Below are 144,179 nucleotides of genomic sequence, written 5' to 3' on the forward strand. Positions count from 1 at the left end.
GGTTCAGAACGATAAGGCCCGCCCACACACACACTGATTGGTCGACCGTCAGGTCACCAAAGCGTAGGATTGGTCAATCGTCCCGTCACTCGACCATAGGAGGGCCCGGCCGCACGCACCAGGAACCCGGCGTACGATTGGTCGACCTCGAGGTCACTCTGTCGCTAATGAGCGGATGAGATGCTAATGAGCGGAATGTTGAACGTTTTTCGGATACCGCGGGCGCAATTTTTGTCCGGCCGAAACGTAAATACGCTTGCGACCGTTTCGGAACGGTAAGCTTTCTTTCGACTTAACACACGTGTAGGGACGCTCTATAACTTTCGAGCGCATAGCCGGACAGACGCACACTTGAGGACAGACAGATCGATCCGTTCATATATATAGATAGACTAGCTGGGGGAGCCCGGCTTTGCCAGGGCTGTTTTGGGCTGGGCGGTTTAAATCGAGTGCGAGGCTTTGGGGCCTGTCTGTGTCCCTCTGTGAATCTGGTGCCGGGCAACATTTTAAATCGAGTCCCAGGCTTTAGGGCCCTGTCTGTGTGCCTTTGTGAATCTGCTGCCGGGCGCAACATTTCTACCTTTTAATACCTTGAAAGATGAAAGTGAAAGTACTTATAAAACGTTTTTGGTAAATCTTATGTTATTTTTAAAAGAGAAACTAACTTTTTCAAAGCTGGATGATCAAAGTAGTTTGAGCTGGAAGCTGAAGTAATGGCAGTGAAACAATGGCTGCCAGATCCCCGAGATGAAAACGATTAGTCCTGCCCACACACACACGCACCGATTGGCCAACCATCAGGGGACCGTACTGTAGGATTGGTCAATCGTGACAGCACAGGATTGGTCGAACCTTGACGTCAGTCAATCAATGCTAGCAGATGAGTTTAATTTTGAAGGTTTTTTTGCATAAGGCGCGAACAATTTTCGTCCGACCGAAAAGTAAATACGCTTACGAGCGTCCCGGAAGCGTAAGCTTTCTTCGGAGGTAACGCGCGCGTAGGTACGCCGTATAACTTTCGAGCGCATAGCCGGACAGACGCACACCCGAGGACAGACAGAAGGACAGACAGACAGGAAGAAGTATCCGTTTATATATATACTAGCTGAAGTGCCCGGCGGTGCCGAGGCTTTTTCGAGGGCATGTTGTTGTTGGTAGAGAGAGAGAGAGAGAGCGACTTGGGGGGGGGGGGGGGGGGAGAGGAGAGAGAGGGAGAGAGAGAGCTCGACTGGGGGGGGGGGGGGGAAAGAGAGAGAGCGACTGGGGGGGGGAAGAGAGAGACTGGGGGGAAGAGAGAGAGCGCGTGGGTGGGGGGAAGGGGGGGGCGGGGGGAGAGCGGGGGGGGAAGGGAGGGGGGCGAGGGCGGGGCGGGGGGGAAGGGAGGGGGGCGGGGGAGGGGCGGGGGGCGGGAAGGGAGGGCAGGGGGGAAGGGGGGGAGGGAGGAAGGGAGGGCTTGAGGCTGAGAGACGGCCACGCCCAGTTGCCGGGGTAACCCTGCCGCGCCGCCCCGCCCCGCACTCTCGAGGGCCCCGCTCTCGAAGCCCCAGCCGCCCCACCCCGCACTCCCGAGAACCCCGCTCTCCGAGCCCGCCCCGCACTCCCGAGAGCCGCGCTCTCCAAGCCTCAGCCGCCCCGCACTCCCGTTGCCGGGGTAACCCTTCCCGCTCACCAAGGCCGAGATCCGCACTCTCGCCCCGCCCGAGCCGAGCGCGGAACAGAGTCTCACCTGCTCCTGCTGCGCGCGCACCCTGACCCTCGTGGCTGACGCCGTTGCCCCGGGTAACGTGACACCGGGGGGGGGGGGGGGGCGTGAGGAGCTTAGCAGCAGCCCAATTACCTAGCTCGGGCCTGGCTGGGCAAGAAAGGCCCAGGCTTTCAGGCCTAAGAAAAAAAACAGGGAAAGGCAGGAAAAAGAATCTTCAGGTTAGATAAAATATTTACAAATGAGTGATTTATTTTAAAACAATTTAATAAATTCAATTTTATTTTGCTGGAAATGTATATTTGAAAAGAAAGACACAGAAAGCAGAAAAAGAATGGAAGCAAGATGGCGGCGACTCACCTCGGTTCAGAACGATAAGGCCCGCCCACACACGCACCGATTGGCCCGGCGGCACACGCCAGCAACCCGGCGTACGATTGGTCGAGCTCGAGGTCACTCTGTCGCTAATGAGCGGATAATGAGATGCTAATGAGCGGAATGTTAAGGTTTTTCGGATACCGCAGGCGCGATTTTAGCCAGCCGAAACGTAAATACGCTTAAAACCGTTTTGGAAAGGTAAGCTTTCTTTCGACGTAACGCACGCGTAGGTACGCCCTGTAACTTTCGAGCGCACAGACAGAAGGACAGACAGAAGGACAGACAGAAGGACCGATTTATATATATAGATAGCTGAAGTGCCCGGCGGTGCCGAGGCTTTTTCGAGGGCATGTTGTTGTTGGAAGAGAGAGAGAGCGACTGAGGGCGGGGGGCGAGGGGCGGAGGGCGGGGGAGGGCGAGGGGGGAGGGCGAGGGGGGAGGGCGAGGGGGGGAGGGCGAGGGGGGGAGGGCGAGGGGGGGGAGGGCGAGGGGGGAGGGCGAGGGGGGGAGGGCGAGGGGGGGGAGGGGCGAGGGGGGGAGGGCGAGGGGGGGAGGGCGAGGGGGGGAGGCGAGGGGGGGAGGGCGAGGGGGGGAGGGCGAGGGGGGGGAGGGCGAGGGGGGGAGGGCGAGGGGGGGAGGGCGAGGGGGGGAGGGCGAGGGGGGGAGGGCGAGGGGGGGGAGGGCGAGGGGGGGAGGGCGAGGGGGGGAGGGCGAGGGGGGGAGGGCGAGGGGGGGAGGGCGAGGGGGGGAGGGCGAGGGGGGGGAGGGCGAGGGGGGGAGGGCGAGGGGGGGAGGGCGAGGGGGGGAGGGCGAGGGGGGGAGGGCGAGGGGGGGAGGGCGAGGGGGGGGAGGGCGAGGGGGGGGAGGGCGAGGGGGGGAGGGCGAGGGGGGGAGGGCGAGGGGGGGAGGGCGAGGGGGGGAGGGCGAGGGGGGAGGGCGAGGGGGGGGAGGGGGGCGAGGGGGGGAGGGCGAGGGGGGGAGGGCGAGGGGGGAGGGCGAGGGGGGGAGGGCGAGGGGGGAGGGCGAGGGGGGGAGGGCGAGGGGGGGAGGGCGAGGGGGGGAGGGCGAGGGGGGGAGGGCGAGGGGGGGAGGGCGAGGGGGGAGGGCGAGGGGGGAGGGCGAGGGGGGAGGGCGAGGGGGGGAGGGCGAGGGGGGGAGGGCGAGGGGGGGAGGGCGAGGGGGGGAGGGCGAGGGGGGGAGGGCGAGGGGGGGAGGGCGAGGGGGGGAGGGCGAGGGGGGGAGGGCGAGGGGGGGAGGGCGAGGGGGGGAGGGCGAGGGGGGGAGGGCGAGGGGGGGAGGGCGAGGGGGGGGAGGGCGAGGGGGGGAGGGCGAGGGGGGGAGGGCGAGGGGGGGAGGGCGAGGGGGGAGGGCGAGGGGGGGAGGGCGAGGGGGGGAGGGCGAGGGGGGGAGGGCGAGGGGGGGAGGGCGAGGGGGGGAGGGCGAGGGGGGGAGGGCGAGGGGGGGAGGGCGAGGGGGGGAGGGCGAGGGGGGGAGGGCGAGGGGGGGAGGGCGAGGGGGAGGGGAGAAGGGAGGGCTTGAGGCTGAGAGACGGCCACGCCCGGTTGCCGGGGTAACCCTGCCGCACCGCCCCGCCCCGCACTCCCGAGAGCCCCGCTCTCGAAGCCGCAGCCGCCCCGCCCCGCACTCCCGAGAGCCCCACTCTTCGAGCCCGCCCCGCACTCCCGAGAGCCCCGGGGCTCTCCAGGCCCCAGCCGGCCCGCACTCCCGTTGCCAGGGTAACCCTTCCCACTCACCAAGGCCGAGATCCGCACTCTCGAGAGCCCCGCCCGAGCCGAGCGCGGAACAGAGTCTCACCTGCTCCTGCTGCGCGCGCACCCTGACCCTCGTGGCTGACGACGTTGCCCCGGGTAACGTGACACCGGGGGGGGGGGGGGGGGGGGGGCGTGGTGAGGAGCTCAGCAGCAGCCCAGTTACCTAGCTCGGGCCTGGCTGGGCAAGAAAGGCCCAGGCTTTCAGGCCTAAGAAAAAAACTGGCAAAGGTAGGAAAAAGAATGTTCAGGTTAGATAAAATATTTACAAATGAGTGATTTATTTTAAAAGAATTTAATAAATTGAATTTTATTTTGCTGGAAATGTATATTTGAAAACAAAGACGCAGAAAGCAGGAAAAAGAATGGAAGCAAGATGGCGGCTACTCACCTCGGTTCAGAACGATAAGGCCCGCCCACACACGCACCGATTGGTCGACCGTCCAGTCACTCGACCGTAGGAGGGCCCGGCCGCACTCGGCAGCAAGCCGGCGAACGATTGGTCGACCTCGAGGTCACTCTGTCGCTAATGAGCGGATAATGAGATGCTAATGAGCGGAATGTTAAGGTTTTTCGGATGCCGCGGGCGCGATTTTAGCCTGGCCGAAACGTAAATACGCTTAAAACCGTTTTGGAAAGGTAAGCTTTCTTTCGAGGTAACGCACGCGTAGGTACGCCCTGTAACTTTCGAGCGCATAGCCGCCCAGACGCACACCTGCAGACAGACAGACGGACGGACAAACAGACAAACAGACAGAGACAGACAGACAGCCAGACACAGACAGCCAGACACAGACAGCCACAGACAGCCGGACGCATACAGACAGCCGGACGCATACAGACAGCCGGACGCATACAGACAGCCGGACGCATACAGACAGCCGGACGCATACAGACAGCCGGACGCATACAGACAGCCGGACGCATACAGACAGGCAGACGGACACAGGCAGACGGACACAGGCAGACGGACACAGGCAGACGGACACAGGCAGACGGACACAGGCAGACGGACACAGGCAGACGGACACAGGCAGACGGACACAGGCAGACGGACACAGGCAGACGGACACAGGCAGACGGACACAGGCAGACGGACACAGGCAGACGGACACAGGCAGACGGACACAGGCAGACGGACACAGGCAGACGGACACAGGCAGACGGACACAGGCAGACGGACACAGGCAGACGGACACAGGCAGACGGACACAGGCAGACGGACACAGGCAGACGGACACAGGCAGACGGACACAGGCAGACGGACACAGGCAGACGGACACAGGCAGACGGACACAGGCAGACGGACACAGGCAGACGGACACAGGCAGACGGACACAGGCAGACGGACACAGGCAGACGGACACAGGCAGACGGACACAGGCAGACGGACACAGGCAGACGGACACAGGCAGACGGACACAGGCAGACGGACACAGGCAGACGGACACAGGCAGACGGACACAGGCAGACGGACACAGGCAGACGGACACAGGCAGACGGACACAGGCAGACGGACACAGGCAGACGGACACAGGCAGACGGACACAGGCAGACGGACACAGGCAGACGGACACAGGCAGACGGACACAGGCAGACGGACACAGGCAGACGGACACAGGCAGACGGACACAGGCAGACGGACACAGGCAGACGGACACAGGCAGACGGACACAGGCAGACGGACACAGGCAGACGGACACAGGCAGACGGACACAGGCAGACGGACACAGGCAGACGGACACAGGCAGACGGACACAGGCAGACGGACACAGGCAGACGGACACAGGCAGACGGACACAGGCAGACGGACACAGGCAGACGGACACAGGCAGACGGACACAGGCAGACGGACACAGGCAGACGGACACAGGCAGACGGACACAGGCAGACGGACACAGGCAGACGGACACAGGCAGACGGACACAGGCAGACGGACACAGGCAGACGGACACAGGCAGACGGACACAGGCAGACGGACACAGGCAGACGGACACAGGCAGACGGACACAGGCAGACGGACACAGGCAGACGGACACAGGCAGACGGACACAGGCAGACGGACACAGGCAGACGGACACAGGCAGACGGACACAGGCAGACGGACACAGGCAGACGGACACAGGCAGACGGACACAGGCAGACGGACACAGGCAGACGGACACAGGCAGACGGACACAGGCAGACGGACACAGGCAGACGGACACAGGCAGACGGACACAGGCAGACGGACACAGGCAGACGGACACAGGCAGACGGACACAGGCAGACGGACACAGGCAGACGGACACAGGCAGACGGACACAGGCAGACGGACACAGGCAGACGGACACAGGCAGACGGACACAGGCAGACGGACACAGGCAGACGGACACAGGCAGACGGACACAGGCAGACGGACACAGGCAGACGGACACAGGCAGACGGACACAGGCAGACGGACACAGGCAGACGGACACAGGCAGACGGACACAGGCAGACGGACACAGGCAGACGGACACAGGCAGACGGACACAGGCAGACGGACACAGGCAGACGGACACAGGCAGACGGACACAGGCAGACGGACACAGGCAGACGGACACAGGCAGACGGACACAGGCAGACGGACACAGGCAGACGGACACAGGCAGACGGACACAGGCAGACGGACACAGGCAGACGGACACAGGCAGACGGACACAGGCAGACGGACACAGGCAGACGGACACAGGCAGACGGACACAGGCAGACGGACACAGGCAGACGGACACAGGCAGACGGACACAGGCAGACGGACACAGGCAGACGGACACAGGCAGACGGACACAGGCAGACGGACACAGGCAGACGGACACAGGCAGACGGACACAGGCAGACGGACACAGGCAGACGGACACAGGCAGACGGACACAGGCAGACGGACACAGGCAGACGGACACAGGCAGACGGACACAGGCAGACGGACACAGGCAGACGGACACAGGCAGACGGACACAGGCAGACGGACACAGGCAGACGGACACAGGCAGACGGACACAGGCAGACGGACACAGGCAGACGGACACAGGCAGACGGACACAGGCAGACGGACACAGGCAGACGGACACAGGCAGACGGACACAGGCAGACGGACACAGGCAGACGGACACAGGCAGACGGACACAGGCAGACGGACACAGGCAGACGGACACAGGCAGACGGACACAGGCAGACGGACACAGGCAGACGGACACAGGCAGACGGACACAGGCAGACGGACACAGGCAGACGGACACAGGCAGACGGACACAGGCAGACGGACACAGGCAGACGGACACAGGCAGACGGACACAGGCAGACGGACACAGGCAGACGGACACAGGCAGACGGACACAGGCAGACGGACACAGGCAGACGGACACAGGCAGACGGACACAGGCAGACGGACACAGGCAGACGGACACAGGCAGACGGACACAGGCAGACGGACACAGGCAGACGGACACAGGCAGACGGACACAGGCAGACGGACACAGGCAGACGGACACAGGCAGACGGACACAGGCAGACGGACACAGGCAGACGGACACAGGCAGACGGACACAGGCAGACGGACACAGGCAGACGGACACAGGCAGACGGACACAGGCAGACGGACACAGGCAGACGGACACAGGCAGACGGACACAGGCAGACGGACACAGGCAGACGGACACAGGCAGACGGACACAGGCAGACGGACACAGGCAGACGGACACAGGCAGACGGACACAGGCAGACGGACACAGGCAGACGGACACAGGCAGACGGACACAGGCAGACGGACACAGGCAGACGGACACAGGCGGACGGACACAGGCGGACGGACACAGGCGGACGGACACAGGCGGACGGACACAGGCGGACGGACACAGGCGGACGGACACAGGCGGACGGACACAGGCGGACGGACACAGGCGGACGGACACAGGCGGACGGACACAGGCGGACGGACACAGACGGACGGACACAGACGGACGGACACAGACGGACGGACAGACGGACGGACGGACAGACAGACGGACAGACAGACGGACAGACAGACGGACAGACAGACGGACAGACAGACGGACAGACAGACGGACAGACAGACGGACAGACAGACGGACAGACAGACGGACAGACAGACGGACAGACAGACGGACAGATTTATATATATAGATAGATAGATACAGCACAAATTCCTGTGCATTTTGCATTGTCTGATTTCTCAACATATCCCTTCGTTTTTAACACGGTCAATATTTTTGGAAGAGGGGAACCTATTTTGCTAATAGGCTTTCAGCTTTAATCTGCTAAATGCTCCATTTTATACACACAATAAATGCAATACATGAATTTCCACACTAATGAATAAAGACATTTTCTTCACACTTTGGCCCCAGTTCTAACTCGGGAGGGTGGGTGGGTGGCGGTGAGTTAAAAACCCGGCTGCTGCAGCACAAACAAGGCCCAGGCCCGAGCCAGAGCGGGAAACAGCAGTCACCCTGCGGAAAATTGGGCAGCCCTGGCTAACCACAGGCAAGCAGTTAGGCTGAGGGGTACCCAATCCTCCAGGATTGTCCAGGAATTAAAGGTTGTCTCCAGAACACTGCTGCGGGCAACCCGGGAGAAAAAGCACCGCGGCATTAAAAAAGTGGGGTTTTTTCCATTTTCTTTGAAGAGTTTTACTTATTAGTTCTAAAAAATATAGGAGGTGGGAAATGATTGACTGGGTGGTTGGGAGGCGGAGGTCATGTGATAAAAACTCCATGAATACATCCAACTAGAGTTGACAACCCTAATGGGGTGTGTCACCATTCGGAAGAGAAGGGCTGTGTCCTAGCAACACCCGAGTGAGAGTCTGGGGATACTCAAGAGTTGACAGCCCTAAGTTAGGGGATTCCAGGAGGAATTTTGTGGAGGTGAGGGATGCAGGGCAGGGAAGGCCTAGAACTTACCTTAAATGGCCTCTTCCTGCTTCTCCGCTCAGGCCGGTATTAAACTGGCAGTTGGGGCCCGATGACGTCATCTGCACACGTCGACGAGGACCCAGGCGACTTTGCTGCCCGTCTAGAAGCCAGAGTCAAAATGGTAGACAGCAGGATCCGAGCGTCTCCGGGACAGGTATGTAACCTGGATGCATTTTTACTGCCCACATGCCCGGTTTTGACCAAGTCTGGTAGTTGAGAGTTCTGCATAGATCTGAACTGGCTAAGATGGCACCAGAATGGATGGGGATCCACGGCTTGGATACATGACTTGAGCAGCCAGGTGCAGAAACAGCAGAGAGGAAGTGCAGAAGACAAAGGAAGTGTAGCACACCATCAACTGAGCTTTCGGAGTCAAGCTACCATATTAATAGCATTCCCCATTTCCTCTCTGCTAGTGGACTTCCATGTTAATAACATGCTCTTTCTAGGCTAGTGAAGAGGCATTCTGACAACACACATTCTCTTTCTCTCGCCATCAGTGAAGCCGACATGGGAAAAACACAGATTCTTCCTCTCAGTGACGCTGATATACACATTTTTCTCGCCCTTAAGGTTCGCATGCTGATAAAACACACAAATTCTCTCCCTTCCGTGTCTTCAAGTTGCAGGTTGATCACACACACACACACCTCATCCCAAACATAAGTAGGAGCAGGAGTAGGCCATACGGCCCCTCGGGCCTGCTCCGCCACTCAATAGGATCATGGCTGATCCGAACCTAGACTCACGTCCACTTCCCTGCCCGCTCCCCGTAACCCCTAATTCCCTTATCAGCTAGGAAACTGTCTATCTCTGTTTTAAATTTATTTAATGTCGCAGCTTCCACAGCTCTCTGAGATAGCAAATTCCATAGATTTACTACCCTCTGAGTGAAGAAGTTTCTCCTCATCTCAGTTTTGAAAGGGCAGCCCCTTATTCTAAGATTATGCTCCCTAGTTCTAGTCTCACCCATCAGTGGAAACATCCTCACCGCATCCACCCGATCAAGCCTCCTCACAATCTTATATGTTTCGATAAGATCGCCTCTCATTCTTCTGAATTCCAATGAGTAGAGGCCCAACCTACTCAACCTTTCCTCATAAGTCAACCCCCTCATCTCCGGAATCAACCGAGTGAACCTTCTCTGAACTGCCTCGAGAGCAAGTATATCTTTTCTTAAATATGGAAACCAAAACTGTACGCAGTATTCCAGGTGTGGCCTCACCAATACCCTGTATAACTGCAGCAAGCCTTCCCTGTTTTTATACTCCATCCCCCTTGCAATAAAAGCCAAGATTCCATTGGCCTTCCTGATCACCTGCTGTACCTGCATACTAACCTTCTGTGTTTCATGCACTAGGACCCCCAGATCCCTTTGTACTGTAGCACTTTGCAGTTTCTTTCCATTTAGATAATAACTTGCTCTTTGATTTTTTCTGCCAAAGTGCATAACCTCACACTTTCCAACATTATATTCCATCTGCCAAATTTCTGCCCACTCACTTAGCCTGTCTATGTCCTTTTGCAGGTTTTTTATGTCCTCCTCACTCACTGCTTTCCCTCCCATCTTTGTATGGTCGGCAAACTTGGATACGTTGCACTCGGTCTCTTCCTCTAAATCGTTAATATAGATTGTAAAGAGTTGGGGTCCCAGCACTGACCCCTGCGGAACACCACTAGTCACTGATTGCCAACCCGAGAATGAACCATTTATCCCAGCTCTCTGTTTTCTGTTAGATAGCCAATCTTCCACCCATGCCAGTATATTACCCCCAATCCCGTGATTTCTTATCTTGTGCAGTAATCTTTTGTGTGGCACCTTGTCAAATGCCTTTATGGAAGTCCAAATACACCACATCCACTGGTTCCCCTTTATCCACCCTATTTGTTATGTCCTCAAAGAATTCGAGCAAATTTGTCAAACATGACTTCCCCTTCATAAAACCATGCTGACTCTGTCTGATTAAATTATGCTTATCCAAATGTCCTGTTAATGCTTCCTTAATAATGGACTCCAACATTTTACCAACCACAGATGTTAGGCTAACTGGTCTATAGTTTCCAGCCTTTTGTCTACTTCCCTTTTTAAATAAGGGTGTTACATTAGCAGTTTTCCAATCTGCTGGGACCTTTCCTGAAACGGTGAAAAAGCAGATTTTCCCATTTGCACAATCTAAACCAGCAATTCCTAATTTCCTAGTTAAATTTGCTGATGATAGTAAATAGTGAGAGTAGTATGCGGATAAAGATTTGCAGAAGAATTAAGAACATACAGAACAGTTATGCAATTAAACAGAAACAGCAAATTAAATTCATTGATAAATGTATTCCACATTAGCTTAAAAAAGTGCATCACAATTATACTGAACTGAACTAGCACAGGCTAAGAAAGGGACGCAGAAGTAATACTAGACTTGTCCACTTTCAACATCTAGACAATTTGCAAGACAATTTTTAAAAATCAGAATGTCAGAATACATAATTAGCAGAGCAGAAGTGGCTCTACAATGCACTGTTAAATTCTGGCTGCCCACAATCCACAGAGCAACAAGACTAGTTCAGAGTCTGAATGGATGAGCTACGAGAAAAGATTAGAGAAGTCAGTGCCTCTGAGGGTCCACCGAGAAAAAGAGCTAAAGTGCCTGGGATCTGGAGTTCCTGAATAAATACAATAGGGTGAAATTGTGTTGTGCAATAAGAAGTTCCGACACTCTTAACCCAAACAGCAATGCCTTTCTTAAAATATTGGGTAGGGGAATGTCAAATGTGTTTATTACTAATAGTACATTGTACAATTTCAACCTAACATATTTAAGTTTTTTAGTCATTTCAATAATTCCAGAATTATGAAAGTTATTAATGTTTCAACTGATCTACGCACTAAAATCGTTTAGCTGGAGCTTACATTTGTGGATGCGACACCAGTTATTCTTTCAGTCGGATAGAACTGATCACAAGTCTCCCCATTTCCAGGAATGTTCTGGCATCAGCTGTCTAAAGCCAAGCCACACTGACATATTACAAGCACCAGGAGTTTGAAACGAACTAATAACAACTCTTTCATATAGTTACAAGTTAATTCTGAATTTAATGAAGTGCGCATTATCTTCAAAATAGAAAGACACCCCTTTCCAGACTTTGCTCTCGCCACCCGCCCACCTTTCTCACTGCTTATAAGAATGCAAACAGACAAAAGGAGGAAAGAGAGAGGGGGGAGGAAGAGAAAGGGGTACGGAGGAAAGAGGAGAAGGGGGGTGGGGGCGAGGGCGGGAGGGGGAGGCGAGGGCGGGAGGGGGGGGGCGAGGGCGGGGAGGGGGGGGCGAGGGTGGGGAGGGACCGAGGGCGGGAGGGGGAGCGAGGGCGGGAGGGGGAGCGAGGGCGGGAGGGGGAGCGAGGGCGGGAGGGGGAGCGAGGGCGGGAGGGGGAGCGAGGGCGGGAGGGGGAGCGAGGGCGGGAGGGGGAGCGAGGGCGGGAGGGGGAGCGAGGGCGGGAGGGGGAGCGAGGGCGGGAGGGGGAGCGAGGGCGGGAGGGGGAGCGAGGGCGGGAGGGGGAGCGAGGGCGGGAGGGGGAGCGAGGGCGGGAGGGGGAGCGAGGGCGGGAGGGGGAGCGAGGGCGGGAGGGGGAGCGAGGGCGGGAGGGGGAGCGAGGGCGGGAGGGGGAGCGAGGGCGGGAGGGGGAGCGAGGGCGGGAGGGGGAGCGAGGGCGGGAGGGGGAGCGAGGGCGGGAGGGGGAGCGAGGGCGGGAGGGGGAGCGAGGGCGGGAGGGGGAGCGAGGGCGGGAGGGGGAGCGAGGGCGGGAGGGGGAGCGAGGGCGGGAGGGGGAGCGAGGGCGGGAGGGGGAGCGAGGGCGGGAGGGGGAGCGAGGGCGGGAGGGGGAGCGAGGGCGGGAGGGGGAGCGAGGGCGGGAGGGGGGGGCGAGGGCGGGAGGGGGGGCGAGGGTGGGGAGGGTGGGGCGCGAGGGCGGGAGGGACCGAGGGCGGGAGGGGGAGGCGAGGATGGGGCCGAGGGCGGGAGGGGCGAGGACAAGCGCGAGTGTGGGGCCGGGGTGCAGAAGAGACGGGGGTTTGGGGGGGGGGGGGGGGGGGGGGGAGGAAAAGGGGGCGAGAGGGGGCGGGGCCGAGGGGGGGAGCAATGGCGGAAGGGTAGGGGCGGGAGCGAGGGCCGAAGGGCAGAAGCGAGGGCCGGAGGGCGGGGTCGAGCGCGAGTGTGGGGCCGGGGTGGAGAAGAGACGGGGGTTGGGGGGGGGGGGGAGGGGCCGAGAGAGGGGGGCCGAGAGAGGGGGGAGGGGGGCAAGAGGGGGGAGGGGGGCAAGAGCGAGGGGGGTGGAGGAGAGGGGGTGGGGGCAAGAGGAGGGTTGGAGCGGGACGGGGCGAGAGTGAGGGCGGGGAGGGGGGGCGTGAGGAGCCTGCGGGGCGAGAGGAGAAGCAGGCGGGGGAGAGGAGAGAAGAGGCGGGGGAGAGGAGAGGAGAGGTGGGCGGGGGAGAGGAGAGGAGAGGAGAGGCGGGCGGGGGAGAGGAGAGGAGAGGAGAGGAGAGAAGAGGTGGGCGAGAGGACAGGAGAGAAGAGGCGGGCGAGAGGAGAGGAGTGAGGGCGGGCTGGGGGGCGAGGGGTGGGGGGGGGCGAGGGGCGGGAGGGGGGGCGAGGGGCGGCGAAGGCGGGGCGGGAACGATGGCGGGACGGCAAGGGCGGGAGGAGAGGGGGCGAGGACGGGAGGGGGGGCGAGGCGAGGGCGGGAGGGGGGGGCGAGGGCGGGCTGAGGACGTTGGGGGGGGGCGAGGACAAGCGCGAGTGTGGGGCGGGGGTGCAGAAGAGACGGGGGATTGGGGGGGGGGGGGGAAGGGGGCGAGAGGGGGCAAGCGGGGGGCTGCCGAGGGGGGGGCGAGGAGAGGCGGGCGGGGGGCGAGGAGAGGCGGGCGGGGGGCGAGGAGAGGCGGGCCGGGGGAGAGGAGAGGAGAGGCGGGCGGAGAAACGGGGCGGGGAGAGAGGGTGGAGGGGAAGAGGCAGGTGGGGGAGAGGAGAGACAGGGAGGGTAGGGAGGGGCGGGGAGACAGATGTGGAGGGGTGAGAGGAGACTGTGGGATGGGGGAAGAGGGGGACCTGGGAGAGAGAGGTGGCAAGGGAGGAAGCGGGGGCGAGAGAGGGCGCGGGGGAGTGGGAGAGAGGGGGCGGGCGAGCGAGTGGAGCGGGACTGAGAGGGGGCGGGGGAGTGGAGCAGGAGTGAGAGGGGGAGGGGAGCGGGACTGAGAGGGGGCGGGGGAGTGGAATGGGAGTGAGAGGGGGAGGGGAGAGAGGGGGACCGTGGAAGGGGAGAAAGAGGGGAACCTGGGAGAGGGGGATACAAAGCAGCAGGGGAGGTGAGGGATTGGGCAGTAGTTTTGAAAGCGGTGAAGAGGGGGGAGGGACCAACACAGCAAAGAGGGACAACTGTGAGCAAAATGGGTGGAGGGAGGGAGCGGAGGTCAGACAGAGAGCGGGAGATAGAAGAGAAAGCAAACGAAAAAACCAACGAAGAGAAAGAGAGTGAGGCTACTGAAAGGGAGAGAGATAGAAAGGGCGTGTCCGAGAGAGAGGGGTGGGATGGTTAGAGTATGGGAGGAGAATGTAATGGCAAGAAGGGAGAGAAGGCACGTGCGAGCATACAGGGATGAGGGAGAAGGGGGCCAGGCGGGGGTGCGAGGGAGTCAGCACGAGCAGGGAGGACAGGGGAGAGGAAGAGCAAGGTAGCATATGAACACACAGGAAAGTGAGATCAAGATCTGGGGATGAGGGAGAGAGAGAGAGGCAGGAGGGGGAGAAAAAGGAAGGGAGACAAGAGAAGTAAGCAGTGGGGTGGTAAGAGAGGGGACAGGGAAGATTGAGATGGTGAAGAGACAGCATGAGTGGGAGTGAAGAAGAGGGAATAGAGGGGGAGGGAGGAACGAGAAGGGAAATAAGATAAATTGAGAATAAAAGGAAAACAAATAACAGATAAGTACAGAGAGATAAAAATAATTAATTCCACCCTTTTGTGTATGGCACTTGCAGTATGGGATTATTTTGTTGCACAGCAATAGAGAGAGCCATGTTTTCACTGCCTGCTTGCATCACTGCAAAGTCAGATAGGGCTGTGTACATTATTCACATGCAAACACAATCCCCCTCCGATTGTCAGCGGAATTTTAAAGATTGAAGAGAGTTGACAAGATGCAAGTTCTGGGTCAGCATGCTTTGTCTTTAAAATGAGAACACTTACCTCTTTGGCAGGGCTTTTGTATCACTTCCTTCCTGCTTTAGCTGGCTCCATTAACACTGCACTGAAGTGTCTTTGGCCATCTGCACATTTGGTGTTTGACACTCAGCCAAAAGGGCACTGCAAGCAGCTCAAACTGGTGTAATGCAAGACAGACACTCAGCAGGAACTATGGGTATTCGAGGTGGGTAACAGTTACATTGATAGATTAAGTGAGTGGGCAAAAATATGGCAGATGGAGCTCAATGTGGGAAAATGTGAGGTCATCCACTTTGGACCCAAGATAAATAGATCAGAGTATTTTCTAAATGGCGAGAAGCTGGGAACTGTGGAGGAGCGGAGAGATTTAGGGGTCCAAGTACAGAAATCACTAAAAGCTAGTGGGCAGGTACAAAAAATAATCATAATCATAAAGGCTAATGGAATGGGCTGGAATACAAAGGGGTGGAAGTTATGTTACAGTTGTACAGAGCTCTGGTTGGACCCCCATCTGGAGCACTGTGTTCAGTTCTGGGCACCGCCCCTCAGGAAGGATATACTGGCCTTGGAGGGGGTGCAGCGCAGAGTCACCAGAACTAAAAGGGTTAGATTATCAGGTCAGGTTGCATAAACTAGGCTTGTATTCCCTTGAAAATGGAAGATTAAGGGATGACTTAATAGGGGTGTTTCGGATGATTGAAGGAGTTGATAGGGTAAAGAGAGAGAAACTATTTCCTCTGGTGGGGAGTGCAGAACAAATGGGGCATAACCTGAAAATTAGAGCCAGGCCATTCAGGGGGTGATGTGAGGAAGCACTTCTTCACACAAAGGGTAATGGAAACCTGGAACTCTTTCCTCCGCCCACCCCCCCCCCCCAAAAAAAACATCTGTTGAGGTTGGGGGGCAATTGAAAGTTTCAAAACGAAGATTGATAGATTTTTTGTTAGGTAAGGGTATTAAAGGTTATGGAAGCAAGGCAGGTAAATTGAGTTAAGATACACATCAGCCATGCTCTAATTGAATGGCGGAACAGCCTTGAGCAGCTGAATGGCCTCCTCCTGTTCCTGTGTTCCCAAGACAGACTCGAGGTGGTACATGGAATCAAACATCCCTAATTTCTGTACGGGATGTTCCCGACTGCCTGGTCGAGAGGAACACACTTCTCTGTTAGGAGAAGCTGTCAGGCTCATAACACATCACATTCCATCTGCTGTTCCATTGAGGAACTTCTTATCCTAACGAAACACACACACACACACTCCATCACTGGAGCTGCCATGTTAATAAGCGTTTGCTGCTCTCTGCTTTCAGTCCCTCGGTCCTCTCTTTCTCAGATTGCTGTCTCTGACCTTGTTGTTAACACACAATATTACTAACTGGGCTCTACTCTCTCACCCCCAGCGGTCCCACTTGGGATGCTGTGCTGGAAGAGAGCTCTGGCTGGTTCTGTGCAATACCATGAAGCCACTAAACCAGCTGCGTTTCCAGAGCTCGGAAGCTTTCCCTGTGGTCCACACAGGATGTCAAGTGCAAGGCTGGACCTGCCAGTTAAGCAACTATCACCCATAATGAGTGGAAGGAAGTGATGAGTGACAGCAATGACTGACCAGTCGGAAGTAAAGGAGCCCTGTGGGTGGGGCCAAAATTGACCACGTTGACTGTGACAAATTACTATGCAGCAGAGCCGAGTGGAGAGCTTTGTGATCAATGGTCTGATATTCTTTATGGACATTAAGTGAGGAAATTAAAAACAATATTTTGCATGTGTCTGTGTCAGATAAAAGAGAGTTGACTCATTTCTATGCAAAAGTAAGACAACAACATGGTTAATTGTGGGCTGGATTTTTTAAAGCATGAAAGGAACACAGCCATTGAAATAATACCCTTAATAGTTAACAGCCGCTTAAATTGTTTAACTCAATACGGTTATTGACGGAAGTGGTACCAACTCTGGTATTGTACCCAACCCTCCATTCTTCCTACATGAGCCCAGAGAGCAAATACCAGGAGGCTTTGACTGTAGAGGGCCTCGCTGCCAAACCTGGTCCTGTCCTCATCTGTCCACATGCACACGTGCACTTTCCAACACGGGTCACTGGACGGTGATGAGCAGCGAGAACTGACTGATTCTTTCCCCCTCCCTAGTCCCGGGGGTGAATGATGATCAGATCACTCAGGACAGCCTGGGATTCAAACCTGGGATCCTCTCGTCGCTTAGTGCTGCTCCTGGCAGTATCTTTACCACTAAGCCATTGGAGGAGCTGGCTTTGAACATTTAATCGGGCTCAATTAGCCTCAGAACATGAAAGAGCCCCGGGCACCACACTGCTAATATCCGACGTTAGCGCCGAGCGAGAAGGATCATTCCAGAGAGAGCAGGGCTATGGATAACAGGCATGTAATGTCATACACAGACCAAGAGACACAGAGTAAATACAATTCACTTTATCAAAGGGTTTTCATTCACAAAACGTGTACGTTTGGGCTTTAGATATACAAGTAATAAATGAGGCCAACAAAAAAAACGTTCGATTTTACTGCCCCTCCAATACTGTTGATTAAAAGATAACCGGATTATTGCCAGAGTGACTGCTGGAACTGGGACTGTGCTGTACTCTTGTATAATGTGCAGAGAAATCCAGCATCTACACTTGGTTTCTACTTGACCTGCAGGCATGCGGCACGTAATCTCATGCCAATTAGCACTTGGCAATTACGCACAGCGTGTCTGCTTGAAATCCTGTTATTTGCTTCAAGTTAATACTTACTTGTGTCACAGGAGACAGGACTTTTTAAGTAACATAGGAAAACGTTTCTATCCTGACCCTATTTTCAGTTGCACCTATTGGCAGACCATTGACTTGTACTAACTGAATAAAGTCAGATTCCATTTTTATTACACAGGATTTTGGAATTTTCCCCTATTTTGACCAGCGTTTTGGGGAATCACATCCCATGATTCACTCCATGAAAACTGAAAACCAGTGACCTTGCCTTTTGGCTTAGGGAGGCACAACTGAAAATAGCAACTTAGTGGAAACGCTGTCCTTTGTCAAAGAGCCTGAGCATCCTACGCACATCAATGGTTTCAGTACTAAAACCTGCAGCTCATATTTGGAGTCCTGCAAGTTACCAAAGTAAGGCAAACGTAGGTAAACAAGTATAGAAACAGAAACAAGATTTGTTAGAAATCCCTCCCCTTCCCCCAACAATATTCTACTGTTTCACCGCAGCATTCCGTTGCCAAGTCTGTCTGAGGTAGCGCTGACCGAAGGCGTGCTTGGCAACGGAAGCTAGCATCATAAAATAGTGCAGTAGTAAAAGTAACTAGACCAGGAAGAGGAGGCGTCACCCCCGATGAGGTCGTAGGTGGAGTCCCGTGATTGGTCGTTCAGCCTGTTGTCAGGAGTAATGATTGTAGAGAGGTGGGGCATGGAGGGTGCCATTTTGAAAATAGTGCTGTCGAGAGGCCATGTACTCAGCGTAGCTGATTGTTACTTTCTCGCTGCGATACCTGAGGAAAAAGAAATGGCAGCACATTAACGTGGTTGTGTCTGGTTAGATTTGAAACCAGACAGACAAGAGACACAATTAGACGTACCTTCTAAACCCCCTTCCTGAAAGCATAGACTAATGATCAGGTACTAGTGCACAGACGCCAAGTCAGCCCAACCACTACCTTCCCAAAGTGGCTACTCTTCATGATTGAGCCTCGGGGAGCGAGTGTCAGCAGGCCGTTTAATCATAACAGCGTCCGAACGTGATCCTGATCCTGTGAGGAAACCTATATCCACACACAGGCTGGTGTTCAGTAGCAATTTCTGATGACTGCCTTCTCCCGTCTCTCACCTTTTCCCTAGCAGAGGGGGACCCAAAGCAAATTGTAGTGGCCCAACTGCTGCTCTGACTGAGGTTGGCTAACTCAGCACGAGACGGAATCAGACATCACTGTCCAACGACTGATCTACTGGATTATCAGTTCCAAGGGAGCCAGCCAGCCTTTGGCTCAGTGGTAGCATTCTCGCCTCGAAGTCAGAAGGTGGAGGGTTCGAGCCCCACTCCAGACAGTCGCGCTGAGTGGAGACAAGAGCTTGGCTCTGAATTCTGGGTTAACATTCAGCAGGATACGGGTGTGGGTGTGGATGTGGGTGCCCCCCCCCCCACCACCCCACTCATCGTATGGGTTCTGGGCGCACATAAAACCCTCCTGCCGTATAGGACAAACCCCTATCAGCTGGCATAAAGATAGTTACGGCCATGGAAGGAGCTTTCAAGTTGCAGCCTGTCAGACTGCTAATCAGCCTGCAAATCCTTCCACTAGTTCACACTGTTCTCCAAGGGAGGAGTGTGAAAATCCAAAATGTTGGTTATCAGTTTCAAAGTGAAGCAACTAGATTCAAGGCCCACGTTCTTTTGCTTGTAAGTTAGAATCTTCACCTGCCATCAAGAAACCTTTTCACTTCCTTCCCCGTTTCAATTTTCTCCCCCAGTAGGTCAGCATGTGAAAACGGCAGGTTACCATTGTGCAGTTACGAGTTCTGACATTGTGCAGTTATGAGTTCTGACAAAGGGTATACACCTGAAACATTAGCCTGTCTTTTCACTCTTTTCAGATGCCAACAGACCTGTTGCGGTGGGAATTTCCAGTATTTGCTGCTTTTATTTCATGCATTTCATAGAATCATAGACTAGTACAGCGCAGAAGGAGGCCATTCGGCCCATCGAGTCTTTTTCGAAGAGCAATCCAGTCAGTCCCATTCCCCGGCTCTTTCCCCATATCCCTGCAATTTTTTCTCCAAATATTTATCCAATTCCCTTTTGAAGGTTACTATTGAATCTGTATCCATCACCCTATCAGGCAGTGCATTCCAAATCCTAAGCACTCAAAATAGTAGGGTTTACCCAGGATTTGAACCCAGGACCTGGGTTTCACTGATTTTTTTTGTTTCTCTGTTCTTTCCCACTCAATTCTCTGGCACAGGAAGGAAGGCGAGTTACTTCTGACCTTGAGCCAGCCAGCTAGCAGCAGACAAGCTGTTCAGGATGACCTATTAATCAAATTTCTTTCCATTAATTCTGTGGGGAAGAACATAGCCACCATTCAACAACTTCCAACTGCTAAACAGAAAACTCACCATGCAAGGATTCATACTGCGTACAACCTTCTATATGGCATCTTTAAGGTGGAAAAAACATCTCACTGTGTTTCACGGAGGAGTAAAAATATACCTTAATTGGAAATGCTTGACATGCAGAATAGAAGGAGCTTTACCACATTATACCTGTTCTGAGGAGTGCTTCCTGAGACAGTATAGAGGGAGCTTTACCCAGCATCTAACCCATTCTATACTTCATCTAGCAGTGCTTCCTGAAGTATTAGCTGTGGCTCAGTGGTAGCACTCTCACCTCTGAGTCAAAAGCTCGTGAGTTTAAGCCCCACCCCAGAGACTTGAGCACATAATCTAGGCTGACACTTCAACAACTTATATTTATATAGCACCTTTAATGTAATAAAACGTCCCAAGGCGCTTCACAGGAGTGTTATTAAAAAAAACTAAATTTGCCACCGAGCCATATTCGATGATGTTAGGCCAGATGACCAAAAGCTTGGTCGAAGAGGTTGGTTTTAAGGACCATCTTAAAGGAGGAAAGTGGAGAGGCAGAGAGATTTAGGGAGAGAATTCCACAGCTTAGGACCTAGGCAGCTGAAGGCACAACCACCAATTGTGGAGCATTTAAAATCGGGGATGTTCAAAAGGCCAGAATAGGCAGAGCGCAGAGATCCAGCAGGATTACAGGGCTAGAGGAGATTACAGAGATAAGGAGGGGCGAGGCCATGGAGGGATTTGAAAACAAGGATGAGAATTTAAAAATCAGCACGTTGCTTAACTGGGAGCCAATGTAGGTCAGCGAGCACAGGGGAGATGGGTGAGCGGGCGGCAGAGTTTTGGATGACCTCAAGTTTACGGAGGGTAGACCTAGGGAGGCCAGCCAGAAGTGCATTGGAATAGTCACATTTAGAGGTGATAAAGGCATGGATGACGGTTTCAGCAGCAGATATGGTGGAGATGGGCAATATTCCGAAGGTGGAAATGGGCAGTCTTAGTGATAGAACAGATATGAGTTAGGAAGCTCAATTTGTGATCAAATATGACACCAAGGTTGTGAACAGGCTTGGTCAGCTTTAGACAGTTACCGGGGAGAGAGATCAAATCAGTAGAAAGGGAATGGAGTTTGTGGCGTGAACCAAAGACAATGGCTTCGGTCTTCCTGACATTTAATTCGAGGAAATTTCTACTCATCCAGTGCTGGATGTCGGACAAACACTCTGATGGTATAGAGACAGTGGACGGCTCAAGAGAGGGGTGACGGAGAGGTGGGTATCATCAGCGTACATGTGAAAACTCACATTGTGTTGCCGGATGATGTCACTGAGGGGCAGCATGTAGATGAGAAATAGGAGGGGACCAAGGATAGATCTTTGGGGGACACCAGAGGTGACAATGCGGGATTGGGAAGAGAAGCCATTGCAGGTGATTCTATGGTTACGACTGGAAAGACAGAAATGAAACCAGGTGAGTGCAGTCCCGTCCAGCTGGACAATGGTGGAGAGACGTTGGAGCAGAATTTTGTGGTCAACCGTGTCAAAGGCTGCAGACAAGCCCAGAAGGACGAGAAGGGATAATTACTTTGTCGCAGTCAATTAGGATGTCATTTGTGACCTTGGTAAGAGCAGTTTCAGTACTGTGGCAGGGGTACAGTACAGTACTGAGGGAGAGCTGCGCTATCAGAGGTGCCAACTTTCAGATGAGATGTTAAACCGAGGCCCTGTCTGCCCTCTCAAGTAGACGCAAAAGATTCCACGGCACTATTAAAAAAGCGGGGTGTTCTCTCGGTATCTTTATCACTCAACCAACATCACCGATTATCTGGTCATTTATCGCATTGCTGTTTGTGGGATCTTGCTGTGCACAATGTGGCTGCCACATTTCCCTACATTATAACAGTGACTACACTTCAAAAGTACTTAATTGGCTGTGAAGTGCTTTAGGGTGTCCTGTGGTTGGGAAATGCAACTTCTTTCTTTAATGTAGAAGAAGCTTTACCCTGCATCTAGTCCACACAATACCGGCTCTTATTGAACACTTCCTGTGACAGTGTCTTGAATCTGACCTGGGAATGCTTGAAGCATCATTGTCGGAAGGGTACCTTGCACAACATACCCCAAGATCCTTTAAACAGCAAACAATGTCAAAAATCTAACAGCTCAGTTACCCAATCTGTTAAAGGCAAATCGTGTTTAACAAACTTGATCGAGTTTTTTGATGAGGTAATAGAGAGGGTTGATGAGGGCAACGTGGTTAACGTGGTGTACATGGACTTCCAAAAGGCATTCAACAAAGTGCCACATAATAGGCTTGCCAGCAAAGTTGAAGCCCATGGAATAAAAGGGACAGTGGCAGCATGGATACGAAATTGGCTAAGTGAGAGGAAACAGAGAGCAGTGGTAAATGGTTGTTTTTCAGACTGGAGGAAGGTATACAGCGGTGTTCCCCAGGGGTTGGTTCTAGGACCACTGCTTTTCTTGATATATATTAATGACTTGGATGTGGGTGTACAGTGCACAATTTCAAAATTTGCAGACTTGGAAGTATAGTGAACAGTGAGGAGGAGAGTGATAACACTTCAAGACGACAGACAGGCTGGTGGAGTGGGCGGACACGTGGCAGATGAAATTTAACGCAGAAAAGTGTGAAATGATACATTTTGGTAGAAAGAATGAAGAGAGGAAATATAAACTAACGGGTACAATCCTAAAGGGGGTGCATGAACAGAGAGATCTAGGGGTATATGTGCAAAAATCGTTGAAGGTGGCAGGGCAGGTTGAGAAAGCAGTTAAAAAAGCTTACGGGATCCTGGGCTTCATGAATAGAGGTATAGAGTACAAAAGCGTGGAAATGATGATGAGCTTGTATAAAACACTGGTTCGGCATCAACTGGAGTATTGTGTCCAATTCTGGGCACCGCACTTTAGGAAGGATGGGAAGGCCTTAGAGAGGGTGCAGAAAAGATTTACGAGAATGATTCCAGGGATGAGGGACTTCAGTTACATGGATAGACTGGAAAAGCTGGGGTTGTTCTCCTTAGAGCAGAGAAGATTGAGAGGAGATTTGATAGAGATGTTCAAAATCATGAGGGGTCAAGGCAGAGTAGATAGAGAGAAACTGTTCCCATTGGCAGAAGGGTCGAGAACCAGAGGACACAGATTTAAAGTGATTGGCAGAAGAACCAAAGGAGGCATGAGGAAAAACTTTTTTACTCAGCGAGTGGTTAGGATCTGCAATGCAATGCCTGATGGGGTGGTGGAGACAGACTCAATCACAGCTTTCAAAATGGAGTTGGATAAGTACCTGAAGGAAAACATTTTGCAGGGCTACGGGGAAAGGGCAGGGGAGTGGGGCTAGCTGAAGTGCTGTTGCAGAGCGCCGGCACGGGCTTGATGGGCCAAATGGCCTTCTTCCGTGCTGTAACCATTCTATGATTATATAACTAAAGAACAATCCCTTACACATCTGTAAGAATCCCTGAACACCAACAAGGGGCCCATACACATCTGTAATACACCGTAACAAATACAGAAGTGCGACATTTAATATTTAAAGGAGACTACCCAATCTATTTACCCATGTGTGGCAATATCATCTTGTACTTTGCCAAATACATCTACTTTTGTATAGGACTTAGTGCAAATAAACTTGGTTAATAGTCTTAGCCTGTACAAAAGAATCCCAACTGTGACATTTTCAGATCTGAATTCAGAGGAAAGAGGGAATCCTACAGAAACTCCAGTGCACAATATTACCACAAAATAGGCTAACTGTTAACCTTAAGTTTTGCACCCCAAAACATATACTCATGGAATACATGGGGTATATGTTACTAATGAGGAGATGACTACAACTGTTGAAGGGGAAACAGTGTATATAAAGCTCAAACCATAATAGACTACAGTTCCCCCAAACCAGTAAGGGACGAAGGGACTCATACAGATTTCGACTCCCTCCCTGCCCACTGAAACAAAGAACAGACCCCCACCCTAATACATATCTGTAATGCCACCTCAAACCCATGAGTGATCCAATAAACATCCACAACATCCCAGACCCAAATCAGCAATGGACTTCACCTTTAGTAATAAAACTCAAGGAAGAGAAAAGGCCATTTGGGCTACCGAAAATATTCCAGACTTAACCAGGGATAATCTCGCGCCTTAACTCCAAAACCAATAAAGGACACTATGCACACCTGTAATTCGCCCAGACCAAAAGTAAACAATATACGGGCTTCTCCTCTCCAGAACTACTGATACCTTACCTGCCTCAAGTCTCTCTCTGTACAGGTCAGTGTCTCACCTGCCTCCAATCTCCCTACATATGGATGACCTGCCTCCAGTCTTTATACAGATGCATGCGTCTCATTGGCCTCCAATCTATTTATACAGTTTTAGATATAGTTTTACTGTGTTACTCACCTGGTGAGTTTGATTGCTTTCCTGAATTCATTTGTGATTGGAGCTTTGTAACCTCCTTTACGCAGAAGAGAGTCTATGGTCTGAATCTGGTCCCAGTCTGCAACACAAACACACACAGAGGTAGTGCCAGAGACACATCCATACCTTGGTACCAGCTAATGCCTGTAGTTAGGTTCCAATTTCAGCCGGATGGCTGTGCCAGGTCACCGGCAGACAGCCCCATTCGAGACCCGTACACGAGTAACAATCACCAGGCCAATAAAGTAAAGGGAAAATATTAGAGGCAAAAAGGGGACACAAAGCTGCTTGTGATGCTTTCCCTATAACTGGATTTACTTAAAGCAAGCTCCACAAATAAATAAATTACATATATATCAAAAGTAAGGTTTCACACAAGGCAATGTGAGAATGTTAAAGTTGTTTTTCTATTACCACACAATGGGCCCAGCCTGAAGCACACAGCCTTCTGCAATGCTGAAATAGACAGCAACCGCCTTGCTTCCCTCCCCTCAATAAACACATGCAGAAACAGAGGGCTAGAGGAATAGATTCGCCAGGCTGTGGCTCACACCTACCCTGTTCCTTGGCCACTTCTGGTAAGTACGTTGCTGTGCGTTTTGCCCCCTTCTCATTCACAAACTCTATTCGAATCCCATGTACTCCCACCTAAACATAGATTCATCTTTATTACTATGAGAAAACAAAATATATTTCATTTAACACACCATCACTCGCTGCGTGAAAACGCGACCCCACGTCCAGTGCTAGGCCTACACCAAACTCCTACTTCAGTAACAGAATAGCTTATCAAAAGGTGAAAGGACTGACTGAATGGGTTGTTACTTTAAAACAAACCACCTTCTGTGATGGCTCATGCAGAATGGAACCCTGCAGACCAGAACAGTCCCAGGTGTATCCTGAGTTTGCTGATCTCAGCCAAGGTACTGGCAATTGCAATATAATTGGCCTCAGCCGATTACCACTCGACCTTCTAAACGCAAAGGAATTCAAGCCAAGTTTAAATTTACCCCTTTAAATCCTGGTATCATTCAGGTGAACCTGTGCTGTACCCCTTCCAAGGCCAATATACCTTTCCCGATGATCAGTGCCCAAAACTGAATGCAGTACACCAGATGGGGTTTGACCAAGGCTCTGTACAACTGAAGCATCACTTCCTCATTTTTGAATTCCAACCCTCTTGAGATAAAGGCCAACATTCCATTGGCCTTCTGATTACTGTTGATACCTCTGCACTAGCCTTTAGTGATTTGTGTACATGGACATCCAAATCCCTTTGCTCCTTCACATCTTCCAGTGTCTCACCACTGAGAATGTATTTTGATTTGCCTTTCTCAGATCCAAAGTGGATGATTTCACACTTGCCCACATTGAACTGCATCTGTGATAGTTTTGCCCACTCACTTAGGCTGTTTATGTCCTTTTGTAACTTCCCCCCCCCCGATTCAAACAACTTACTGTGCCTCCTAATTTAGTGTCATCTGCAAACTTGGATATACAACTTAGACCCTGATCATTAATGCTTTAAACAGCGAGCCTCATTGGCAACCACGTTCCACGATCCTTCATTGCCTGCTTACACTTATAGTGAATGGTTTAATTAAAAGCATTTGAATTCTTATTTTGAAGTGATTATTGTCCCGACACAGCAGACTGTCAGATGGTAGGTCGACATGGTGAGGAGCTGCTATGAGGGGTCTGATCTCTGATTCCCCGCTGTCGGAGCTAGGGGCCCCCACGTCTAGAACTCACGCAGAATTGTTCAATTTCGTGAACTCTTTGTTCTGCTGGTTGGAGCAAGTGGCCTGCCCCTCACACCAGCAGGCCTGGTGAGTATAACTCGATCAATTCCCTCAATAGGACGTCTGCATATGAAGACAATTAATACTACAAAGCTGCATATAGAAATCAGGAGGCAATGATGGGATACATCAGCAAGGCTCAGAGTATACACAGAGAGTGCAACATGATGCTCACAGTTAGGGAATGCAGCTGTGCCATCAAGTGGTTATATTGCAGCACAGCATCTGTCTGTCCCTTCTACCACTCTGACATCTGGAGGAGAAACAGACAGTTGCTGATTGGGGGAGGGGGGTACCCGTTGGGCGAGGTGACAATCTGATGCTGCTTCATTCTTTAGGTTGCACATCCATTTAAAGAGTAACATGCCCACGACCCATATACCATTTACAGTATTCAGGATTGAGAGTGGCTAGCTCTATGGGATTATGTTTATACTGTCAGTGTATCTGGCCAGTTCTGTTAAAGTTTACACCAAAATGCTAACCTTTCTCTTTCAGATGCTAATCCACCCGTTGTGCATCTCCAGCATTTTCTGCTTTTTGTGAGATTAACACAGGACCTGACCCGATGAGAAAACGATTGATGAAAGCTGTAAGATTAATAAGCTGACCAGTAAAAAAAAAGCCACATTCACTTTTGTTAGAACTTTGATCAACAATGAAAAAAAAATAGCCAGAGCCAGATGCACTATTGAGTCGGTGAGTTTTCATCACTCATTCTACCAGTAGGAAGGGCAGCGGAGATCAAGTCTTTCTACAACAACACAACTTGTATTTATATAGCGTCTTTAATGCAGTAAAATATCCCAAGGTGCTTCACAGGAGCGTTACCAAACAAAATTCGACACCGAGCCACATAAGGAGATATTAGGGCAGGTGACCCAGAGCTTGGTCAAAGAGGGAGGTTTTAAGGAGCGTCTTAAAGAAGAGAGGTAGCGAGGCGGAGCGGTTTAGGCAGGGAATTCCAGAGCTCAGGGTCTTGGCTGCTGAAGGCATGGTAGAGCGATTAAAATTGGGGATGCTCAAGAGGCCAGAATTGAAGGAGCGCAGATATCTCGGAGGGTTGTAGGGCTGGAGGAGATTACAGAGATAGGGAGGGGCGAAGCCATGGAGGGATTTGAAAACGAGGATGAGAATTTTAAAATCACAGCGTTGCTTAACCGGGAGCCAATGTAGGTCAGCGAGCACAGGGTTGATGGGTGAACAGGACTTGGTGCGAGTTAGGATACAGGCGGCAGAGTTTTGGATGACCTCAAGTTTACGGAGGGTAGAAAATGGGAGGCCGTCCAGGAGTGTGTTGGAATAGTCAGGTCCAGAGGTAACAAAATCATGGATGAGTCAGTGTGCAGTCTATCAGTGGATGAGTGAGATCTTCACAACAGTGTCAATAGAGAATACAGACAGTCTGATGCCCAAAACCCCATGCTGCACCTTCCTTTCATCTTCCTTCCTGGATGGATGCATTCTTCGCAGAGTGCTGTGACCAGGTGGCCCTGGTGCTCCTGAGCTCTTTTGTGAAACATCAGAGAGGGGGACAACGTTGAATAAGATTCCGTCACCTTTGGTAACCTATCCACAAATAAGGTAAGGATAGGGAGCAGTGTGGGAGTAATAGGCTAATTTTGATTTTGAATATAACAACTTTCATTTACATAGCACCTTGAACGCAAAAAAAATCCCAAGACACGTGCCCATCTTTCCCGCAATTCCATGTTTGAACCCCTCCAATTAGGTTTCTGGCCCTGCCATAGCACAAATCAAATGACATTCTCCGTGACTGTGACCATGGAGCATTATCACTCATCTTTCTAGACCAGTCTGCAGCCTTTGACACAATCGATCACACCATCCATCCTCCATCCCTTTCCTTGTCCAACTGAATGGGACTGCCCTCACTTGGTTCCATTCTTGCCTATAAAATCGGAGCAGAAAATCTAAAGCAATGGCTTGTCTTCCCGCCCCCACACCGATACCTCTGGAGTCGCCCAAGGATCTATCCTTGGTCTCCTCTTATTCCTCGTCTACACGCTGCCCCTTGACGACAGCATCTGAAGACATGGTGTCAGGTTCCACATGTACACTGATGGCGCCCAGATGTACCGCTCCACCACCTCTCCCAATCCCTTGCCTGGCGTTGTGTTGTCAGACTGCTTTTCCAACTCTTGGGTGTGATGCAATTTCCTTCAATTAAACATTGGGAAGACTGGAGTCATTGTCTTTGACCTCCCCCACAAACTCTGTTCCCTCGCCACTGATTCCAAACCCCTCCCCTGCCAATGTCTCAGGCTGAGCCAAACTGTTCACAACTTTACCGTCCCATTTGACCCTGAGCTGAGCTTCCGACCCCATATCCTCTCGATCGCAAAGACCACCTACTTCCACCTTCATAATATCGACCATCTGCACCCCTGCCTCAGCCCATCTGCTGCTGAAACCCTCACCCGTGCTTTTGTTACTGTCAGAACCAACTATTCAACGCTCTCCTGGCCGGCCTCCCATCTTCCACCCTCCATAAACCTGAGCTCATCCAAAGCTCTGCTTTCCGTATTCTAACCCACACAAAATCTAGCTCACCCATCACCCTAGGCTCGTTGGCCTCCATTAGCTCCCAATCCACCAATGCCACACATTTTAAATTCTCATCCTCGTGTTCAAATCCCTTCGTGGCCTCACTCCTCCCTATCTCTGTAACCTCCTTCAGCCCTACAACACTCCAAGAACTCTGCATTCCTACAACTCAACCCTCTTATGCATCCCCCACTCCCTTTGCCCCACCATTGGTGGTCATGCCTTCAACCATCTAGGCCCTAAGCTACAGAATTCCCTCCCTAAACCTCTCCACACCTCTCCTCCTTTAACACAACAACAACTTGCATTTATATAGCGCCTTTAACATGGTGAGGCATCCCAGGGCATTTCACAGGAGCGTTGTCGAACAGGATTCGACACCGAGCCACATAAAGGGATATTGGGACAGGTGACCAGGGGCTTGATCGAAGAGGTAGGTTTTGAGGAGCATCTTAATGGAGTAGAGAGGCGGAGAGATTCAGGGAGGGAATTCCAGGGCTGAGGGCCTTTCCAACTGAAGGCACAGCCGCCAATGAAGGAGCAAAGGAAATCGGGTATTCACAAGCAGCCAGAATTGAAGGAACGCAGAGTTCTCGGAGGGTTGTAGGGCTGGAGCTGTTAGAGATAGGGAGGGGCAATGCTGTGAGCAATTGGGCCAAGAGAGGGATAACTCTGACCAAGAAGCCTGGGACCGGGTCTCTGCGACACCCAACAAGGCACACTTGACAGCAGCTGATGTGACTAACTGCTTTCTTGCCTCAACTGCTGAATTCTTAACCAAACTGCTACCTGCTCAGGGTCCTGTTAAGACCACTGCAAAGGGACCGAGAGCTATTAGGCAAAACCGGGTGGCCTCTGAAGTTGTACTCGAAGCCTCTTAGAAGCAATTGAGACCTGCTGCAAAGATGGATTATGACACAGCTCCTGGTACTTGACGTGCGCAAATCTGTGCTTATAGATTGTCCACTGACCAACTAGCTATTATCCCCTAGATAGACAACAGTAGGGATCTTACTAGCATTCTGCACTGGTAAGCTAAGTGGTTTAAGTTAAAAAGACAGATCTTGCATTTGTATAGCACCTTTCATGTCTTGAGGATGTCCCAAAGTGCTTCACAGCCACCAAAATATTTTTGAACTATAGTCACTGTTGTATTGTAGGCAAATGCAGCAGCCAATTTGTGCACAGCAAGGTCCCACAAACAATAATTAGATAAATAGATAATTTGTTTTTAGTTGTGTTGATTGAATAAATATTGGCAAGGATGGGAGAATTTCCCAACTCTTATTCAGATAGTGCCATGGGATCTTTTACGTCCACCTGAGGGGGCAGACGGAGCCTCAGTTTAACATCTCATCCAAAAGACAGCACCTCTGACAGTGCAGTATTACCTCAGTACTGCACTGAAGTGTCAGCCTGGATTATGTGCTCAACTCTCTCGAGTGGGACTTGAACCCACAACCTTCTGAATCAGAGGCAAGCGTGCTACCTACTGAGCCAAGATGGATAACAGTTGGTTAAACATAAGCAGTACCCTTGCATATGCTTGGGGGTTCATGAGCCAACCTACAACACAGTATTCTGGAATAGGCTATGTCCCTGTCGACACCATGTGCGCTCCATAATGGGCAAACAGAAACCCTATATGGCGGGTATAGATTTCCAAGTAGTTTGATTTGTAAGAACAGTGATGGGTTTCCATGCACCAAAAAGAATCAGTATACATTGGCCCCTGCTGGAGTGTGCATGGGTGGATGTCAGGTTAAGGACAGGGTCCAGCTCTGCTGTAGTAACTCCCCCACCACCATCTGCCGACACTCACTGTCCAGGCATAGATGTTTCAGATATCAGAAAGCTGCCCACACCCCGAGACCTTATTCTAGAACAACTCAGCGCCTTCAAGAGATGAAGGGACAACACAGGAGAAAAATGTACCATGAGAAACACTTTCTATTTAATTTTAAAAGGATTGCCCCCGCCCCAGCCTCCTGTGGTGACAATGAGTTTGAACTGGAATTCCATTACCTCCCAGTCCAGGTAATCACTGGCATCCTCGAAATTAGTGAGCAGCGAAACAGAGCAGAAGAGTTTGGGAAGTTCCTCACGAGTCAGCGGGGGGAAGCGGCTGTCCTTAAGGGCACTGTGAGGAGAGAAAGATATCAACGAGATAAGGCTGCACATTTCAGAGTATTGATGGAACACTACCCACTACGCATGAAGGAGAAGCTAAGAATCTGGGTAATGGTGATACGTGGGGCGGAGGTTGTTGGTTAAATTAAAAGTCCACTGAATGTTAAGAATTCAAATGTTTCTTTCAATTACAGTTCTTATTCAGAACAATAGAAAGAGCCTCACATGCTATCCTACCAAAATCAGAAACCACAAAGGTTATTTCTCCACTTATACCACATCCATCACCCCACCAAATCGAGAGGCTTCTCCTAACCCCAGTCGAGACCGCCACAGTATACTCCATTCAGTCAGGAGCTATACAGGTTACAGTGCCCTCCCCAAAGTCAGGAGCTGCACAGGTCACCCAGTCAAGAACTGCACAGGTTCTGGTCCCCAACTCCAGTCAAAGCTGCTCCAATTACCCCCAGCACCAACAGCTGCACAGGTCACCTCATGCTCTCAGTCTGCTGTCTTGCCAACGGTTACACATTATGAAGTCTGCCTTGCACTATGTGGTGTACAGCAGATATGGGGACTTCCAGAGTTTCCATTTACAGTGGTCCCAACATCACTATATGGATGAAAAAAATTACCCATCGCGGTCATAGAATATACAGCACAGAAAAAGGCCATTCGGCCCAACTAGTCTATGCTGGAGTTTATAACAAGAGTTATACTAATACAAAACTGAGACCAGGGAGCATATTTTCACACTGGTAACACCATCTTTGAGTCCTCATCATTACATATAGAGGGTTTGAATATTCTTACCTGGTAAGTGTGTATTCCCTGAGTCCTGAATGGAGGTTCATGGCAGAGAAGGTCCCAATGCAGCCTCGCAGGCGTTTATCCCGACCCATCTTCCACGTTACAAACAACGGGCTAGAAAACACAAGGCCATTCATTCCTACATAATAGAATCAGGTCGTATAGACTGCACAGAACACAAACACCTGACACGAGACTCTGCTGTACAGATCTAATATGCAGACAGGAAGCCCCGAGTATTGGAGGGTAACTGTGGTCCAGTCCCTTGGGAGTTCTGGGTTTCGCCCAGTAAATTAGTTATTCTGACCGTAGTCCTATTTCCTTCAAATATCCTACCTAGGGCTCCGAGATCTTTGGATATTCTGGGGATAACCCTGTGTCTCTCAGACGGGGATTATCCCAGCACATCAGATATCTGGGAATAGACGGGTAACTCAGAATATCTTTCAGTAACCCCTGTAGCTAAGATATTGTGTGGACAATGTGCTAGTATGCATATACTGGTACTACAGATATTCTGGTACCCCCATATATTCAGCATACAATCTGCTGCTACAGATATTCAGGGTACAATCTGGGGCTACAGATATTCAGAGTATAATCTGGAATTACAGATATTCAGGGTATAAATTGGGACTACTCTAGGACCAGATAATCTGGAATAAGCTTTGTATCCCAAATATTCAACAAACAATGTTATATCCAATATTCTAGAATTTGTTCTTTTTTTAAGATATGATATGGATTGTGTATTATCCCAGATATTCCTATACGGACGTGTGACTCTTGTAGTCTAGGACCTAGATATTTTGGAGTATGTCTGGTACCACAGCTATTCTGGAATTAGCCACATGCTTTAGGTACTCTGGGATTGGTCAGTTACATCATATTTTTGGGAACATACAGAGGGTCAACATTAATGGTGGGGGCGCCATGTGGAGACCAGTCACAAGTGGTGTTAGGGCTATTAATCTTCACAATTTAGATCAATGATTTGGATGAAGGCGTCAGGGGTACTGTCCACAGGTTTGTGGATGACAAAGATCTGTGTTGGTGTCAGAACCCTTGGAGAAAAAAAATGACAATGTAATCCACAAGCGATGAAGGAATGGGCCCACATCTGGCAGTTGACATTTAACATAGATAAATGTAGTGTAATGCACGTGGGTAGGGCGAACACCAAGGATGTGTATAGCATGCTGGGCTCTGAAATAAAGTCTGTTGAGAGGGAAAGACACCGGTGTGTTACAGTGCACGAGTCTCTAAAGGTCCGCGACCAGTGCTGAATGGCCATAAGGAAAGCAAACAGGGTATTAGGATGTATGGCTAGAACAATCCAATATAAAACAAAGAGCACCTTAGTATCTTGGTTAGAATACAATGATACAGCACAGAAGGAGGCCATGCAGCCCATCGTGCCTGTGCTGGCTCTTTGAAAGAGCTCTCCAATTAGGCCCACTCCCCCCTGTTCTTTCCCCATATCCCTATAAATGTTTTCCCCTTCAAGTATTTATCCAATTCCCTTTTGAAAGTTGTTACAGAATCTACTTCCACCACCCTTTCAGGCAGTGGTTAGGCCCCATCGAGAATATTGTGTGCAGTTCTGATCCGCTGACATGGTGGGAGTTACAGAGGCCCTAGAAAAGGTTCAGAGGTGGGCTACTAGATTAATACCTAGTCTAAAAGCACTTAGTTGTCACAATAGGTTCAGGAGCTGGGTCTTTTTACTCTAGACAAACAGACTTGAGACACTAAACTGTGTACATGCAGACAGATTATTTGAATTAGATATGTAACAACGAGGGGACATGCATACAAGTTATGTAAGCATAGAGCGAGGTTAGATGTTAGGATTAGGGTTCCCCACAGGTCACTGACCCTTGGAATAGATTGACGACTCGTAAAATGGGTGCAGATTCACTACAAATGTTCAAAAGGCAGCTGGACGTGTTCCGAGGGGATGCTGATACTGCAGTGTACAAAAGGTAGGTGGGATGTTGGGTGATGTACCACGTGGTCACTGTTATTGGCCAGAACTGGTTTTTGTTCCCCTTTGGGAGCCAGAGAATAATTTCCCAGAACTTTTTTCCTGAATTGACCAAGGTTTTTTTTTTCCATCTATTTTGTGTCTCTTTTCCAGGAGATCACATGACTACTGGTGGGTGGGCCGTTTTGGGCGGTCATGTTGCTTAATTGCAACACAGTTGAATAAGACAGACTTTGCAGGCTGGTCTTTTTCTATCCATCTTTTTAATATGTTCATACAGGGAATGTCACAGCTCAGAGCCCATTTTAAAGAGGGAGCAGTAGCATAATGGTTATGTTACTGGACTACTTGTCCAGAGTCCTGGACTCATGATCCAGAGACACAACTTCAATGGCAGCTGTGGAATATAAATTCAGTTAAATAAATCTGGAATAACAAGCGAGTGTCAGTAATAGCCACCATGAAACTACCGGATTTTCCTAAAACCCATCTGGTTCACTAATGTCCTTTAGGGAAGGAAATCTGCAGTCCTTATGATGACCTATATGTGACTCCAGACCCACAGCAATGTGGTTGACTCTTAAGTGCCCTCTGAAATGGCCTAGCAAACCACTCAGTTGTATCAAACCACTAGGAAAAACAATAACAATAAAACCAGATGGACCACCCGGCATCGACCTAGGCACTGGATTCAGAACCAGCCCAGTCAACCCTGCAACATCCTCCTCACAAATGTAGATTTCAAAACAAAATGCTGAAAGCCTGTTTGGCCCAGTGGTAAGGGCATGAAATGGTTAAACTTCGAGGCACAGAAAAGGTGCCAGTCATCAAAGTCTGCCATTATTGGAGAACACACTGAAACTGGACAATGAAAGCATTGACTCATGATTAACTCTGAAAAGGACATTGACATTGAACTATGAGGCCTTGAATCATGATTGGTTTCGATGGGAAAAATTAACATCTGGACAACGTTCTGAGTTTAACTGAAACAATGAGGGTCACGATAGACTTCCTGACATGAATGGAAGATACACGAGTCTCGAGCAGACAATCAGCCAACCGCCCATCAACAGTAATAGAAATCACATTGAAAGCGGGAAAGATGAGTTATCTTCGATCTCACAACTCTCTACACCTCCGGTGATTGAATTACAGGTTGACGAGGTGTGAATGTCGGACAGTTCAGCAAACCGACAACCGAAACTGGTTGGGGGAGGCCCAGCATGGGGCCAGGTGACTAAATGGACTATAAGAAGGAACCACACCACAAGCTCTCTCTCTCTCGGAAGCTAGCTCTGACTACAGCAACTGTCAGGCTTAAGAAGAAAGGGAAAACGGTCATCTCCAGCTCCCTGCAATCGATGTCGGCCACGACCAGCCGGACGGGTGATTGTAAGTATCAGCTGACTCGACAAGGGGTTTGCGCTGTGTAGGCAGCTGCAGTCAGATAAAGGAGGACAGGGACAGATCATCTCCGATCCAGGCCTACAATCCACAACGGTTATGACCGGCCGTATGGGTGATTGTAAGTTTCAGCCAAATCTCAACAGGTTTTTGTCTGTGTTTTGTTGGTTTTAATAAACTAACAGTTTTGGGTTGAACCTAAACCTTTGTGTCGTCTACCATTTTGTTCCTGTAAAACCCAGAGTCAAAGAACTCTTGTAAGGACGAGGAAATTAAACACCTTACACAAACATCCGAAATTGCTGTCCCACAGATTAGTCAAGCAACAGCCTGACATAGTCATACTCACAGAATCATACTTTTCAGCCAACATCCCAGTTCCTCCATCCCACTGGCAGGACAGACCCACCAGAGCTGGCAGCACAATCGGGAAGGAGTGGTCCTGGGAGTCCTCAACATTGACTCCGGACCCCATGACGTCTCATAGCCAAGGAAACCTCCTGCTGATTATCACCTACTGCCCTCCCTCAGCTGATGAATCAGTACTCCATGTTGAACACCACTTGGAAGAAGCACTGAGGGAAGCAATGGCACAGAATGTACTCTGGGTGGGGGACTTCAATGTCGGCAGCACCACTACTGACCACATAGCTGCCACATTGGGTCTGCGGCAGATGGCGCGAGAACCAACACAAGGAAAAAACCTACCTGACCTCGTCCTCACCAATCTACCTGTCGCAGATACATCTGTCCATGACAGTGTTGGTAGGAGTGACCACCCACAGTCCTTGTGGAGACAAAGTCCCGTCTTCACACTGAGGACACCCTCCATTGTGCTGTGTGGCACTACCACTGCGCTAAATGGGATAGATTAAGAGCAGATCTAGCAGCTCAAAACTGGGCATCCATGTATGCTGTGGGCCATCAGCAGAGGAATTGCATTCCACCACAATCTGTCACCTCATATTCCTCACTCTGCCATTACCATCAAGCAAGGGGACCAACCTGGTTCAATGAGGAGTGTAGAAGAGCATGCCAGGAGCAGCACCAGGTGTACCTAAAAATGAGGTGCCAACCTGGTGAAACTACAACATAAAACTATATGCATGCTAAACTGAGGAAGCAGCATGCTATAGATTGAGCTAAGCAATCCCACAATCAGCGGATCAGATCAAAGCTCTGCACATCCAGTTTTGAATGGTGGTGGACAATTAAACAACTAACTGGGAGGAGGAGGCTCCATGAACATCCCCAATGATAGCAGAGCCCAGCACAAGTGCAAAACAACAAGGCTGAAGCGTTTGCAACCATCTACAGCCAGAAGTGCCGAGTGGACGATCCACTTCAATCTACTCCTGAGATTCCCACCATCACAGAAGCCAGTCTTTAGCCAATTCGATTCACTCCACGCGATATCAAGAAACGGCAGAGCGTACTGGGATACACCAAAGGCCATGGGCCCAAAAGCATCCCGGCTGTCATGCTGAAGACTTGTGCTCCAGAACCCGTCACGCCTCTAAATAAGCTGTTCCAGTACAGCTACAACACTGGCAGCTACCTGAATAAGTGGTAAATTGCCCAGGTATGTCCTGTCCACAAGAAGCACGACAAATCCAATCCAGCCAATTAGCACACCATCAGCCTCAATCATCAGCAAAGTGATAAAAGCGCTGTCGATAACACCTTCCAAGCGGCACTTACTCACCAATAACCTGCTCACCAATACTCAGTTTGGGTTCCACCAGGACCACTCGACTCCAGACCTCATTACAGCCTTGGTTTAAACATGGGCAAAAGAGCTGAAATCTAGAGGTGAGGTAAGTAACTGCCCTCGACATCAAGGAAGCAGTTGACCAAGTGCGGCATCAAGAAGCCCTAGTAAAAATTTAAGTCAATGGGAATCAGGGGGAAAACTCTCCAATTGCTGCAGTCATACCTAGCACAAAAGAAGATGGTTGTAATTGTTGGCGGCCAATCATCTCAGTCCCAGGACATCGCTGCAGGAGTTCTTCAGGGCAGTGTACTAGGCTCAACCATCTTCAGCTGCTTCATCAATGATCTTCCCTCCATCATAAGGCTATGTTCGCTGATGAATGCACAGTGTTCAGTTCCATTCCTAACTCATAAGATAATGAAGCAGTCCGAACCCGCATGCAGCAAGGCCTGGACAACATTCAGGGTGGGCTGATAAGTGGCAAGTAACATTCGCGCCACACAAGTGCCGGGTAATGACCATCTCCAACAAAAGAGAGTCTCGCCACCTTCCCTTGACATTGAACGGGATTACCATCGCCGAATTCACCACCATCAACATCCTGGGGGTCACCATTGACCAGAAACTTAACTGGACCAGCCACATAAATACTGTGGCTACAAGTGCAGGTCAAAGGCTAGGTATTCTGCAGCAAGTGACTCACCTCCTGACTCCCCAAAGCCTTTCCACCATCTACAAGTCAGAAATCAGGAATGTGATGGAATACTCTCTACTTGCTGGGATGAGTGCAGCTCCAACAACACTCAAAGCTCGACACCATCCAGGACAAAACAGCCCGCTTGATTGGCACCCCCTGTACCACCTTAAACATTCACTCCCTCCACCACCGGCGAACCGTGGCTGCAGTGTGTACCATCTACAAGATGCACTGCATCAACTCGCCAAGGCTTCTTCGGCTGCACCTCCCTAACCTGTGATCTCTACCAACTAGAAGGTCAAGGGCAGCAGGCGCATGGGAACACCCTCCAAGTTTCCTTCCAAGTCACACACCATCCTGACTTGGAAATATATCGCCAATCCTCCATTGTAGCTGGGTCAAACTCCTGGAACACCCTCCCTAACAGACTGTGGGATTACCGTCACGTCAAGGACTGCACCGGTTCAAAAAGGCGGCTCACCACCACCTTCTCAAGGACAATTCAGGATGGGCAATAAATGTTGGCCTTGCCAGAGACGCCCACACAGAATTACAGCACAAAAGGAGGCCATTCGGCCCGTCAAGCTCATGCCGGCTCTCTGCAACAGCACTTCAGCTAGCCCCACTCCCCCGCCCTTTCCCCAAACCCCTGCAAAAAAATTTCCTTCAGGTACTTATCCAACTCCCTTTTGAAAGCCACAATTGAATCTGCCTCCACCACCCTTTCAGTGAGGTGAGGTGAGGCGGAGCTTAAAACCGGCAGCGACCCGAGGCCCGACCACAGCATCGGACCTGGGTGTGAGCAGTGAGGTGAGGCGAGGCGTACCAATTCAACAGCAGAGGAGAGAGGTAAAAAATAATCCAAGAGTGACGTCACCAGGAAGCAGGTAAGTGATTGGTTGGATTGGTTGGTGAGTATTTCTTTCTTCTTTTCATTACAAGCTTAAATTCTGCATTTTTTTTCTAGGGTCTCTGTGCTGTAGTGGAGACAGTTGGTAAACCATTTAACTGGTGTAATTAGAGGGATTGATTTAATTTAAATCCAATTAATTAAAGGGGATACTAGCATCTATAATCGGGCAGAGGGTGTCCAGAACTAACAATAAAAAATTTAATTAATTACATAGAATGGAGGTGATGTGTTACTGTTGCGAGATGTGGGAGCCGGTAGACCCCATTGAGGCTAACGGTGATTACATCTGTGACAAGTGTCTGCTGCTACAGGATCTCCAGCTCCGTGTTGATGAGCTGGAGTCTGAGCTTCAGACACTGCGACACATCAGGGAGGGGGAGAAGTACCTGGACTCTGTGTATCAGGAGGTGGTCACACCTATGAAGTTAATTAATTCAGATGTAGCCCATGGTCAGGGACAGGACAGTGTGACTACGAGCGAGGCAGGTACAGGGATCCAGGAGGTAGTGTTGGAGGAGCCGCAGCCCTTGCTCTTGTCCAACAGGTTCGAGGTTCTTACTCCCTGTGGGGACGGGAGCAGGGGCTGCAGGGAGGATGAGCAACCTGGCCACAGCACCGTGGAGCGGGGGGCCATTCAAGAGGGGGGAGTAAATAGAAATGTTGTAGTGGTAGGGGATAGTATTATTAGGGGGATAGATAGAGTTCTCTGCAGCCAAGAGCGAGAGTCCCGTAGGCTGTGTTGCCTACCCGGTGCCAGGGTTAAGGACATCTCCTCTGGGCTGCAAAGAAACTTGCAGTGGGAGGGGGTGGATCCAGTCGTCATGGTCCATGTTGGTACAAACGACATAGATAGGCTTAGGAAGCCGGTTCTGTTAAAGGAGTATGAGCAGCTAGGGGTCAAATTAAAAAACAGAACCTCAAGGGTAATAATCTCTGGATTATTACCTGAGCCATGAGCGAATTTGGCTAGGACAAATAAAATTAGAGAGTTAAATGCATGGCTCAAAGACTGGTGTGGGAGAAATGGGTTTTGCTTCCTGGGACACTGGCACCAGTACTGGGGCAGGAGGGAGCTGTTCCGTTGGGACGGGCTTCACTTGGCCAGTGCTGGGACTAGAGTCCTGGCGGATCATATAACTAGGGCTGTAGAGAGGGCTTTAAACTAACTAGTGGGGGGGAGGTTCCTAGAGAACAAATAATAAAAATGACAACAGAGAAGGTCATAGACTTAGGTAGCAGTGGGGAAATTAAAAACCAGAGCGTGTCAGGAAGGGGCAGAAGGTATGGAGTAAAAGGTAAAGTAATAAAAAGGGTAAAAGCAGGAACTAAGTGTCACAAAACACATTTGAAAGTTCTCTATCTGAATGCACGTAGCATTCGTAACAAAATAGACGAGTTAATGGCACAAATAGCTACATATGGGTATGATCTTGTGGCCATTACAGAAACATGGCTGCAGGGTGACAATGCCTGGGAATTAAACATACCAGGTTATTTAACAATCAGGAAGGACAGGCAGGAAGGAAGGGGAGGTGGGGTAGCTATGTTAATAAAGGAAGGAATCACTGTAATACAGAGAAATGATATTGGGTCAAAAGATCAGGATAATGAAACAGTTTGGGTGGAGATAAGGAATAATAAGGGGAAAAAAACACTAGTGGGCGTAGTCTATAGGCCTCCGAACAGTCGCAACTCGGTTAGACGGAGTATCAATCAGGAAATAGTTGAGGCTTGTAATAAGGGAACATCTATAATTATGGGGGATTTTAATTATCATATTAATTGGACAAATCAAATTGGGCAGGGCTACCTTGAGGATGAGTTCATTGAGTGTATTAGGGATGGGTTTCTTGAGCAGTATGTAACTGAACCGACCAGGGGGCAAGCAACCTTAGATCTGGTCCTGTGTAACGAGACAGGATTAATTAAAAATGTCCTAGTAAAGGATCCCCTTGGAATGAGTGACCATAACATGGTTGAATTCCATATTCAATTAGAGGGTGAGGAGGTTGTATCTCAAACAAGCGTGCTAAGCTTGAATAAAGGAGACTATGAAGGTATGAGAGCAGAATTGAGTAGAGTGGATTGGGAAAATAGATTAAAGGGTAAGACGATACATGATCAGTGGTGTACATTTAAGGAGTTATTTTACAACTTCCAAAAAAATATATATTATCCACTGAGAAAAAAAAGGGTGTAAAAGAAAAGACAGCCATCCGTGGCTAAGTAAAGAAATTAAGGATAGTATTCGACTAAAAACAAGGTCATATAAGGTAGCCAAATCTAGTGGGAGGATAGAGGATTGGGAAAACTTTAAAAGACAGCAAAAAATAACAAAAAGATTGATTAGGAAAGGGAAGATAGATTATGAAAGTAAATTAGCAAAAAATATAAAAACAGATAGTAAGAGTTTTTATAGTTATATAAAAAGAAAAAGGGTGGCTTAAGTAAATGTTGGTCCCTTAGAGGATGAGACCGGGAAATTAATGGTGGGAAATATGGAGATGGCAAAAACACTGAATGAATATTTTGTATCAGTCTTTACAGTAGAGGACACCAAGAATATCCCAACACTGGACAAGCAGGGGGCTATGGGGGAGGGGGGGGGGGGGTGGGGGGAGGAGATAAACACGATCAAAATCACTAAGGAAGTGGTACTCGGTAAAATAATGGGACTCAAGGCGGATAAATCGCCTCGACCTGATGGCTTACATCCAAGGGTCTTGAGGGAAGTGGCGGTAGGGATTGTGGATGCATTGGTAATAATCTTCCAAAACTCCCTGGACTCAGCAAAGGTCCCGGCAGACTGGAAAACTGCTAATGTAACACCCTTATTTAAAAAGGGCAGTAGACAGAAGGCTGGAAACTATAGACCGGTTAGCCTAACATCTGTGGTAGGTAAAATTTTGGAGTCCATTATTAAGGAGACAGTAACAGGACATTTGGATAATCATAATTTAATAAGACAAAGTCAGCATGGTTTTATGAAGGGGAAGTCATGTTTGACAAATTTGCTGGAGTTCTTTGAGGAAGTAACATACAGGGTGGATAAAGGTGAACCAGTGGACGTAGTGTATTTAGACTTCCAAAAGGCATTTGACAAGGTGCCACACAAAAGATTATTGCTTAAGATAAAAAAATCACGGGATTGGGGGTAATATTCTGGCATGGATAGAGGATTGGCTATCTAACAGAAGGCAGAGAGTTGGGATAAATGGTTCATTCTCAGACTGGCAATCAGTAACCAGTGGCGTTCTGCAGGGGTCAGTGCTGGGTCCCCAACTCTTTACAATCTATATTAACGATTTGGAGGGGACCGAGTGTAACATATCAAAGTTTGCAGATGATACTAAGATGGGAGGGAAAGTAGTGAGTGAGGAGGACATAAAAAACCTGCAAGGGGACATAGACAGGCTAAGTAAGTGGGCAGAGATTTGGCAGATGGAACACAATACTGGAAAGTGTGAGGTTATGCATTTTGGCAGGAAAAATCGTAGAGCAAGTTATCTTAATGGCAAGAAACTGGAAAGTACTGATGTACAAAGGGATCTGGGGGTCCTGGTGCACGAAACTCAAAAGGTTAGTGTGCAGGTGCAGCAAGTGATTAAGAAGGCCAATGGAATGTTGGCTTTCATTGCTAGGGGGATAGAATATAAAAATAGGGAGGTATTGCTTCAGTTGTACAAGGTATTGGTGAGACCGCACCTGGAATACTGCATACAGTTTTGGTGTCCATACTTAAGAAAAGACATACTTGCTCTCGAGTCAGTACAAAGAAGGTTCACTCGGTTAATCCCGGGGATGAGGGGATGGACATATGAGGAGAGGTTGAGTAGATTGGGACTCTACTCATTGGAGTTCAGAAGAATGAGAGGCGATCTTATTGAAACATATAAGATTGTGAAGGGGTTGGATCGGGTGGATGCGGGGAGGATGTTCCCGATGATGGGTGAAACTAGAACTAGGGGGCATAGTCTTAGAATAAGGGGCTGCTCTTTCAAAACTGAGATGAGGAGGAACTACTTCACTCAGAGGGTGGTAGGTCCATGGAATATGCTGCCCCAAAAAGCTGTCGAAGCTACATCATTACATAAATTTAAAAACAGAAATAGACAGTTTCCTAGAAGAAAAGGGAATTAAGGGTTACGGGGAGCGGGCAGGAATTTGGACACGAGTCTAGGTTCGGATCGGTCATGGCCCTGTGGGTAGCGGAGCGGGCCCAGGGGCCGTGTAGCCTGATCCTGCTCCTGTTTCGTGTGTCTAATTCTGTTAGATTCAGGAGATAGTCCTGTCATAGTGGATTGGCGGTTAGGATCAGATCAGCCATGATCTTATTGAATGGCGGAGCAGGCTCGAGGGGCCAATTGGCCTACTCCTGCTCCTATTTCTTATGTTCTTTCAGGCAGTGAATTCCAGATCATAACCACTCGCTGCGTAAAACTTTTTTCCTCACGTCACCTTTGGTTCTTCTGCCAATCACCTTAAATCTGTGTCCTCTGGTTCTCGACCTTTCCGCCAATGGGAACAGTTTCTCGCTCCCTACTCTGTCTAGACCCATGATTTTGAACACCTCTATCAAATCTCCTCTCAACCATCTCTGCTCCAAGGAGAACAACCCCAGCTTCTCCAGTCTATCCAGTAATTGAAGTCCCTCATCCCTGAAACCATTCTTGTAAATCTTTTCTGCAACCTCTCTAAGGCCTTCACATCCTTCCTAAAGTGTGGTGTCCAGGACTGGACACAACACTCCAGTTGAGGCCGAACCACTGTTTTATAAAGGTTCATCATAACTTCCTTGCTTTTGTACTCTATGGCTCTATTTATGAAGCCCAGGAGCCCACATGATTTTTTAACTGCTTTCTCAACCTGCCCTGCCACCTTCAACGATTTATGCACATATACCCCCAGGACTCTCTGTTCATGAACCCCCTTTAGAATTGTACCCTTTAGTTTATTTTGCCTCTCCTCGTTCTTCCTATTAAAATACATCACTTCGCACTTTTCTATGTTAAATTTCATCTGCCACATGTCTGCCCATTCCACCAGCCTGTCTATGTCCTCTTGAAGTCTATCACTATCTTCCTCACTGTTCACTATACTTCCAAGTTTTATGTCATCTGCAAATTTTGAAATTGTGCCCTGTACACCCAAGTCTAAGTCATTAACATGTATCAAGAAAAGCAGAGGTCCAAGAACCGACCCTTGGGGAACACCACTGTATACCTTTCTCCAGCCCGAAAAACAACCATTCACCACTGCTCTCTGTTTCCGGTCACTTAGCCAATTTCCTAACCATGCTGCCACTGTCCCTTTTACTCCATGGACTTCAACTTTGCAGGCAAGCCTATTATGTGGCACTTTATCAAATGCGTTTTGGAAATCCATGTACACCACAGCAACCACATTGCCCTCATCAACCCCCTCTGTTACTTCGTCAAAAAACTCAATCAAGTTAGTTAAACATGATTTGCCTTTAACAAATCCGTGCTGGCTTTCCTTAATTAATCTACACTTGTCCAAGTGACTGTTAATTTTGTCCCGAATTATTGCCCCTCTTATTTCCTTTTTCACTTTCCCTCTGAATTTTCTATATTCAGCCTGGTTCTCACTTGTATTCTCAACCTGACATCTGTCATACGCCCCCTTTTTCTGCTTCATCTTACTCTCTATCTCTTTCATCATCCAAGGAGCTCTGGCTTTGGTTGCCCTACCTTTCTCCCTCGTGGGAATGTACCTCAACTGTACCTGAATCATCTCTTTAAAGTCAGCCCATTGTTCAATTACAGTTTTGCCTGTCAATCTTTGATTCCAATTTATCTGCAGATCCATTCTCAACCCACTGAAATTGGCTTACCTCCAATTAAGTATTTTGACTTTAGATTGCTCCCTGTCCTTTTCCACAGCTAGTCTAAACCTTCTGATACTGTAATCACTGTTCCCTAAATGTTCCCCTACTGACACTTGCTCCACTTGACCCACCTCATTCCTCAGAACCAGATCCAGCAATGCCTCCTTCCTCATTGGGCCGGAAACATACTGATCAAGAAAGTTCTCCTGAACACACTTCAGAAATTCTTCCTCCTCTCTGCCCTTTACACTATTGCTTTCCCAGTCTATATTAGGATAGTTGAAGTCCCCCATTATCACTACTCTATAATTCTTGCACCTCTGTAATTTCCCTGCAAATTTGTTCCTCTATATTCTTCCCACTAGTTGGCAGCCGATAGAATACACCTAGTCGTGTAATGGCATCTCTATTGTTTCTTAACTCTAACCAAATAGATTCTGTCCTTGACCCCTCCAGGACACCCTCTCTCCAGTACTATAATATTCTCCGTAATCAATACTGCCACCCCACATTCTTGCTTTCCTTTCCTAAACCCCTATATCCAGGAATACTTAGTACCCAATCCTGCCCTTTTTTGAGCCAGGCCTCCGTTATCGCCATGACAATATATTCCCATGTGGCTATCTGCGCCTGCAGCTCACCAACCTTATTTACCACACTTCGTGCATTTACACACATGCACCGTAAACCTATCTTAGACCTTCTTGTATTCTCTCTTAATTTGACCCCACCTAATACCGCACTATTTCTTACTCTAGTGCTATCTGTCTCTCCCAATCCTTTGTGCACCTTGTTTCTTTCTAATGCTACATCCTGGTGCCCATCCCCCTGCCAAATTAGTTTAAACCCTCCCCAACAGCACTAGCAATCCCTCCTGCACCATTTCTCCAGCCATACATTCATCTGCTCTATCCGCCTATTTCTATACTCGCTAGCTCGTGGAACCGCGAGTTATCCGGAGATTACTACCTTTGAAGCTTTTTAATCTCTTTCCCAGCTCCCTAAAATCTGCCTGCAGGACCTCATCCCTCTTTCTACCTATGTTGTTGATACCAATATGGACCATGACCTCTGGCTGTTCACCCTCCCCCCTCAGAATGTTCTGCAGCTGCTCAGTGACATCCTTGACCCTGGCACCAGGGAGGCAACATACCATCCTGGAATCACGTCTGCGGCTGCAGAAACACCTGTCTGTTCCCCTAACTATCGAATCACCTAACACTATCGCTTTCCCGATCTTCCTCCCCACACCCCCCCCCCCGTACAGCTGAGCTACCCGTGGTGCCATGGACTTGGCTCTGGCTGTACTCCCCAGAGGAACCATCGTCCTCACCAGATACTGGTTGGCGAGCGTGGGGCACTCAGAGGACTCCTGCACTACCTGCAAAGGAAGAGGCTTATAATGTTGCCAAAAAGAGTAGTAAGCCTGAGGATTGGGAGGATTTTAGAATTCAGCAAAAGAGGACCAAGAAATTGATAAAGAAAGGGAAAATAGAATATCAGAGTAAACTAGCGAGAGACATAAAAAGACTGCAAAAGCTTCTATAGGTCTGTAAATAGGAAAAGATTAACAAAAGTAAATGTGGGTCTCTTACAGGCTGAGACAGGAGAAATTATAATGGGGAATAAGGAAATGGCAGAGAAATGAAACAAATACTTTGTGTCTGTCTTCACAGAAGACGACACAAAAAAACTTCCCAGAAATAGTGGGGAACCAAGGCTCTAGCAAGAATGAGGAACTAAAAGAAATTATTAGTAAAAAAATAGTACTGGAGAAATTAATGGGACTGAAAGCCGATAAATCCCCTGGACCTGATAACCTGCATCCTAGGGTTTTGAAAGAGGTGACTATAGAGATAGTGGATGCATTGGTTGTCATTTTCCAAAATTCCATAGATTCTAGAACAGTTCCTGCTGATTAGAAGGTGGCAAATGTAACCCCACTATTTAAGAAAGGAGGGAGAGAGAAAACAGGGAACTACAGACCAATTAGCCTGACATCAGTAGTAGGGAAAATGCTAGAATCTATTAGGGACATGGTAACAGGGCACTTAGAAAATAATAAGAGGATTGGGCAGAGTCAACACAGATTTATGAAAGGGAAATCGTGTTTGACGAATGTTGAGTTTTTTTGAAGTTATAACTAGCAGAATAGATAAGGGGGAACCAGTGGATGTGGTGTATTTGTATTTTCAGAAGGCATTCGATAAGGTGCCACACAAGAGGTTATTAAACAAAATGAGGGCTCATGGGATTGGTGGCATTATACTAGCATGGATTGAGGATTGGTTAATGGACAGAAAACAGAGAGCAGGAATAAACAGGTCAATTTCAGGTTGACGGGCTGTAACTAGTGGGGTACCGCAAGGATCAGTGCTTGGGCTCAGCTATTCACAATCTACATCAATGATTTGGATGAGGGAACCAAATGTAAGATATCCAAGTTTGCTGATGATACAAAGCTGGGTGGGAATGTAAGTTGTGAGGAGGATACAAGGAGGCTTCAAGGGGATATAGACAGGCTAAGTGAGTGGGCAAGAACATGGCAAATGGTATGGAATGTGGAGAAATGTGAAGTTATCCACTTTGGTAGGAAAAATAGAAAAGCACAGTATTTTTTTTAAATGGTGAGAAATTGGGAAATGTTGGTGTTGAGGGACCTGGGTGTCCTTGTACAAGAATCACTGAAAGTTAACATGCAGGTACAGCAAGCAATTAGGAAAACAAATGGTATGTTGGCCTTTATTACAAGAGGATTTGAGTATAAGAGTAAAGATGTCTTACTGCAATTATATAGGGCCCTGGTGAGACCACACCTGGGGTATTGTGTACAGTTTTGGTCTCCTTAACTAAGAAAGGATATACTTGCCATAGAGGGAGTGCAACGAAAGTTCACCAGACTGGTTCCTGGGATGGGGGGATTGTCCTATGAGGAGAGATTGAGCAGACTAGGCCTATATTCTCTAGAGTTTAGAAGAATGAGAGGTGATCTCATTGAAACATGCAAAATTCTTACAGAACTTGACAGGGTAGATGCAGGGAGGATGTTTCCCCTGGCTGGGGAGTCTAGAAACAGGGGGAACAGTCTCAGAATAAGGGGTCGGCCATTTAGGACTGAGATATTTCTTCACTCAGAGGGTGGTGAATCTTTGGAATTCTCTACCCCAGAGAGTTGTGGAGGCTCAGTCGTTGAGTATATTCAAGACACAGAGATTGAAAGATTTTTGGATATTAAGGGAAACAAAGTATATGGGGATAGTGCAGGAAAGTGGAGATGAGATAGAAGATCAGCCATGATCTTATTGAATGGTGGAGCAGGCTCGAAGGGCCAAATGACCTACTCCTGCTCCTATTTCTTATGCCTGGTCCTCCTTGCCTGTCTGACGGTCACCCATTCCCTCTCTGCCTGCATACTCTTACGCTGCGGGGTGACCACCTCCTGAAACGTGTTATCCACGTGAATGAATATCCCATGAATTAATAAAAGTTAGCAGGCTGCTGGTGAATCCCTGCACGGGGAAGATGTCAGGGACAAAAAATGAACAAAAAAAATAAAGGGCCAGATGGACAGCTGAGATCTGAACAAAGTACTGCGAGAGATGATCTTGGGCCCACAGCTGGGAGCTAGAAATGCAAGAGGTCAGCTTTTGAAGTTTGAATCAGTCTGTAAGAAAGATAATACCAAAAACATTTCCCATTTTTTTGAGAGATGATTGATTGAATTAAATGGAATTTGCTCTGACTGTTACGCTATGTTCACTTTAATATTAATTCATTCTCGGGATGTGGGCAAGGCTGGCATTTATTGCAGATCCCAAGTTGCCCAGGTTTGATGCAACTGAATGACTTGCTAGACCACTTTAGAGGGCAGTTCAGAGTCAATCATCTTGGTGTGGGACCAGAGTCACATATAGGCCAGACCAGGTAAGGACGGCAGGTTTCCTTCTCTAAAAAGGACATTAGTGAGCCAGTTGGGTTTTCACGACAATCTGACAGCTTCATGGTCACTTTTCCTGACACCAGCTTTTTGTTGCCAGATTTTTAACTGAATTCAAATTCTTAAACTGTGGGAGGGATTTGAACTAATGTTCCCAGGATCATTAGTCCAGACCTCTAGGTAACTAGTTCAGTAACATAACCACCATACTACTGTACTCATGCTGTCTGTGAAATAAGGCAGGTTAACGATTCACACCTGGCCTCTTATCACTAGTGTTTCTCAGTCCGTCTTCAAAAAGATTGGATAAGAGTGAATAAGGTCATGTGAGAAAGACATGATATCCAGTTCAGACCACGAGAGACCTCATCAGCCATGGCTCAGTGGCAGCACCCTCACCTCTAAGTCAGAAGATTATGGGTTCAAGTCCCGCTCCAGAGACACAAGCACAAAAATCTAGGCCAACATTCCAGTACAGTACTGATGAGTGCTGCACTGTTGGAGGAGCTGACTTTTGGCTGAGACGTTAAATCGAAGTCCATTCTGTCCACTCTGTTGAATGCAAAAGATCCCACAGCACGACTTTGAAGAAGAGCAGAGGAGTTGTCCCTGGAGTCTTGGCCAATATTTATCCCTTGACCAAAATCATTAAAACAGACTATCTGGTCATTATCGCATTGCTGTTTGAGGGATCCTGCTGTGCATAAATTGGCTGCCGCATTTCCTACATTACAACAGTGACTACACTTCAAAAGTACATCAAAGGCCGTAAAGCGCTTTGGGACATCCTGACGTTGAGAAAGGCGCTTTCTTTTCTTTGAATGTTACACTCCTAGGTTATGCCATTATGATATTGGGCAGTATGGGCACAATAGAGGCTCAGACCACTTATGGGAGTGACCAGTGCCACTGCACCCGAGAGAATATCTAATCCAGCCCAAAACTTGTAACAATAACTTTAGCTGTGGACCCCTCCAAATAAACTTCCTCATACTATGTTGTTGCAGAACTGGAAGCAACGTTTTGATGCCCTAGCAGAGTGGAAAATTCCACACAGGGTAACACCCACAGGATTAAATTGAGATCTAACTCCAGTGACAGAAACCTGGTCCTTTAGCACCCATCGTACATGACAGCCCCTTGAAAACGTCGCTAGGATCCGAGTGCTTTGAACAAGATACAATCCTGACCTGAGTGACCCTCAAAAATCTATTGTTGTTACGTCTCAAAATCTAAGTAATGTTTAAGCATATCAGGTTAAAGCAAGGACTGTAAACTACAATTCAACTGCTTACAGTCAATCTACAATAGTGAAACAAAAGCAAAATACTGCAGATGCTGGAAATCTGAAATAAATACAGAAAATGCTGGAAATACTCAGCACGTCAGGCAGCAACTGTGGAGAAAGAAACAGAGTTAACGTTTCAGGTCAATGAACAGTTCTGATGAAAAGTCGCTGATAAGAAACATTAACTCTGTTTCTCTCTCCACAGATGCTGCCTGACCTGCTGAGTATTTCCAGCATTTTCTGTTTTTATTACAATAGTGAAACTTGTGCAAGCCCATTACAAGAGATAGAACAGGGTCAATGGCACTTTCATTTTTAAAAATCTAGCCCCGAATATCTTTCAAAAGTTCAGTGGGTAAACAGGGAAGGACCAGGAAGAGCCCATGTTTGACACCTGGTCTGCACTGTTACCTGAATTCAGCTACAAGCATACTATAATTGACTTCAGAGCCTCTTTGCTAGTGATGGAGGGCAACACTAGCCACAGTGCCACTCTGGATCATGATCCACCACTGAAAGGTGCACATGTGCCCTTCAGCTAACGGCATGATGCCTTTCACAGTTGGATAGCTTTCCTACACTCACTGTTCAGGCTTCCAAAGGTAAACTGACCCAGGTACCAGAGGGCAGTCAGCAGTGATGGAGCTGTAACAGTGGAATTAGAGCAGCAAGTGCAACACGCACTCACACACACTAGCCTGGGAACATTCAATACAGAGACACTTCAAACAAATGTTAAGTTCTTCCTTTTGAATCAATTTCTACGGCTCTGTGCTTTCTCCGCCAGAGGGAGAGAAACATGCCTGGTGTTCAGTGTCCCCTCTAAGCTACGCAGCCGCACAATAATGGGAAAGCTCCTGCGCAAGCCGCTCACTGGTTTCTGCTTTGTAAATACCGCACCTGCGCGGAAATTTAAAGGGACCGCACACTAAAAGAAACAGGCTGCGCAGAACAAAGCGCAGCTTACGGGGACCATTGCTGGTGTCACCATCACAATCGCCATTCAAGTGCCTTATGCAAAACCAATAGCTTAACTCCTGCTGCCAAGTGATTAAAATAAGCACAAAGGGAAAAGATACGTCCTTTTTGAAAAAGAATCTGCCCATGTCACCAAACACATGCAGCACGGCTAATTACTGCACAGGGCTTTTTTAACAATAAAAAAGGAGCAGCTTTTTTTCCTCCAATTTTAGATGCAGGGCCGCAGCAGCAGAGTTACAGGTATATACAGTAAGAACCACTCGAGCGGTGCCTGGGGGAGACAGCAGGCAGGTGGCTGGGAATGTAACTGTTACACATTTGCCTGTGGTGCAGTGCCTGCTAGCATTTATATCTGTCAGGTCTCCAACCTCATAATCCAGTCAGTGCAAACAAAACCCAACAAACAGGGGGCTTTCAATCATCTGAACTTTTCTGAATCCATGCCTTGTTAAGAAGGCATACGGAATGCTTGCATTTATTAGCCGTGGCATAGAATACAAGAGCAGGGGGGTTATGCTTCAACTGTATAAAACACTAGTTAGGCCTAAGCTAGAGTACTGCATGCAGTTCTGGTCACCACATTACAGGAAAGATGTGATTGCACTAGGGAGGGTACAGAGGAGATTTACAAGGATGTTGCCGGGAGTAGAGAATCTTAGCTATGAGGAAAGACTGGATAGGCTGGGTTTGTTTTCCTTGGAACAGAGGAGGCTGAGGGGAGACTTTATTGAGGTGTATAAAATTATGAGGGGCCTAGATAAAGTGGATAGAAAGAACCTATTTCCCTTAGCAAAGGGGTCAAAAACCAGGGGGCACAGATTTAAAGTAATTGGTGGAAGGTTTAGAGGGGATTTGAGAGAAAATTTCTTCACCCAGAAGGTTGTGGAGGTCTGGAACTCACTGCCTGAAAGGGTGCTAGAGGCAGAAACCCTAACCACATTTAAAAAGTACTTGGATGTGCACTTGGGATGCACTAACCTGCAGGGCTACAGACCAAGAGCTGGGAAGAGGGATTAGGCTGGATAGCTCTTTGTTGGCCGGCGTGGACACGATGGGCCGAAATGGCCTCCTTCCATACTGTAACTTTCTATGATTCATTGTGTTTACAGTGGCCAGTGAGAATTGAACCATTCCAACTTTTCTTATCTCCGCCCGTCACAACCTGAAAACTGTTAATCAAAACCTGAGGAATAATGCACTCAAAGGCCACGGCTTAGAGCCTGTCCAGATTTCCCACTGGACTCGCTCGGTGATGTGTCTGGATCCAGTGTGGGAAACTTCCTTTTAATAAACCAGTATGACTTTTTCAGGCTCTCACGAAGATTAAATCAGAAGTGTTTAGTGTTATAAACTTTTCTCCAGAAGAAGTGCACTGAGATTGCCCGAACTTACCCGGGCTCAGACACTTAACATCAGGAGTCTAAACTTTCATCGCATTGTCTCAGTTGAACCCAAATTACAACCAACAGAGTAAAGTATTGCAGGCAGAAGAACATCTGTCCAAAGTATTAATGTGGCTCAGTGGTTTTTGGGAAGAAATTCTCTTTGAATTGCCCGTTTACTTTTGTTCTCATTATCTTTCATTTACATCTCTGGTTCTGGACTTCTTTATACAGCAAGATAACCTCAACTTATCGAGCCTATTCATAATCTAAAACACCTCCATCTGATCTCCCCGTAGATTTTTTTTCAAAGAGTTGAGTATATTGCATCTAAATGGCCTTGGCACTGGTCACCAGACAGCTTCGAAATAGCCTCTGTGCCAGTCCCTGAGCTGTAAATCATAACCGCAGTGCTGGTCACTGAACTGCATCCAAATGACTTGAGCAATGGTAGTTACACTGCAGCCAAATGTCTCTGCCACAGATTGTTGCACTGGGTCTAAAGAGCATCACCAAACACCCCCTGAAAGAAAGGACCGGCAAGAGTTGGCGATACAGTACTGCTATTGAACTGGCTGCAAGGAGCTGCAGGGTAAGCGGCGTGACTGACTCACCGCCTCCCCCAATGATATCCTGGCCAATCGGCACTCACTATATGGAAACCGGAGGAGCACAGGCCAATAGTACACATAGCAGCGATCTAACCCACTGCACCACTTAATCATCCAGAGAGGAATCCTTCAGCTTGTATTGGAGCCAGGCACAAGAGCTAAAAGGACAGCATGCCACTTAATCCCTTATTGATTTTCTTTTAAACTTATTCATTTGATATTTCACGAGGGGACTTACCCTCACTCTTCACTAATGTCCCTAAATGGGCAGCATCAATGGGGAAGTGTTTGCTCCTCTCTACAATGAGTAGTATATCGACTATCCTTATCCTGCAGTACTCACTATGGGTCATTGGTGAACCTGGGTGATCGGGGCAGTGGGAATCCGTACAGATGACAGTACAACACATCAAAGCAGTAGCAGCACATCTCTGCGGTCACCACCAAGTTCCTCACATTCACTCCACTGGTCCCACTGAGCCCAGTCCCGTTCGGACGGCTTCCCACTGTGCTCAGCCCGGTCACAGGGCTGAGTGCAGAGTTCAAGGAGTTCAGGTTTCCATTGCTCTCCCGGTTGTTCCTCTCGCAATGGTTTTGGCTGTAGTTGTGGTTCTGGCTGTGGTTGTGGTGGTTCCCCAGGGCTGTTCCAGACTGCAGGCCAGGCACCGAGCCACAGCCTAGGCCCGTGCCAGGGTGGTTCAGCTGGTTGTGCACATTGCTGCCCGATAGCTTGGGCTTCTTCACTCCGCAGCACCCTGCTGCTATCTTCTGCTCGAGCGTTGGCTCCGCTTGAAGGCACCGCCTCTTTCCCATCCTCCTCTGTAACACACTGTCAGCACGGCACCCTGAGCAAGAGAACACCCAACAATTAGAGACACAACACTAACACAGTTAACACACCAACTGGAAGTTCTCATGGAATAAATGTAAAATAAATGCACAGTACGTCAGCACTGTGGTGCTGTCAGCAAGAAGTCATCACATGACATTTGCATACAGCAAAACTGCAAGAGTTTCTCCGCGCATCCCCCACCAATCACCACTAAAGTGTGAACGCTTCATACCACAGCTACTGAACTGTGACAGATTGCTCAGGAATGCAGTCTTAGATTTTGTCCTTCCAAACTTGGGTTCGGTCCGCAAAGTATTTCGAGCTTTACAAGATTAAGCAGAAGCTACAGTCTATCACTGGTGGTGGGAGCAATTTGGGCCAATTAATTCAGAGCATCATACACAAGGTTATGGTAATCATATTTAAGTGAATTGGCTGCAGTCATTTTTTCCAACATAGTGTATTGGTACCAATGCCTTAAATATCTTAAATGCCAACACTGAACTGGAATTCAGTACAAAATGAACAGCAAATGCAATGAGAACCTCAGATTTGTTAAATAGTGCTGTAACTTCAAGCATCAACTCACCCAGTCACAGCACCAACTCACTCATACCAGTCATAGCCATGCCACCCAACATCACCTCAACAATACCCGTATAAAGAATGCCACCCAGTCACAGCACCAAACTCACTCATACCAGTCATAGCCATGCCACCCAACATCACCCAGACACAGCACTGCGCCCAGACATGGCATGGCCACTCTGCAGCGTCCAGACACAGCACCGCCACCCAACATCACCCAGACACAGCACTGCGCCCAGACACATCACCGCCACACTGCAGCGTCCAGACACAGCACCGCCACCCATCACCCAGACACAGCACCATCACACTGCATCACCCAGACACCAGCTCTGCACCCAGCATCACCCAGATACTGTCACTCAGTCTGCTTCCCAGATACATCGTTGCCATCTCTTTTGCCATCTCTTCTTGGAAGGTCACAGTACTGTATCAGAATAGTTATCATTGTGTCAACTAACACACTGCCATTTTGTACTTAAGAGCATTTCCCCCAATTCCATCGTTACAGCCACCCCATAATTAAAACGTCTCCCTTGGATTTGTACTTGAACCATTTCTCCCCAGTCCATTTAAAATATGTGACCCAACCTAAAGGCATGGAAACTGTGTGCCAGGTTGCTCAACCCTTCCCATGTGACACAATGTAGGCCACAATACAAAGTGGTCACTGCAGTTCAGGGATAATCTGTCAGAAGCCAGATTGTCTGAGGGAAGATAGGCTGGCCTGCTCCATTACAACAAAGGCTTGATTTCCATCAGTCAGTCAGCTTCAATCAAGGCTATGCATTAGCATCAGTGCTCAGGGACCTCCCTCTCCCTCCAATTATTTTTGGAATAATATGTAGGGTGCACCATCTACATTCATACTATTGGGGCATGCACTGGAAATAGTATGGGATGCTACCACATACTCCTGACCTCTCGGATAGGTGGAAACACACCACATAAACAGACCAAACATTTCAGGTTAAACTATGAATTATTGAAAGAAAGAAATACAACAAGTTAAATCACCAGATAAAACAGCAAAACAATATTAAACTTTCACTGGTTTCAATACAATAAAAGTTTCATAGACTTAGCAGCTCTCTTCATGGACGCGTATTCAAAGGTTTCTGATGAAAACTACGTCCCATTAGGAGCACAGCGAAATGGGAAAGAAACGCAAGCACATGGGGCATCAACCTGGTTTTATGTCTCTCTCTTTAACACCCAAACGGGCACAACATAATATAAAATGTGATGCTTCATAATGAAGCTAAACTGTCTGACTTGAAATACATCCCTGCATTTCAAGTCCCACTCCAGAGACTTGAGCACAATCCAGACCCATAGCAATGTGGTTGACTCTTAACGGCCCTCTGAAATGGCCTAGCAAGTTGTAACAAACTGCTACAAAAAACATTAATAAGAATAAAACCAGACAGCCCACCCGGCATCGACCTAGGCACCTACTTCGGACACGACAACAGCACACCCAGTCCAGTCACCCCTGCAAAGTCCTCTGCACTAACATCTGGGGACTTGTGCCAACATTGGGAGAGCTGTCCCACAGACTAGTCAAGCAACAGCCTGACATAGTCATACTGACAGAATCATACCTTTCAGCAAATGTCCCAGACTCCTCCATCACCATCCCTGGGTATGTCCTGTCCCACCGGAAGGACAGACCCACCAGAGGTGGCGGCACAGTGGTATACAGGAGGGAGGGAGTGGCCCTGGAGGTCCTCAACATTGACTCCGGACCCCATGAAGTCTCATGACATCAGGTCAAACATGGGCAAGGAAAACTCCTGCTGATTACCACCTACCGCTCTCCCTCAGCTGATGAATCAGTACTCCGCCATGTTGAACACTACTTGGAAGAAGCACTGAGTAGCAAGGGCACAGAATGTACCCTGGGTGGGGGACTTCAATGTCCATCACCAAGACTGGCTCGGTAGCACCACTACTGACCGAGCTGGCCGAGTCCTGAAGGACATGCCTGCCAGACTGGGCCTACGGCAGGTGGTGAGAGAATCAACGAGGGAAAAACCTATTTGGCCTCGTCGTCACCAATCTACCTGTCACAGATGCATCTGTCCATGACAGCATTGGTAGCAGTAACCACTGCACAGTCCTTGTGGAGACGAAGCCCCATCTTCACACTGAGGACACCCTCCATCATGTTGTGTGGCACTACCACCGTGCTAAATGGGATAAATTCAGAACATATCTAGCAGCTCAAAACTGGGCATCCATGAGGCGCTGTGAACCATCAGCAACAGCAGAATTGCATTCCACCACAATCTGTCATCTCATGGCCCGGCATATCCCTCACTCTACCATTACCATCACCATCAAGCCAAGCAATCAACCCTGGTTCAATGAAGAGTGTAGAACAGCATGCCAGGAGCAACACCAAGCGTACCTAAAAATGATGTGCCAACCTGAAGAAGCTGCAACACAGGATTATATTCATGCTAAGCAGCAAGCTACAGTTAGAACTAAGCGATCTCACAATCATTGGATCAGATCAAAGCTCTGTAGTCCTGCCACATCCATTCACAAATGGTGGTGGATAATTAATCAACTAACGGGAGGAGGAGCCTCCATGAGCATCCCCATCCTCCATGATGGCGGAGTCCAGAAGATAAGGCTGAAGCGTTTGCAACCATCTTCAGCCAGAAATGCCGAGTGGGTGATCCATATCAACCTCCTCCTGAAGTCCCCACCATCACAGAAGCCAGTCTTCATCCAATTCGATTCACTCCTCGCGATATCAAGAAACGGCTGAGCGCACTGGATACAGCAAAGGCTATGGGCCCGGACAACATCTCGGCTGTAGTGCTGAAGACTTGTGCTCCAGAACTAGCCACGCCTTCAGCCAAGCTGTTCCAGTGCTACAACACTGGCATCTACCCGACAATGTGAAAAACTGCCCAGGTATGTCCTGTCCACAAAAAGCAGTGACACTTACTGACCAATAACCCGCTCACTGATGCCCAGTTTGGGTTCCACCAGGACCACTCGGCTCCAGGCCTTATTACAGCCTTGGTCCAAACATGGATAAAAGAGCCGAATTCCAGAGGTGAGGTGAGAGCGACTGCCCTTGACATCAAGGCAGCATTTGACAGAGTGTGGCATCAAGGAGCCCTAGTAACACTGAAGTCAATGGGAATCAGGGGGAAAATTCTCCTCTGGCTGGAGTCATACCTAGCACAAAGGAAGATGGTTGTAGTTGTTGGAGGTCAATCATCTCAACTCTTGGACACCGCTGCAGGAGTTCATCAGGGCAGTGTCCTAGGCCCAAACATCTTTGGCTGCTTCATCAATGGCCTTCCCTCCATCATAAGGTCAGATGAGGGGATGTTCGCTGATGACTGCAGTGTTCAGTTCCATTCACAACTCCTCAGATAATGAGGCAGTCCATGCCCGCATGCAACAAGACCTGGACGAGATTAAGGCTTGGACTGCTAAGTGGCAAATAACATTCGCGCCACACAAGTGCTAGGCAATGACTATCTCCAACATCGAGAATCAAACCACCACCCCTTGACATTCAACAGCAATACCATCGCCAAATCCCCCACAATCAACATGCTGGGGGTCACTACTGACGAGAAACTTAACTGGACCAGCTACATAAATACCGTGGCCACAAGAGTGGGTCAGAGACTGGGTATTCTGCAGTGAATGTCTCACCTTCTAACTCCCCAAAGCCTTTCCACCATCTACAAGGCACAAGTAAGGAGTGTGATGGAATACTCTCCACTTGCCTGGATGAGTGCACTTCCAACAACACCCAAGAAGCTCGACACCATCCAGGACAAAGCAGCCCGCTTGATTGACACCCCATCCACCACCTTAAACATTCATCCTCTCCACCACTGGCGCACCGTGGCTGCAGTATGTACCATCTACAAGATGCACTGCAGCAACTCACCAAGGCTTCTTCGACAGCACCTCCCAAACCTGCAACCTCTACCACCTAGAAGGACAAAGGCAGCAGGCGCATGGGAACACCATCACCTCCAAGTTCCCCTCCAAGTCGCACACCATCCTGACTTGGAAATACATTGCCATTCCTTCATCGTCACTGGGTCAAAATCCTGGATCTCCCTCCCCAACAGCACTGTGGGAGTGCCCTCACCACACAGACTGCAGCGGTTTAAGAAGACGGCTCACCACCACCTTCTCAAGGGCAATTAGGGATGGGCAACAAATGTTGGCCTTGCCAGCGATGCCCACATCCCGCAAATGAATTTTTTTTAATCTAAGCCGACACTCGTGTGCTGTACTGAGGGAATGCTGCACTGTCGGAGGTGCCGTCTTTCGGATGAGATGTTAAACCGAGGCCCCGTCTGCTCTCTCAGGTGGACGTAAAAGATCCTATGGCCCTATTTCAAAGTAGAACAGGGTAGTTCTCCCCAGTGTCCTAGACAATATTTTTTCCTCAATCAACATCACAAAAACAGATTATTTGGTCTCCAAGTTAATAGGCATGAGATCGGACCTGCGGGAGAGTGAGAGGAGCGGCCGTAGGTAAAGGTAGGCCCCAGAGCCTGGAGGGAGCGCGAACATCAGGGAGCGAGGTGAAAAACCTAATGTGACGACAGCACAAGGGAAGGAGCTGATAGGTGAGTAGCTGGTGATGGTTTTTGGTGATTTTTTTTTTTTTTTAAGTCTTAAGTTTACTTCTGTTAAGTTAGTTAATAGTCTATTAAGTAGAGACATGGCAGGGCACATCAGTCCCGTGGAATGCACATCTTGTGCCATGTGGGAACTCTAGAACGCTTCCCGTGTCCTGGACAACCACGTGTGCAGGAAATGTCGTCAGCTGGAGGAGCTCGAGCTCCAGGTTTCAGAGCTTGAGCAGCAGCTGGTGTCACTGTGGTGCATCTGTGAGGCAGAGAGCTTCGTGGATAGCACGTTTCAGGAGGTGGTCACCTCGCAGCGTAAGAGTGTGCAAAGAGAGAGGGAATGGATAACCGACAGAAAGAGAGAGCACCAGGCAGGTGGGCGCAGGAGTCCCCCAAGTGCATCTCACTCTCTAACCAGTATTTAGTATTGAAAACTGGTGAGGGCGATGGTTCCTCTGAGGATTTCAGCACGAGTCAAGTCCACGGCACCACAGGTAGCTCTGCTATACGGGGGTGGGGGGGGGGGGGGGAAGGAGGAAGATCGGGAAAGCAATAGTGATAGGAGATTCGATAGGGGAACAGACAAGCGTTTCTGCGGCCGCAGATGTGATTCCAGGAGGGTACGTTGCCTCCCTGGTACCAAGGTCAAGCAGGTCACTGAGCGGCTGCAGAACATTCTGAGGTGGGGGGGGGGGGGGGGGGCGGAGGTGAACAGCCAGAGGTCGTGGACCATATCAGTATCAACGACATAGATAGAAAAAGGGATGAGGTCCTGCAAGCAGATTTTAGGGAGCTAGGAAATAAATTAAAAAGCAGGACCTCTAAGGTAGTAATCTCCGGATTACTCTCGGAGCCATAAGCTAGTGAGTATAGAAATAGGAGGATAGAGCAGGTGAATGCGTGGCTGGAGAGATGGTGCAGGAGGGAGGGCTTTAGATTCCTGGGATATTGGGACCGGTTGTGGGGGAGCTGGAACCTGTGCAGGCCAAACGGGTTGCACCTCAACAGAACTGGGACCAATATCCTCGTGGAGTGGGGGGGAGGGGGGGTTGCTAGTGCTGTTGGGGAGAGTTTAAACTAATGTGGCTGGGGATGGGTACCAGAATGTAGCATTATAAAGGGACAAACAAGGTGCACAAAGGATTGGGAGAGACAGACAAAACTAGAGTAAGAAATAGGTGTGGACAGACTAAGAGAATACAAGAAGGTCTAAGATAGGTTTACAGTACATGTGTGTAAATGCACGAAGTGTGGTAAATAATGTTGGTGAGCTGTAGCTGCAAATAGCCACATGGGAGTATGTTGTCGTGGCGATAACGGAGACCTGACTCATAAAAGGGCAGGATTGGGTACTAAATATTCCTGGATATAAGGTGTTCAGCAAAGATAGGAAAGGAAAGAAAGGTGGTGGGGTGGCAGTATTGATTAAGGAGAATATTGTAGTGCTGGAGGGAAAGGGGACGTCCTGGAGGGGTCATGGACAGAATCTATTTGGTTAGAGTTAAGAAAAATAGAGGTGCCATTACACGACTAGGTATATTCCATCAGCCGCCAACTAGTGGGAAGGATATAGAGGAACAAATTTGCAGGAAAATTACAGAGAGGTGCAAGAACTATAGAGTAGTGATAATGGGGGACTTCAACTATCCTAATATAGACCGGGATAGTAATAATAGTGTAAAAGGCAGAGAGGGGAAGAATTTCTGAAGTGTGTTCAGGAGAACTTTCTTGATCAGTACGTTTCTGGCCCAACGAGGAAGGAGGCATTGCTGGATCTGGTTCTGAGGAATGAGGTGGGTCAAGTAGAGCAAGTGTCAGTAGGGGAACATTTAGGGAATATTGATCATAGTATCATAAGGTTTAGATTAGCTATGGAAAAGGACAGGGAGCAATCTAGAGTAAAAATACTTAATTGGAGGACGGCCAATTTCAGTGGGTTGAGAATGTATCTGGCCCGTAAATTGGAATCAAAGATTGGCAGGCAAAATTGTAATCGAACAATGGGCTGCCTTTGAAGGGGAGATGGTTCGGGAACAGTCAAGGTACATTCCCACGAGGGGGAAAGGTAGGGCAACCAAAGTCAGAGCTCCCTAGATGATGAAAGAGTAAGGTGAAGCAGAAAAAGGGGGCATATGACAGATGTCCAGTTGAGAATACAAGTGAGAACCAGACTGCATATAGAAAGTTCAGAAGGAAAGTGAAAAGGGAAATAAGAGGGGCAAAGAGAGAGTATGAGAATAGATTAGCAGCTAACATAAAAGGGAATCCAAAAGTCTTCTATAGGCATATAAATAGTAAACGGGTAATAAGGGGGGTGGGCCAATTAGGGACCAAAAAGGAGACCTACGCATAGAGGCAGAGGGCATGGCTGAGGTACTAAATGAGTACTTTGCATCTGTCTTTACCAAGGAAGAAGATGCTGCCAAAGTCATAGTTTAAGAGGTTGGTAGAGATACTGGATGGGATAAAAATTGATAAGGAGGCGGTACTAGAAAGGCTGGCTGTACTTAATATAGATAAGTCACCAGGACCAGATGGGATACATCCTAGGATGCTGAGGGAAGTAAAGGTAGAAATTGCGGAGGTACTGGCCATAATCTTCCAACCCTCCTTAGATACGGGGGTGGTGGCAGAGGACTGGAGAATTGCAAAAGTTAAATCAAAAAAGGGTGCAAGGATAAACCCAGCAACTACAGGTCAGTCAGTTTAACCTCGGTAGCAGGGATGCTTTTAGAAACGATAATCCGGGACAAAATTAACAGTCACTTGGACAAATGTAGATTAATTAAGGAAAACCAGCACGGATGTGTTAGAGGCAAATCATGTATAACTAACTTAATTGAGTTTTTTGATGAGGTAACAGAGGGGGTTAATGTGCTTTACATGGACTTCCAAAAGGCATTTGATAAAGTGCCACATAATAGGCTTGGCAGCAAAGTTGAAGCCCATGGAATACAAGGGACAGTGGCAGCATGGATACGAAATTGGCTAAGTGACAGGAAACAGAGAGTAGTGGTGAACAGTTGTTCATCGAACTGGAGGAAGGTATACAGTGGTGTTCCCCATGGGTCAGTACTAGGACCACTGCTTTTCTTGATATATATTAATGACTTGGACTTGGGTGTACATGGCACAATTTCAAAATTTGCAGAAGACATAAAACTTGGAAGTATAGTGAACAGTGAGGAGGATAGTGATAGACTTCAAGAGGACATAGACAGGCTGGTGGAATGGGTGGACACGTAGCAGATGAAATTTAACACAAAAACGTGTGAAGTGATACACTTTGGTAGGAAGGAGGAGGAGTGGCAATATAAACTAAAGGGTACAACTCTTAAGGGGGTCCATGAACAGAGAGACCTGGGGGTATATGTGCACAAATCGTTGAAGGTGGCAGGGCAGGTTGCGAAAGTGGTTAAAAAGCATACGGGATCCTGGGCTTCATAAATAGTGGTAAAGAGTACAAAAGCAAGGAAGTTATGATGAACCTTTGTAAACTACTGGTTCGGCCTCAACTGGAGTATTGTCTCCAATTCTGGGCACCGCACTTTAGGAAGGATGGGAAGGCCTTAGAGAGGGTGCAGAAAAGATTTACGAGAATGATTCCAGGGATGAGGGACTTCAGTTACGTGGAGAGACTGGAAAACATGGGTTTGTTCTCCTTAGAGCAGAGAAGATTGATAGAAGATTTGATAGAGATGTTCAAAATCATGAGGGGTCTAGACAAAAGTAGATAGAGAGAAACTGTTCCCATTGGCAGAAGGGTCGAGAACGGGAGGACGCAGATTTAAGGTGATTGGCAAAAGAACCAAAGGCAACATGAGGAAAAACTGTTAAGCAGCGAGTGATTAGGATCTGGAATGCATTGCCTGAAAGGGTGGTGGAGGCAGATTTAATTGTGGCTTTCAAAGGGGAATTGGATAAGTACCTGAAGGAAAATATTTGCAGGGTTACAGGGAAAGGGCAGGGGAGTGGAACTAACTGAAGTGCTCTTACAGAGCCGGCACAGGCTCGACGGGCCAAATGGCCTCCTTCTGTGCTGTAACCATTCTATGATTATCACAATGCTGTTTGTGGGAGCTTGCCGAGCGGAAATTGGCTGCCGCGTTTCCTACATTACAACAGTGACTAAACTTCAAAAGTACTTCATTGGCTGTAAAGCACTTTGGGACGTTTGTGCCAGACCAGAGACACAGTAACCGGCAGACATAAACTTCAACAATCAAAACAGGGCCAAGCAAGATTTGATTTTAATTTGATTTTTATAAAAATGTTAAACCCTTGGCCTCACTACAAGATTATATAGAAATATACAATATAGACATTTTTATAACATGAACTGGAAGGATCGATCAGAGGCACCATTCACTATCCCCAGCCACTATCCCAGGAACGGGACCCAATTTTTAGGTTGAATTAATGTGAATACACTGAATGGATTAAATCAAACCAAGGATCAGACCTGGATACTAATCCATATGACATGTGAATGTATCTGGACAAAACCCAGACTCTCACAAAGTACTTCAAACTGATTACAGTCAGTTTATTATATTGCACCAGGCATCGTAGACCCATCATGGTATAATTACAGGCTATGTACTGGATTATACTGCGGTTAAATTACAGGCTTTGTACTGGATTATATAGAGTTCAAATTACAGGTTTTGTACTGAATTATTCCGAGTTGTAATTACAAGCTTTATACTGGATTACACCGAGATGCAATTACAAGCATTGTACTGCATTATACGGAGATATAATTATCATAGAAATTTACAGCACAGAAGGAGGCCATTCGGCCCGTCATGCCTGTGCTGGCTCTTTCCAAGAGCAGTTGTACTCAGTCCCACATCCCCGCTTTTTGTCCGTAACTCTGACAGTTCCTCATCCTCAAGTACCTGTCCAGCTCCCTTTTAAAATTATTTATGGAATCAGCTTCCACCGCCTTTTCAGGTAGAGCGTTCCAGATCCCAACAACTCTGGAAAAAATTCTCCACATCTCCCCTCTAGATCTTTTAAATCTATGACCTCTGGTTATTGACCCACTCACCAGAGGGAATAGTTTTTCTCTAGCTACTCAATCAAAACCTCACATCACCTTGAAAGCCTCTATTAGGTCATCTCTTAACCTTCTCTGTTACAAGGAGAACAGGCCTAACTTTTCCAACCTCTCCTCATAACTGAAGTCCCTCATCCCTGGTAACCCTCCTCTGTACCCTTTCTAAGGCCTTTACAGCTTTGCTGAAGTGTGGTGCCCAGAATTGTCCACAATACTCCAGCTGAGGTGAACCAGTGATTTATAAAATAAAAACAGAAAATGCTGGAAATACTCAGCAGGGTCAGGCAGCATCTGTGGTGAGAGAAACAGAGTTAACATTTCAGGTCGATGATCTTTCGTCAGAACGGTGATTTATAAAGTTCTTGCATGATTTCTTTGCTTTTATATTTTATGCCTCTACTTATAAATCCAACTAACCCAGATGTTTTCTTAACCACCCTATCAACTTGCCATGCCACCTTTAAGGATTTGTATATATGAACACTTTTCAAAACTGTGCCATTTATATTATATACTGTCTTTCCATATTAGTCCTCCCAAAGTGCATCACTTCACATTTCTCCACATTGAACTCCATCTGCCATACTTCTGTCCATTTCACCACCCTGTCTATTTCATCCTGAAGTCTATAACTATCCTCATTACTAGCTACAGGAAACTTTGGTTTATCCGGAGGTTAACTGTCTGGAATGCTCGAGCCACCGGCAAAATTCAGGAGTCGGTTCAGTAAGTTTTTTTTCTTTTCGTTGCTTTTTTTTTCCCCACCAGTCAGGCTCTGCAAGGTCTAGCTAAAGCTGCTGCTTAGCTACAGAGACGCTTGCGAGCTACGGCCGACTGTTTAGAAGCTGTTGCGCAACAGGGTTTGTTGCTAGATACGGAGCTCAAAAGCTTCCGTATGTTTTAACATTAGCGCTGGTTTGCCTGGCCGTTTTGATGGGACGGCAACAGCTCGGTCCCATACATTTCCAAGTTCAGTATCATCTGCAAACTTTATAATGCTGCTCCCTACATTAGGGTCTAGGTCATTTATAAAAATTGAAAAGAGTAATGGACCCAAAACTGATCCTTGGGGAACGCCACTGCAACCCACTTCTCAGTCTGAAAAACATCCATCCACCACCACCTTCTGCTTCCTGTCACTGAGCCAATTTTTTTATCCATACTGCCACTTTCCCCTTAATTCCATGGGCTGCCAATTTCTTAACAAGCCTCTTGTGTGGCACTTTGTTGAATGCCTTCCAAATGTCCATATATACATCTATCTACTGCATTACCTTGATCAACTTGCTCTGTTACCTCATCAAAGAATTCAAGCAAGTTAATTTCCTGGTTTATCCCTCTCCCCTTTCTTGAATAGTGATAAAAGATTAGCAACCTTCCAGTCCTCGGGCACTGCTCCTGTATCCAATGAGGATTGAAAGATTGTGACCAATGCCTCTGCTATTTCTACCTTTGCTTCTTTCAGCAACCTAGCATGCATTCCATCTGGACCAGGTGACTTACCAACTTTCAGTAATGCTAATCTTTTTAGAACGTCTTCTCTATCTATTACTATCCTGTCCATAACTTTCCTCTCCTCTTTTAGTGTAACCTTTACATAATCTGCTTCCTTTGTGAAGACAGATGCAAAGTACTCATTTAATACTTTAGTCACGTCCTCTACCTCTACATGAAGATTTCCCTTTGGGTCCTTAATAGCCCCAGCCTTTTCCCTAGGTAACCTCGTACACTTTATGGTTATAAAATGTTTTAGGGTTCAATTTCACGCCTCAGGGTAGGGCTGCACAGGGGGTGACCATCAGGCGGAGCAACAGAGGCAGGCAGGAAGTGCAGGGAACCCCTGCGGACATCCCCCTTTCAAACAAGTGTACCAAGTTGGATACTGTTGAGGGGGATGACTCACCAGGGGAAGGCAGCAGCAGCCAGGGAGGAAAAAGAGTGGGAGAGCAATAGTGGTAGGGGATTCTATCGTAAGGGGAACAGATAGGCGTTTCTGTGGCCGCAAACGTAACTCCAGGATGGTTTGTTGCCTCCCTGGGGCCAGGGTCTGGGATGTCACTGAGCGGCTACAGGGCATTCTTAAGGGGGAGGGTGAGCAGGCAGAGGTCGTGGTCCACATTGGGACCAACGACATAGGAAGGAAGGGGGATGAGGTCCTGCATCAAGAATTTAGGGAGCTAGGTAACAGATTAAAGAGCAGGACCTCGAAGGTTGTAATCTCTGGATTACTCCCAGTGCCACGTGCTAGTAAGTATAGGAATGGGAGGATAGAGCAGATGAATGCGTGGCTAAAGAGTTGGTGTAGGGGGGAGGGTTTTACTTTCCTGGATCACTGGGCCTGCTTCTGGGAAAGGTGGGACTTGTACAAGTCGGACGGGTTGCACCTGAACCAGAGCGGGACAAATATCCTTGCGGGGAGGTTTGCTAGCACTGTTGGGGGGGGTTTAAACTAACTTGGCAGGGGGATGGGATACAGAGGGGAGCTGAAATAGGGGGTGATGTGCTGCCAATTATAGAGAAAAAAACAAGTCAGCTTGGTAGACAGGGCAAATATATAAGGGCAAGGCTGGATGGCATCTATTTTAATGCAAGGAGTCTTGCAAATAAGGTGGATGAACTGAAGGTGTTGATAAACACATGGGAGTATGATATTGTTGCTATCACGGAGACATGGTTGAGGGAGGGGCAAGACTGGCAGCTCAATATTCCGGGGTACAGAATCTTCAGGCGAGACAGAGGGGGAGGTATAAGAGGAGGGGGTGTCGCAATATTAATTAAGGAGTCAATTACTGCAGTAAGGAGGGATGATATATTAGCAGGTTCCTCTAATGAGGCCATATGGGTGGAGCTTAAAAACAAAAAGGGGGCAAGCACTTTGCTGGGAGTGTACTATAGGCCTCCAAACAGTCAGGGGGAGATAGAGGAACAGATATGTAGGCAAATCTCAGAGAAATGTGCAAATAATAGGGTAATAATAATGGGGGATTTCAACTTCCCCAATATTAACTGGGATAGTCAGAGTGTGAAAGGCTCAGAGGGTGTAGAATTCTTAAAGTGCATCCAGGAGAGCTTTTTGAGCCAGCATGTAGAAAGTCCTACAAGAGAGGGGGCGGTACTGGACCTAATTCTAGGGAATGTGGCCGGCCAAGTGGAAAAAGTGCTAGTAGGTGAGCACTTTGGTGACAGTGACCATAGTATGGTGAGATTTAAGGTGGTCATGGAAAAGGACAGGGATGGGCCGGAAATAAAGGTTCTAAATTGGGGGGGGGGAAGGCCGATTTTAATAGGATAAGGCAGGATCTGGCCAAAATGGACTGGGATCAGCTACTTGTAGGAAAATCCGCATCGGAGCAATGGGAGGCTTTCAGAAGGGAGATTGAGATCATACAATGGCAACATGTTCCCGTAAAGGTCAAGAGTGGTTCCAGAAACCACAGGGAACCTTGGATGTCAGGGGATATACGAGAATGGATTCGGAAAAAAAGGAGGGCTTTTGGTAGATACAAAAGGCTAAAGACGGAGGAAGCCCTAGAGGAGTACAAAAAGTGCAGGGGGATACTTAAAAAAGAAATTAGGAGATCAAGGAGGGGCCATGAAATAACACTGGCGAGCAAAATAAAGGAAAATCCTAAGATGTTTTATAAGTATATTAAGGGTAAGAGGATAACTAGGGAAAAAATAGGGCCCATTAGGGACAAAAGTGGCAATGTGTGTGTGGAGCCGGAAGATGTAGGAGGGGTTCTAAATGAATTTTTTGCATCTGTTTTCACTATGGAGAAGGACGATGTAGACATAGAAATAGGGCGGGGGGACTGTGATATGCTCGAACATATTAACATCGAGAGGGAGGAGGTATTGGCGGTTTTAGCTGGCCTAAAAATGGATAAATCCCCAGGCCCGGATGAAATGTATCCCAGGCTGCTGTGTGAGGCAAAGGAAGAGATTGCGGGGGCTCTAACACATATATTCAGGACCTCTCTGGCCACAGGGGATGTGCCAGAGGACTGGAGAACCGCTAATGTAGTACCATTATTCAAGAAGGGTAGTAGGGAAAAACCGGGGAACTACAGGCCAGTGAGCCTAACGTCAGTGGTAGGAAAATTATTGGAAAAAATCCTGAGGGACAAAATTTGTCTCCACTTGGAGAGGCAAGGATTAATCAGGGATAGTCAACATGGCTTTGTCAAGGGAAGATCATGTCTGACTAATTTGATTGAATTTTTTGAGGGGGTGACTAGGTGTGTGGATGAGGGTAACGCAGTGGATGTGGTATACATGGATTTCAGTAAGGCCTTCGATAAAGTCCCGCACAGGAGACTGGTCAAGAAGGTAAGAGCCCATGGAATCCAGGGTGCCTTGGCACATTGGATACAAAACTGGCTTAGTGGCAGAAGGCAGAGGGTGATGGTCGCAGGTTGTTTTTGTGACTGGAAGCCTGTGGCCAGTGGGGTACCACAGGGATCGGTGCTGGGGCCCTTGCTGTTTGTGGTCTACATTAATGACTTGGATATGAATGTAAAAGGTATGATCAGTAAGTTCGCGGATGATACAAAAATTGGTAGGGTGGTAAATAGCGAGGAGGGTAGCCTCAGTCTGCAGGACGATATAGATGGGTTGGTCAGATGGGCGGAACAGTGGCAAATGGAATTTAACCCAGAAAAGTGCGAGGTGATGCACTTTGGGGGGAACTAACAAGGCAAGGGAATACACAATGAATGGAAAAACCCTAGGCAAGACGGAGGGTCAGAGGGATCTGGGTGTGCAAGTACACAGATCCCTGAAGGCGGCAGAACAGGTGGATAAGGTGGTAAAAAAGGCATATGGGATACTTGCCTTCATTAGCCGAGGCATTGAATATAAGAGCAAGGAGGTTATGATGGAGCTGTATAAAACACTGGTTAGGCCACAGCTGGAATACTGTGTGCAGTTCTGGTCGTCACACTACAGGAAGGATGTGATCGCGTTAGAGAGGGTGCAGAGGAGGTTCACTAGGATGTTACCAGGGCTGGAGCGCTTCAGCTATGAAGAGAGACTGGGCAGATTGGGTTTGTTTTCCTTGGAGCAGAGGAGGCTGAGGGGGGACATGATTGAGGTGTACAAAATTATGAGGGGCATAGATAGGATGGATGCTGAGGAGCTTTTTCCCTTAGTAGAGGGGTCAATAACTAGGGGGCATAGATTCAAGGTAAAGGGCGGGAGGTTTAGAGGGGATTTGAGAAAGAACTTTTTCACCCAGAGGGTGGTTGGAGTCTGGAACTCACTGCCTGAAAGGGTTGTGGAGGCAGAAACCCTCACAACATTTAAGAAGCATTTGGATGAGCACTTGAAATGCCATAGCATACAAGGCTACGGACCAAATGCTGGAATATGGGATTAGATTAGACAGGGCTTGATGGCCGGCGCGGACACGAAGGGCCTCTATCCGTGCTGTATTACTCTATGACTCTTTGACTCTATGAATTTAATGTTGCCTGCTAATATTTTCTCATAACCTCTCTTTGCCTCCCGTATTAAGTTTTTCAATTCCCTCCTGTACTTTCCATAATCTTCCTGGTTATTAACTGAATCTTGCTCCTGACATTTGACATAAGCCTCTTTTTCCTTTGTCATTCAGGGTGCATTAGCTTTGGATGCTTTACCTTCTGTTTTAGGAATATGCCTAATTTGTACCTGAATTCTCTTCCCTGAATGCCTTCCAATGCGCCGTTACTGCAATTGCCTTTTTCAATTTACCTGTGCTGGATCCCTTGTTAAATCACTGAAATAAACTCTTCCCCAATTATAGGCTTTGTACTGGATTGTGTGAATAATTGCAGGATTTCTCCAGGATTATAATGCAGGTAATTCCATGCTTTGCACTGGATTATATTGCTGGTAATTACAGGCTTTGTACTGGATTATAATGCTGGTAATTCCATCCTTTGTGCCAGATTATAATGGGGTCATTCCATGCTGTGTGCCGGATTATAATGGGGTCATTACAGGCTTTGTGTCAGATTACAGAATTTGTACTGGATTATAATGGGGTCATTACAGGCTTTATACCAGATTATAATGGGGTCATTACAGGCTTTGTGCCAGATTACAGGCTTTGTACGGGATTATAATGCTGGTAATTCCATGCTTTGTGCCGGATTATAATAGGGTCATTACATGCTTTGTACCGGATTATAATGGGGTCATTACAGGCTTTGTGCCAGATTACAGAATTTGTACCGGATTATAATGGGGTCATTACAGGCTTTGTGCCAGGTTATAGAATTTGTACCGGATTATAATGGGATAATTACAGGCTTTGTGCCGGATCATAATGGGGTCATTACAGGTTTTGCATGGGAGATATAATGGGGTCATTACAGGCTTTGTACCGGAATATAATGGGGTCATTACAGGCTTTGTACCGGAATATAATGGGGTCATTACAGGCTTTGTGCCGGATTATAATGGGGTCATTACAGGTTTTGTACAAGTGAGCTCTCACCAGATGGTCTAAATTTTAGGAATTCCCAGTGAAGAGTATAGCAAGACCTCATGTGATGTCTTGGGATTTTCCATGAGGGATTCTCTACCACACATTAATACCTAGAACTTCCTGCTGAGGGATCTAACAGCATACATTGTGATGTCTGTGATATCTTGAGACGCAGCGTATATACACACACACCGCACAACATGGCTTCTGGCAAGAACTGTACTACACATGGCTTTATTATTATATACATCAGTAGTCCACCAGGTGGCTCTATTACACTTCTACCTCCTTATTGAAGAAGTTATGCATAGCAAATGATCATTGTACATGACTTGCATGGTATACACAACTCTTGGTATATATTTCTCTCAAATGGAACCCATTTTATGGTTCCAAATTCTACTACAGAATTCTGTAACAAACAAAAGATATTAACTTATTTTCCATATTTACAGATTAAACCTAACCACTGCTTTTCTGTTTCGAAGAGGATACCTTCTTTTTTGAACAGAACTTTCAGATTTTGTTGTAGGACTTTGACTCATTCTAGGCTGAGCCTGCAGAGAATTTTTCTCCAAGGGCTGACCTTGATCTACATTTGGAATCTACACTTTCAGACTGTTTGTCTGTCTGACTCGGGCTCAGACTTATATTCTGATTTTGTCGTGGACTTGTTTCTGGTGCGTCTGATGTAGGATTTGCTACTAGTACTCTACTTGTAACAAGACTATCTGACTCATCAGAATAAATTGAATCATCCCAGCTTTCAACTCCTTCCACATCTGTAGGTAAGGTATGATCAATGTGAACAAACCTAACCTTTCCATGATCAAACATCTTGACCAAATATGTGCGAGGGCCACATATCTTCACTACTCTTCCTGGTAACCACTTTAACCATTTATGGTGATGGGTCTTCACTCTAACCTTCTGGTTCAACTTCACACTTCTCTCTCTAACGCTATCGTTATCATGACCCTCTTTCTGCCTTGATTGTTTCTCTTCCACGAACTGTCAAGTTTGGCTTTAACAAGAACCTGGTTCACGGCTGTCGTTTGAGAAACAACTCTGCTGGTTTTCTACGTAGTGGTATGAGGAGTATTCCGATAGGTAATCAGAAAATTTGCCAGTTTGTGGCCCAACGACAACTGACGTTTCTTTGGATTTGGATCCAACATTTGATTGATGAGGGCACATTTCACAATTTTTATTGTGCACGCTGCTGCACCATTTGAAGCAGGATGATACGGTGGAATTTTGCTATGTTTCACACCGTTTCTGCTCATGAACTGTGTGAACTCTTCTGAACAAAATTGCGGCCCATTATCAGACACAATTTCTTCTGGGAGGCCATATGAAGAAAACAATCTTCGGAAATTGTCTAGTGTTTTGCTCGTTATTATCTGCATCGGAAACACCTCTATCTACCTCGAGTGACTATCTATCACTATGAACAATTGCTGCCCTTCTAGCTCAGCAATATCTACATGTAACCTTTGCCACACTCTGGGAGGCCATTTCCATGGCTGTAGTGGTACTGATGGTGGTTTCTTGCTCACCGATTGACATGTTGTACACTGACTGACTATGTACTCTCTCTCTTTATCGAAACCTGGCCACCATAAGTAACTGCGTGCAAAGCTCTTGGTCAAGTACATTTCCAGGTGCTGATCATGACGATCTCCTAACAATTTACACCTGAACCTATTTGGGATAACCACTCTTGCTCCCCACATGAGACAATCTTTATCCACTGACAATTCATTCCTACAAACTAAGTATGGATGGATATCTTCTTCGGATACCCGGTTTATCCATCCATTTGCTATATAATCATATACACCTTTGACATAATTGGGTCACGTTTGGTTGCCCTACCAATCTCTTCAGCTGTGACTGGCAGCTCATCAATGTACGAGAAATAGAACACTTCTTCCTTATTGGGTGTAACTTATGATGGGGATGGCAACCTCGACGTAGCATCAGCATTACTGTGATCAGCTGATCGTCTGTACTCAATGTCATACGAATACGCTGCCAAAATCAAAGCCCATCTCTGCATTCGGGCTGCAGCTAAGGTTGGAACTGAGGACTTTGGATGTCAGGGGCTTATGGTCAGTAACTATGGTAAACTTACGACCAAACAAGTACAGGGAACTCTCGTTTAAACGGCACCTAAATATCCGGAATTCTCCATTAACCGGCAAAATTCATACTCCGAAAACAACACCTCAATAACCGGAAATGTTGCCGAGTCTGAGTCTCCCGCGGTGGCCGAGTTAGTCACTAGGGGTAGTTCTCCAAACTGCCACTACTCGGCTTCTTGGCGCTGTTGGAAGTCCGAACACCTCAATAACAGGAGTCTGACACTCCCGCGGTGTAGGGGAGTATCCAATTACTGTATACTGCACATTTCTTGATTTTTTAAATTTTTGTTTGTTAAAAATAGCCTCAGTAGATAACCCTCTCCGTCATCCGGAATTTTTAATCAACCGGCACCATCCCGGTCCCGTCGGTGCCAGATACCAAAGAGTTTCCTGTATTTGTGAAACTTCTTGACCCCAAAAATCAATGACAAAGGTTCCCTTTCGATCTGCGCATAATGGCACTGAGTGCGTGAAGCAAAAGCAATTGCTCTCTCCTCCCCACTATCTAGTACGAGAGATCACTGCCCCAACTCCGTATGGAAAAGTGTCACACGCTAGCTTGATCGTGAACTAACATGGTACTCTCTACTAGCTGCTTTTACACTTTGAATGCTGTGTCGCATTCTTTTGACCACTTCCAAGGGACCAGTTTTCTCAACAGTTCATTAAGTGGATGTAACAATGTAGCCAAGTTTGGGAGGAACATTCCATAATAATTCAAAAGATCCAAAAATAATCGAAGTTCAGAGACATTCTTGGGAGTCGGTGCATTTCTGATTGCATCCAGCTTTCCCTTGGTTGGATGTAAACCATCTTTGCCTACTCTGTGCCCCTATCTTCTATGTTTCTAAGTACTCCACTGAGTTTTGAAACAACTCACACTTGTGAGCTGTCACTCATACTCCATGCTTCTCTAGCCATTTGAGCGCTTCATTCAACACCTCATCATGGATTTGCCTGTTTGGTGCTGAAATGAATACGTCATCCAAATAACACACTACCCCTTCAATCCCTTGCAAAATTTGGTTCATCACCCCTGGAATATGTCGGGGGCAGAAGACACTCCAAATGGTAGTCTTTTGAACTGATATAGGCCTAGGTGAGTATTTATAGTCAAGCATGACTTGGACTCTTCATCTAACTCAAGTTGTAGGTAGGCATTTGTTAGATGTAACTTCGAAAAGATCTGGCCACCAGTCAGCGTTGTGAACAAATCTTCCACATTTGGCAACGTATTGGGTAGATTACACACTAGAACCTGATTTACAGTTACCTTATAATCACCACACAACCTTACCTTACCATCGGACTTAGGTACAACAACAATGGTATAGCCCAATTACTCAGATCTACCTTAGAGATAATGTTCTCAGTTTCGAGTCTTGAGTTCTTGCTCAACTTTTTCCTCGAGTGCGTATGGTGCAGGACGTGGCTTGCAGTAAACTGGTCTTGCGTCCTTCTGCACTCTGACACTCACCTTCAAGTCTTGGAACGGACTGCCTGTTTCGCTGAACACCTTCGGATACTGCTTGATGATATCATCATTTGAGGCAAATTTCGCTTCCACACGAAAAATCTCATTCCAATCCAGTTTCAGTGATCCCAACCAATTTCTACCTATCAAGCTAGGCTTGTCTCCTGCCGCTACTATGAGGGGCAAGCTCTGACACTGATCCTTGTATTTCACTGGTATAGTGACACTTCCTACTACAGGGATTTGCTCTCCTGAGTAGCCTTGCAGCTCTACCTTCGATTTCTCTAGTGGATAATCACGCAACTTGTCGCGATATAGTGATTCCGGTACTACACTCACAGATGCACCAGTGTCGATTTCCATGGGTATCCTGGCTCCTGCGACATCTACTTGGATGACGATACCTCGTGAATCGCTGTTAGATACCTTCGTGCTCCTGATGACGTGAATCTCCAGAAACTCCTCATCCTGCTACTTCTCTTCAACGGTATGTAGTGTCTAGCGATTTCTACTTCTAGCATTGCCAGTCGGTTTACTATTCTGTCAGTCCGCCTTTTCAAGATGCCCAGTTTTCTTGCAGTAGAAACACTCTGCCTTCACATATGGACAGCTTTGAGCGATGTGTCGTCCCAGGCACCGATAGCACGACTTCAATGCACTGTTACCTTGGCCAGTTGCTGAGGCCTTGGAGCCCAACTGCCTTTTACTTTTAGCCTGCAGTCGATTCACCTCAGTTGTCCGACGACTGGAAATGGCGCAGAACTCTCGGGCGTACTGGTCAGCCATAGCCATCGACATAGATGACTGACAAGCTAAGTAAAGTCAAGTTAGGGGTTGTCAACAATTTATTTCTGATACGTTCATTTTTCAACCCACAAAGCGGTCACACAAACCTCAGTCCTGAAAGTTTCCAAAATGACAGTGAATAGATAGCTTTTTTAAAGCTACAATGTACTTACTGATGCCCTCGTCATTTAATTGATCACATGTTCCATAATGACAACTTTCAGCAATTTCCAAGGCTCAGGACTGTAGCGCTGTTCTAATTTGGTTAGGATCTGCTTCAGTGGCATGTCCTTCAGCTTGGTGGGAACAAGCAAATTTTTCAGGGTTTCATACACCTCAGGGCCTGCTACAGCCAAAAAAATAGCCCGTTTCATTTCTATAACTGCCCGGTTACGGTTTACATCATCGGGGACTTCGACGACACTATTCGCGGTGAAAAACACTTCTAGCCACTCCACATATGCTCTGAAAGTCTTTCAGTCATGATGGAACTCACCCAAGCGCCCTATTATTCCCGTAGGCGCAGCCATCTGGACTCTGGCAACATCGACAGTTCAGCCACGTGTGTTTGAAATTTACCTCGGATTTTTACGTTTTCTGTAAAATGAAGAACGTCTAACAGTCCCTCCATCGGTTGGCAGGATTATCCTCCAACAAAAATTTCAGCTAGGGAATCCACAATCGCATCCTCATCACCAATTCTGTGATATCTTGAGACACAGCATATATAACACACAACATGGCTTCTGGTAAGAACTGTACTGCACACGGCTTTATTATTATATATATCAATAGCCCACCAGGTGGCTCTATTACAATGTCCATTTCCAAGAGATATGTTTGTCAGAAGACAATGATACTGAGGGTTTCCAACAGCACAAACTGCAATATCTGGATTCACCGGAGTTGTCCACCCCTACTACTGTACCGAGGGTTTCCCAATGAGAGGCCCACCAACAAATTCTGTGGTGGCTTTAGGTTTTTCATTAAGATCTCAATAAATCAGTGTGATTCCAAGGGGGAGAAATTGGGTACTTTTGCCACTCTCGTTAGCGTCCCCAGGGGGCTCTAACGGGGCGCAAATGGCTTTGCGACCGGACACGGCGCTGACATCGACTCCTGCCATATTCGGCGGGAGTTTTGTGGCGGCGCTATGGCATTGCACCCTGATCGTGACGTCATCGTCATGCGCATTGCCCCAGACCCAAAATTGACTTTCGCCCCCAGCAGCAGCGCTGGTCGGAAACACCGACAGCTGCAGGAGGCGTGCATCGGGTGACTGGCCGCTTCGGGGGCTATAATTAAAGGCGAGTTGGCCAAGGCAAGTAAAAAAAACACTTAACTTTCCTGTTTGTGTTTTTTTCGCAGGTTCCTGCCCGCGATCGATCAGTCCGGCACTCCGCTTGAGTGCCGGGCTGATTGCGCTGAATCGCAGCTGCCTTGGTGGTCCAGGTAAGTAATGTTTCCATAGCAAAGCCTGCAGCAATGGCCCTTCCCTTTAAGGGAGGGAGGGAAGCTTTGAACGCGGCAGCACTGCACAGCCCAGTGTGCAGTGCTGCTGAAGTCTCTGCCCCAATATTCGGGATTAGCACTCCAAGAAGGAAGTGGAGTGCCTAATTTAGCGTTCCACCTCCCTCTTGGGGCGCTAAAACTGAATTTCGCCGTCACCGGCGCTAATTAGCGCCTGGGCGCAAAAATTTGTGCCCAGGCGATGTTAGCACCCCAAAATGGTCAATGCCGAATTTTTCCCCCTAGTATTTCCCACAAACACACAGGGATCGCTGGTATTTCCTAATGAGAAGTCAAATAGTCTTCTACATAGAATGTGATGGTAAGGAGTCTTTTTGGATGTCAGCTTGGTAGCACACTCACTTCTGAGTCAGAAGGTTATGGGGCAGCACGGTGGCATAGTGGTTAGCACTGTTGCCTCACAGCGCCAGGGACCCGGGTTCAAATCCGGCCTCGGGTGACTGTCTGTGTGGAGTTTGCACATTCTCCCCGTGTTTGCGTGGGTTTCCTCCGGGTGCTCTGGTTTCCTCCCACAGTCCAAAGATGTGCGGGTTAGGTTGATTGGCCATGATAAAAAAAAAACTGACCCTTAGTGTTAGGGGGGGATTAAATACGTGGGGTTACGGGGATAGGGCTTGGGTGGGATGGCTGTCGGTGTAGGGACCGGGTGCTAGGGTTTGGATGATCAGCCATGATCTCGTTGAATGGCGGAGCAGGCTTGAAGGGCCGAATGGCCTACTCCTGCTCCTATCTTCTATGTTTCTATGGTCTAAGGACTTCACCACATAAAATAAGCTGATACTCATGTGCAGTACTGAAGGGGTGTTGCATTGTCAGAATTGTCACCCTTTGAATAAGGTGTTAAACTGAAATCCTTTGCCTGTTCCTGTACTTCAGAGGGGTGTGAACAATCTCATTGCACAATTCAAACAGGGATTTCCTTCCCAGTGTCCTGGCCAACACTGAACATAGGAACAGGAGGAGGCCATTCAGCCCCTCGAGCCTGCTTTGCCATTCAATTAGGTCATGGGTGATCTGTACCTCAGCTCCATTTACCTGCCTTAGCTCCATATCCCTTGATACCTTTACACAACAAAAATCTATTGATGCATTGGTATTGTGTTGTACTAAATACTTTGAATACAACCCACTGTTTTTCTGCAGGTTTACCAGTTAACAGCTTAGCCTAGTTTAACGTGCTCAGCTTATGCCTCATTCCTCTCAACCAGCATCACCAACCAACCCCCACCATCTTGTTGTGGGCACAATGGCTGCAGCATTTGCCTAAGTAACAGTCACTGCACTGCAAAGTAATTGATTGTAAGTGAAGCACTGAGATGATTGGAAGAGATGCAATGTACTATGCAAATGCAAGTTTTTTTTTTGCTGATACCTCATCTCAGGTTTTCAAAGCGGGGTCTGTCAACACATGCTGATACATAGGACTTCCAGCGAGAGGTTAACAAACTCAATAAAGATGTCTAGAATTGTTCCAATGAGAAGTCACTTTTCACTGTGCTCCTTGGGATTTCTCAATAAACAGCCGATTATCTCACACTGTAGTGCTCAGGAAATCGGCTTAAATTGGGAGCACAGTCTGCGACTGCAACAGCTTGCCGATGAAAGGTCTTGCAGCACAGACTGTGAGGCCTGAAGCTTCCCAGTTTGCAGTCTTTCAGCATAGGCAGTGCGTGTACCGTTTCCTCAGGTGAAGTCTCTCAGCAGTGTTTGGGTTTCCCAATTTGTAGCCTATCAGCATAGAACGCAATGGCTAGTTACCCAATGAGGAAGTTTCTCAGGGTGCAGTCTATCGCCACACACTGTAGTCCTCAGGGCTAACAAAATGGTAGCACAGTATGGCTAGCGGGATTTTTATTCATTCCTTCTACATTCCTCCTTCATTCATTCATTTCTACATTACAACAGTGACTACGCTCCAAAAAAGTACTTCATTGGCTGTAAAGCACTTTGGGACGTCCGGTGGCCGTGAAAGGCGCTATATAAAATGCAAGCCTTTCCTTTTCTTTCTTGGGACGTGGGCATCGCTGGCATTTATTGCCCATCCCTAATTGCCCTGAGAAGATGGTGGCGGGCCCCCTGCCTGAAAGAAACACAGAAAAAAAGGAGCAGGAGTAGGTCATTCGGCCCTTCGAGCCTGCTCTGCCATTCAATATCATGGCTGATTCTCTATCTCAATACCATATTCCCGCTCTCTCCCCATACCCCTTGTGTCTAGATTAATCTTCCATTCCTGGAGACTCAAGACAATCCGGGGGCAGGCAGGGGGGAGATGGCAACCCTAGTTGTACCCACTAAAGCCTGAATATCCTTCACATAGTGTGGCACCCAATACTGCACACACTACTCTAACTGAGGTCTTACGATTTATAAAGGCTCATCATTACCTCTTGGCTTTTATATGCTACAGCGCAAGATAAAACCTAGAATTGCATTAGTGTTTTTTTTTTACAGCCTTATCAACCTGAGGTGCAGCTTTTATGTCCTGTGAACTTGTCCCCCAAATCCCTCTTCAGCACCAAGCCTACTTCCATTTACAGTATAATTACTGCTCCTATTTTTTTAAATCAAAATGCATCACCTCACACCGACATTGAATTCCATCTGCCACTTTTTAGCCCATTACTCCATCTTACCAGATCCCTTTGATCTTACGGAATTAAGAACAACTCCATTTTGGTATCACCTGCAAGTTTCAACACCACTCCCTCCAGGCCTCTGGGCTAGAATCAGCCTGCTTTGCATACTCTGATTGGAGCCGATTGTGTTGGCCAGCGTATGTTCTTGCTTCAAAAACTGTATCTACTGCGGCAGGAGTGCTAGGTAAATTTTATGCTGTTGTGAATTAAATTAAAATTCATAGCAGGTCAGTCACGTGGCCATGGCAGCACATTATTAATCACGTTACTCTGCCTTTCAACTTACAAACCTGGCAGAATTTTTAGTTACACACTTCACCAAACTGCAGCACCCCTTCAATAAGATCTGTTGAACATTATTTTTCTATAGCTAGAAATCACTATGTACATCTTTGCCACCTCCCCCATTTCTCAAAACCAGAGCAAAGTCATCAACGGCACAGAAAGTTCTTACAGACAAGACACAGCTGCGACAGGCTGGCACAGTGGGTCAAGAATCGTACTTTCACCCCTGCCAGCTGCATTTCAAGCCAGCCAGGTCGAGGACACGAGCATTACCTCTCCAAGGGTCCTGACTCTGGTGTATGTGCCTTTAAGAGCCCCCTGTGTACTGTAATGCCGGTAATGGCCACTCGGGCTATATAAGCCTGTATAGTGTCTTGTATCTGTTAGTTCACCTCCAGACTTTGTTCAGTAAACACCTGTGAAACCAACTCCTGCATTCCGTGTCTCCATTAACACACGGATACAACAGTGGTGACGAATTGGAAACGGACTTACCTGCAATTCGGCAGCACCTCAAGGAGATCGATTCCTCAGACGAAAGTCGAAGAAAAACAAGAAAGAAAAAAAAAAACTGTGGTTTCACCAGCTAGCCGAGCTGGTGGCAGGTACTGCAATAATCCTTCCTGGGCGGCGGGCTGGGGCTCCATCGGCTGGCTCTGCAGCGGGGCCGAGCAGCGAAGGCGGAGGCAAACAGAGACAGAGGGGGGGAGCACTCGGGAGACGGCCGGCGCTGCAAAGCAGGTCGGCGTTCGGACCAAGCAGAGGGAGGGAAAAGTCCCAGAGAGTCCGGTGGGAACAAGTCTCCACCTATTGAAAATACCTATGTAAATAAAAATCGCAGAGAACAGCGTTGTCAGCAGCGGCAGCGGCGGGAAAGCGCAGGAAACGCCATTTTTTTTCTGCGGGGAAGGAAAGCGCGGGAGGCGCCATTTTTTTTCAGGATGCCTAAGGCTGGCAATATTAATGCTTTCGATAGCGATATAGAGGATTGGACCACATATGTGGAAAGAGTGGAGGTATATTGCACAGCAAATGAAATAGAGGATGATAAAAAGGCATCAGTACTTCTAAATCTAATGGGCGCAAGGACATACGGGCTGTTACGAAACTTAATCATTCCAGCCAAACCGAAGGACAAGAATTTTAAGGAGATTGTTGATACCCTACAGGAGCACTTAAACCCAACACCGCTGCTGATAGCGGAACGATTCAAATTCTTCAAGAGGAATCAGGAATCAAGAATGAAAGTAACGCTGATTACCTCACCGAATTAAGGAAGCTGTCAAAGCACTGCCAATTCGGGGTAGGACTGGCAGATTCTCTTCGAGACAACTTTGTCTGCGGTCTCCTAAGTGAAGTAACACAGAAAAGGCTACCTTCTGAGAAAGATTTGACACTGGACAAGGCTTTCAGTGTGGCTGTATCATACGAAGCAGCCGCAAGAGGAGCTGCAGAGATACAGCAAAAGCCACAGGACTTCGGCACCCATGAAATGACACGGGGTTTCGAGAGATGTTATCGCTGCGGCAGATCCACCCATGACCAGAGGGACTGCTGGTTCAAGGACAAAGCATACAGGCAATGCGGAAAGATTGGACACATTGCACGTGTATGCCGATCTGGAAACAAAAAATCCACGGACAGGAAAAAAATCAATAAGGAAAAGTACAGAAAGGTACAAATGATGACGGACAGTAGCTCCGAAGACCAGAAGAGCGATAGCGACTCCGGAAACAAGAGACTAAGCTGTCACAAATTACATAATGTAATTGCCAAAGATGATTACCAGGCCATTTGGGTTACCCTCACGATAGCGGGGTCCCCAGTTAAAATGGAGCTAGGTACAGGATCAGCTCTGACCGTCATAAGTCGACGGGATTACGAGTGGCTATTTCCGCATATACCTTTGAAAGACACATCCATTATCTTGAAAACATATACGGGGCAGAAAGTATACCCCAAGGGAAAATAAGGGTGCCTGTTGTATACAACGGCAAGGAAATACAGAAGTTGTATTTATATGTTCTGCAAGATGGTGGTCCACCGCTGTTGGGACGTGAATGGATCAGGAAGATACGTTTAGACTGGCACTCCATTCAGGCACTGACGGTGACCAGTAAGAAAAAAAATGATGACGACGTCATACCTGAACGATTAAAAGACATCTTGGCCAACGCCAAGGAAGTGTTTCAAAAGGAACTAGGAACCTTGAAAGGCGTCACCGCCTCAATAAAAGTGGAAGATGCGGCAATTCCCAAGTTTTTTAAGGCAAGGCCGGTGCCATACGCAATTCGTCCAACAGTCGAGGCAGAGCTGGAGAATTTGGAAAAGGCAGGCGTATTATCCAAGATAGATTGGAGCGAGTGGGCAACACCCATCATCCCAGTCATGAAGAAAACGTTGAATAATGATAAATCTGAAGAACAGAGAAAAATTCGCATCTCTGGGGACTTCAAGGTGACTGTAAACCCGGTCCTTCACACGGTACAGTATCCTCTTCCGAGGATAGAAGATATTTTCGCCTCACTATCCAGAGGGTAACGTTTCACCAAAATTGACTTGGCACAGGCATATCTACAGATGGCGGTTGAAGAGGCCTCTAAAAAGTATCTCACGATAAATACACACAAAGGCCTGTACCAGTACAATCAACTGGTTTTCGGAGGAGCATCAGCTCCAGCTATCTGGCAAAGAGCTATGGAGCAAGTCCTCCAAGGGATTCCGGGGACTCAATGCTACCTAGACGACATCCTTGTAACAGGAGAAAACGACAACGAGCACCTTGCCAATTTGGAGCAGGTGCTCACTAGGCTGAGAGAACGGGGCCTACGAGCAAATCGCCCCAAGTGCGAATTTTTCCAGAAACAAATATCATATTGTGGCCACATAATTAACGAGGAAGGGTTGCATAAGTCACCTGAAAAAATTGAAGCGGTCATAAAAGCCCCAGCACCTGAAAATGTCTCACAATTAAGGTCATTCCTGGGATTGATAAATTACTATCATAAATTTTTACCGAACTTGTCGACGGTTCTGCACCCTCTTAATGAACTGCTACAAACGGGAGTAATTTGGAAATGGAGCAAAGACTGTAAACGTCCCTTCCATAAATGCAAAGGCTTGATCACGTCCAAGGAAGTTTTGGCTCATTACAACCCATCACTGCCAATCAGACTGGCGTGCGATGCATCCCCTTACGGCGTAGGAGCGGTATTATCGCATAGATTCCCTGATGGCTCGGAGCGGCCGATAGCTTTTGCGTCACACTCATTGAACTCAGCTGAGCGTAACTATGCCCAGATCGACAGGGAAGCACTCAGCCTGGTATGGGGAGTGAAGAAATTCAACCATTACCTACACGGACAAAAATTTACCTTGTTGACTGACCATCAACCCCTCGTCTCCATATTCAACCCTAAAAAGGGTGTTCCCATTATGACAGCGCAAAGGCTACAGAGGTGGTCCCTTTTCCTAGGGGCACACCAATATGACATACAATACAAAGGATCAAAACAGCATGGGAATGCTGACGGTTTATCGCGCCTACCGTTGCCAACGGTAGAAGAGGCACCTACAGTGGACCTAGTGGAGATGTTCCACTCAACCATAGTGAAATGTCTACCAGTAACAAATTCTGCCATTGAAAAGGAAACGAGAAATGACCCGACTCTCTCTCTCTCTCTCTCTCTCTCTCTCGAGTCTACGATTTAACGGTGAAGGGATGGCCAGCACATGGCGAACCACTGTTGCCAGCATTCTCGCAAAGAAGAGAACAGCTGTCAGTGTGCCGAGGAACCTTGATGTGTGGATCCAGAGTGGTGATTCCACCCAAACTCCAGGATAAAGTGCTAAAGGAGCTTCACGAGGGGCATCTGGGTGGAGTGAAAATGAAGAACCTAGCCAGAGCGTTTGTGTGGTGGCCAGGTATCGATGGAGACATCGAAGAAATGACCAAGAGCTGCCTAGGATGCCAGAAGGTCCAAAACGCCCCACCACAAGCCCCTCTACATCCATGGGAGTGGCCCTCATCTCCATGGCAAAGGGTACACATCGACTTTGCTGGTCCATTTATGGACTCAATGTTCTTAATCGCGGTTGATGCACACTCCAAGTGGCCGGAGGTAATAAAGATGTCCTCCACCACCACGGAAAAAACCATCACAGTATTAAGGACCATATTTGCCAGGAATGGGCTGCCTGAACAGATCTGTTCTGATAATGGACCGCAATTTGTGTCCGAAGAATTCAGGAAGTTCTTAAAAAACAATGGGGTTAAGCACTACACGTCCGCCCCATACCATCCCGCCACCAATGGATTGGCTGAAAGGTTTGTCCAGACCTTCAAGAAGGCCATAAAGGCCATGGGTAATGAAGACATAAATCTACAGCATAAGGTAGATAACTTCTTGTTTGCATACAGGAATGCAACACATGCGGTTACAAACCAAACTCCCGCCATGATGTTCTTCAATAGAAGCCTAAGATGCCGGCTGGATTTGATCAAGCCAAACATCAGAAGGGACGTGGAGAACCGGCAATTTCAAGGCATGAATGAAAGGCCAACTAGAACCTTCCAGATAGGTCAACAAGTTTTGGCCCGGGACTACCGTACCGAGAAATGGCAGCCTGGAACTATTTGCACACGACTAGGACCGCTGATGTATACCGTGGACATTGGAGAAAGCATAATAAAGCGCCATGCTGACCAGATCATAGAGTCATCCGAAAAGGGACAACCTACACCACAACTCTATACGCCTAATGATGAAGCAGAGATACCCATAGTATCTACCTCCGATCCGGTGATACTGGAACCAGATGAACCCGACACTGGCATTCAAGCCGAATCGACCTTGCCAAAAGAACCTACTACACCACCAGAAACTACTGCACCACCGAGGCGTTATCCGGACCGAGTCAGGAAGCCTCCAGAGAGACTGACTTATAATTGATTAACTGCAGCAAATGTGTAGATTATTGTTCTTGTAACATGTTAATTAATGATTACTTAAAATGTTATGTACTGGTTGTCTAAAAGGGGAGGAATTGTGGTGTATGTGCCTTTAAGAGCCCCCTGTGTACTGTAATGCCGGTAATGGCCACTCGGGCTATATAAGCCTGTATAGTGTCTTGTATCTGTTAGTTCACCTCCAGACTTTGTTCAGTAAACACCTGTGAAACCAACTCCTGCATTCCGTGTCTCCATTAACACACGGATACAACACTGACCAATGTTCCCTTTTTTTGGGGGGGGTGCGGCCCCATGTGCGGTTTTTCCTATTTAAAAGCCGGTGAGCTGGCTGCGCGGGAGCTGCAGAGCGTTGCGTGGACACGCAGCTGAAAGAGATCAGTGCCTAAATTTCAGTCAGGAACGATCTCTATTCTTGCAGACATTCATTCTACAAAACACTGCCATCCTTTACTAATAAGTGATCTCATTTAAAGACAACTGTAGAGCTAAGAGTCTCAGTGGGGTAGAGGAACAAAGGGATCTCAGGGTACAAATACACAAATCACTACAAGTAGCGATGCAGGTTAGGAAGACCATAAAAATAGCAAACCAAGCACTGGGGTTCATTTCTAGAGGGATAGAATTGAAAAGCAGGGAAGTCATGTTAAACTTGTATTGAACCTTGGTTACACCACACGGAGTACTGCGCACAATTCTGGTCTCCATATTATAAAAAGGATATAGAGGCACTGGAGAAGGTGCAAAAAAGATTCACAAGGATGATACCAGAACTGAGAGGTTATAAGCTGGGGCTCTTTACTCTAGAAAAGAGAAGTCTGAGGGGTGACCTGATACGGTAGACGTAGAGATGTTTCCACTTGTGGGGAGTCCAAAACTAGAGGCCATAAATGCAAGACATTAACTAATAAATCCAATAATGAATTCAGGAGAAACTTCTTTACTCAGAGTGATGAGAATGTGGAACTCGCTACCACATGGTGTAGTTGAGGCAAACAGCATAGATGCATTTAAGGGGAAGCTAGATAAGCACGAGGGAGAAAGGAATAGAAGAATATGCTGATGAGATGAAGAGGGGTGGGAGGAGGCTCGTGTTGAGCGTAAACTCCGGCATAGACCAGTTGGGCCGAGTGGCCTGTTTCTGTGCTGTAGACTTGATGTAGCTAATCTTTGAGGGTGGTGAATTTTTCCTGCATTATCTGACAGGAGATGGTGCAAGGTCCCTAGAAGTTCCATGGTCCTCCATCTTAAGCACACAAAACACAAGAAAAAAAGTGAAAGCAGGTACAGGAAGAGCAGTTGTTGGTTTGTTACACAGGACTCCAATAGCAGACTTTCATACAGTTCTCAGGGAGTGACCGTTATAAAACATCCGTTGGCATCCAAATAGAAAGCACCAAGAGCCCAGTGCTCAACAGTCACACAACTGAGCTCCTCCCGATCCAAAGTGGGTCGATCTGGGTTTGGGTTCACATCTCCCCCGATCCAGAGTGGGTCGATCCAGGTTTGGGTTCACATCTCCCCTGATTCGGAGTCCAGCACAGGTTGGAGTAGCGGGGAAGGAAGTGACTGGTGCGAAGCTCTACTTTTCTCCTGGGTTGCTAGCACCAGTGCCCAGGAGACTTATCTTCCAATCTGAGAAACTCCCATACAATCCAGGAGGGTTGGCAACTCTATATCCAGAGACCTGTAACTCAATTAATTTGACCTTATACACTCAACTTTTCTAATGCTGTTGCCAAATGTAAATATAGTGTAAATATGTTGTGTAAATCAAACTTGATCGTTTTTCAAATTTGGCAGGGTGGGGGGGGGGGGGGGAAAAGAGTTGAGGAGAAGGCAACGGTTTAACGAAGAAATCTGCTTGGTACCCTAGACTGTTCATTTAGAAAGAAGAATGAGCAGGTCCAATCCACAAATGGCAGACCTTACTTATGTAGAGGACAGATTTTTCCTAGTCATTTCACTTAGCAGTTGGAGAACTTACAGGCTGCACTTTTGAACAGTTCTGAACAGGAATTTGCTCATGGCTAGCTGGCCTTTTTTTTTTTTTAATTCATTCCTGGGATGTGGGTGTCGCTGGCAAGGCCAGTATTTATTGCCCATCCCTAATTGCCCTCGAGAAGGTGGTGGTGAGCCGCCTTCTTGAACCGCTGCAGTCCGTGTGGTGAAGGTACTCCCACAGTGCAGTTAGGGAGGGAGTTCCAGGATTTTGACCCAGCGACATCAACAACTTGTATTTATATAGCGCCTTTAACGTACTAAAATGTCCCAAGGCGCTGTACAGGACTATTTTAAGACAAAAAAAATGACAGTCACACAAGGACTGGTGACCAAAAGCTTGGTCAAAGAGGTAGGTTTTAAGGAGCGTCTTAAAGGAGGACAGAGAGGTAGCGAGGCGGAGAGGTTAAGGCAGGGAATTCCAGAGCTTAGGGCCTAGGCAACAAAAAACAATGAAGGATCGGGGATATATTTCCAAGTCAGGATGGTGCTTGAGGTGGTGGATGGGGTGTCAATCAAGCGGGCTGCTTTGTCCTGGATGGTGTTGAGTTTCTTGAGTGTTGTTGGAGCTGCACTCATCCAGGTAAGTGGAGAGTATCCCTTCACACTCCGGACTTCTGCCTTGTAGATGGTGGAAAAGCTTTGTGGAGTCAGGAGGTGAGTCACTCATCGCAGAATAGCCAGCCTCTGACCTGTTCTTGTAATCACAGTATTTATGTGGCTGGTCCAGTTAAGTTTCTGGTTAATGATGACCCCCAGGATACTGATGGTGGGGGATTCGGCGATGGTCAAGGGGTGGTGGTTAGACTCTCTCTTGTTGGAGATGCCAACTGTACTACACTTCTGGCCATGTTACGGCAGCGGGTCCAGCTAGCAGGAAATTCCAGGCTATTTTTTGAATGGCAGGGAGCCTAGGGCAGACATGTGAAGCCAGGGTGGAAGGAACCGGGAAGGGTTCAGCTTTCACACCAGCAGCTCTTGTATGAGACATCTACAGGCATGAAGGAGTAAAGTGTCCGATGCTTGTCCCAGGTAGCAGTTCTCGGGAGATCAATCTTCCATTCCAGGTTGGCAACCCTAGATATAGTCAGATAAAAACTGACTGTAAAAGCTTTTATAGATATGTGAAGAGAAAAAGATTGGTGAAGTCAAGCGTAGGTCCCTTGCAGTCAGAATCGGGGGAATTGATAATGGGGAACAAAGAAATGGCAGACCAACTAAATACATATTTTGGTTCTGTCTTCACAAAGGAGGACACAAATAACCTCCCAGACATGCCGGGGAACATAGGGTCTGATGAAAGGGTGGAACTGAAAGAAATCAGTATTTGTAGGGAAATGGTGTTAGGAAAATTGATGGGACTGAAGGCCGATAAATCCCCAGGGCCTGATAATCTACATCCGAGGGTACTTAAGGAAGTGGCCCTAGAAATAGCAGAAGCATTGCTGGTCATCTTCCAGAACTCGATAGACTCTGGAACGGTACCCATGGATTGGCGGGTAGCTAATGTTACCCTACTATTCAAAAAAGGTGGTAGAGAAAAGGCGGGGAATTATAGATGGGTAAGCTTGACATCGGTAGTGGGGAAAATGCTAGAGTCCATTATAAAAGATGTAATAGCAGAGCACTTGGAAAGCAGTGACTGATCGGACAAAGTCAACATGGGTTTACAAAAGGTAAATCATGCTTGACTAATCTACTGGAATTTTTTGAGCATGTAACTGGTAAAATAGATAAGGGAGAACCAGTGGATGTGGTGTATTTGGACTTTCAGAAGGCTTTCGATAAGGTCCCGCATAAGAGATTAGCGTGCAAAATTAAGGCACATGGGATTGGGGGCAAGGTATTGACTTGGATAGAGAACTGGTTGGCGGACAGAAAGCAAAGAGTTGGAATAAACGGGTCGTTTTCCGAGTGGCAGGCAGTGACTAGTGGGGTACCGCAAGGATCGGTCCTAGGACCCCAGCTGTTCACAATATATATTAATGATCTGGACCAGGGAATTGGATGTAATATCTCTAAATTTGCAGATGACACAAAGCTGGGGGGGGGGGGGGGAGGGTATGCTGTGAGGAGGATGTCGTGAAACTCCAGCACGATTTGGACAGGTTGGGTGATTGGGCAGAAACATGGCAAATGCACTATAATGTGGATAAATGTGAGGTTATCCACTTTGGTGGCAAAAACAGGAAGGCAGATTATTTGAATGGTAATAGATTGGAAGAAGGGGAAGTGCAAAGAGACCTGGGTGTTCTTGTACACCAGTCGCTGAAGGTAAGCATGCAGGTGCAGCAGGCGGTTAAGAAGGCAAATGGTATGTTGGCCTTTGTAGCAAGAGGGTTTGAGTACAAGAACAAGGATGTCTTGCTGCAGTTGTACAGGGCCTTGGTGAGACCACACCTTGTGTATTGTGTGCAGTTTTGGTCGCCTTACCTGAGGAAGGATGTTCTTGCCATGGAAGGAGTGCAGCGAAGATTCACCAGGATGATACCTGGGATGGCAGGAATGACGTATGAGGAGAGATTGTGTCGATTTGGCTTATACTCACTGGAGTTTAGAAGATTGAGAGGGGAGCTCATCGAAACCTATAAAATTCTGTCAGGCCTGGACAGACTAGATGCAGGAAGGATGTTTCTGATGGCCGGGGAGTCCAGAACCAGGGGTCATAGTCTAAGGATAAGGGGTAAGCCATTTAGGACTGAAATGAGGAGGAATTTCTTCACCCAGAGAGTGGTGAACCTGTGGAATTCTCTGCCACAGAGGGCAGTGGAGGCCAGTTCATTAAGTATATTCAAGAAAGAGTTGGATATATTTCTTAAGGCTAAAGGGATCAAGGGATATGGGGAGAAGGCAGGGACCGGGTACTGAATTTGGATGATCAGCCATGATCGCATTGAATGGCGGAGCAGGCTCGAAGGGCCGAATGGCCTACTCCTGCTCCTATCTTCTATGTATCTATGTACAGGCAGCCCTCCAGCGCAACACCCAAGTGGCCACACTTCAGATGTGCACCTAGACGGTGAGTGTCAGCTGGCTATTCAGCCATGGAAAGCATCACAGCAGAACCCAATCTTTTTCTTACGCAACATCCAAACATGCATTTTCCAGCAAGGGCAACTGGCTATGAAGATGGAACCCATAGTGATTTTTCTCCTCTTCATTGTAGTCCCCCCTGCCGCTGAGCTGACTCAACATAGATTGTGAAATCGAACGTGGAATCTTCTAGGCACCAGGAATGCCATCACGCACTAAGCCGGAGGAGCAATGTCCAATCCAGTTCTGAAGTGTTTCTATTCTGATGTTTTTTTTGGATACTTGTTAACATAAAAGATTGATTTGCATTTCGCAAGCATTTAACAGCCAATGACTTACTTTTCAAGTGCTGTCATTACTGTTTCGTAGGAATACACAGCAGCCAATTTAAGCACAGAATGATCCAAGAAACAGGAAATGAGATTAAAGACCAGTTAGTCTGTTTTTGGTGTTGGTTGAGGGAGGAATGCTGTCCAAGACTCTGGGAAAAGCCCCCGCTCTTCAAAGTGTCCTAGGATCTGTTACGGCCACCTAAACTGGCACATGGGGCCTAAATTTAATGTGTCATCTGAAAAAACAGCACCACTACCATGGAGAATTCGAGCAGTTCACACCTTTTGCCCTTTTGATGCATAGATGAAAGGGGAATTTCTGTTGAGGGGAAGTTTCCAGTACAAAGTGTTTATAACTGTTATAGGCTATAGTTACACTATCTATATATATAAATCGGTACTTCTGTCTGTCTGTCCTTCTGTCTGTCTGTCTGTCCTCACGTGTGCGTCTGTCCGGCTATGCGCTCGAAAGTTACAGAGCGTACCTACGCGCGCGTTACCTCCGAAGAAAGCTTACGCTTCCGGGACGCTGGTAAGCGTATTTACTTTTCGGTCGGACGAAAATTGTTCGCGCCTTATGCAAAAAACCTTCAAAATTAAACTCATTATCTGCTAGCATTGATTGACTGACGTCAAGGTTCGACCAATCCTGTGCCGTCACGATTGACCAATCCTACAGTACAGTCCCGATGGTTGGCCAATCGGTGTGTGTGTGGGCGGGACTAATCGTTTTCATCTCGGGGATCTGGCAGCCATTGTTTCAGTGCTGCCATGACTTCAGCTTCCAGCTCAAACTACTTTGAAAGTTAGTATCTCTTTTAAAAATAACATAAGATTTACCAAAAACGTTTTATAAGTACTTTCACTTTCATCTTTCAAGGTATTAAGTGTGTGTGTGGGCGGGACTAATCGTTTTCATCTCAGGGATCTGCCAGCCATTCTTTCACTGCTTGCAGCTCAAACTACTCTCCTTATCCAGCTTTGAAAAAGTTAGTTTCTCTTTTAAAAATAACAAGATTTACCAAAAACGTTTTATAAGTACTTTCACTTTCATCTTTCAAGGTATTAAAAAGGTAGAAATGTTGCCCGGCAGCACATTCACAAAGGGACACAGACAGGGCCCTAAAGCCTGGGACTCGATTTAAAATGTTGCCCGGCACCAGATTCACAAAGGGACACAGACAGGGCCCCAAAGCCTGGCACTCGATTTAAACCGCCCGCCCCAAAACAGCCCTGGCAAAGCCAGGCTCCCCCAGCTAGTTTAAGTTATAAATCAGAGCTCATGGATCAGGGTAAATTCACCGACCTGCGTGTTACTAACAATACAGAACAGAAGGACACAGGTTCAAACCCCAGTGCTGAGTAAACAATAATTGAAATGCTACAATTGGCCACAGTGTCCCTAAGCTTGGAGGGGAGGGAAACGGGCTGGAATCCATCTGATCACTAGCCAGCAACTCATGCTAGAAACTGTACATGACACGAGGTCAGTTGAGGGCAGGAGAAGACTCGGTTCTGAACTCCTCAATGGTCAAATGACCTTCTGCCACTGACTGTCTGGATTCAAAATGAACAATGGTCAGTTGGGCAAGGCACCAGAAGGAGGAGAAGATAAAACAGAAAAAATATATTCAAAAGTTATAAATAACTATACTAAACCAAACAGCACTCGATACACATGCAGCCACCTCTGTATTACTGATGTGTACCTGCTCTGGAAGTTTGGAACCAAATAATTTATACAGAGTTGATTGGGTTATTGAAATTCCAGGGAGAATTCAGTCAGCTCCACTTCCATTCCTGGCTAGGATCAAATTCTCCCAACTTGTGAAGCCTGAAAGACAGGGATAGAAACAGAACCTGTAATAAAACAACAGAGCCACACTGCTTTTATAGATATGTGAAGAGAAAAAGATTGGTGAAGTCAAGCGTAGGTCCCTTACAGTCAGAATCAGGGGAATTTATAATGGGAAACAAAGAAATGGCAGACCAACTAAATTCATACTTTGGTTCTGTCTTCACAAAGGAGGACACAAATAACCTCCCAGCGATGCCGGGGAACATAGGGCCTGATGAAAGGGTGGAACTGAAAGAAATCAGTATTTGTAGGGAAATGGTGTTAGGAAAATTGATGGGACTAAAGGCCAATAAATCCCCAGGGCCTGATAATCTACATCCCAGGGTACTTAAGGAAGTGGCCCTGGAAATAGTAGATGCATTGCTGGTCATCTTCCAGAACTCGATAGACTCTGGAACAGTACCCATGGATTGGAGGGTAGCTAATGTTACCCCACTATTCAAAAAAGGTGGTCGAGAAAAAGCAGGGAATTATAGACCGGTAAGCCGGACATCGGTAGTGGGGAAAATGCTAGAATCTATTATAAAAGATGTAATAGCAGAGCACTTGGTAAGCAGTGACTGGATCGGACAAAGTCAACATGGATTTACAAAAGGTAAATCATGCTTGACTAATCTACTGGAATTTTTTGACGATGTAACTGGTAAAATAGATAAGGGAGAACCAGTGGATGTGGTGTATTTGGACTTTCAGAAGGCTTTCGATAAGGTCCCACATAAGAGATTAGCATGCAAAATTAAGGCACATGGGATTGGGGGCAAGGTATTGACTTGGATAGAGAACTGGTTGGCGGACAGAAAGCAAAGAGTTGGAATAAACGGGTCGTTTTCCGAGTGGCAGGCAGTGACTAGTGGGGTACCGCAAGGATCGGTCCTAGGACCCCAGCTGTTCACAGTATATATTAATGATCTGGACGAGGGAATTGGATGTAATATCTCCAAATTTGCAGACGACACAAAGCTGGGTGGGAGGGTAAGCTGTGAGGAGGATGTCGTGAAACTCCAGTACGATTTGGACAGATTGGGTGATTGGGCAGAAACATGGCAAATGCACTATAATGTGGATAAATGTGAGGTTATCCACTTTGGTGGCAAAAACAGGAAGGCAGATTATTTGAATGGCAATAGATTGGGAGAAGGGGAAGTGCAGAGAGACCTGGGTGTTCTTGTGCACCAGTCGCTGAAGGTAAGCATGCAGGTGCAGCAGGCGGTTAAGGCGGCAAATGGTATGTTGGCCTTCGTAGCAAGAGGGTTCGAGTACAGGAACAAGGATGTCTTGCTACAGTTTTACAGGGCCTTGGTGAGACCGCACCTTGAGTACTGTGTGCAGTTTTGGTCGCCTTACCTGAGGAAGGACATTCTTGCCATGGAGGGAGTGCAGCGAAGATTCACCAGGCTGATACCTGGGATGGCAGGAATGACGTATGAGGAGAGATTGTGTCGATTGGGCTTATACTCACTGGAGTTTAGAAGATTGAGAGGGGATCTCATCGAAACCTATAAAATTCTGTCAGGCCTGGACAGACTAGATGCAGGAAGGATGTTTATGATGGCCGGGGAGTCCAGAACCAGGGGTCATAGTCTAAGGATAAGGGGTAAGCCATTTAGGACTGAAATGAGGAGGAATTTCTTCACCCAGAGTGGTGAACCTGTGGAATTCTCTGCCACAGAGGGCGGTGGAGGCCAGTTCATTAAATATATTCAAAAAAGAGTTGGATATATTTCTTAAGGCTAAAGGGATCAAGGGATATGGGGAGAAGGCAGGGACAGGGTACTGAATTTGGATGATCAGCCATGATCTCATTGAATGGCGGAGCCTACTCCTGCTCCTATCTTCTATGTTTCTATGTTTCTATGTTTCTATGTTTCAGAAACAGTTCCAGTGTTAAATCCAAGTATAACATCTACCAGATCTGCTCCGAACTGCTACTAACAATCCCGCAGATTTTAAGTGTTGCCACTAGGGTCTCTGTAAAGCATAATGGTGGGCATGTGAAGTTCCTCACTATGTCCACTCAAACTATGGAAAAACACCCAACAGTACAGTTAGTTTAAAACCTTTGTCCTTCCAAACTGTGTCTGAAGATCACATTCTGAGCTGTATAACACTGAGGTAAAGTGCTGGTGGGTACAAGCCTGTCACTGGTGATAGCAGCGGCAAAAGTAATTGGAGGTGTTGGGAGTAGCACAACGTGAACGCAAACTGGCTTCAGAGAGAGTTTCCAATAATGCATTGATACCAATACTCTAAATAAGCCTAGTGACGATGATAAGCTGGAGTAAGTTGCAATATCTGTCAGAAAGATCTACATCTCCTGTACTGATCACCAGTTATTATTGCAGAAGTACGAAATGTACAGCCGCCCTTCTTTCTCAAGACGCTCACAGTATTAATTTCAAAATAGATTTACATTATCTCTGGATCCAAACTTCAATTAAATCTGCCAGTGAAGCACACACTAAGCATTTACCCTCACTGCTTCAGTAACTGTGGATGCCATCTGCATAGACGTCCAAACAGTATCCATGTATGCTGCCTCCAGCTAAATTGCTACATCATACTCCTCATTCTTTGGACAGTTGGAGACTGAGGTAACCAAGAACAATAATGGGACTGTGTGGAGACTAATAGGAACTCACAGGGACGCCGAAGCTATACAGAGACTGACAGATGAGAGGCCTGTGCAGGAAGCAAAAGGGCCATCCAGAGCAGACGAGACTGTGTAGAGACCAACAATATGCAGAGGTGGCAACACTGTGCAACTTGCAGGAAAACACAAAGGTGGCAAGATTGTGCTGGGCAGTTTCCCAATAGCAGTGTAACAAAGGCACAACTCAGTTAACCAAACCCATACAGAGCAGTGGGATCCCAAGTTCGATTACCAATTAAGTGGATACCAATTAAGTTATAAAACGTCAGCTGAGGTTGCCACAGGAGCACCACAATTATGAGTAAATATTAGGAATAGGAAAAGAGAGCATAGGAAAGAATAAAGTAAGGGAGGAAATTCATGGCAAGGGAATAAATAGAGTTATAGAACAGAAGTCTAAAAAGATGGTTAAACATAAAGTGTGAAGAAATCCTATTAAAAATGAGTTAAACTGTCTGTACAGCAATGCACACAGTGTCCGTAATAAAACAGGAGAGCTGGAGGCAATCACACGTCGCAAGGAACCAGACAGTGGGATTACTGAGACATGGCTACAGAAAAATCAGGACTGGGAATTAAACATTGCAGGGTATAACATATTTAGAAAAAGATAGGGAGGGAAAAAGGGGAGGTGGAGTAGCTGTACTTATTAGGGATTACATAATGGCAGTAGAAAAAAGTGACGCAGATATCAGCAAGACAAAAATAGAATCCATATGGATAGAGATAAAAAATAATAAAAGATCAATCACACTAATAGGCGTAGTCTACAGACCACCTAATAGTGGAAGGGAGGTGAAGGAAGAAATATGCAGACAAATTAGGGAAATTAGTAAAAAAACATGGAATAATAATCATGGGGGATTTCAACTACCCCAATATTAATTGGACAGAAGAGGTAGGTAAAGGGGATAAGGGAATGGAGTTCCTACAATGTGTACAGAACTCCTTTCTAATCCAATATGTAAAATGCCCAACAAGGAAGGATTCGCTATTGGATCTAGTTATGGGGAATGAACCAGATCAGGTAAGAGAAGTAAAGGTAGGGGAACATATAGGCAATAGTGACAATATAATACGCTTTAAGACGATAATTGAGAAGGACAAAAGTATGACGAAAACCAGGTTAATAGATTGGAGAAAAGCTGATTGAGGGACTGATAACAGAACTTGGGGGAAAAAAGGACAATATTGGCAAACAACAATGTAGAACAACAATGGGAAACATTTAAAACGGTGTTAAACAGAGTGCAGGAAAAATATATTCCGCTAAAATGAAAGAACAAACTAAATAATGAGACTCCATGGATGAATAAAGCCATAAAGGAATAATTGAGGGTGAGGGAAGAAGCATACATTAAGTACATAGACAGCAATGGAGTGCATGATAAAAAAGAATTCGAAAAGATTAGAAGAGAAGTCAAAAAAACAATTAGGGAGGCAAAGAGGAACTATGAAATTAAATTACCAAGGAACATAAAACAAAATAGTAAAATATTTTATAGGCACATCAATAAAAAGGAAGGTTGGGATGGGAAAAGGGCCATTAAGGAATGGACAGGACAATACCACAGGTAACGATAGAGAGATGGCAGAAATATTAAATAATTATTTTGCTTCAGTATTTACCAGGGAGATAGAACAGGTGGACATGACATTGGATGATGAGATTAGTAATGGGATAAGTGCATTTAAAATAAAATAGGGGATATATTAGAAAGATTAATCAAACTCAAAGACGATAAAATCCCTGGTCCAGATGGATTGCATCCACGCATTTATAAAGAATCTAGGGAAGAGATAGCAGAGGCATTACTATATATTTAATAATTTGTTAGAAAAAGGTATAGTGCCAGAGGACCGGTGGATAGCTAATGTAAAACTGATATTTAAGAAGGGGGGATAGAACATGTCCGGGGAATTATAGACCAGTCAGCTTAACATCGGTGGTAGGAAAAATAAAGGCATTCCTACTAAAGGAGAAATTAGAACATCTAGAAACCAAAATTATAATAATGAATAGTCAACATGGATTTCAAAAGGGAAAGTCTTGCTTGACTAACCTAATTGAATTTTTTGAAGAGGTAACAGAGAGAGTAGACAATGGTAATGCAGTAGATGTAGATTTTCAAAAGGCCTTCGATAAGGTATCCCATAATAGACTAATGAACAAGGTCAGAGAATGCGGAGTCAGGGGATAAGTAGCAGAATGGATAGCTGGCTGGCTTCAGGACAGAAAGCAGAGTCGGAGTAAAGGGTAGCTATTCACAGTGGCAGAAGGTGGGTAGTGGTGTTCCACTAGGATCAGTGCTGGGACCACTGTTGTTCACAATTTACATTAATGATTTAGACTCAGGAATCAAAAACACAATTTCTAGATTTGCAGATGACACCAAATTTTTTTTTGGGGGGGGGGGGGGCTAGTCAATACTGAGGAGGACTGCAACAAGTTACAGAAGGACATTAATAAACTTGCAGAATGGGCATATAATTGGCAAATGAAGTTCAACACAGATAAATGTGAAAAATTACATTTTGGTAGGAATAGAGAGATCACTTATTACTTGGAGGGTGCGAGTCTAGGTGGGGTAGAGGAACAAAGGGATCTCAGAGTACAAATACACAGATCACTAAAAGTTGCGACACAGGTTAGCAAGGCCATAGAAAAAGCAAACCAAGCACGAGGGTTTATTTCTCGAGGGATAGAATTGAAAAGTAGGGTAGTTATGCTAAACCTGTATTGAGCCTTAGGTAGACCACACTTACAGTACTGCGTACAGTTCTGGTCGCCATATTATAAAAAGGATATAGAGGCACTGGAGAGGGTGCAAAGATTTATAAGGATGATACCAGAAATGCGAGGGTATACATATCAGGAAAGGTTGAACAGGCTGGGTCTCTTTTCTCTTGAAAAAAGGCTGAGGGATGACCTAATAGAGGTCTTTAAAATTATGAAACATTTTGATAGAGTGGATACAGAGAGAATGTTTCCACGTGGGGAAGAGCATAACTAGAGGCCATCAATATAAGATAGTCACCAAGAAATCCAATAGGAATTCAGAAAAAACTTCTTTACCCAAAGAGTGGTGAGAACGTGGAACTCGCTACCACAGGGAGTGGTTGAAGCGAATAGTATAGATGCATTTAAGGGGAGGCTGGACAAGCATATGAGGGAAAAGGGAATAGAGGGCTACGCTGATAAGAGTTAGATGAGGAAAGACGGGAGGAGGCTCGAGTGAAGCATAAACGCCGGCATGGACTGCTTTGGCCGAATGGCCTGTTTCTGTGCCGTATATCTGATGTAATGCAATCCTATGTAAAGGAGTAGACCATTCAGCCCCTCGAGTCTGCTCCGCCATTCAACTGGGCCATGGCTGATCTGCACCTCAGCTCTATTTACCCACCTTTGCACCATATCCCATGATACCATTACCTAACAAAAATTTATCACTCCAATTGACACCCAGCATCCACAGCTTTTTGGGGAACAGAATTCCAGAATTCTATTACCCTTTTGTGTGGAAAAAAATACTTCCTGATTTCCCTCCTGAACATCCTTGCTTTAATTTTAAGGTTTTGCCACCTTGTTCTGGATTCCCCCACCAGAGGAAATAGTTTCTCTCTATCTAACCTATCAAATCTTTTTACCATTTTAAATACCTCGATCAGATCACCCCACAATCTTCAACGAGACCACGCAAAGGCAACAAGGCCACGCAAAGGCAGGGTTTTTATAGGGTTAGTGAAAGGCAGTACAGGTTGAGCGTCCCAAATCCAGAGTTCCGGAATCCAGAATGTTCCGGAATCCGGGACAATTGGTGGCAGGGGTCCGGAATCTGTAAAATGTTCCGGAATCCGGACACCCTGAGGGAGGCTTACCAAAAACCAGAACCTGGGCCCAGGCATTTCCAGACTCAGCACGTGTTTCTGATATCCGAAGTCCGGAAATATCACGACCTGGGCTCAGGCGTTTCTGGACTTCGGACATCAGAAACACGTTCCAAAGTCCGGAAAAACCCAAAAACCAGCTCGGCCTCGGTCCCAAGGTTGCTGGATTCAGAACGTTCTACCTGTATAAAAGTCTGAATTTTGAATTTGCTGCACGTCATGTTTGGCTACATAGCAGTCACATGCCTTTCCAAAGTATTTCAGTGCTTGGAGAGGTCAGGGCAGGGGTGGGGAGGAGGAGGAGGAGGAGGAGGAAGGGCAAGTACATGGTCTGAGATTGAACAAAATATGGGGCGAGTGTATATGGTCCCGATGGTCTTTTCTCAATCTAGGTACACAATATAAACTCCTATATAAATGCTCGCTCTCTGTTGTGTGACTGCTCCACCTGCGGTCTGCAATGACATCCATTTTAAGAGAAAAGATTAATTCCTTTATAATTCACCAAACAAAAGGACCCAGCATTCTTTGAGCTCCTGCACTACTTTACGTCAGTGGCAGTAGAAGAAACAGCACCAAGGCTCAAAACAACAAATTGCACATAGGAACATGGGAATTGCTAGACGAAAAAAGACCACGGTCCATCTAGTTCGCATTCTAAGGTCCTGGTAGTCACATGATACGATAATGCGGTTATTGACTAATCCTACCAATCAATCTCTACCAATTAGTCTGCAACAGACCCAGGCATGAGGCGAAGAAAACCCCAGTGGTGGAGTTTTGGGAACCACAGGTCCAGTCACCTTTTTCCTCTCAAGCAGGCTACGCGTACCACAGGTCATGTCTCAAATTACTCATAGCGTATCCCAAAACATTTTCTGACAGAAAATCTAATATGTATTTGAATGAATCAATGCTAACTGCTCCCACTGTCTCCTGAGGGAGCCCTTTCCATGGACTCACTCACTGAAATACTGTTTCCGCAGATTCATTCTGAATTTACCCCCCTTCAAGCGCAGGCCTTGTCCTCTGGTCCCACTGTTCTGGACACGGTGAAACAGCTGGTCATGGTCTACATTATCCAGTCCCTTTAGAATCCTAAAACAGCAATCATATCGCCCATCAACCTTCTCTTTCCCAGTGAGAACATGGCCAATTTACATCATCGCTCCTCACAATCCAATCCCTCAATCATACATACATAGATACATAGAAGATAGGAGCAGGAGTAGGCCATTCGGCCCCTCGAGCCTGCTCCGCCATTCAATGAGATCATGACTGATCATCCAAATTCAGTACTCTGTTCCTGCCTTCTCTCCATATCCCTTGATCCCATTAGCCTTAAGAAATATATCTAACTCCTTCTTGAATATATTTCATGAATTGGCATCTACTGCCTTTTGTGGTAGATTCTGGTTACTTTCTTCTGTATCCTTTCAATAGCTGCAATTTCCTTTCTGTACTGTGGTGAACTACACACAGCATTCCAAGCGCGGTCACACCAATGATTCATAAAGTGGCAGGATTACCTCAACGTTTTGGCTCAATCGTGATCTTTTAATACATTCCAACATCTGATTTGCTTTACTCACTGCCACCGAGTATTGTTGCGATAGCTTCAATTTAATTGTCAATCAGGACCCCCCATATCTCTTTCATTTCCCATGCACATTATTGTCCTACCATTCAAGTAATAATCCCTTCCTGGATTTTTTTTGTCCCTGTAACATGAAGCAGGGGATTACTCATGAATCAGGACATCATCTGACCTCTGCACTTGATTGGATTCTATCTTCAGTCCATTCCCAACCATCTGTACAAAATTTACTATAAGCTTTCAATTTCATCCTCATGGTACCTCGCCTTGGGTTCTCTTTTGTTTTCTCCATAGTATTTGTCACTTGTGGACCCAGTCACTGCCCATTAAGCCTGGTGTAGGTCACAGGAAGTCCATGAGCTAAACCATACATGTGGACTATCTGCTCAGCTGTCTGTCTTGTCTGCTGCTCCACTTTGTCCATTTGTGAAGTGCCTTGAAGCTGACAATCTAGTTAGCCTGATTAACCAATCTGTATGCATTATCTCATATACACACAAATGTATTGAGTATCAATCTGCAGCACCGCTCATTGGGGCAGTAAGGATAAATACACAGGCATACATGGGCACAGCGTAAAAAGAACTGTACTATAGCAGTACTGAAATTGAAGATCCATTCTGAACAATACAATTTTTAATATTTATTAGGATTCAGGATTTTACATTTTGTGCAGATATATGCAACAGCATTTTTTTTAATGCATATGGTGGGTGTGTTAATGCAGTGTTTTCCCAGGCTTCAATTCATTCTACATAGTGTACAGTATTCACTTAGTGGGAATATTTTGTCTGATAAGTGGGAGCTCCCAATAATTGATCCTATTTGTACTGTACTGTGCCTCCATGTTATAAAAAGGATATAGAGGCACTAGAGAAGGCGCAAAAAAGATTTACTAGGCTGACACCAGAACTGAGAGGTTATAAGTATCAGAAAAGGCTGAACAGGCTGGGATTCTTTTCTCGAGAAAAAAGACTGAGGGGTGACCTGATAGAGGTCTTTAAAATTATGAAAGGGTTTGATAGGATAGACGTAGGTAGTTGAGGTGAATAGCATAGATGCATTTAAGTGCAAGTTAGATATGCACGAGGGAGAAAGGAATAGAACGATATGTGGATAGGATTAGATGAAGACGGGTGGGAGGAGGCTCGTGTGGAGCATAAACACCGGCATGGACCTGTTGGGCCACTGGCCTGTACATACTTTGTAAATATGTAAGAGGGAGAATAGATGTACAAGCATGCCAGTTCCCAAACTCACTGTCAAGAAGTGCCAAACATTTGCACATGGGAGGGAGGGAGGTCACAGGTACAGTCACCTTCAGGCTGTTCTCAGTCACCTCCAGCACACTGCAGCATTGGTGGTTGCCTTTCAGCGAGTCGCCCTCTTACTCACAGCTGGTATGTGACCCCGAGGGGACAGGGAATGGGAATTTTAAAACCAATATTTCTACTTAACTTGCAATCATGCATCTGTTTCTCACTCTTTTGTCCGTCTTGTGTTTACATCCATATATATGCAGTCCCATTTAGTATTATATACATAGATGTGCATATAATCAGTTTTCTATCTTGCCTACATATTCAGCATACATGGGTCTCTTGCTGTATAGTCCATCTCCCTCACTTGTACATTGTTAGTGTTATCTATTCTGTTATTTTAGCATGCATGTATTCTGCCTGCCTCCCCCTCTCCCCTTTATATTCTTTATCTATTTTCTCTTTCTCCTCCCTTCCATATTCTGGGTATATATATATTCTGCCTCCTCCCTCTTCTGCACTGATCTGATGCCGTGCACATTGTCTTCCTCACCATTCTGTTCATACCAGTTGAATCTTTCCTACAATAATTGGCAATTTGTTTTAACAACACTGTAATGGGTGAAACAATGAATGCAACGTCCCCTTCAATAACTCAATGAGGCAGCCTACCTGGGAGAGGAAGGCTGGATCTCCCAGTGCTTGATGACTGATCAGAGAAGCTGAGTGCCTCCCTGATCCACGAGGGCAGTAGGTGGCAGTAAAGGGAAGTCCCTGCTTCTCCGCTTTAAATCCCACCCCCTTTGCAGATTGGAAAAAAACCATTTTGAGCCCTGGACCAGCAGCCATCACACACCACAACCCGTCGCCCTGAACCTCCCAAACCCAACAGTCTGCTGCCAAGATCGCGGGCTCGATTACCCGGAACAGGGGAAAAACAGAAGCATTAAAAATAAAAAGCTCGACATTAAACAGTTTAATTGCACAGACTTCTTTTTCCCCAACATCCAATCAGTGGCGTTTGATTAGAATTCCCCCAGCAGAACAAGAACAGATTGCACCAGGAAACGTTCGCAAAAAGAATTGACATTAAAAATAAAGTCGGGGAGTTGGGGGGTGTGAACGGCAGGGTTTGCAGAGGTGGTGAGAGGAAGTTACACGATTTGAGGGGTGTGGGCTGCATTGTTGTGTGTTGGTGCTGGGAGGGGTGTGGAGGAGAGTGGGGAGGGGTGTGGAGGAGAGTGGGGGTTGGAAAATCCCAGTTTTCTGGGGTGTCAGAAAGGCACCGCAATGGGAGCTCTCCAGGGACAGGCACTTTTGTTGCAATGGATGGGGATGCCTGTCAGGGTGATGCAGGTACAATATCCGGGAATGCTGCCTGTCACTGAGCATCTCAGCACAAAAAAATCCCCAGAATCTAACAGGGGTGAGGAGCGGTGAGGGGTGGGGGAGGGCATTAAACACATCGCACCTGGCGGGATAGGGGGTGGGCCAGGCCGGAACACACAGCACAACCGAGCAAATAGTGAATGTCAAACCTTGTACACTGGCGAGTGCTCGGGACGGTCCCTCAGTCTCAGACAAGGGCAGCAGGAGGAGGAGGAGGCCGGCCTCTTTCCTGGCATACATTCCCTCGATCATGTAGCCATGTTACAACAGAGATTTCACCAGAACCCCGCCAACAAAAAAAACAGCCGCAGAAACCGGGAGCGACGGGGGGCAGGAGGAGAGAAGGAGCGGGAAAGAATTAGAGTCAATGTCTAAAGAGAGAAAGATCGGCCAGTTACCCAGCGGAAAGACTGAGGAGCTGGAGGACCGAGACAGCCTCCGCTATCCCAGCCAGCACCGCGGCACGCTGACGTAAGGCGTCGGCGCGCTGAACTGGGAGGACCCACGCAGACTCCGGTATCCCGGCGCGCACCGGGCGGCACTGAGCTGGGAGGACCCAGGAAGATGCCGGTATCCCAGGATTCATTGAGGCTGGCATCATGCAACAACAACAACAATTTGCATTTATATAGCGTCTTTAACCCCAAGGGGTTTCACAGGAGTATTATAAGACAAAAAATGACACCGAGACACATAAGGAGAAATTAAGGCAGTTGACCAAAAGCTTGTTCAAAGAGGTAGGTTTTAAGGAGCGTCTTAAAGGAGGAAAGAGGTAGAGAGGCGGAGAGGCTTAGGGAGGGAATTCCAGAGCTTAGGGCCTAGGCAACAGAAGGCACGGCCACCAATGGTTGAGTGATTATAATCAGGGATGCTCAAGAGGGCAGAATTAAAGGAGTGCTGATATCTCGGTGGGTTGAAGGAGATTACAGAAATTGGAAGGAGCGAAGCCATGGAGGGATTTGAAAACATGGATGAGAATTTTGAAATCGAGGCGCTGCTTAACCGGGAGCCAATGTAGGTCAGCGAGCACAGGGAAAATGGGTGAACGTGACTTGGTGCGAGTTAGGACACAGGCAGCCGAGTTTTGGATGACGTCAAATTTACGTAGGGTAGAACGGGGGAGGCCAGCCAGGAGTGCGAAGAATTTTTAGTTATATTAGGATAAAGAGGATGGTCAGGAACAATGTTGGCCACTTAAAAACTGAAAGTGGTGATATTGTCAATGACAATAGGGTAATGGCGGACATGTTGAATAATTACTTTGCGTCAGTATTTACAGTAGAAGAAGAGGATAGCAAGCTGGACATCCCAAAGAAACTAATATTGAATTGGGGACAGGTACTCAATAAAATTAACGTAGGTAAAATAACAGTAATAAACAAAATAATGGGACTAAAGTGTGACAAATCCCCAGTGCCAGATGGTTTCCATCCCAGGATTTTAAAGGACGTAGGTGAGCACATTGCAGGTGCCCTAACTATAATCTTCCAAAGTTCTCTAGATTCAGGAACCATCCCTTTAGATTGGAAAATTGTGCATGTCACTCTGCTTTTTAAGAATGGCAAGAGAGGGAAATCAGGGAATTATAGAACAGTTAGCCTAACACCTGTTGTCAGGAAATTGCTAGAGTCTATAATTAAGGATAGGGTGACTGAACACCTCAAATTTTCAGTTGATCAGAGAGCCAGCATGGATATGTGAAAGGTAAGTCATGCCTGACAAACCTGATTGAATTTTTGAAGAGGTGACTAAAGTAGTGGACAGGGGACTGTCTATGGATGTTATTTGTATGGACTTCCAGATAAAGTCCCACATAAGAGACTGTTATCTAAGGTAGAAGCCCATGGAGTTGAGGGCAAATTATTGACCTGGTTAGGAAATTGGCTGAGCGGCAGGAGACAGCGTAGGGATAATGGGTAGGTACTCAAATTGGCAGGATGTGACTAGTGGTGTTCCGCAGAGATCTGTGTTGGGGCCTCAACTATTCACAATATTTATTAATAGAGTCATAGAGTTATACAGCACGGATAGAGGCCCTTCGGCCCATCGTGTCCGCGCCGGCCATCAAGCCCTGTCTAATCTAATCCCATATTCCAGCATTTGGTCCGTAGCCTTGTATGCTATGGCATTTCAAGTGCTCATCCAAATGCTTCTTAAATGTTGTGAGGGTTCCAGCCTCCACAACCCTTTCAGGCAGTGAGTTCCAGACTCCAACCACCCTCTGGGTGAAAAAGTTCTTTCTCAAATCCCCTCTAAACCTCCCGCCCTTTACCTTGAATCTATGCCCCCTAGTTATTGACCCTTCTACTAAGGGAAAAAGCTCCTTAGTATCCATCCTATCTATGCCCCTCATAATTTTGTACACCTCAATCATGTCCCCCCTCAGCCTCCTCTGCTCCAAGGAAAACAAACCCAATCTGCCCAGTCTCTCTTCATAGCTGAAGCGTTCCAGCCCTGGTAGCATCCTGGTGAATCTCCTCTGCACCCTCTCCAAAGCTATCACATCCTTCCTGTAGTGTGGCGACCAGAACTGCACACAGTATTCCAGCTGTGGCCTAACCAGTGTTTTATACAGCTCCATCATAACCTCCTTGCTCTTATATTCTATGCCTCGGCTAATGAAGGCAAGTATCCCATATGCCTTTTTTACCACCTTATCCACCTGTTCCGCCGCCTTCAGGGATCTGTGTACTTGCACACCCAGATCCCTCTGACCCTCCGTCTTGCCTAGGGTCTTACCATTCATTGTGTATTCCCTTGCCTTGTTATTCCCCCCAAAGTGCATCACCTCGCACTTTTCTGGGTTAAATTCCATTTGCCACTGTTCCGCCCATCATAGTCTTAGAATAAGGGGCTGCTCTTTCAAAACTGAGATGAGGAGGAACTACTTCACTCAGAGGGTGGTAGGTCCATGGAATATGCTGCCCCAAAAAGCTGTAGAAGCTACATCATTACGTAAATTTAAAACAGAAATAGACAGTTTCCTAGAAGCAAAGGGAATAAAGGGTTATGGGGAGCGGGCAGGAATTTGGACATGAGTCTAGGTTCGGATCGGTCATGGCCCTGTGGGTAGCGGAGCGGGCCCAGGGGCCGTGTAGCCTGATCCTGCTCCTATTTCGTGTGTCTAATTCTGTTAGATTCAGGAGATGGTTCTGTGATAGTAGTTTGGCGGTTAGGATCAGATCAGCCATGATGTTATTGAATGGCGGAGCAGGCTCGAGGGGCCTATTGGCCTACTCCTGCTCCTATTTCTTATGTTCTTATAGAAAGTCATATATCCAAATTTGCCGATGACTCAAAGATAGGTGGCATTGTAGGCAGTGTAGATGAGGACCACCCTCTCCACAGTGACATCAAAGCTCAGGACCACCCTCTCCCCAGTGACACCAAAGCTTAGGACCACCCTCTCCCCAGAGACACCAAAGCTCAGGACCACCCTCTCCACAGTGACACCAATGCTCAGAACCACCCTCTCACCAGTGACACCAAAGCCCAGGACCACCCTCTCCCCAGTGACACCAATGCTCAGGACCACCCTCTCCGTAGTGACATCAAAGCTCAGGACCACCCTGACGTAAGAAAACTACTAGGCACTTGGTCTAAGCGTTAAACAAAGCTTTAATCAACTGTTTTACAACATGGAGGTCTAGTTGTGTCCTTCACTAGTTCCTGTTAAGAATGTCCTGCGCAAGCTGGGCCCGTGCCCGAGTATTTATACTCTCCCTGGACGGCGCCACCCGTAGGCCGCTCAGTATTATTTCATAAGTCTTTCTTTCATGAATGACTGATTCATGTCATACCCTCTCCCCAATGACACCAAAGCCCAGGACCACCCTCTCCCCAGTGACACCAAAGCTCAAGATCACCCCCTCCACAGTGACACCAAAGCTCAGGACCACCCTCTTATGACAAAAAGATAGGTGGAATTGTAGGCAGTGTAGAAGAAAGCATAACATTACAAAGGGATATTGATAGATTAAGGGAATGGGCAAAACTGTGGACAATGGATTTCAATGTAAGCAAAGGTGGGGTCTTCCACTTTGGACCTAAAAAGGATAGAACAGGGTACTTTCTAAATGGTAAAAAAGCTAAAAACAGTGGATGTCCAAAGAGACTTGGGGGTCCAGGTACATAGATCATTAAAATGTCATGAACAGGTACAGAAAATAATCAAAAAGGCTAATGGAATGCTGGCCTTTTTATCTAGAGGACTAGAATACAAGGGGGTAGAAGTTATGCTGCAGCTATACAAAGCCCTGGTTAGACCACATCTGGAGTACTGCGAGCAGTTCTGGGCACCACACCTTAGGAAGGATATATTGGCCTTGGAGGGAGTGCAGCATAGGTTTACCAGAATGATACCTGGACTTCAAGGGTTAAGTTACGAGGAGAGATTACACAAGTTAGGGTTCTATTCCCTAGAATTTAGAAGGTTAAGGGGTGATCTGATCAAAGTTTTCAGGATATTAAGGGGAACAGATAGGGTAGATAGCGAGAAACTATTTCCGCTAGGACTAGGGGGCATAGTCTAAAAATTAGAGCCAGACCTTTCAGGAGTGAAATTAGGAAACACTTCTACACACAAAGGGCAGAAGTTTGGAACTCTGTTCTGCAAATGGCAATTGATGCTAGATCAATTGTTAATTTTAAATCGGAGATTGATAGCTTTTTGTTAACCAAAACTATTAAGGGATCTGGGGCAAAAGGCAGGTATATGGAGTTAGATCGCAGATCAGTCATGATCTCATTGAATGGCGGAACAGGCTCGAGGGGCTGAATGGCCTCCTCCTGTTCCTATGTTCCTATGAAATAGTCAAGTCCAGAGGTAACAAAGGCATGGATTGAGGGTTGGCACACTGGGAACATGCCCATTAGAATGGGCTGGCGGGCAGTTTTCAAAGTGTAACCATATGACTGCCCAGCCAGTTGTTCCAGTTTCAGGGTTGGCTTTCGGGTAATTCAATGAGTACATTTGCTGGGCTCTTGCAGTGTCTGCCTACATAACAACAGCCATTGCTCTTTGACACATTTCAACAATATGATAGCACTCTGTATAAATCCAAGCATTTCTCCCAGCGCTTTGGCCACTACCGAGTGTTGGGAATAAAGCCTCACAGATCTGGTTCGATCCTAGCCTGCAGTGTTAACCAAGGTGATGATACAGAGGCTGTGATAAGCCTCAGCAACCCTGTGCTATGGAGGACTAGAATCAGCCACGGTACTCGCTCCTATTCATCGTCCAGTGACTTCTCGAAAGTGTGCACGTTGTGAATGTTGGTGAGGATCAGGCAGGGCTGCGACACACTCATAACAGAATAGCTCATTGTCCACGTTCAGAACCAAAGAGTGGCCATGTCAGCGGGGAATGATACTGCAGTATGAGTCAGCACATTGAGGGCAGGAGGAAATAAAAGAAGCAAAACTGCAAAAAAAAACAAAAAGATGTAAATTGTTTACAGAACAGACTGGACTGCAGAGATGACTCACATGTTAGTTTTATTTTACACCTCTCCTCACATGATGCGTACCTTATCTGTTCTCTGGCCCTTGTCTCAGTCAAAAATGTATCTATATTACAGGAAGTGGCTAAAGCAAATCGAGAGCTGGCTATCTACTCCAGCTGGGTCTTCTGACTCTCCCTCTGATAATTTCAGCAGCCTCTCACTGTGCTCACTCAGACTTTCTTCTGTTGTGTTTTCCTTTGTTTGTTTACAGTGGAGGTTTTCAGAGTTCAGTCTGAGGGCCCTAGGAGGCTCACAAGGACTGTCAGTGTCCATGAGATCATCCTAAAACATGGCTTGTGCACAGCAATAAATCCCAGAGCACGAGAAGTTCTGCTGGTAAGGTCGCTCAATCTGAAAGACAACTGGGAGAGGCACTACAGAAGAGCCTTCTCCCCCATAAACCACATGCTTACCTTGTCCTGCTGTGCAAAAGCATCCAGACCCCAGCACTAGAGGGAACTTTGTGGGAAATTAGACCAGCTATTTTCAAGGATAGCAAGAGTCAGTCTCAACTCAGGGATAGGGAGATAATTAGCAAGAGTCAACCTCAGCTTAATGCTAGTGTGAGTTATAGCTGGAGTCTCTTGGTCTCAGATCAGCGAGAGTGAGAATGATAGCAAGCATCTCTCAGTATCCGCTCAGGGATATTGAGAGCGATAGTGGGAGAGATAGCAAGTGACTCAGCCTCAGCTCAGGGATAGTGAGAGTGATAACAAGAGCCTGTCAGGATCAACTCCAGGATAGTTAGTGCAATAACTACAACAACCTGCATTTGTACAGCGCCTTTAACTTAGTAAAACGTCCAAAGGCATTTCACAGGAGCGTTATCAAACAAAAATTGACACCGAGCCAAAGAAGGAAATATTAGGACAGGTGACCAAAAGCTTGGTCAAAGAGGTAGGTTTTAAGGAGCGTCTTCACAGAATCACAGAAACCCCACAGTCTTAAAAGAGGAAAGAAATTTGGAGATGTTTAGGGATGGATTCCAGAGCTTAGGGCCTCAGCTGCTGAAGGCACGGTGGCCATTGGCGGGGTGAACAAAATCGGGGACGCACGAGGCCAGAATTGGAAGAACACAAAGATCTCGGAAGGTTGTAGGGAGATCGAGAGTTTCGGTCTCAGCTCAGGGATAGTGAGTGATAACAAGGGACTCTCAATTTCGGTGCCCAGTGCTTCTACTCACATACCCATTCCCTGCCTTGGTGTGTACAAAGTCAAAATGCACTGTTTGAATATTGAGCAGAGCTCTCTACTGGCTTGTCAGCAATTGCTACATAGGACAATGTGGGTTGTGCAAGTAACTGCATCCTTCTCACTGACACACACGCTGAAGTATCAAAGTGCACTGGAATGTCTCAAGAATTCTATATTCTGTATTTTTAGTCTAGCCTTTCTGTATTTGACTTACTGGCACATTGTATTTGTAGCTAATAGTAATCAAAACACACTTTATGTTATGGCAGTACTGTGGGAAGCAGATGCTGCCTTTTGTAATAAAAACAGAAAATGCTGGAAATCCTCAGCAGGTCAGGCAGCATCTGTGGAGAGGGAAATAGAGCTAACGTTTCAGGCCGATGATGTTTGATCAGAACTAACTTTAGTAAATTCGGAGTAGTGGGTCTGTAGGATTGTATCGATATTTGCAGAAATGTTTGAAAATCAAGGGCATATGTATTTATAACGGCCTTATACAGCCATGTACTGCAGAATACATGGAACTGTAGGAATTGACGAATTCCTACGAATAACTGAGATCAACACAGGAGAACAATGAAACAGGTCTTTACTCAACGGAGATGCCACGAGGACTGCCTGGGCAGCCACGTGGTTTGCGACGTGATGTCATCGCGTTTTCCCGCGCTCTTAAAGGGGCCACGCCCCGTACATGCAAACTCTATATACAAAACACAGTAATGCCTAACAATGGTACAGGCTTAGGCTGGTGTTAGAACATCGTTAAAGAGAATTATGTACAGTTAGCCAGAGTCATTCAGTGGTTCTGCCACAGAACAACCTATTTTAAGACAGTGAGCAAAGGCATCATAGTGGAGCTCCTGTAGCCTTGTCAGTGGTCTGAGGCCTGGGGCATGGTTCTGATGTTCAGCTGTTACCCTGGTTTATCCCCCTAAGACCACCTCACAAGCAGCTTTTAATTTCCTGGGGTCAATCACATGGTAATTGTAACTGTTCCAGGTCAGAAAAAACAGTTAGGAAATTACTGTTTTTTTTTCAAGATTGTTTCTCATCTGTAATGAAAGGTGATACTTTGCAGTGCACTGTCTGAACTGCAACAGACATGTCCTAAACAGTGACACCAAAGCTCAGGACCACCCTCTCTCCAGTGACACCAAAGCTGATCTCCCAAGACATATGGTGAGTCAAAGTGCTTTGGGATGTGCTGAAGAAAGAAAAGAAAGACTTGCATTTATATTGCACCTTTCATGACCTCAGGACACCCCAAAGCGCTTTACAGACAATGAAGTATTTGTGAAGTGTTGTCACTGTTGTAATGTAGGAAACACGGCAGCCAATTGAATGATCCATATCGGCCAAGTGGATGATTCATATCAGCCGAGTGGACGATCCATCTCGCCTACTCCTGAGGTCCTCACCATCACAGAAGCAAGTCTTAAGCCAATTCGATTCACTCTAAGTGATATCAAGAAACAGCTCAGTGCACTGGATACAGCAAAGGCTATGGGCCCCGACAACATCCCGGCTGTGGTGCACAAGACTTGTGCTCCAGAAACTAACTGCGCCTCCAGCCAAGCTGTTCCAGCGCAGCTACAACACTGGCATCGCCCCGACAATGTGGAAAACTGCCCAGGTATGTCCTGTTCACAAAAAACAGGACAAATCCAATCTAGCTAATTACCGCCCTATCAGTCTACTCTCAATCATCAACAAAGTGATGGAAGGTGTCGTCGACAGTGCTATCAAGCTGCACTTAAACTCACCAATAACCTGCTCACCGATGCTCAGTTTGGGTTCCGCTAGGACCACTCGGCTCCAGACCTCATTACAGCCTTGGTTCAAACATAGACAAAAGAGCTAAATTCCAGAGTGGAGGTGAAAGTGACTGCCCTTGACATTAAGGCAGCATTTGACCGAGTGCGGTATCAAGGAGCCCTAGTAAAATTGAAGTCAATAGGAATCAGGGGGAAAACTCTCCACTGGTTGGAGTCATACCTAGCACAAAGGAAGATGGTTGTGGAGGTTGGAGGTCAATCATCTCAGCCCTAGGACATCGCTGCAGGAGTTCCTCAGGGCAGTGTCCATAGCCCAACCATCTTCAGCTGCTTCATCAATGACCTTCCCATCATAAGGTCAAAAGTGGGGACGTTCGCTGATGACTGCACAGTGTTCAGTTCCATTCACATCTCCTCAGATAATGAAGCAGTCTGTGACCGCATGCAGCAAGACCTGGACGGCATTCAGGCTTGGGCTGATAAGTGGCAAGTAACATGCGCACCACACAAGTGCCAGGCAATGACCATCTCCAACCAGCAAGAACCTAACCACCACCCCTTGGCATTCACCGGTATTACCATCACTGAATCGCCCACCATCAACATCCTGGGGGGTCACCATTGACCAGAAACTTAACTGGACCAGCCACATAAATACTGTGGCAACAAGAGCGGATAACAGTCTGGGTATTCTGTGGCGAGTGTCTCACCTCCTGCCTCCCCAAAGCTTTGCCACCATCTACAAAGCACAAGTCAGCAGTGTGATGGAATACTCTCCACTTGCTTGGATGAGTGCAGCTCCAGCAACACTCAAGAAGCTCAACACCATCCAGGACAAAGCAGCCCGCTTGATTGGCACCCATCCACCACCTTAAAGATTCACTCCCTCCACCACCGGAGCACCGTGTCTGCAGTGTGTACCATCTACAAGATGCACTGCAGCAACTCGCCAAGGCTTCTTCGGCAACACCTCCCAAACCCGTAACCTCTTCCACCTAGAAGGACAAAGGCAACAGGCGCATGGGAAAACCATCACCTGCAAATTCCCCTCCAAGTTACACACCATCCTGACTTGGAAATATATCACCGTTCCTTCATCGTCACTGGGTCAAAATCCTGGAACTCCCTCCCTAACAGCACTGTGGGAGTACCTTCACCACAAGGACTGCAGCGGTTCAAGAAGGCGGCTCACCACCACCTTCTCAAGGGCAATTAGGGATGGGCAATAAATGCTGGCCTTGCCAGTGACGCCCACATCCCAGGGACAATTTTTTTTTTAAATTTGCACACAGCAAGCTACCACAAACAGCAACGTGAGAATAACCAGATAGAAACTGTTTAATGATGTTGGCTGAGGGGTAAGTATTGGCCAAGACACTGGGAAGAACTCCCATGTTCTTCTTTGAATAGTGTCGTGGGATCTTTTAGACATGAAATGTTATATATTAAAAGCAATGTCTTTCTCTCATTGCCTATGACATCTAGAAACATAGAACATAGAAAAATAGGAGCAGGAGTAGGCCATTCGGCCCTTTGAGCCTGCTCCGCCATTCAATATGATCATGGCTGATCCTCTATCTCAATATACCATATTCCCCCTCTCTCCCCATATCTCTTGATGCCTTTTGTGTCCAGAAATCTATCTCCTTCTTAAATATATTCAAAGACTTGACCTCCACAGCCTTCTGTGGTAGGGAATTCCACAGGTTCACCACCCTCTGAGTGAAGAAATTTCTCCTCACCTCAGTCCTAAATCCTCGTATCCTGAGACTGTGGCCCTTCGTTCTCGACCCCCCCCCCCCCCAGCCAGGGGAAACATCCTCCCTGCATCCAATCTGTCTAGCCCTGTCAGAATTTTATACGTTTCAATGCGATCCCCTCTCATTCTTCTAAACTCTAGTGAATACAAGCCTAGTCGACCTAACCTCTCTTCATACGACAGTCCTGCCATCCCAGGAATCAGTCTGGTGAACCTTCGCTGCACTCCCTCTATGGCAAGTATATCATTTCTTGGGTAAGGAGACCAAAACTGCACACAGTACTCCAGGTGTGGTCTCACCAAGGCCCTGTATAACTGTAGTAAGACATCCTTGCTCCTGTACTCAAATCCTCTTGCAAAGAAGGCCAACATACCATTTGCCTTCCTAACTGTTTGCTGCACCTGCATGTTTGCTTTCAGTGACTGGTGTACAAGGACACCCAGGTCCCTTTGTACATCAACATTTCCCAATCTATCACCATTTAAATAATACTCTGCCTTTCTGTTTTTTCTACTGAAGTGGATAACTTCACATTTTTCCACGTTATACTGCATCTGCCATGTATTTGCCCACTCACTCAACTTGTCTAAATCGCCTTGAAGCCTCTTTGCATCCTCCTCACAACTCACGATCCCACCTAGTTTCGTGTCATCAGCAAACTTGGAAATATTACATTTGGTTCCCTCATCCAAATCATTGATATATATTGTGAATAGCTGGGGCCCAAGCACTGATCCCTCCAGTACCCCACCACCGCCTGTCACCCCGAAAAAGACCCCTTTATTCCTACTCTGTTTCCTGTCTGTTAACCAATTTTCAATCCATGCCAGTATATTACCCCCAATCCCATGTGCTTTAATTTTGCACACTAACCTCTTATGTGGGACTTTATCAAAGGCCTTCTGAAAATCCAAATACACCACATCCTACCAGTTACATCCTCAAAACGCTCCAGTAGGTTTGTCAAACACGATTTCCCTTTCATAAATCCATGTTGACTTTGTCTAATCCCGTTGATATTTTCTAAGTGTCCTGTTATCACATTATTTATAATACTCTAGCATTTTCCCTACTACTGATGTTAGACTAACCGGTCTGTAGTTCCCGGTTTTCTCTCTCCCTCCTTTTTTAAATAGTGGGGTTACATTTGCCACCCTCCAATCTGCAGGAACTGTTCCATAATCTACAGAATTTTGGAAGATGACAACCAATGCATCCACTATTTCCATGGCTACCTCTTTTAGTACTCTGGGATGCAGATTATCAGGCCCTGGGGACTTACCGGCTTTCAGTCCCATTAATTTCTCCAGCATTATTTTTTTACTAATACTAATTTCCTTTAATTCCTCCTTCTCACTAGACCCTTGGTTTCCTAGCATTTCTGGGAAGTTATTTGTGTCCTCTTCCATGAAGACAGAACCAAAATATTTGTTTAATTCTTCTGCAATTTCCTTGTTCCCCATTATAAATTCTCCCATTATTACTGTAAGGGACCTACATTTGTCTTCACTAATCTTTTTCTTTTTATATACTTGTAGAAGCTTTCACAGTCCGCTTTTATGTTCCTTGCAAGTTTACTCTCATACTCTATTTTTCCCCTCTTAATCAATCTCTTGGTCCTTTTTTGCTGAATTCTAAACTGCTCCCAGTCCTCAGGCTTGCTACTTTTTCTGACAACTTTTTCTGACTCCTTTTTGGATCTAATACTATCCTTAATTTCTTTCGTTAGCCATGGTTGGGCCGCTTTTCCTTTTGTGTTTTTGCACCAGAAAGGAATGTATAACTGTTGCAATTCATGCATTAGTTCCTTAAATGTTAGCCATTGCCTATCCACCGTCATGCCTATTAATGAAGCTCCCCAATCTATCATAGCCAGCACACTCCTCATACCTTCGTAGTTTCCTTTATTTAGATTTAAGACCCTAGCTTCGGATTGGACTACTTCACTTTCCATCTTAATGAAGAATTCTATCATGTTATAGTCACTCTTCCCTCAAGGATCCCACACAACAAGATTATTAATTAACCCCTTCTCATTACACAATACCCAATCTAGGATAGCCTGTTCCCTAGTTGGCTCCTCAATGCACTGGTCTAAAATACCATCTTGGACACACTCCAGGAATTCATGCTCCACAGTATTATTGCTAATTTGATTTGGCCAGTCTATATGTAGATTAAAGTCACCCATGATTTCTGTAGTACCCTTGTTACATGCATCTCTAATTTCCTGTTTGATGCCGTCCCCTACATTACCACTACTGTTTGGAGGCCTATAGACAACTCCCACCAATGTTTTCTGCAGCTTGGTGCTTCTTAGCTCCACCCAGACTGATTCTACATCTGCCTTGCCAATTTCCTCTGTAAATAAATAAATAAAATTAACTGCAAAGTTAAGTCAATATTTAACAGGAATCAAGGTCACTGTTTTATTTTCCACAAAAATATGCATATTGTGGCAGAACCACTGAATGACTCTGGCTAACTGTACATAATTCTCTTTAACGATGTTCTAACACCAGCCTAAGCCTGTACCATTGTGTTAGGCATTACTGTGTTTTGTATATAGAGTTTGCATGTACGGGGCGTGGCCCCTTTAAGAGCGCGGGAAAACGCGGGCAAACGCGATGACGTCACGTCGCAAACCACGTGACTGCCCAGGCAGTCCTCGTGGCATCTCCGTTGAGTAAAGACCTGTTTCATTGTTCTCCTGTGTCGATCTCAGTTATTCGTAGGAATTCGTCAATTCCTACATTGGTGACCCCGTTTTTGTGAACATTTTCACAGATGAAGAGCACAGCATGGAGGCAAACGCCGTTTCGCTAAAGCTAGCGCAGTTCTGGGAGCAGCAAGCGCCCTCGTGGTTTATTCAGGTCAAGGCCCAGTTCGCCCTGAGGAACATCGATGCGGATCAGACCAAGAATCTTTACGTGGTCTCCGCACTCGACAGCTCTACCGCCTCTCGGATCGACAGCCTCCTCGAAAACCCCCAGACAGAGCGCAAGTATGAAACCCTCAAAGCGCGGTTACTGCAAGTTTTCGGGCTCACAAAATCGGAGCGCACCCGTCGATTACTCGCTATGCCCGGGCTCGGGGACTCCAAGCCTTCAGAGTTGATGAGCCAAATGCTCACACTCCTGGGCTCAGAACGGGAATGTTTCCTATTCCGCGAAATTTTCCTCAGCCAACTGCCTGAACAGGTACAAACTGCCCTGGCCAGATCTGAAACTGAAGACTGCGCAACACTCGCAGCGGAGGCTGACAAAATTTTAGCTGTAACTCAGCAGAACTGCGCCGCCATGAGGCACCCATCCCCCGCAGATGCTGCCCCAGCTCGTCAGCCTGTTGGGCTGTGTTTCTACCACGCGCAGTTCGGCATGAAGGCGAAGTGTTGCCGCCCTCCCTGCAGTTTTTCCCCCCAAAAAAACCAGCATCATCTGTAATGTATGTACCTTTATAAGGGGGGAACTACTTTCTACAGCTCATGTATACTGTAGTACCGGCAGTGACCACACCTGTATATAACGCTGAGTAGTAATCTGTTGTTTCAGTTGCAGTTTGAACCACGTTGAGTAAACACCTGTTGTACCGTTCTCTGCAGTCCTTTTCTTATTATTACACGGACGTAACAGTGGCGACGAGCAAGTTCGAACCTACCTGCAACACTGCATCACCTCCCAGGGATTCGCTCCTGGAGAACAGTGGAAGAAGGTCGAGTCCAGAAGCACGGGCGTCGACCATGGGCAACCGCCCAGTCATCCAGCGGAGATTTGAGCATCGCAGGGGAGGCTGTCGAGAGCCAGGCTTGGCTTTCCAGTCACGGTGGTCCAGCGAAACGGGCTGGCAACAGGTACTGCGCAGACCCTTCCCGGACAGCAACGGGCTAGAGCCCGACCGAGTGGCACAGAAAAAGGCCGAGCAGCGTTGACAGGGGAGAGAGAGGGCAGAGCGCACAGGGCGCAGCCGGTGTTCAGGACCGAGCGGCGTCAACGGGGGAGAGAGGCGAGAGAGAGCAGAGCGCAGCCGGTGTTCAAGGGCCGAGCAGCGTCAACGGGGGAGAGAGGCGCGCAGGAAAACGCGAGGCGCTGCCATTGCCACGAGGACCGCAGAGAGCGGCATTGGCAGCAGCGCAGGAGCAGCGCATGAAACCCACAGGGCGTCGCCATTTGCCACGAGGACCGCCGAGAGCGGCGTTGGCAGCAGCGCGGGAGATGCCATTTTAAGCCACAGCGGGGAAGAAAGGAAAGCGCGGGAGATGCCATTTTAAGCCAGTCTAACCACACCCAAAAATGCCGAAGAGTGGCAGTATCACAGCGTTCGACAATGAAGTCGAAGATTGGATGACATATGTCGAACGCATAGAAGTATACTGCAAGGCAAATGAGGTGCCAGATGACAAGAAAGCGCTGGTATTGTTGAATTCAATGGGTGCAAAAACATATGGCTTACTACGAAACCTAGTATCCCCAGAGAAGCCAGTAGAAAAGGATTTTGAAAACATAGTGTCAATCCTACAGGACCACTTAAACCCCACACCGCTGCTGATAGCAGAAAGATTCAAGTTTCACAAACGGAACCAGCATAAGGATGAAAGCAATGCTGATCATTTAACACAACTGCGCAAACTATCAAAACACTGCCAGTTTGGAGCGGGACTGGCAGATACCTTAAGGGACAAGTTTGTGTGTGGGCTTCAAAGTGAAGGAACCCAGAAACGGCTTTTATCTGAAAAGGACCTTACGCTGGTAAAGGCTTTCAGCATTGCGGTATCATATGAAGCAGCAGCACGGGGCGCTGCAGAGATACAACAGAGACCGCAAGAATACGGTACAAACGAAATGTCATATGGAACAGAGAAGTGCTATCGCTGCGGCAGAACAACACACGACCAGAATGATTGCTGGTTCAAAGACAAAGTGTGCAGACAGTGTGGAAAAGTAGGACACATAGCACGAGTCTGCAGGTCGGGAAAGAAAACCAGCAATAAGAAACCTACCAAAGGAAAGTACAAGAAGGTACATAAGATGATGGAGAATAGTTCAGATGAACAAAAGAGTGATAACGACTCCGAAAGCAGGGAACTGAGTTGTCTGAAACTACATAATGTGATCACAACGGAGGATCACCGAACCATTTGGGTCACTCTCAAGATAGCAGGAGTCCAGGTAAAGATGGAATTGGACACAGGATCAGCTCTAACAGCCATAAACCGACGGGACTACGAGCAGCTATTCTCACACATACCCTTGAGAGACACAAAAATTATTTTGAAGACGTACACGGGGCAAAAAGTCTACCCCAAAGAAAAAATAAGGGTGACCGTTATATATAACGGTAAGGAAACACCAAAACTAGACCTGTATGTATTGCAAGATGGAGGACCACCATTACTGGGACGTGAATGGATCCGGAAAATACAACTGGATTGGCATTCCATACAGGTACTGACTGTGGCTGACAAAAAGGATGACGACGTCACACCTGGGCGACTGTCAAAGATCCTAACTGACACGAAAGAAGTGTTCCAGCAAGGACTCGGAACACTAAAAGGCATGACAGCGACGATTAAAATTGAAGAAAACGCAAGCCCAAAATTTTTTAAGGCCAGACCGGTACCTTATGCGATCCGCCCAGCCGTCGAAGCAGAGCTGGAGAGCCTGGAACGTTCAGGTGTACTGTCCAAGCTGGACTGGAGCGAGTGGGCTACACCCATCGTCCCTGTGATGAAAAAGTCGTTGAGCAGCACGCCTGGGGAACCAAGGAAGGTTCGCATCTGTGGGGACTTTAAGGTAACAGTGAACCCGGTCCTTCACACCGTACAATATCCACTTCCGCGGATTGAAGATATTTTCGCCTCGCTATCTGGAGGGAAACGCTTCACTAAGATTGAATTGGCCCAGGCGTATCTGCAAATGGAGGTAGAAGAAGCATCAAAAAAATACCGCACACTCAACACCCATAAAGGTCTCTACCAATACAACCGGCTGGTATTCGGGGTAGCATCAGCTCCGGCTATTTGGCAGAGGGCAATGGAACAGGTCCTGCAAGGGATCCCAGGGACCCAGTGTTATTTGGACGACATCCTGGTCACGGGCGAAAATGACAGTGATCACCTTGCCAACCTGGAGCAGGTGCTCACTAGATTGCAGGAATATGGGCTCCGAGCTAACCGCCCCAAATGCGAGTTTTTTAGAAAACAGATCTCGTATTGTGGCCATGTTATCGATAAAGAGGGGTTACATAAGTCCCCAGAGAAGATTGAGGCAGTAGTCAAGGCTCCAGCACTGGAAAATGTGTCACAACTGAGGTCGTTCCTCGGGCTGGTAAACTACTACCATAAGTTCTTGCCAAATTTGTCTACAATACTACACCCACTGAACACCCTACTGCAGACTGGGGTGCCATGGAAGTGGAATGACAAATGTAGACGAGCTTTCCAGAAGAGCAAAACACTAATCACATCGAAAGAGGTATTGGCCCATTACAACCCAGCATTACCAATTCGGTTGGCATGTGATGCGTCACCCTACGGCATTGGAGTGGTGCTGTCGGACAAATTCTCAGACGGCTCAGAGAGGCCAATAGCCTTTGCGTCACGATCACTAACCTCAGCCGAGCGTAACTACACCCAGATTGACAGGGAGGCACTCAGCCTAGTGTGGGGAGTGAAAAAGTTCAATCACTATCTGCACGGGCAGAAATTCACCTTGCTGACTAATCACCAGCCTCTTGGCTCCATTTTTAATCCGAAGAAGGGCGTTCCGGTGATGACTGCGCAACGACTACAAAGATGGTCACTTTTTCTAGGGGCGCACCACTATGAGATTGAATATAAGTGCACGAAACAGCATGGAAATGCTGATGGGCTATCACGCCTGCCACTGCCTACTGCGGAGGAAGCACCAGCAGTGGATCCTGTCGAAATATTCCGTTCGACTATCGTTGAATACCAACCGGTAACGAACGTTTGTATCGAAAAGGAAACCCGAAATGACCCGACACTGTCTCGGGTATATGATTTGACGGTGAAGGGATGGCCAGCATATGGCGACTCACTGTTGCCAGCATTCTCGACAAGGAGAGAACAGCTGTCAGTGTGCCGGGGGACCTTGATGTGTGGATCCCGAGTGGTAATTCCACCCAAGTTAAGGGATAGAGTGCTCAATGAGCTTCATGAGGGTCATCTGGGAGGGGTAAAAATGAAAAGCCTAGCCAGGGCTTATGTGTGGTGGCTGGGAATCGATAAACAAATCGAGGACCTGACCAAGAGCTGCTCAGGATGCCAGAAAGTCCAAAATGCACCACCACAGGCCCCTCTACACCCATGGGAGTGGCCCTCATCTCCATGGCAACAGGTGCATATTGATTTTGCTGGTCCATTCATGGACTCAATGTTTTTAATAGCCGTGGATGCGCACTCGAAATAGCCTGATGTCATCAAAATGTCCTCCACCACCACGGAGAAAACTATTGCAGTCCTACGGACCATTTTTGCCAGGACTGGCTTGCCAGAACAGATTTGCTCCGACAACGGACCACAGTTTGTGTCCAAAGAGTTCTGGAGGTTCTTGAAAAAGAATGGGGTAAGGCATTACACATCCGCCCTGTATCATCCAGCCACAAATGGATTGGCTGAGAGGGTCGTACAAACCTTTAAGAAGGCAATAAAGGCTATGTACAATGACAACATTCCGCTGCAGCACAAGGTGGACAATTTCCTGTTCGCCTACCGGAATGCGACACATGCAGTCACCAACCAGGCCCCAGCCATGATGTTCTTTAACCGAAGGTTAAGATCTCACCTGGATTTGCTCAGACCAAACGTACGAAGGGATGTTGAGAGTAAGCAATTCCAGCACATCCATGAGAAGCCAACAAGGAGCTTCAATGTAGGGCAACCAGTCTTGGCCCGCGACTACCGAACAGAAAAATGGCAGCCAGGAACGATATGCACACGGCAGGGCCCACTAATGTACACAGTGGATGTTGGGGAGAGCATCGTGAGACGCCATGCTGACCAGATCCTAGAGTCACAGGAACAAGTCAACCCCATGCCTCGCCCATACGTACCTGGTGATGAACCCGACGTACAGGTAGCATCTACCCCAGAAACAGTAGCATCGGAAGCTGATGAACCAAACGACGACAGGGGGTCAGAATCGCCTCCGCACCAAGAGCCAGACACTCAGGAAAGGCGCTATCCAGAAAGGATCAGGAAGCCTCCCCAAAGACTGAATTTATAAATAGACTATTTTCAGCTAATGTTGCATGTTAAAAGTGTTAATTGTAATTAGTTTGATATTTAATTGTTAAATGAGTGTTATGGTACTGTTAATCTAAAAGGGGAGGAATTGTAATGTATGTACCTTTAAGGGGGGAACTACTTTCTACAGCTCATGTATACTGTAGTACCGGCAGTGACCACACCTGTATATAACGCTGAGTAGTAATCTGTTGTTTCAGTTGCAGTTTGAACCATGTTGAGTAAACACCTGTTGTACCGTTCTCTGCAGTCCTTTTCTTATTATTACACGGACATAACATCATCTGACACTGCGGCCACCGAGGAACGGGTCTAACGGGCAACCCACGGCCGCAATGGCGATCAGCAACGCGGGAAAATTGCTGTTCATCACCGATACCCTCTCCGGTCATCGTTTTCTGTGCGACACCGGAGCGCAGTGCAGCATTTTACCCGCGTCCGCCCTCGATGTGCAGATGGGGAATCATGGCCCCCGCCCTTGAAGCAGCCAATGGCGGCACAATTCGGACCTTCAGCAGACGGCGAGTGGAGTTGTGCCTCGGGGGGCAACGTTTTCACTGGGAGTTTGTTACGGCCAAAGTTTCCCAGCCCCTCCTTGGCGCGGACATCCTGTGCGCCAACAGCCTCCTGGTCGACGTTCGGAACCGGCGGCTGATCAACGCAGCCACTTTTAATTCTCTTCCGTGTTATCGCAGTAACACTACGTCACGCACTGTCTCCTGTGCGTTCCCGACTCCTGATGAGTTCGCTCGCCTGCTCAGCGAATTCCCCGACCTGACAAGACCCACGTTCTCCTCCACAGCCACGAAACATGGTGTGGAACACCACATCACCACCAACGGCCCCCCGGTGTACGTGCAGGCCCGGCACCTGGAACCTGGCAAGCTGGCGGTCGCAAAGGCGGAGTTCGCCACCATGGAACGGTTAGGGATTATTCGCCGGTCGAATAGTCCCTGGTCCTCACCCCACCATATCGTCCCGAAGCCTGGCGGCGGATGGCGGCCATGCGGCGACTATCGACAACTAAATGACGCCACCACTCCTGATCAGTACCCGATTCCCCATATCCAGGATTTCTCTGCCCATTTGGCAGGGAACACCGTTTTCTCAAAAGTCGACCTCATCCGAGGCTACCACCAGGTCCCAGTTCATCCACAGGATGTCCAGAAGACCGCAGTCATCACCCCATTCGGCCTTGTCGAGTTTTTACGGATGCCGTTTGGGTTAAAGAACGCTGCCCAGGCTTTCCAACGCCTGATGGACTCCGTACTGCGGGACCTCAAGTTCCTCTTCGTCTACCTGGACGATATTCTAATTGACAGTCCTGCCAAGGAAGAACATACCTGTCACCTACGCACCCTTTTTCGACGCCTCAGCCAACACGGCCTGATTATCAACCCGGCCAAGTGTCAGTTTGGCCTGCACCAAATTGACTTTCTGGGGCATCGCATCACCTCAGAGGGAGCGGTTCCTTTACCTTCAAAGGTAGAGGTGGTGACATCCTTTCCATGCCCGCAGAACATAAAGGCCCTGCAGGAATTCCTAGGCATGGTAAATTTTTACCACCGTTTCGTGCCTAAGGCGGCACTACTCATGCGGCCCCTGTACGAGGCCCTCAAGGGCAAGACTGGCAAGAACCCGGTAGACTGGACGGATGACATGGCCCGAGCGTTCGCCGACACCAAAAGCGCCTTAGCCAACGCGACTATGCTGGCGCACCCGCTGCCAGGAGCCACCATCGCCCTCACCACTGACGCGTCGGACTACGCAGTCGGTGCCGTGCAACAGCAGTGGATGAACGGGACGTGGCAGCCGTTGGCATTCGTCAGCCGTCAACTATGGCAGAACGAGAGAGCATACAGCACGTTCGACCGGGAGTTGCTCGCCCTTTTTCTGGCCATCCGCCATTTTCGGTTCCTTCTGGAAGGATGTCCTTTCACCGCCTTTGTGGACCATAAGCCGCTGACCTTTGCAATGTTCAAGACCGCCGAACCGTGGTCAGCCCAACAGCAGCATCAACTGACCTACATATCCGAATTCACCACGGATATACGGCACGTGACCGGTAAGGACAACCTGGTGGCAGACTGCCTCTTCCGCGCGGTCGTCAATACGGTTCATTTGGGCATCGACTACGCCTTCATGGCAGCGGACCAAGCCTCAGACCCGGAAGTCCAAGCTTACAGAACGACCATCACCGGCCTCCAGTTGGCCAACGTCAAGTTCCATTCGGCAGGTACCACGCTGTTGTGTGACGTCTCCGTACAGGACCCTCGCCCTGTCATGCCGGTCGTCTGGCGCCGCAAAGTGTTCGACGCCATACATGGGTTGTCACACCCTGGAATGAAGGTCTCTCAGAAACTGATGTCCGCGAAATTTGTATGGCATGGCATGCATAAAGATGTCCACGACTGGGCCAACACCTGCGTGGTCTGCCAAAAGGCAAAGGTACAGCGCTACATCAAAGACCCGTTGGCCGCTTTCACAGTTACGGAGCGACGTTTTGACCATGTCAACGTGGACCTGGTAGGACCACTCCCACCCTCCCATGGTTTTTCACACATCGTAACCATGGTTGACCGCACCACCAGATGGCCAGAGGCGGTTCCCCTGTCATCCACTACTTCGGCGGACGTGGCCAGGGTGTTCATTTCCTCCTGGATCGCCCGTTTCGGAGTGCCCGCAGATATTTCATCGGACACGGGACCGCAGTTTTCCTCCGAACTCTGGAATGCAGTGGCCCAAGGACTCGGTGTCAAATTACACTGCACCACAGCCTACCGCCCACAGGCGAATGGCCTCTGCGAACGCTTCCACCGCTCAATGAAAGCCGCCCTGAGGGCCAGCCTCCAGGACGCTGGATGGGCAGACAAGCTACCATGGGTTCTGTTGGGCCTTCGCACGGCCCCCAAAGAAGACCTTCACTCTTCATCTGCGGAACTCGTGTATGGTCAGCCGCTGCGAGTCCCAGGGGACTTCCTACCAATATCGACGGAGCCATGGTCCGCATCTGCCCAGCTTGCTAGTCACCAAGAGGCGGCCAGATGTTTCGCACCGGTGCCCACTTCGCACCATAGGCTGCAGAGGTCACACGTTCCCACAGAGCTTCACAAGGCTGAGTACGTTTTTATTTGCCATGACGCACATAGGGATCTGCTCAAGGCCCCATATACCAGTCCCTTCCACGTGTTGGAAGCAGGGGACAAAACCTTCACGGTAGATGTCGGTGGTAAACCGGACCACATTTCGGTCGATCGCTTAAAGCCAGCACATTTGGACCTCGACCGCCCCGTCGAGACAGCACAACCGCCGAGACGGGGTCGGCCACCCGTCGTCGTTACGGCAGACCAAGTGCGACAGACCGCCGGCCGCCCTGCAGCCTCCGCCTCGAGAGTACAGGAGTCGTTCTGACAGGCTCGTCAGACCCCCTCACCGTTTGACTTTGTCCATTAAAACGAATTCTGGGGGGGGCGCATGTGGCAGAACCACTGAATGACTCTGGCCAACTGTACATAATTCTCTTTAACGATGTTCTAACACCAGCCTAAGCCTGTACCATTGTGTTAGGCATTACTGTGTTTTGTATATAGAGTTTGCATGTATGGGGCGTGGCCCCTTTAAGAGCGTGGGAAAACGCAGGCAAATGCGATGACGTCACGTCGCAAACCACGTGACTGCCCAGGCAGTCCTCGTGGCATCTCCGTTGAGTAAAGACCTGTTTCATTGTTCTCCTGTGTCGATCTCAGTTACTCGTAGGAATTCGTCAATTCCTACAATATAATCTTGGAATTTGTGCCCCAAAATAACTCTAACATTGCTACAATAATCTGCAATAATAACATAGTTTGGGAGGTTTTTGTTTATTAATGCTGAAAATGCACTTAAGGAACTTCAAGCGAGTTCCTAGGCATGGCCAGTTACAGGAGTAGCTTTTGCAATTACGAGTGGGCCTTGGAGCCAAGCTCAGGCTCAGGTCTGGTTCTGGCAAAGAGGCTCTGGCTCTGGGTGGCAAAGAGGCTCTGGCTCTGGGTGGTGTGGTAGTGGCGCGGGAGGAGAATGGACGACAGCATCAGATTGGAGTTAGGTCATGGTGTTGGAGGGGTGGGGAGGGGGCTGCTCAGGACTTATGGCTCACAGCCGGGTTACACTGGATTGGGGTTTTTGTAATGTTCTCAACACACGGACACGGACACGGGATGTATTCCATCAACCATCAGCCATCAACACGAGGCTTCTTTATTCATTTCCTTTCTCTGTTTACTCTCTGTCGCCCCCTACCGGGGTGGAGGGTAACTATCACCACATCTCCCTTTCTAAACAGACTTTGAATACTATTCCTTTACTATTAACATTTCAAATGACCTTCTTTCAAATCATTACTTTTTTACTGTGCTTAAGAAATAACAAACTCTAACAAACATAACATCTCTAATGCACAATGTATCACTCCTTTTTTTTTAGAAACACGAAGAATGCAAGCAGAGTAAGCTTGGAGGGACAAGGTGACTGCCTGAACCCTCCACCAAGTACCTCGGGTATTGTTCTGACCCAATGAGGCGTCTTGGTTCTTAAGCTATTCATGTTGCAAAGTCCTGGAGGTATGAAGGAGGATTGCGGACCCTTTCAGGGTATCGTCTGGAACCCGATGGAGGTGGGGTATCCCCTGTGGGTGGAGGAGACGGAGGTGGGGTATCCCCTGTGGGTGGAGGAGTTCCAGGACCCGCATCCCCATTGTAGTCATCGGGAATGGAAGGCTCATCAGCAGCGTCTGGGGGCTGCTGGGTAAGTGTGAGGTGTCTGCAGTTCCTGCGAACAATCTGGCCCTGGATATCAACCAGATACGATCTTGGGGTGTTGGCCTGTCCTTGCACAGTGCTTCTTTTGCGGGAGTCATGTATCCACACATAGTCACCTGGAAGGAGTGGACACAAGGGCTTAGTTCTGTGGCGACTGTTAAAGTTGGCCTGTTGTCTTAGTTTAGATTGTTTGTCCTTGTCTGTAACATTCTGGAGGTCGGGCCAGCCTGGGGTCAGGAGTGATGGTATAGTTGGCACGGTTGTACGAAGTTTTCTGCCTTGTAGCAACTCAGCAGGGCTGAATCCGCTAGAAAGAGGTGTGGAGCGGTATGCAAGGAGTGCCCGGTATGGGTCAGGTGACTTTTTTAAAAGCTGTTTGGCTGTCTGGACAGCGCATTCGGCAGCCCCATTGCTTTGAGGATACAGAGGACTGGATGTGACATGGGTGAAGTCCCAGCTGTCGGCAAATGAGCGAAAGGTGTCCGAGGCAAATTGGGGGCCATTATCTGTTCGGACCAGCAGGGGGACCCCTTGGCGGGCAAAGCAGGATTTCATACACTCAACGACTGCATGAGAGGTGGTGGAGAGGAGCTTGATAACTTCAATGAACTTAGAGAAGTAGTCAAACATTACCAGGTAAGTTGAGTTATCCAAATTAAATAGATCAGCCCCAACCTTCTGCCATGGGCCCTCAGGGGTGTCACACACACAGAATCACACAGAAACCCCACAGTGCAGATAGAGGCCATTTCGGCCCATCAAGCCTGCACCGACACATATCCCACCCGATCCCCGTAACCCCTACACCAACACATATCCCACCCTATCCCCACGTATTTAACCCCCCTAACACTAAGGGTCAATTTATCATAGCCAATCAACCTAACCTGCACATCTTTGGACTGTGGGAGAAAACCAGAGCACCCGGAGGAAACCCACACAAACACAGGGAGAATGTGCAAACTCCACACAGACAGTCGCCCGAGGCCGGATTCGAACCCGGGTCCCTGGCGCTGTGAGGCAACAGTGCTAACCACTATGCCACCGTGCTGCCCTGGAATCAATGGCTCTGCTGGTTGTTGTCTCATTTGGGTGCAGCTTGGGCATTGTTGTACTTTACGTTGTAGTTGACCGCTTAATCCAGGCCACCAGACAGAACACCTGGCTCGTGCTCTGCATTTTGTGACCCCTTGATGGCCATCATGCAGTTTGTCCAGAATGTCTTTCTGCATTGATGCTGGAATGACCAACCGGCACCCTTGTAGCAGCAATCCTTGTGCAATAGTGAGGTCACCTGAAACGGCCGCGTAAGGTCTAAGAGCGTTGTCATGTTTTGCATGATCTGGCCAGCCCTCACGGCAGTATGTGAAGACCTGATGAAGTAACTCATCCGTTTCCTGTTCTTGACGAAGTGCAGCCAGGCGTCTCTCGGTAATGGGCAATGCAGCGAGTATTGAGTGTACATAATTCTCTATGCACTGCACCTCAGGGGAATCATCCACCGGCGGCTGGTAGGGAGCCCTGGAGAGGACATCGGCAGTTGCTAGGCTCTTCCCTGGCCCATGTGATATAGTGAAGTGAAAGTGCATGAGTCGCATCCGAAAGCGCTGAATGCGGGGGGACAACTCGGCCAGGTTTTTAGATCCCAATAGCGTAAGGAGGGGCTTGTGATCTGTTTCGACCTGGACTGTCATGCCTATTAGGAAGTCTCTATAGCGCTCACACGCCCATGTAATGGCCAGGGCCTCTTTTTCAATCTGCGCATAGCGCTGCTCTGTTTTTGAAAGGGCTCGTGAAGCATAGGCTACAGGGCGCCAGTCAGTGTCAGGTCTCTTTTGTAAAAGCACTGCACCTAAGCCAAACGATGAGGCAACAGCTGACACTTTAGTGAGTGCATTGGGGTCATACAGTGCAAGGTCTGGCGGGGTGGTTAGCTCCGTCTTTATCTCAGTGAAAGCTTGGGACTGCTGGGGTCCCCAATACCATGATGTCTGCCTGTTGAGGAGATCCTGGAGTGGCTTGGTTTTATCGGCTAGATAGGGTATGTATTTGCCCAAGTGATTGACCAGGCCCATGAAGCGGCGTATTTCAGATATATTCCTTGGCGCGGCCGTGTGGGCGAGGGCCTTGACTTTGTCAGGATCTGCTCTGACACCGGTCCCATCGATGACCTGGCCGAGAAATTTCACCTGCGTCTTGGCAAATTCACATTTGGAGTTAAGAGTAAGTCCAGCTTGCTGTAGTTTACTGAGAATTGCAAAAAGTCGCTGATCGTGCTGTTCTTGGGTTGCGCCAAACACCAACACATCATCCATTTGGCATAAGACACCATCAAGTCCCTCAAGGAGGCGGGACATGTGGCGCTGGAAATGCTCAGGGGCAGAGGATATTCCAAAGGGCAGTTTGTGGAAACAGTAGCGTCCGAATGGCGTGATGAACGTGGTGAGACGTTTTGACTCCTCTGACAAGGGTATTTGCCAGAAACCAGATTGAGCGTCAAGCTTTGTAAAAACCTTTGCATCTTTCAGCTGCCCCAGAATGTTCTCTACGCAGGGTAAGAGATGCAGCTCTCTACAGACACTTTCATTGAGTTTTGTTAGGTCTACGCAGATTCTGATTTTTCCGTTGGGTTTTGGGACTACAACCATTCCGGAGCACCAGGCTGTGGGTTCCTCAACTCTTGCAATTATCCCCAGTTGTTCCATATGGGTGAGTTCCTCCTTAACTTTGGACATAAGGGGGAGCGAGACACATCGGGGTGTAGAGAGAGCAAAAGGTTTAGCATCCGGCTTGAGGCAAATGTGATACTCCTCTTGCAGTCGCCCAATGCCTTGAAACAGTCTGGGGAACCGCTGTCTGACCTCCCGTTCGAGGTCCGTAGATACTGTCTCTGCTACTTGCGGGTCCAACCTGGACACCAGACGCAGGGAAATGATGGCGGGGCAACCGAGGAGCGCTGTTCGTAGACCGCGTACCACATACACGCCCTGTTTTGTAGACCATGGACCACGGGTCAGGGTAGCTGAAAATTTTCCTCTGACATTCAACGGGATTGACCTAGGTCGTTGTAGAGGCACTCCGGGATGATAGTGACATCAGCCCCTGTATCGATTTTGAATTCAGTCATGTGACCACACAGGCTTAGGGTGATGGTCCACGGCAGGTCCTGCCCATCTCCAATTGACCCCAGGACCGCTATCTCATTGTCGTCGTCCTCTGATATTTCAGCAACCGCAGGTGTGGATCGGCAAACTGCAGCAAAATGTCCCTTTTTCTGGCAATTCCTGCAGCTAACATTATTGGCTCGACGGATTTGTCTATTGTGTGTACTCTGGCCACACCATCTGCAACTCCGCTTTTGTGGTTGGAAATGTGTTCCAGCTTGAGTTCCAGTGCAAGGCCTCTGTACATATTCATGTGGGTCAGTTTGTCTTGATTTGGTAGAAAAATGTTTTTGGGGGGCTGATTGTCGGGGGGCACTTATGGTTTCAGTGGCATTACTATTTTTCTGAAGCATTGATTGCTGTTTCTGTATTGCTTCACTTTGGAAAACCTGTGTTTTTGCTTTGTCAACTGTGAGGTCTGGATCCATCTGTAATTTTTCAGAGAGCTTAAGATTCCTTAGTCCAACAACCAATCTGTCACGAATTAGTTCGTCCCGCATAGCTCCGTATTCACAGTGTTCTATGAGCTCATATAGCGCTTTGATAAAGCTATCACCCGATTCCCCTCTCTCCTGCACGCGCCTATGGAATCTTGCGCGTTCGAATATCAAATTCCTCCGCGGGATGAAATGATTAGAGAACTCCGTTTTAACTGTATCATAGCTGCTCAGTTGATCAGCTGTAATATTTCTGCACCGGACGATCACTTCAGCCTCTGCTCCCATGGAATATAATAGCGTGTTGACCTGTTTTTCCTGTGACTGTTTATCAAGGCCTGAAGCCTGTCTGAAGCGTTCAAATCTGTTGAGCCACAACGGCCACTCTTCCGGCCGTGTAAAATCAAATTCGGAGGGGGGAGAAATCTGAAAGAATGCAGGACTTTGAGTGGCCATGATAGTAAGCAACGTGGGGTAAGTACACTTTTTTTTCAGTCTTTCTTGTTTGTCTCCGTCCTGGCTGAACTAGCTACTATTCTACACCCGTATCGTCCGGGAGCTGACTAGTTTCACTGGGAAAGTTAGTTCCATTGACGTGGACAGTCTTTAAGATGGGTATTTCAGGTACTTGCCACTTCTGTCACCATGTAATGTTCTCAACACACGGACATGGACACGGGATGTATTCCATCAGCCATCAACACGAGGCTTCTTTATTCATTACTTTTCTCTGTTTACTCTCTGTCGCCCCCTACCGGGCGGAGGGTAACTAACACCACAGTTTTCTGCCCAGACATGGCCAGTGGGGAGAGCCTCAGCAGCATCTATTTTATAGTTTTATATTTTATAGAACTGTGGGTGCAAGGAGCATTGGGCCACTAGCTCGATTTTAATATTTCCAAAGGTGAGTGGTGCAGCGCAAGGGCATCTATCTTAGAGATAAAGTTGGGAGGCTCAAAGGTAAGTGAGTAATAGCACCATCTACCCTGACAACCAGTTTGGAGGACTCAATCAGAGGCAAGTAAACTGAATAGGCACATTTAATTATGAATAGAAAGATGTGACAAACAGGCATGATGGATAAAGTGTGGTGGAAATGGCGTGACAGGAAAGTATGTGTAACATTAGAGTGTTATCATTCTGATAATTCTGTTGTGTAACCTTTGCTTCCTGTAATTGTTCTGTCACAGTCACACTTTTGCTGTCACCCTTTGACCAACAGACTTTAGCTGTCAATCATTTGATTAGTTTAAAGTAACACTGAAGCAAAGCAGAACCAAAGAGGGAAGCAAAAATGAGGAAGGTGGCTAGAAAATTGCCAATTAGAAAGTACTAAGACATTTCACCTCCTTTCCCACCATCCAGGGTCCCAAACACACCTTCCAAGCGATTTACTAGTACTTCTTTCAACTTAGTATACTGTATTCACTGCTCACGATGTGGTCTCCTCTATATTAGGGAGACCAAATGCAGATTGGGTGATGCTTTGCTGAACACCTCCTTTCAGTCTGTAAGCATGACCCTCAGCTTCCAGTCGCCTGTCATTTTAATTCTCCATCTCACTCCCACTCTGACCTCTCTGTCCTTGGCCTCCTACACTGTTCCAATGAAATGCAACAGAAGCTCAAGGACCAGCATCTCATCTTTCTACTAAGCACTTTACAGCTTTCCAGACTCAACATTGAGTTTAATAACTTTAGATCTTAAGGTTGCGTCTATTTGCAACACCAGTATTCTGATTGGTCCCCTTGAAGGCAACACCAGATTTCTGATTGGTCCCCTTGGAGGACAAGACACACTCAGCAGTTTATCTGGAATGTGTAATTAGATCCTACCTGCCTGAGTAATCAAGTACTTTGCAATGTGTAATTCAAGCCATTCATTCTGACTGCCAGGCTCCATACAGAGCTCACAGGAAACAGACAGGGCTCACCCTCGCGGGTTAGGACCTTCTCACTCCCCCAAACAAGTTCCTGCCCCCCCCAACAAGTTCCTAACCCTCCCCCCACCACCGAGTTTCTGACCTTTTCCTCCCCCTCGCCCTGAGTTCCTGACCTTCTCCCCCCCTCCCCCGCCAAGTTCTTGACCTCCCCCTACCCAAGTACCACCACCACTTCGGGGTCCTTACCTTCTCCTCCCGCCCAAGTTCCTGACCTTCCTCTCCCCACTCCCGGGTTCCTGACCTTCTCCCCCTGCCCAAGTTCCTGACCTCCCTTCCCCACCCCACCCCGAGTTCCTGACCTCCCCCCAACAAGTTCCTGACCTTCCCCTCCATAGATGGGTCATGGATTGTTAACAGGTTTATTGGGTATGAAATGAATAATGAAAGTGTCATGACTTCTGGATTTCATCCAGTCCAATGATGTCACTTGCCACACACGCACCGAGCTTTCCGCGAAATCAACCAGGTCCAGGGGGCGGAGAGGGAGAACATGGTACGGGTATAAAGGGGGAGGGGGTGGGGTTGGAAGAAAGTGATCCGTCTTTCCGATTGCCTCCCCCCCCCCCGTTTAGACCTGGTTCACGTTCTATCCCCATCCCCACTGTGCTCTCTACCCCTAAGTTCCTGACCTCCCCTCCCCCTTCAATCCTCTCCTCTCCCCTCCGATCTCTCTCTCCCCCTCCTCTCTCTCTCTCATCTCCTCTCCCCCTTCTGATCTGCTCTCTCTGCCCCCTCCGATCTCTCTCTCTCCCCCCTCCAATCTCTCTCCCCCCTCCGATCTCTCTCTCTCCCTCTCCGATCTCCTCCCTGTACAGATAACTGTAGCTGTAGTAAAGACAGCTGCTTTACGGTAGCTGTAGTAAAGACAGCTGCTTGACGGCAGTCATATAAATAGGAAGCCATCTTGGCCATGCGGCAGTACTGCACGAGCTGGCACTGGCTCAAGACCAAATAAAGAGTACTCAACGATATCTACTCGTAAGCCTCTTAATACTAAGATATAAGATAACATTACATGGTACCAGGATTTATTGAACGCACGATACGGGCATACCACAACAATGGAAGGGATAAAACCACCGACTAGCCTGCAACTTGAAGGAAATCTGGACGAAAATTGGCGCGAATTCAAACAACGCTTTCTTCTCTACCTCACACCGATTGACGCCACGACTAGCTCTGGAACACGTAAGGTAGCTTTGTTGCTAACAGTGGCTGGCTCACAGGCAATCGAGCTGTATAATACATTTACGTTTGCAGCTGAAGGTGACAAAGATGATCTGGACAAGGTGATAGATTTGTTCGATAAATACTGCACACCTAAAAAGAATGAAACGTTCGAGAGATTTGTTTTTCGCTCCCGCGTGCAAAAGCAAGGAGAATCCTTTGATGTTTTTCTGACGGACTTGAAAACAAAAGCACAAACATGTAACTTTGGAGACTTGAAGGAATCGATGATACACGATCAGGTCGTTTTCGGAATACTTGACAAGAAGGTGAGGGAGAGAATGCTTAGGGACAATGACTTAACTTTGGATGCTGCAGTAAAAATATGTCATGCTAGTGAACTCTCAGCCATGCACATGCAAACATTCGATGGGAGAACTACAGCAATGGGCGTGAGAGCGCTCGGACTGGACAACCTACCAATGGATGTAGTACACAGAAGGGACACAAGAGGGCGCACAGAGTTCAGGACTATGACGCCATACGATTGCAGATGGTACAGCAATAGACACGTGGCAAGACAATGTCCAGCTTATGGGAAGAACTGCGCAAAATGTAAAGGCAGGAATCACTTTGCTAAAATGTGCTTTTGGGAAGAGAAAACCGAAGGTAAAAAGACAGTGCATGCTATTGAGACTGAAGACACGGAATCGGAGACTTTGTATGTTGGAATGGTGCAAAATGACTTAAAACAGGGTAAAGATATGGAAAAGGAAGTACATTCCGTAGGACTAAAGACTGAAGTTTGGATAGCCCCCTTGCTGGTAAATGGCACCATTGTTCCCTTCAAGCTAGATACAGGTGCTAAGGCAAACCTCATAAGCTGGAGTGATGCACGGAATCTCAAAGTGAGACCAAAAATACTGAACAAGACAGTGGCTTTGAAGGCGTACAATGGACAAAGTATTGAAACAAAAGGAACGTGTAGGCTGAATGTTAAGGTAAAAAATCGCATTCACCCATTGACGTTTGTTATAGTGCCTGAAGGACATGAGTCACTGTTGGGGGATAAGGCATGTGTGGATTTGGGCTTGGTAAAACGAGTCTATACTATTAATGAACTGAACTGTGTGCAGAGTGCCCCCCAAGACAGTACAAATATAAAGCATGATGCTATAACACACAAGTACGCAGATGTATTTCAGGGTTTCGGAGCACTGCCCTTTACATACTCCATCAAACTGAGAGATGACGCACAACCTGTGATTCACGCACCCAAGAGAGTTCCGGTGGCCCTCCGTGAGAAACTGCGGAAAGAGCTAGACCGCATGGAGGGACTAGGTGTCATAAAGAAGACTGAGGAACCGACTGACTGGGTAAATTCCATGGTTTGCGTCAATTCAAAAAAGACTGATAAATTGCGTGTCTGCATGGATCCCAAGGACCTTAACGCTAATATAAAAAGAAAGCACTATCAAATCCCTAAGAGAGAGGAAATAGTCAGCGAAATGACAGGAGCAAAATTCTTCTCCAAGATGGACGCCTCGCATGGATTCTGGCAGCTGTAACTTGATGAAGAGAGTGCTAAGCTGTGCACCTTTAACACCCTGTTTGGTCGATACTCTTACCAGCACCTGCCCTTCGGCATTAGCTCCGCCCCAGAAATCTTCCACAGAGCAATGGAGCAAATCATCGAGGGCCTGGATGGTGTGCGGGTGTACGTGGATGATCTGGTAGTATGGGGCTCCACTCAGGGAGAGCATGACACCAGACTGGAAAAAACACTTCAGAGGATACGGCAGTATGGACTCAAACTAAATAAAGACAAATGTCAGTTCAGCGTCAATGAAATCACATTCCTCGGGGACAAGATTTCTGCAGAAGGGATTCAGCCAGACAAGTCAAATGTAAAGGCCATACATGACATGGAAAAACCGAAGGACAAGAAAGGGGTTCAGCGGGCCCTTGGCATGGTTAATTACCTAGGGAAATTCATTCCAAATCTGGCAGTGAAAACCGCTCACTTGAGAAAACTGCTGCACCAAGAGACAGAGTTCCAATGGGGACATGAACATGAGAATGAATGGAAGGGGCTGCTACACATTCTAGCAAGTGAACCCCTACTGAAGTTCTTCTGCCCTGAAAAGAGGACAAAAGTGTCCACAGATGCCTCTAAGGATGGATTAGGGGCTGTCCTTCTACAGGAAGATGAAGGAGAATGGCGACCAGTGGCATCTGCGTCACGCTCCATGACGGCTACAGAGTGCTGGTATGCGCAAATAGAGAAGGAGTGCCTGAGCTTGGCATTTGGGTGTGAAAAATTTCATACCTACATCTATGGACTTCCCAAGGTTAGCCTAGAAACTGACCATAAGCCACTGCTAGGGATCGCAAAAAAGAATCTGTGTGACATGTCATCACGGATACAGCGCCTAATGATGAGACTACAATGTTATGATTTTGAGCTCACATATGTACCAGGGACACAAATGTTCATAACAGATACACTAGCCAGGGCTGCGCCTCGTGCCACACAAAACAGTGAAACAGAAGAGGATGTGGCCCTTCATGTGGATATGGTCTATGCAGCATTGCCCGCCTCACAGGAACAACTATCAAAGATAGCCATAGAGACATCAAAGGACCCTGTTCTGAGGAAAGTGATGAGAAATCTTCAAGAGGGTTGGAAGAAAGGGTCATGTAAACAATATCATCATATTCAGTCTGAGCTTTCTGTGGTCAATGGACTACTGCTTAAGTGTGACAGGATTGTAGTGCCCATCTCTATGCGATGAGAAATGCTTCACAGGATACATAAAGGGCACCTGGGTGTGGAAAAGTCAAAAAGGAGAGCACGTGAGGCACTCTACTGGCCAAACATGAACTCTGATATTGACCAGATGATCAGTGAGTGTGCTACATGTCAGGAGTATCACTACAAGCAAACAAAAGAGCCCTCATTACCACAGAGCTCCCATCACAACCTTGGGAAAAGGTAGGAACTGATATTTTTCACTACAAAGGAAAAAACTATTTGTTAGTTATTGATTATTACTCTAATTATCCTGAGATTGCTCTCCTACCCAGCACCACATCAAGAGCTGTGATAACTCACCTGAAGTCAATCTTTTCCAGGCAGGGCATCCCTCTTACCCTGGTCTCTGATAATGGCTCTCCCTGTGCCAGTCATGAGTTTCAGTCATTTGCTACAGAGTATGAGTTTAAGCATGTAACCTCCAGCCCGCTCTACCCTCAAGCCAATGGAAAAGTGGAGAAGGGGGTACAGATTGTGAAAAGACTATTAAAGAAAGCAGCACACAGCAACACTGACCCATATCTGGCCATGATGTCGTACAGGGCGGCCCCGCTGGAAAGTGGCAAGTCTCCAGCTGAGCTCTTACTGGGTCGCAAAATCCGTACTCGACTTCCCAGGCATGTCACACCTGATCACAGAGATGAGGTATGGGCAGACAAGGCCCGGAAACTTCAGCGGAAACAAAAAACACTCCATGACCACACAGCCACTGCACTCGTGCCTCTACAGGAGAAGGATGTAGTTCGCATTGAAGGGCCTGGGTCATGGAATCAAAGAGCCACCGTTCTACAACAGGTCGCCCCCAGGTCATACAGTGTCATGACAGAAAATGGCAATGTGTATCGCAGAAACAGGAGGCACCTACTGAAAACCACCGAGACCTATCAGCCACAGGAGGACAGAAAGGATGAGCTGATGATGGAAATCCGACGGAGTGACGAGGAGACGAGGGCAATGCCACAAAGTGATGAAGTACACAGGGGTGACAATGAGACAAGGGATCCGTGTGGTACAGACATGAACTTAATGGACACAACTGGGTTGGCCCAGCAAGTACCCGCTCAGCTACGCAGGTCACAGCGTACCAGAAAGCCTGTCGTTAGACTCGACCTGTAGACAAGGGAAAGACTGTAAACAGCTAATGGACTTCTGGGTGTGGGTAGTGTTTATATGTACCGGCAGTTATTGCAAGGTATAGTTACACTGACAGTTTTTACATGTTGTTAATAGTAATTAATAGTAGTTACACTGACTGTTTTTATATGTTGTTAATATGTGTTCTATGTGTTATGTTATGTTATGGTGTTTACTGTTTATGTCATTGTTGAGGGGGAAAGATGTACAGATAACTGTAGCTGTAGTAAAGACAGCTGCTTTACGGTAGCTGTAGTAAAGACAGCTGCTTGACAGCAGTCGTATAAATAGGAAGCCATCTTGGCCATGCGGCAGTACTGCACGAGCTGGCACTGACTCAAGACCTAATAAAGAGTACTCAACGATATCTACTCGTAAGCCTCTTAATACTAAGATATAAGATAACATTACACTCCCTCTCCCCATCTCCAATCTCTCTCTCTTCCCCTCCAATCTCTCTCTCTCCCCCCTCCAATCTCTCTCTCTTCCTCTCCGACCTCCTCCCTCTCTCCCTCTCTGATCTCTCTCTCTTCTCCTCTGATCTCTCTCTCTTCCCCTCCAATCTTTCTCTCTCCCCCTCTGATCTCTCTCCCCCTCTGATCTCTCTCTCTCTCTTCCCCCCTCCGATCTCCTCTCTCTTCCCCCCCCCCTGATCTCCTCTTTCTCTCCCCCTCCGATCTCTCTCTCTCCCCCGCAATTTCCTCTCTCTCTCCCCTCCGATCTCTCTTTCGCCCTCCGGTATACGGTGCGCATGTGCAGAAGGCCACAAAGGTGTTAGTGCAAATAATCACAGCGATATCGTAACCACCGCTCCCATTTTCTCTGGAACATTCTGTTACCATTCACACCTCCTCTGGACCCATCTTTTGCTTCTTTACTTGTCCCATTATCATCTCCTTTTGCCTTGCACCATCATCCATTTTGTCATTTAATCTCTCCTGCCTTCCACCCTATCACACACCTTCCCTTTTGTTCTTCGCCAATCCCCCTTTACCTGCTACTGTACTTGCTTAAAACCTGTTACATCTCTAACGTCTTCCAGTTCTGACGAAGAGTCATTGATCTGAAACGTTAACTCTGTTTCTCGTTCCACAGATGCTGCCTGACCTGCTGAGTGTTTTCAGCATTTTCTGTTTATATTTCAGAAGGATGCTCTTCAGTTTAATTTATAACTTCCTTGGCTGCTTTTTCTTAAATAATCTTAAGAAAACCTAGAGGACAAAATTCAAAAGCTTTATTCAAATGAAATTAATGACTGTCTTTAAAAACAAGAAATTGTGCGAGGAGGAAGTGAACATGCCTCACTTCAAATAATATAATAATAATAATAATATATAATAATCAACTTTATTGTCAGTGTTAGTGCACAAGTGCAGTACAATGAAATGTAGGCTTGCGGCTCCCGAGAGTGTACATTTAGATTAAGACATTTAAACATTCAACATACATTTGGCTTGTAATACATTAACATAAAGATAAACATAATAAAGTGCATTGGCAGATGTGCAGGCTTTAGAGTTTATTTGTGGAGTTCAGTAGGATGACAGCCCTGGGAAAGAAGCTGTTCCTAAATCTGGTCGTACGGGTGTGAATGCATCTGTAGCGTCTCCCAGATGGCAGGAGGGCGAACAGACTGTGGCTGGGGTGGGTAGGGTCTTTGATGATGGACCGTGACCTCCGTAAACAGCGTTTCTGGTATATGTGCTTTATGGTCGGTAGCCGGGTGCCGGTAATGCGTTGGGCAGTTTTGACTACCCGCTGCAGGGCTTTCCGGTCATAGTAGCTACAGCTGCCATACCATACTGTGATACAGTTCGTCAGGATGCTCTCTATTGTGCAGCGGTAAAAGTTAGAGAGGATCAGGGGTGACAGGTTACATCCCTTCAGACTCCTTAGGAAATATAGGCGCTGCTGGGCCTTCTTCACCAGAGAGGAGGTATTGAGGGACCAGGAGAGGTCTTCCGTGATGTGGACTCCGAGGAACTTAAAGCTATCCACCCTTTCCACCACAGCCCCATTGATGTGGATGGGGGTGTGACTTCCGCCTTTAGAATTATTGTCTAATATGACAAATTGTACTAATTATAAACCTATTGTAGCTGTTGTTTATGTTCAAATTACTGTATAAATAATTCTTTATTTTTCTCAGTAGAAAGTCAAATAGTGTCTCTGCCTCTAACAGTATTTCAGTTTGTGTGTTTTGAAAACAAATTGGACAATGAATCTGACATTTAACTAAACGTTTAAATAAAAGCTATACATTTTATACTTCAAAAAGTGTTGTCAAGCTGAGAGAGATACACATGGTCCTGATTTTAACTCCAAGTGCACTCCCCGCTCAGGCCTCAGTTAAAATTACAGTTGGGTCTTAATGATGTCATCGGGCCGCAACATGCATAGGTAAAGAAGGATCCTGTTGGCTCCGGGCGCGTGTTTAAAAATTGTTTTTTTATGGGATGTGGGCGTCGCTGGCAAAGCCAGCATTTATTGCCCATCCCTAATTGCCTTTGCGAAGGTGGTGGTGAGCCGCCTTCTTGAATCACTGCAGTCTGTGTGGTGAAGGTACTCCCACAGTGATGTTAGGGAGGGAGTTCCAGGATTTTTACCCAGCAACGATGAAGGATTGGCAATATACTTCTAAGTCAGGCTGGTGTGTGACTTGGAGGTGGTGGTGTTCCCATGCGCCTGCTGCCCTTGTCCTTCTAGGTGGAAGAGGTCGCTGGTTTGGGAGGTGCTGCTGAAGAAGCCTTGGCAAGTTGCTGCAGTGCATCTTGTAGATGGTACACACTGCAGCCACGGTATGTCAGTGGTGGAGGGAGTGAATGTTTAAGGTGGTGGATGGGGTGCCAATCAAGTAGGCTGCTTTGTCCTGGATGGTGTCGAGCTTCTTGAGTGTTGTTGGAGCTGCACTCATCCAGGCAAGTGGAGAGTATTCCATCACACTCCTTACTTGTGCCTTGTAGATGATGGAAAGGCTTTGGGGAGTCAGGAGGTGAGACACTCACCACAGAATATCTAGACTCTGACCTGCTCTTGTTGCCACAGTCCAGTTAAGTTTCTGGTCAATGGTGACCCCCCCCCCCAGGATGTTGATGGTGATGGTAATGCCGTTAAATGTCAATGTTAGACTCTCGCTTGTTGGAGATATTCATTGCCTGGTACTTCTGTGGTGTGAATGTAACCTGCCACTTATCAGCCCAAGCCTGAACGTTATCCAGGTCTTGTTGCATGCGGGCATGAACTGCTTTATTATCTGAGGAGGTGTGAGTGGTGCTGAACACTGTGCAGTCATCAGCGAACATCCCCATTTCTGATCTTATGTTGGAGGGAAGGTTATTGATGAAGCAGCTGAAGATGGTTGGGCCTAGGACACTGCCCTAAGGAACTCTGGCAGTGATGTCCTGGGATGTGATGATTGACCTTCAACCACCACAACCATCTTCCTTTGTGCTAGGTATGACGCCAGCCAGTGGAGAGTTTCCCCCCCCCACTCCCCCGATTCCCATTGACTTCAGTTTTACTAGGGCTCCTTGATGCCGCACCCGGTCAAATGCTGCCTTGATGTCAAGGCCAGTCACTCTTACCTCACCTCAGGAATTCAGCTCCTTTGTCCATGTTTGGATCAGTTTTGGTCACCTTACCTGAGGAAGGACGTTCTTGCCATGGAGGGAGTGCAGCGAAGATTCACCAGGCTGATACCTGGGATGGCAGGAATGACGTATGAGGAGAGATTGTGTCGATTGGGCTTATACTCACTGGAGTTTAGAAGATTGAGAGGTGATCTCATCGAAACCTATAAAATTCTGTCAGGTCTGGACAGACTAGATGCAGGAAGGATGTTTCTGATGGCCGGGGAGTCCAGAACCCGGGGTCATAGTCTAAGGAATAAGGGGTAAGCCATTTAGGACTGAAATGAGGAGGAATTTCTTCACCCAGAGAGTGGTGAACCTGTGGAATTCTCTGCCACAGAGGGCGGTGGAGGCCAGTTCATTAAATATATTCAAGAAAGAGTTGGATATATTTCTTAAGGCTAAAGGGATCAAGGGATATGGGGAGAAGGCAGGGACAGGGTACTGAAATTGGATGATCAGCCATGATCTCATTGAATGGCGGAGCAGGCTCGAAGGGCCGAATGGCCTACTCCTGCTCCTATCTTCTATGTTTCTATGTTTCTATGTATAGCATGCTGCTTCCGCTATTTAGCATGCATGTAGTCCTGTGTTGAAGCTTCCCCAGGTTGGCACCTCATTTTTAGGTACGCCTGGTGCCGCTCCTGGCATGCTCTTCTGCACTCCTTATTGAACCAGGGTTTGTCCCCTGGCTTGATGGTAATGGTAGAATGAGGGATATGCCGGGCCATGAGGTGACAGATTGTGGTGGAATACAATTCTGCTGCTGCTAATGGCCCACAGCGCCTCATGGATGTTTTGAGCTGCTAGATCTGTTCTGAATCTATCCCATTTAGCACGGTGGTAGTGCCACACAGCACAATGGATGGTGTCCTCAGTGTGAAGACAGGACTTCGTCTCCACAATGGCTGTGCGGTGGTCACTGCTACCAATACTGTCATGGACAGATGCATCTGCGAGAGATAGAACATAAGAACATAAGAAATAGGAGCAGGAGTAGGCCATACGGCCCCTCGGGCCTGCTCCGCCATTCAATAGGATCATGGCTGATCCGAACCTAGACTCACGTCCACTTCCCTGCCCGCTCCCCGTAACCCCTAACTCCCTTATCAGCTAGGAAACTGTCTATCTCCGTTTTAAATCTATTTAGTATTGCAGCTTCCACAGCTCTCTGAGGTAGCAAATTCCATAGATTAACTACCCTCTGAGTGAAGAAGTTTCTCCTCATCTCAGTTTTGAAAGGGCAACCCCTTATTCTAAGATTATGCCCCCTAGTTCTAGTCTCACCCATCAGTGGAAACATCCTCACTGCATCCACCCGATCAAGCCCCCTCACAATCTTATGTGTTTCGATAAGATCGCCTCTCATTCTTCTGAATTCCAATGAGTAGAGGCCCAACCTACTCAACCTTTCCTCATAAGTCAACCCCCTCATCTCCGGAATCAACCGAGTGAACTTTCTCTGAACTGCCTCGAGAGCAAGTATATCTTTTCTTAAATATGGAAACCAAAACTATACGCAATATTCCAGGTGTGGCCTCACCAGTACCCTGTATAACTGCAGCAAGACTTCCCTGCTTTTATACTCCAGCCCCCTTGCAATAAAAGCCAAGATTCCATTGGCCTTCCTGATCACCTGCTGTACCTGCATACTAACCTTCTGTGTTTCATGCACCAGGACACCCAGATCCCTTTGTACTGTAGCACTTTGCAGTTTCTCTCCATTTAGATAATAACTTGCTCTTTGATTTTTTCTGCCAAAGTGCATAACCTCACACTTTCCAACATTATATTCCATCTGCCAAATTTCTGCCCACTCACTTAGCCTGTCTATGTCCTTTTGCAGGTTTTTTATGTCCTCCTCACTTATTGCTTTCCCTCCCATCTTTGTATCATCGGCAAACTTGGATACGTTGCACTCGGTCCCTTCCTCCAAATCGTTAATATAGATTGTAAAGAGTTGGGGTCCCAGCACTGACCCCTGCGGAACACCACTAGTCACTGATTGCCAACCCGAGAATGAACCATTTATCCCAACTCTCTGTTTTCTGTTAGATAGCCAATCTTCCACCCATGCCAGTATATTACCCCCAATCCCGTGATTTTTTATCTTGTGCAGTAGTCTTTTGTGTGGCACCTTGTCAAATGCCTTTTGGAAGTCCAAATACACCACATCCACTGGTTCCCCTTTATCCACCCTGTTTGTTACGTCCTCAAAGAATTTGAGCAAATTTGTCAAACATGACTTCTCCTTCATAAAACCATGTTGACTCTGTCCGATTAAATTATGCTTATCCAAATGCCCTGTTACTGCTTCCTTAATGATGGACTCCAACATTTTACCAACCACGGATGTTAGGCTAACTGGTCTATAGTTTCCAGCCTTTTGTCTACTTCCCTTTTTAAAAAAGGGCATTACATTAGCGGTTTTCCAATCTGCTGGGACCTTTCCTGAATCCAGGGAGTTTTGGAAAATTACCACTAATGCATCCACAATCCCTACCGCTACTTCTCTCAAGACCCTAGGATGTAAGCCATCCGGTCCAGGGGATTTATCTGCTTTTAGTCCCATTATCTTACCGAGTACCACCTCCTTAGTGATTTTAATCGTGTTTAACTCCTCCCCCCCTATAGCCCCCTGTTTGTCCAGTGTTGGGATATATTTAGTGTCCTCTACTGGAAAGACTGATACAAAATATTTGTTCAGCGTTTTTGCCATCTCCATGTTCCCCACCACTAATTTCCCAGTCTCGTCCTCTAAGGGACCAACATTCACTTTAGCCACCCTTTTTCTTTTTATATAACTGTAGAAACTCTTGCTATCTGTTTTTATATTTTTTGCTAGTTTACTTTCATAATCTATCTTCCCTTTCTTAATTAATCTTTTAGTTATTCTTTGCTGGCTTTTAAATGCTTCCCAATCTTCTATCCTCCCACTAGATTTGGCTACTTTATATGCCCTTGTTTTCAGTCGGATACTATCCTTTATTACTTTACTTCGCCACGGATGGCTGTCTTTTCTTTTACACCCCTTTTTCCTCAGTGGAATATATTTTTCTTGAAAGTTGTGAAATATCTCCTTGAATGTACACCACAGAATCACAGAATCCCCACAGTGCAGATAGAGGCCATTTCGGCCCATCGAGCCTGCACCGACACATATCCCACCCTATCCCCGTAACCCCACGTATTTAATCCCCTAACACTAAGAGTCAATTTATCATAGCCAAATCAACCTAACCTGCACATCTTTGGACTGTGGGAGGAAACCGGAGCACCCGGAGGAAACCCACGCAGACACAGGGAAAATGTGCAAACTCCACACAGACAGTTGCCTGAGGCCAGATTTGAACCCGGGTCCCTGGTGCTGTGAGGCAACAGTGCTAACCACTATGCCACTGTGCCCCCCTGCCACCACTGCTCATGTACCGTCTTACACTTTAATCTATTTTCCCAGTCCACTTTAGTCAACTCTGCTCTCATACCTTCATAGTCTCCTTTATTTAAGCTTAGTACGCTGGTTTGAGATCCAACTCTCTCACCCTCCAACTGAATTTGGAATTCAACCATGTTATGGTCACTCATTCCAAGGGGATCCTTTACTAGGACATTTTTTATTAATCCTGTCTCATTACACAGGACCAGATCTAGGATTCCCTGCCCCCTGGTTGGTTCAGTAACATACTGCTCAAGGAACCCGTCCCTAATGCACTCTATGAACTCTTCCTCAAGGCTGCCCTGCCCAATTTGATAGATTGGTGAGGACGAGGTCAAGTAGGTTTTTCCCTCGTTTTGGTTCTCTCACTACCTGTCGCAGGCCCAGACTGACAACTATGTCCTTCAGGACTCGGTTAGCAGTGGTGCTACTGAGCCACTCTTGGTGATGGACATTGAAGTCCCCCACCCAGAGTACATTCTGTGCCCTTGTTACCCTCAGTGCTTCTTCCACCAAAAAAGGTGGCAGAGAGAAAACGGGGAATTACAGACCGGTAAGCCTGACATCAGTAGTGGAGAAAATGCTAGAGTCCATTATAAAAGATGTAATAGCAGAGCACTTGGAAAACAGTGACAGGATTGGACAAAGTCAACATGGATTTACAAAAGGTAAATCGTGCTTGACTAATCTACTGGAATTTTTTGAGGATGTAACTGGTAAAATAGATAAGGGAGAACCAGTGCATGTGGTGTATTTGGACTTTCGAAAGGCTTTTGATAAGGTCCCGCATAAGAGATTAGCATGCAAAGTTAAGGCACATGGGATTGGGGGCAAGGTATTGACTTGGATAGAGAACTGGTTGGCAGACAGAAAGCAAAGAGTTGAAATAAATGGGTCTTTTTTCGAGTGGCAGGCAGTGACTAGTGGGGTATCGCAGGGATCGGTCCTTGGACCCCAGCTATTCACAATATATATTTATGATCTAGACAAGGGAACTAGAAGTAATATCTCCAAGTTTGCAGACGACACAAAGCTGGGTGGGCATGTGTGCTGTGAGGAGTATGCCGAGAAACTCCAGGATGATTTGGACAGGTTGGGTGATTGGACAGAAGCATGG

General features: G+C 47.5%; 1 protein-coding gene across 3 annotated transcripts; it reads right to left on the reverse strand.

Annotated features, from left to right (window-relative positions):
- Nucleotides 1–17,437: 17,437 nt before the first annotated feature.
- On the reverse strand, nucleotides 17,438–102,565 carry LOC147116085 (AMMECR1-like protein). 3 transcript variants are annotated; one of them, XM_085990797.1, is made up of 9 exons: nucleotides 102,196–102,563; nucleotides 91,115–91,239; nucleotides 52,977–53,478; nucleotides 31,872–31,982; nucleotides 30,954–31,068; nucleotides 27,792–27,929; nucleotides 25,116–25,206; nucleotides 24,541–24,637; nucleotides 17,438–18,522 (listed from the first exon to the last, which is right to left on the reverse strand). In XM_085990797.1, exons 3-9 carry the CDS (start codon nucleotides 53,444–53,446, stop codon nucleotides 18,411–18,413), a joined length of 1,134 nt encoding a protein of 377 aa, XP_085846923.1. In that variant the 5' UTR covers nucleotides 53,447–53,478; nucleotides 91,115–91,239; nucleotides 102,196–102,563; the 3' UTR covers nucleotides 17,438–18,410. The 3 variants fall into 3 exon arrangements, with proteins under 3 accessions (XP_085846923.1, XP_085846921.1, XP_085846924.1); XM_085990795.1 differs by lacking the exon at nucleotides 91,115–91,239 and having other exon boundaries at nucleotides 102,196–102,565; XM_085990798.1 differs by lacking the exons at nucleotides 27,792–27,929; nucleotides 91,115–91,239 and having other exon boundaries at nucleotides 102,196–102,559.
- Between the last annotated feature and the right edge of the window lie 41,614 nt (nucleotides 102,566–144,179).

Source organism: Somniosus microcephalus, chromosome 6 (genome assembly GCF_052327205.1).
Source record: "Somniosus microcephalus isolate GS21.2 chromosome 6, FLI_Smic_1.0, whole genome shotgun sequence".
NCBI classification, from domain to species: Eukaryota; Metazoa; Chordata; class Chondrichthyes; order Squaliformes; family Somniosidae; genus Somniosus; species Somniosus microcephalus.

What these genes read in the sequence shown, in the direction of transcription:
- LOC147116085 (XM_085990795.1), bottom strand. Translation starts at nt 102,298, where the DNA reads ATGATCGAGGGAATGTATGCCAGGAAAGAGGCCGGCCTCCTCCTCCTC. An exon ending in GTGATTACCTGGACTGGGAG is followed by an intron (nt 27,930 to 30,953) that starts GTAATGGAATTC and finishes ATTTGTGGATAG; the next exon opens with GTTACCAAAGGTGACGGAAT. An exon ending in AAAGCAATCAAACTCACCAG is followed by an intron (nt 18,523 to 24,540) that starts GTGAGTAACACA and finishes CTTTTTCCTCAG; the next exon opens with GTATCGCAGCGAGAAAGTAA.